This window comes from Peromyscus eremicus, chromosome 15 (genome assembly GCF_949786415.1).
Source record: "Peromyscus eremicus chromosome 15, PerEre_H2_v1, whole genome shotgun sequence".
In the NCBI taxonomy this organism is placed as follows: domain Eukaryota; kingdom Metazoa; phylum Chordata; class Mammalia; order Rodentia; family Cricetidae; genus Peromyscus; species Peromyscus eremicus.
Window position 1 is genome coordinate 13,621,985 of NC_081431.1, and position 144,179 is coordinate 13,766,163.

The window sequence follows — 144,179 nt, forward strand, 5'->3', positions numbered from 1 at the left end:
TGCTGCTGCTGCTGCTGCTGGTGCACACCTTTAATCTCAGCACAGGAGAGGCAGAGGCAGGCAGATCTGTGAGTTCAAGGCCAGCCTGGTCTACAGAGTGAGTTCCAGGACAGACAGCAAGGGCTACACAGAGAAACCCTGTTGAAAAACAAAACAAAACAAAAAGTCTTGCATGGTTAAATTGGTAGAATTATTTAATTGTCACACTAAGTGTGACACTGTCCCCCAGAGAAAACAGGGCTCTATGGAAGGCTTATGAGCAGGGCTGCCATAAACCGTGGTTTATGGCGAGAGATGGAAATTTACGTTCTAGACAGGGGATGATGAGAACCTAGAAGTGGAAGAACAGCAATAAAGAAGGAAGACAACGGTAAAACATGATGATTATCAGCCAGTGAACAACGGGGGAAGTCTTCATCAAAGCAGTAGAGATTAAAATCATAAGAGAACCCTGTCACATGTCCACTATCATGGTGCAAATTAAAAACTAACCATGTTGCCAAGGATGTGGAGAATGTAAAATGGAACAATTTTGTTAAATAGTTCAGCAATTTTTTTAAAGTCAAATACACACTTACTACGAGGTGCAGCCATTCTACTCCTATTTACCCAAGAAAAGAAAACATGTGTCCTTCCATTGGTTTGATATTATTTGTCCCCTCCAAAACTCATGCTGAAACTGAATCCTCATGGTGAGATATTAAGGGGGTAGAAAGTCAATCTGGTTGTGGTATTTAGAAGTGGGGCCTTTGGGCGTGATGAGGGTCATATGAGGTCATAAGAGTGGGGTCTGCCAGTTGAGTATTATTTATAAGGTGCAGGAGAAGGAGTTCTTGCCTCCACTCTTTCCATGCAATGCCCTTATGCCCTTTCTTTTTCTTTTGTTTTTGTTTTTTCAAGATAGGGTTTTGTTGTGTAGCCCTGGCTATCCTGGAACTAGCTATGTAGACCAGGCTGGCCTTGAACTCACGAAGATCTGCCTGCCTCTGTCTCCCAAGTGCTGGGATTAAAGGCGCCGCAACCACCCAGTTTGTAAAGCTTATTCTGCCTCTGAACTCTGCCAGCAAGAAGGCCCTCACCAATTCTTGGCCCTCCAGCAGTTTGACTTAAAATGAATCTTTCAGGCCGGGCGGTGGTGGCGCACGCCTTTAATCCCAGCACTCGGGAGGCAGAGCCAGGCGGATCTCTGTGAGTTCGAGGCCAGCCTGGGCTACCAAGTGAGTTCCAGGAGAGGCGCAAAGATACACAGAGAAACCCTGTCTCGATAAACCAAAATAAATAAATAAATAAATAAATCTTTCAAGTATATACACCGTCTGTAGTATTATGTTATTAGCAATGGAAAGTAGGCTGAGCCAGGTTCACATAGACAAGTGAATGTTCTTATCAACTTCAATCACGGTGGCTCCCAAACTGGAAGCAAACCATGTCCAATATCATTTGTTTATCCACAAACGAATAAGCAGATTCATTTAAATTGTGGTATATATATACATTGTAATACTACTCTGCAATAGAGAGAAAAGATCAAAGGCACACAGAACATGGAAGAATCACGGAGACATGCAGACTGAGTGAAAGAAATTGATCCACCAAGTATTGTGACTCAAGCCTGTATCCCAGGTACTCAGGGGGTCAAAGTCACAGGACTGCTGCCAGTTCAAGGCTAACCTGGCTTACATATTGAGTTTAGGCCAACCTGGCTGCAGGGTAAGATCCTGTATCAAAAGACAAAACTAAAAGGAAATTGGCTCAGGAGTCTGCCTAGTATGCTTACCTCTCTATGAGACTCTAGAAAAGACTAAAGCATCGTCAGTGACGGGAAGCTGACCAGTGGTGTTCTTGGACAGACAGTGAGGGAAAGGTTAACTGGAAAGGCTCACAGGAATTCTTGGGCTGGTGGAATTTTCCTATGCCTTGTGGTAGTTACACCATGTGTTTATAAATGTGCCAAATCTCATTAAAATAATGCATACTTGATGGGTGTGTTTTATTTTATATACATTGTGGCATGATAAAGTCCATTAACAAGTAATTGGGGCCACATGTTCAAGGCTTGCCTGGGTTACAGAGCAAGTTGAAAGACAGCATAGGCAATTTAACAGAACTTTGGTTGGGGCAGGGGTGGGGTGGGGGTGGGGGTGGAATGTTAAGGCAAAGCCCAATAGTAGAGTTCCTGCTTATACCTGAAAGGAAAAAGCGAAACTCCACTGCTATTAGAAATCAGCAATTTTACAGGCCTCTAGCAATGACTTTGACTCATAACGTTTAAAAATATTTTTCTACATTTTAAATGCATCTCTGCTCTACAGGTTCTCCTCACCCCCCAGACAGGGTTTCTCTGTGTAGCCTTGGCTGTCCTAGAACTTGTTCTGCCAATCAGGCTGGCCTTGAACTCAGTAATCCGCCTGCCTCTGCCTCCTGAGTGCTGAGATTAAAGGTGTGCACCACCTTGCCCAGCTTTCTGCTCAACATTTTTAAGCTTAACAAAATGATAGTTCTCTTTAACACTACTGGTCTCTCTTTTTCTTTATGGCTTTTGTTTCCGTTCCTCTTTTCCCACACTTCTCTACATATCTGAACGGGGTAAAATGTAGAAGGTGATAAGCTGGGGTGGGGAAGATGGGCCAGAGGAATGGCTTGGGACTTAAGCACTGGCTGCTCTTGCAGAGGATCCAAGCTCCCAGCTCCCACATGGCGGCTCACAACTGCTTGTCACTCCAGTTCCAGGGAATCCAACACTCTCTTCTGACCTCCGAGAGTGTCTGCATGTATTTGGTGTACATATACTCAGGCACATACACATCAAATAAAAAATAACCTTTTTTTTTTTTTTTTTTTTTTTTTTTAAATATCATGACATTACCCCAAACTCATGTCTATGCCACTATTCTCTCTCTCTTTTTTTTTTTTTTTTTTTTGTCGGAGCAGAGGACCGAACCCAGGGCCTTGCACTTGCTAGGCAAATGCTCTACCACTGAGCTAAATCCCCAAACCCAAACTTTTCTCTATTATCTTCCAACTTTTAAAATGAGTGATACATGGGAAGCAGCAGAATTTGGTAAGAAAAACACAATTAGGACTGTTCTACTTCAGGAAATGATCCCTCTTTTTTAAATTTTTTATTTATTTTTAAGACAGGATCTTACCATGTAACTCTGGCTGGCCTAGAACTCCCCGTGTAGGGCAGGCTGTCTTCAAACTCAGCGGTCCGCCTCTGCCTCCTGAGTGCTGAGATTAAGGTGAGACCACACCCCTTCAGCTTCTTTTTTCCTCCCCCATGAACAGGATTCTAAAGGGTTCTCAGGCTGAGTACATGACCAGAGATTGGTGAGTTAAACCCCAAAATACTTTATCCCGCTGGCCGGTGTTAGGATCAGCCATGGCCATGACCCTGGCAAGTCAATTAGGGCTTTTCTTAGGCTTCCCACTCCGGGTTCAGAGGTGAGCCAGGAGCTGCTGGCAGCTGTGGTTACAGCTCTGCTAATCTGAGAGAAGCTAGTGGGGGTGGGGGGGAGCCCAACCATGTGGCACTCGTCATCTCTATGTCTCCTGAGGTCTTGCCACCAGAGAAAGAATCCCCTTAATTCGAGCTGGCCTTCTCCACTGAAGTGCTTTTTTTTTTTTTTTTTTTTAAATGAGTGATTCATATAGGTTTCTTATTGTCTGCCAAAATCACAATCCAGTCAACATTTCCAGAGCAGCCGAGTTTGGGGCTCCTCCAGGGAAGAAACTCGCGGGCTCCTCCGGAAGCCAGATTCATATGGATATCCCATGTAATGGATTCCCAGGACTCCTCATAGCCCACTATACCCCAGGTGTCTGTCACGCGTCTCCTTTCCCTCCCGTCAGCCTTGAATCTTCCTTCTTTTCCCCCTAGATGTCTGTTCCTGTTGAGATCCGCACATCTTAGGCTCTCAATTCCCTCACCACAGCCTTCTTGGATCTCATGACATCTAGCTTCGGTGGAGTCACTCTCCTGGACTGCAGCCTAGGACACGTGGAAGCCAAGATCTGAACTCTTGCTCTGAGATCTCCAGGAATATCTGCTTCCTTCCTTCTTCCCATGTCGGAGTGAACTGGACTCCTTGAACTCTTCGGAGGGATGACATCAGTGTCTTTCAGATGGGAAAAAAGCATGGCTCTGTGCCTATTCATGCTCGTCTCCTTAGCCATGACGCACGGGCAGCAGTCTCACAGAGAACGTGGCCAAGTGGGGCTGAGCAGCAGCTGCTCCCAGTGTTCAGTTCCTCCAGAATTCATTAGGTAGGTGAGGGAAAGCATCTTCCTGACAGTTCTACTACTCACCCAAGAGTCTCACCTGAATGATGTCCCCTAGAAGCTTGAGCTTTCTGGTGCCTTGTGAACGAGCTGAGAACAGTTTGAAACATTCTAAATATCTAAATATCTCTGGACAGCAAAAGGAAGATAAGCGGACAAGGAAGCAAGAAGCTAGGCTTTCAGCATATAGTTCTCAGCTCTTGCGCAGAGCTTCGAGAACCAGTCTTAGGTGACATAACGTGGTGCCTTAAGAGCCTGTCCTCCCATCATGCTATTCTTCGTCCCTCACTGTTTTCTGTCTCCTGGAGTGAAACTCTAAAGTATACCAAGCAAACAGTTAGGAGGAGTTGTGGTATGCCAAGATTTAGGCTCCGAGAAGCTATCAGAGCACTGGCTGATCTGAGATCCTGGATAAAATCTTATGGCTGGAGCTGGGCAGTGGTGGTGCACACCTTTAATCCCAGCACTCAGGAGGCAGAGGCAGGTGGGTCTCTGTGAGTTCCAGGCCAGCCTGGCCTACAGAGTGAGTTCCAGGACAGCCAGGGCTAAACACAGAGAGACTCTGTTCAAAAGACAAACAAAAACATCTTGTGACTAGAATGAGAGCTTCAGTCAACACATTTTTCCCTTGGCCCAGCAGCCACGCCTCTACTCAAAGACTTATGAGAAGCGCTTAAAGAACTCACTGGCATATCAGTTGACTTTTGTGACATAATAAATTACCCCATAAATTTTCTGAACTTAAAACAGTAATCATGGGCTGAGGGTGTGACTCAGTGGCAGAATGCATTAGCATGTGTGAGGCCCTGGGCTCAATACCCAGCAAAACCAAAAATCATTTCTCATTATTCTGTGGATTAATTGGGCAGTTATTTTGGATGCAGTCAGCTCACCAGGTGTTGGTTAGTATAGAATTGCTTTTCATGGTCTGCGGGTTGGCAGGCTATTGGTTCAGGAGCTCAGCTTGAATAACCCCATTCTCCTCCCTACAGCCTGCCAGAGCAGCTCAGGCTGCTTCACACGGTCATCTCAGTTTTCCAAAGAGCAGGAAGAAAAGACAGATCCCAGTGCATAAATCCGCTACAAACATTTGCTTCTGTGACATTTGCTGGTGTACCATTGGCCCAAATAAATCCTATGGGAAAAGTTGAGCAGCAGTGTGAGGGTGGCCAGAGGGATGGATACTGGGAGGGACATCACTGTGACCAGTTGGGAAGGAGAGAAGGGTAAGGAGGAGGAAGCTGATCCACATACTGTTAGGGCTGCGGCCTCCATTGCCTCGGACTTTATCCTGCTGAGGAGAGCAGCATGCTGGCACAAGCTCAGCTTCTAGCAGCGCCAGGCATCTGTGGAAGCACCTATGGCTATATTTGGGCCTGTGGAAACATCACTCTCAGAGGTCTCTGCTTTCTGTTCTTTGTAAACCCCATCACTGAAGAAAAGCCATTCCCTTCCTTACTCATTCCTCACTCACAGAAGCACTTTGTCCTTGTTAGCTCTATTCACTCTCCCCAACCAAAGGCTCCATCCCCTCTCTCTAACTAGGGGCTTTGTAGAGTTTGGATTTGGTTGCCACCAGTCTGTGCTTCTACCCCGGTGCCTTCCAGAAATAAGTCATCTTCATGGTCTCAGAGCCAGGGCATGACTTGGTCCCAATCAGCTAGAGAACTGCTTCACTCTGGCTCAGGATGGCCAACTACTACTCACCCAAGCTGGGCCAGTCAGGATCCTTGCTAGTTAGCCTGTCTTGCTTTGGGGTCACAGTGCTGTATACAGCTCCCCGAAAGTTGAAACTATATACAGTGGAAAGAATAAGTCAAAACACAGACATCTGTACACACAGCTAAGAGATGGAGATGGTAGTGATACCGTTTGAGCACCCAGAACTAAGTAGCCCGAAGGGCATACTTGAATATACCCAATCACTAAACTGCTTTTTGGGAGTTGATTCTGTTAATGATCCCAGAGTCTTAACAACAACGAAAACAGACAAACAAAAACAAAAAAACCCCTCCCTGAGTCTTCCATAGATCAAAGCTGAAAAGCTCTTTTGATGGGGGAAATATTAACAGTGGAAGGAGTTTGGTTAGCATTAGTTCCAGGACCTTCCTGTACTGTTGCCTACTCTCTTAGGAGGAGTCCATCCTTAGAAGATGGCTGAGTGCCTTGTGTTTGACGTCTCAATGGCAAGTGAATAGGATACCGTCTAGAAACCAAATTGTTCCTCCTCAATATCTTCGATACATTTACAATCACCACCTAGCTAGCTTCCATTCCTTGGTCTTGGCTCACTCTCTCTCTTCCTGACTAGAGCAGTTATTCTGGAAAGCACTACTGAGTCACACCTGACATAAACTATGAACTTAGCCAGTGACATCAGCTTTCAAAATTAAACACACTGTCTAGTGCTTAGGATACCAGAGGAGCATGAAGCACCACAGGCCAGCGTTCTTAGGAATTGCTTCTTAACTTAATTTGGGCATTGTGCAGCAGAAAAAGAATGCCAAGTCAGACTCACTATTAGAGGGAGGCCTGGAGATATAAATAACTCAAATAAAGCGAGTTCAGAAGCACTGTCTCATTAGTAATAGGAGAGAAAACCAAGCAAAAGGCTAGAAGGGAAAGACCAGACTGTGAACTTTTGAAGGGAAATATTGTTTGCAAGTGAGAGACGCTGAATAAAATCAAGTCCAATGAGATACTCAGTGAAGGCAACATTATAAAAAGCACACAAACCAGAAACCACTTACAGAAAACAAATTATGAGGCGTTTGACAGAGATAAAATGGTACCTGAGTAAGACATGAAAACCTGAATGGGAAGCGAGGCTCTATTCAGGGCCTTTTTCTGAAATTTTATAACCGTATTCGTCTATGATAAAGTTTAAATGAGTATTTAAATCCCAAGTCTCTCACAAGAATGCAAATGAAGGGATCCATGCTCTTTTCAAAGAGTTTCATGGATCTCATTCTAGATTAAGACTTGCATGTTTGCTCTGCAAACAGCCAGAGCTAAAGACAGCACAGGGTCACTGGAGGGTTATGTGTTTCCTCCCCACCTCAGGTGATATGAATCAGAATGTTAATAAGGAGAATGTAGACATTTCTCCAAAGACCTCTAAAAATGTACATGGGGGACTGGAGCGGTGGCTGGGCGATTCAGAGTGAGTACCACTCTTGCAGAGAACCCAAATTCTACTCCCAGCACTGAGATCCAGTTTCAGGGGGATCTGACACGCTTGACCTCAGAGGGTTCATGCTCTCACATGTATAAACCTGTACACAGACACAGCCCTGGCATTAATTTGGAGATTCGTTGAACTAATTTATTGAGTCCTCGTCACCAAAAATACAAGGTAGCTCCTGGTGATCGGATGTCTGCCTAGGAAGGGGTCTGCTGATAGCTTGGGACATGGGAATGAATTTTAATTTGGGAATGTGGTGCCACTGGTTTCTTGTGGCAAGTGGTGCGTGATTGAATCTTGTTTCGTTTTTAACTGGCTAGTTACATTTCCTAAGTGATCTTCAAGCTCTTTGTCTCTTTTTTTCTTTTCTTCTTTGGGAGACTGAACCAGGGCCTTGAGTATGACAGGCTCCCTCCCTTCCTTGCCCATCCCACCTCATTCCTCTGACTCTGTGTCTCCTCCCTTTTCTATTTCCAGATGAGGTCTCATATAGAGCAGGTTACCTTCATCTTGCTCCTGTAGCTGAAGATGACTTTGAACCTCTGTTCCTCCAGCCTCTACTTTGCAAGTGACGGGACTAACAGGCATGCTTGAGCTCCTGTTTTCTTTTTTTGTTTTGGTTTTTTCGAGACAGGGTTTCTCTGTGTAGCTTTGGTGCCTGTCCTGGATCTCGCTCTGTAGACCAGGCTGGCCTTGAATTCACAGAGATCTGCCTGCCTCTGCCTCCGGAGTGCTGGGATTAAAGGCGTGTGCCACCCACCACCCGGCTTTCCTTTTTTCTTTTTTAATCAGAGAAAGTAAAATGAAGTAAAAGAGATCTTCTACTGTGGGCTCTGGAACTAGCCTTTCTCATCTACTAGTTACAAATTCTTCTCACATAAGCGTGTCTATGTCCGATCCTATTAAAGGAGTATTTGTGCAGAGGATAAAAATGAGACCAAAATTCTTCCCTTCAGGGCTTTTTCTTTTCTTTTTTTTTCTTTCAGTGCTAGACAATCAAACCCAGTGCCATGTGCATGCTCAGCCTGCAATGGCTTTCCTTTTTGTTTATTTGTTTGCTGCTCAGTTCATTTACAACTACAGCATCCAGCCAGGAAAGGGCTCCACCTTAAGCATCACTATTTACTTCATCTTGAGGTGGTACTTAAGGTTAGTTAAAGCTAACAGCCCAGGCTGGCCTCATCCTGAATTTCCCTTACTGTAGATGACACTGAACCCCTGACTGACCCTCTTCTACCTCCTCAGTACTGAGACAAGGCCTGCATAACCACACCAATTTGAAGGTAATTTTCAAACTAGAACTTGGTTAGGTTGTTACGGTATCAACAGTTTTTTTTGTTTTTGTTTTCAAAGAAAAATAAAAGTTGGGATTTTAATGAGCTGTGAACCCTACCTGAAAGACAGATAAAAAGCTACAAAAGAGGGAGTGTTGAGTAGTGTGAGTTAATTTTGGGGAAACTTGTTTAGGATATAATCTAGTGGTACCATCTTTCTTCTCGGCTGTGATTAGCCAAGAAATAATCTTTATTAACATTTCTTTTGATCACCTTTTGAGGAATACTCCAAGGTCAGTTGTCATCTGGTTATAATATCCATGAAAACCGCCTGGTAGTCTACCAAGTTTAATTACAATAAATAGAAGTCATTGGATGTAAGAAAGAATACGATCACTTTGTTTTTTCCCTCAGGCTACCTGCTAGATTTAAGGGTGCAGAATTCGATTATGGCCATACTTGTTTGTAACTTTTCTAAAGCACAGTGGCTTGCTTATTGTCTAGAAATGGAATCACATTCATTAATGTAATCACTGAATTTTGTAGAAATGGTGTATTGTACTATTTAGAATAAGACCTCTACCAATTAAATAACGTAACTCCATTCTGGTTATGGGAATGATCTGCCAGGTCTAAGTACTGTCAAGCTAAAAAAGAAAGAGACTCTGGAAAGGAAGAAGTGAAGTTAACCCAATAAATCCCAGTTTGGAAGGGAGAGGGGTGAGAGACGGAGCTGGATGGCAAATGGGAAGAACTGCCAGTGACAGAGGCCACCAGCTTCTTCTAACGTCTCCTGACAGAAATTCTGAACTGAGATTACATGTGGGCAGCTAAGGCAGCTGAAAGAGTAATAAAAATATCTTGAATCCTGCTGGAATGCCATGTTCTACATTATTTTCCCACCATTCTGGGGGGAGGGGACAAAAACTTCACTATGAATTGCCAGAAAAATACAGTACTGCTACAGACAATTATAAAGTATATAGTAAAGTTCATTCCAATTAATTACTTTTCCATTTTCATCCATCCCAGGTAACTCCAGGGAGAACTTTCCTGTAGGGCATGAGGGAGGGGAAGGCCTTCAGCCCTAAACAGTGATTTTCTGACTGTGGAGGAGCATTAGTCATGCCCTCATGTCCATAAATGGAGGACAAGCCTACTGATGCTATCAGCTGCATTTAAATCAGGTCTGCTCTAGAGAAGCCCTCAGAGCCAGACTGACTCCATAGCCAGCCTATCCACAACAGAAGCACGCTTTCTTTTATTTCCATCTGAGTGCACACTGCTTATAGCTGCGTGGGTCAGTCTGCCATACCAAACCGGGACAAAAAGTCTCTGTGAGGGAAAGTGGAGATCCACATCCTCGGTGTTAGGAAGTTTGAGGTGGGAATGTAGCTAGTGGTTAAGTATACTAGGGCTTAGCACGTGTAAAACCCAGGCTCAGATCCCCAGCACATCCAGGCGTATTATTAATCTTCCGTAGATTACAGCGGCTGGATACTCACTTATTCTTTCATCCACTTCAGATATCCAGGTCCCTACATGATGGGCCAGGCTTTGTGTTTGATGGACAGCCCTCACAGAGTTCAAATCATTTTCAAAGACTTCTGTAACTCAGTCATGCCAACTCCGATTTTTAAGTAGAGTTTAGGTTTATGAGTAGACAATCAACTGTACTTCTTTCCTTAGTGAACTCTTACTGATACCACAGGAAGTCAGTATGATGTGGGAGGAGGAACAATGGGCCAAGAGCTGGAAATCTTGGGTTTGAGTTTCAGGACTTCCTCAAAGGCACTTGGTGATGACAGTGGGCACGTTACTTAACCTCTCTGGCTCTCACATTCCTCTTCTTAAAAATGAGCAGACAGCTTAAGATTCCTCCCATCTCTAAAATTCTTTCATTCTATATAGTAACACAATCCATGAAGTTTCCTCTGTGACCAGAATTAGTCTGTTTCTAGCTCAAGTTTCCTTTTTGCCCTCTTTCAATGTTAGACCAAATATGAACAAGAAGTAATAGTTTGTCAGAGCTAACAAACTGCCCTTCCACAAAATGACCTTTGGAGGTCAGGCCAGCCAATGCACGATCTAAATCCAAAGGCAATGGTGTGACCAACTGTGAGCTGGCAGGCTGCCATTCAAAAGGATGGAAATGGGTGTAGGCAGCCAACATTCTTGGCCGGTACATTTTTAATAAACACAGAAAACAAGAATAGCATTTTCCTCTTGGATCACTTAATTTGGTACCCATGCCATTGGGACACTTGCTGTTAGGATAAAGATGATGATGATGATATACAATTTATTTAGACCAGGATGGATTAACTTTTACAAATAGGAGGTTATGGCATCATTTGCGAGGAATTCTTACTCGTGTTTCTCGTCTCTGATAAGAGATAGTTTGAGTCATCACAGCAGCATTTCCACCTCTTTGGCTGTTGACTTTTATCTGAAACAAGCTCTGTTGCATTTACTGCATTGGTATGCATGGACTAAAGAAAGCTGGCGTGACTTGGGGTTGAATGTGTCCTAATTTTTCCCCCAAGATGATTCAATATACATTACTACTCTTAAAGACTTCCATAGCAAATGTTCTTTAACTGTTGAGTACTTGAGGTGCAAGCATTTTAAACTACGGTAATTTATACAAAGACAGTGCACCTCACAGCTGAGACGTTTCCTAATCATGGTTTCATGGCTACTGTACTAATAATGCATGGGACCCCTTGATATGTATATTTCTCTGTCTCTTCTTGTCATATGGCAACAAGGACATTTGACTGACAAGGCTGTTTTCTCTTCAGTCCTTGGAGATCCTTGAATAAAACGCTCTGTGATGGCAAGCTGTAATTAGCTATGTGGGTGGAAATTAGTGTTCTTCAAGTACACCATGTTTAGGGCAGAGGCACCGTGCTTTTTCCTACCCGAGGCCACCCTGGTCCGGTGCCACAGCTCTAGGTCACTGCTTCTTGCAGGGCTTCCTTCCAAAAAGCGCATTGTCTTTGTTGAGCTCTGAAACCAGGAGGCTTTTCATAGTTAAAAACAGGTTATGCTGTTCTTCTCCAGACAAGCCAGGCATTGACCAAGGGATGACTATCATGTGTTCGCTTTTCATTTGAAGGTGTGCACATTCCCAGCACTCATTAACTATCTTTTGAATCGTAGCCCGTTTCATAGGGAACATCAAACTTTGAATGGATGGATTCCTGCAGTATTGGTAGGTCCTCCATTTTGGATGCAATAGGAATCCCGTAGCAGTAAAACCTTTCTATCCTATTCCAGTCATCTTGAATGCTGCTCCCACAAGTGGGCTATTTGTCCAGTTTAAATTTTTATTAGATTACTGGGTTTTTTCCCCCCCTTTTTGGATACTAACACTCCCCCCACCCCCTTTACAAATTCGGGCTTCTCAGTCGGCCCCTGCACCATCTGACTGTAAAACATTCGCCGCGTTAGTATTTTACATCTACCTTTCCAAGGAGGTGAGCTCCAGACTAGGTGAAAGACAGAACATTTTAAAATTATCCTCAGTTCCCATCCCTCCCCGCCCCCGGCCGGGATTCCCTTTCAGCTGGTGACGACAGAAAGGGTTCCACGGGCTGCGTCTCTCTTTCGCGGCTGCACAGGGTTCCGCGTGCCTCGGGCCACCGCGTTTCCCGACACACCGATGCCTTTAGCTCTGCGTGTGTGTGTGTGTGTGTGTGTGTGTGTGTGTGTGTGTGTGTGTGCAGTCATCCGCGTGCCGTGCGCGCGTCGCCCGGGTCCCCCGGGTCCCCGCACGCTCGGGGGGTCCTGGGGAACCCGGAGCGGGGGGGGGGGGACACGGGACGACGACGATGACCACGTTCTGCGTGTTCGGGACTCCCCTCCACCCCGCCCCTCACCCGGGGAGCGGGGGGAAGAGTCGCGCCGCAGCGGGGACGCGCGGGAGGTGGGGACGCCGGCGACTGCGGGATGCCTGCCCGCGCGCCCGAGTCCCCTCCGCGTTCGCGCCGGGCGAGTCACGCCTCCTCGCGGTCCGCTCCTCCACCTCAGCCTCGGGGCAGCGGGAAAGGGCCGCGGCAGGAGAGCGAGGTCAAGGGCAGAGCGGGCGCCGAGCCCCCCCCCCCCCAACTCCTCCGACCGCAGGGGGCGCGGAGCGGGGTGGGCGGCAACAAAAGGCCGCCGCCTGGGCCGCCTGGGCCGCCGCCCCGCAGTCCCCTTCGCGCGCGCTGCCCCTCGCCCCGGGAGAGAGAGGGGGAGGGGGGGGAAGCGGGCGACGCGGGAGCGGCGGGGGCGGCGGGAGGAGGGCGGCGCCTGCGTGCTCCTCCGCCGCCCCGCCCCCGGCGCCCCCGCGGCGAGCCCGGCTCTCCTCCCGCGGCTGCAGCAGCTGCCGGTTCCTCACGGCCTCGGCGGCGGCGGCGGCGGCGGCGCGCTCGGAGCGGCCTGTGGAGCGGCGGCGGGCAGCGGGGCGGGCGAGCGAGCGGGCGAGCGAGTGGACGGGCGCGCGGCCCCGGCGGCTCCCGTCTGAGGCGAAGGACGAGGGTCGGCGGGGAGGAGGCGGCGACGCAGGCGGCGGCGGAGGAGGAGGAGGAGGCGGCGGCCGCCGCGCGCCGCCGGGGAACCCGCTCGGCGCCTCGGCCCCCGCGCCCCCCTCCTCACTCAGCCCGTGGTCGCTCGCGCTCGGCGGGCCGGCGCCTCGCCTCTGCGCGCGGAGATGGTGTAGCCCGGTCGCCGGAGCCGGAGCCGGAGCCGGAGCCGGAGCCGCCTCTGCTCGCGCGTCCCCGCGGCGTCCGCCTCCCCGCCTGAGGAGAGACCCTCTGCTCGGCGTCTCCCGCGCCGGGGAAGCCTCGGCGCCGTCGGCACCATGAGGTGAGGGGCGCGCGGGCCGCCAGCCATTGTGCCGCGGCGCCGCGAGCGCTCTGCGTGGACCCGCCTGCCCCCGGCCCGCGGCGTCGGCTCTCCCTGCTCTTCCCCACTCCCTTTTGTCCCTTCGGGTTTGTCCTCCCCTCCCCGCCCTCCCTGCCCTGGCCTTCTGATTTGGGGGAGGGGGTCCTTCGGTGTTCTCCCAGATGCTCTTCTTTCACCCAGGATCCCCCTTCCTCTGTTTCGTTTGCCTGCTCCCTCCTTCCCCCCGGCCTCGGCTAGCGAAACCCAGGAGATGGGGAGGGACTCGCCCATCGTAGAGTGGTGGTTGCCGGCAGACAGGTATTTTCCGTATCTATGCAAAAATCCCCGGTACTTTTAGTACGAAGCTGCAGTTAATTTAAAAAAAAAAAAAAGGAAGAGGGGTGGCGGTGGGGGTGGGGGGTGGAGGGTGGGGGAGGAAAGTTTGAAAGGTCTGAAATCTCTGCGGGGAATAAAGTGCCTCGCTGGTAGGGGTAAAGCCGAGGAGCGGAGAGAGGTGAAATTTCCCGGTGGTGGGGGAAGGGAGAGAATTTACTAGGTTTCCCCTGGCGGGGGCCAGGGAAAGGCTGGGATAAGTTGTTGGAGGTTTGTAAGCCCGGGCGGGGGAGGGTCTTGTTTGGAAAGCCCTTCTTCTCTCCTGCTCTGTAGCAGGCTGTGTTGCATTGCAGCAGGCGCCGCAGCTTTTCCCGTCCTCTGTTACCGGTACAGCGATTCTTTTCTCCAGCCCCGGGGAAAGAACTGGATGTACCGTCGTGAAACGCTCTCTGATGGATACGATGAAACAGATGGTGTGATGTGTTTCGGTTTTTGCTTTTTTTTTTTTTTGTTTTTTTTTGTTTCTCCAGTTGTGTAGGAGAATAAAACCATGATGTGGTGTGTCATTCATTGGAGGAACCCCCCCACCCCACCCCCCAAGCTTTTTCTAAGCTTGTGTTGTGTCCATGACCTCCTGTTTTTGGATTCGTGCAAGACTTAGTGAGAAATGGGACTTCCTAGACTGAAGGCTGATCCATTTTGCGTTATCATCCTTGAAGGCCTTCGTTTTGGGTTAAACAGTCGTGGATGAAGTACATTACTCCATTTCTTTCTCCTGAGATAGTCTTTCAGTTCATTTGGATTTGAATCTCCTTTGTGTTAAAGATTAATGGCCAGCCGTTGCCAAGACCTTTATAATGTAATGCCACGAGATTTGAATGACACAATTACAAATGCCTTCTCTTTGGCATGAAAATGTTATGTCATTGGAATTTTCCCCCCTCATTTTAAGTAAGTCCCGTTTTATAAACTTTGGTTTTTATATCTCCCCCCCAAATCAAGGTTGAACACAGTCCCGTTTCACTTATAAGTATTTTGTGTGTTGTGTTCACTTAAGTTTACTATGCATTTTTCCGATTCCAAGTGTCAGATCTTTATTTATGTTAGTGTTAGATTTTTGCTTAATGCTAACTGACCCCTTTTCCTTAGTGATTTCACAAAGCGATTTCAGATGTTTAAAAAGTAATTATGGTGTACAAACCAGAAAGCAAGATTTATCTTTGTAAAATGCAGGGCAAGAAACTTCAGTTACATTTTTGAGCATTTTTCTTAAGCTACTGATGGCCTTGAAAATTCAGGAACTGTTAACAAAATACATGACTGCTCTGTCATATAATATTACATATTGTTGATTACTACTTTAGTGACTTAATGCTATAGAGGTCTCATAGAATAAGTTAGTATCCTGTTTTTTCAGACTTGGAATAATTTTCCTAACATTAAAAATACAGAATAAAGTAGGGTATTTTAACATGCAATCAAAGCTATCTGAAGGATTATGAACAAAATATATTAAAGTTTGAAGTATTTGGTAAAACTTAAATACCATACATTGTCTGTCTCAGGTAAATTATGTCTAAACTTAAAAGTTCTAGTTTCCAGTAAAATGTAACTTGTGTTTTTTAAGCTGTTTTCTTGCTGTCTTTCTTACTAGTTACAGAGAAATTACACTGCAGTATTTCCAGTAGCATGAACATAGAACATCCTCCCCAGGTCTAAGATGTTTCAGCAGTCTACAGTAATTCTTTGTAGGCTGATTTTGAATAATTTAAGAGCAGAAAAGAGGACCAGCTAGTTTTTCACTTTGAAAGACTTTGGATTGTTTGGTAGGTGGTGTGTGCAGCTTGGGCGTGAGCAGTTACTTAGGTAGCTGTGAGGGTAGGATGGCTTGGTATGAGGTAAAAACCGCCAGTGCTGGAAGCATTATTGGAATATTTTGGTGTTTAAGAAAGGACTTTTGCTAGTATTTAATCTCAGATGCTGTAGGAAGTAAATGTTAACCTTTTAATGGAATTTTTTTTTTTAAGTTAAGTGAAGGATCATTTTAGTGTTTCAAAGACCATCCAGAAATAGGAATATTGAGTAGGAATTTCTATTTAAGTTAGTCAGAACTCAGAAGAAATAAGTATCTTACAGTTTTGAGTATTTGTTTTAAGATCTCTCAGATGTTTTAATTTTAGGAACAGCATGTTATTGTCACTTAATGTAATCTTATACAGAAGGAAACTAAATACTTCACATTCTTGAAAGTTGTAAGACATTCCACGCTCCACATTTAAATCTGTATATAGGTTTATTAAATTTTGATTAGAGGTAGACAGTAAAAAAAGGAAAAAAAAAGATGGTTTAGTATTTACACAGGACAGTGGAAGAGTTGAGGGGAGAAAAGCCACAAACCCCAAAATACCAAGCTGGTTTTTGTAGTAGCCTGTTGAGTTTTTGGTTCTTTTCTTTTATTTGTGTAATGTTTCAAAAGAGTATGATTCTTTGTGATTGAAAAGTGTATGTTTGGGATTGTGTCTTTTAGACACTAGTTGGTCACTCAAAATTTTATCTTTTACTTTTTTTTTTAACAGAAAGAAGAGCCTGTTAGAGTTGAAATACTTATTAGTTCCTTATAGTCTCATCTCTAGGATGAGCTCAGAAAATTTTGGATTGATCTCTAGGATGAGCTCAGAAAATTTTGGATTGACCATTTTGTGCCATATTGTATGGTCCAGGCTACCGGAACACTAGATACGTAAGACTTTCTCATGTAAAAAAGCATAATGGGGTTGTGAGGGTTTGACCAAAGCTACTTATTACTTAATGAGTGACCCTGAGCTAAGCATATAATTTCTCTCTCTCTCTCACACACACACACCATATATACAGATCATTGTAAATATCAGTATATATGTATATAGTTTGTTTGCTTTTTGAGGCCGGCTCTCAGGTATTATATCCTGGACTTGGACTCAAATGTATAACTGAGGATGACTTTAATTCTGATTTTCCCACCTCTCCCATCAGAATGCTAGGATTATGGACTTGTGGCGACATGGACAGCTTTATTCTGTGCTGGGAATTCTATGCAGGGCTTGCTACATACTAGACAAGCATTCTGCCAACAGAATACGTCTGTGCCCCCCAGTGTATAGAGAGGTAATTCCTTACTGAATTTTGAGGATCAGATAATAGAAGATGCTTTGTGAGCTTCCCTTGTTTTAAGATTAAAAACTCATTTTAGACTAGTTGTACAGAACTTTTGGGCAGTTTGCTTCACCATTGGCCTTATTAAAGGATGTCAAATAGGTTACATTTTGCTAATGTAGTCCAATAGGTAGTGGCTAATATGCAGATAAGGCATTGATACATTTCTGGGATTGATGAGGAAGAATGCCATGTATTCATTAGTACTGTTTGCTTGAGATATGGGTCCAGAGAGTGGTTACAGGAATACTACTTATCAAACGTTTTATGCCCAGCTGTATTGGTTAGGTGAGAAAACTTTTTTCAGCTTTCTTTTCTGTGTATATGTTTGGTCTTTGAAACTTTTTATGGTTTGCTACCTTAATTTATAGTAACAATAAATTTAATACACATTTGAAAGAAGTACAGTCAAGGGACAGAAAATTCAGGTTATCTGAACTGTCTTGTTAATTGAATATATTGGTAAAAAGATAATCCTATTTCACAGGATTATAGTATCAAGTTATAGATCCATGAAAGGATGTAAATAGTAGTCTCCCCTCCGATGGGTCCCCATTTATGCTTGCAGCTGATGAATGTGTGACCCTTCCACAGATACTTATTTTAGAAGTAGGAGCCACATCTTCAGTTTTTTTTTTGAATGTTAATATTATAGGTATTAAGTGAATAAGCCTTGAATAAGAGTGTGGATTAATAGATAAAATTTAACTTCTATAAAGTACTCAGGGTTTGGGGTATTTTATTAATCCATTTGGAATAAGCAAAATAATTAGTCAGGCTCCATTTGGCCAGTAAAGAGGAAATTATATTAATCGTTTTAATATTTTATCCTACATACAACTTTAGATCATGGGTTATTATGTAACTTTCAAAATACCCAGTCTTTATTGTGATAGTAAGGAAGTATTTGGAAAAAGGAATGTCAATTGTAGTTGTGAGCTAGTAAATAGATACTTAAACCCTTATGTTTCCTTTCTTACCCCCACTTGACACCGTCTTTTAAATTAATGGGTAGAACTGAGGGGAAATAAAACTTAAAGATGATCTGAGTTGAGGAACCACAGGAGATGCCTCTCCAGATATAAGTTTGAGAATTTTGTTTTATGGGAAAACACAAAGAGCCCAGTCTTCCTCGTGATACCTTCTGAGATGTAGTCCCTAAATTGTCTCAGTGCCTCCCTCCCTCGCTCCCTCCCTCCCTCGCTCCCTCCCTCCTTCCTTCCTTCCTTTTTCCTTTGGTTCTAAAGGATCTAATACTTTACTCCCAAGACATACCACGAGCCCAACGCTCTGCGTTTTCATATCCGTGTTACCAGTAAAATACTTGGCAAATACTGTCTATATCCAAATGTGTTTGACTTTGTGTGGTATTCTTTTAGAATCTTACGTACTAACAGTAATAGTCACGGTTTTAGAGTGCCTTGTAACATTCTAGAACTGTACTGGGTACAGCTCTGGTAGGATGTGGTGTAGTATTTGCAGATATAAGTACTAATAAAAATTAAACAAATTAAACAAAACCCAGCATCACTACTACAAGATGGATATAGAATTTGTTTCTTACTCATTACCAAAGCTCAGAAGTAGCCAGAGCCTCAGATTCAGGTTTGTCTACCCCCAGAGCTCTTTGGACTGTATTTCCTTGACTTTATTGTAAAATACTAAATGAACAGATAGAATATTCTGTTTTTTAGTGTCTGATCAGAGACTCAAACATGTTTGAGCAACAGACTTAAGTATCTGTTTTGGTTTAACTTGTGTCCACAGTACTCTTGTTTTTTTCTTCTTCAGTACTTGAGACCCCAGTTTTATTTTCTCAAAGCTGGAGAGTGGAAGTTTAGGGCCACTGGGGTCTGTTGAGGGCTCTTTGTTGTCACTTGGTAGGATGGGAGTGGGTCAGGAGGGATGGCTAGAGATTTTCTTTCTTACAAAGCCGTCAGTCTTATTGGCTTGGAGTTCACTTAGGAGTACTTACCTCCTAAAAGTCTCCAAATGTAGTTACATGCTGGGTTAGGACATCAGCAATATAAATTGAGAGGACACAATTCAGTCTGTAGAGCAGAACATACTTGCATGTTGGTAGGAAGAAGGTAATCTGTGTAACGTTTGTACTAATCATAGATGAGCCTTTTTAAAAGTAATTAGAAATAATTTATTAAAGAAAAGTATGTATGGGGGAACTAGTACACCTAAATCACTTAACGATTTTTGGAAAGATATTTATATTGGGAAGTTTCCTTATTAGAATTTTAACATACAACTTGCCTTTTTTTTTTTTTTTTTTTTTTTTTTTTTTTTTTTTTTTTGGGGGGGTTTTTCGAGACAGGGTTTCTCTGTGTAGCTTTGCGCCTTTCCTGGAACTCGCTTTGGAGACCAGGCTGGCCTCGAACTCACAAAGATCCGCCTGGCTCTGCCTCCCGAGTGCTGGGATTAAAGGCGTGCGCCACCACCGCCCGGCTTACAACTTGCCTTTTGATGTGAAACAATGTATGTGTATCTAAGTGTTAAGTAAATGATACAGTGTACAAATGGCATGGTATAGAGTAAAGAGTACAGACTTTGAAGTCAGCTCTGGATTAGCATTCTAGTTTTGACATCTACTAACTGATTTTTAAGTAGTTTGTGAACTTTTTATTTTATTTAGATTTGAATTTCTTCTGTAAAATTGAAATAATTTCTGCTTTGCAGAGTTGTTAGGAAAATTAAGGCTTTGGCATAACACTTGGCACACAAAATGGGCTTGATAAGAATAAATCCTCTATTTCTAGGAAAGTCTAACATCTTAATAGTTTATGTTAAGAATTTGGAAAGTGGCTGGGAGGTGGTGGTGCATGCCTTTAATCCTGGGAGGTGGTGGCGCATGCCTTTAATCCCAGTGCTCGGGAGGCAGAGGCAGGCGGATCTCTTTGAGTTTGAGGCCAGCCTGGTCTATAGGGAGAGTTCCAGGACAGCCTGGGCTACAAAGAGAAATCCTGTCTGGAAAAACAAACAAAAATGGAAGTATTGATACATTGCACCATGTGGATAGAAATATGCTAAAAGAAGGAAGCTAGATCCAAAAGGCCACATACTCGGTGATTCTGTCATTATATTAGTGGTTGTCAGGAGTGAGGGAGGAGTGGGAAGTTGGGTATGTTTTGCGAGCATGGTTGTGCCTTCTCTGTGACACAGTGAAAAATGTTGAATTGCTGGTGGAACCTTTTGTATATATTAAAAGGTGAATTTTATAGTGCCTGAGTTAAGAGCTCAACTTCTGTCTCCAGGCCTTAGGGTTATTCATGTTAGTTTTTTACTAGAATAGACAATACCAAAAGAAAAACCTCATCTGTTTCTTATATTTACCCCTGGCTCTTTTGCTACTTTGAATTAATATTGACAACTTCGTGTTTCCTTAATGAAGAGGGACTGGAGATATAACACTGGGCTGATTTTTCGGGGAACTAGCTATGGAAGGGCTTAGGTTGAAACCTTGACAGTGGTGCCTTTGAGAAGCCTGGGCAAGTTATAGAGTCTTATGTTACTGCGAAATTAACGAAAGTTAGTTTCCTTGTTATAAATAAAAATGAGAGGCTGGCGAGATGGCTCAGCAGGTCTAAAGGTGCCTGCCACCCAGCCTGATGACCTAAGTTTGATCCTGGGACCGTCCTGGTAGAAGGAAAGAACAGCCTCTGCGGGTTGTGCTCTGACCTCCTTCTGTACCTGTGGCCCACACTCCCCCTCTCCCAGAAGTTCTAAAAACAATAAATAATGATGAAAAGCCACCACTAAAATGTGATGAAGGACATCTATAGGCTCTTTAGAAAACTGTTTAGTCTGAGTGCTGTTTTCCTTGAGTCTGTTTACAGTAATCTCAGATGCCAGTGAGAGTTTGTCTTGGGAGTAAGATAGCCACGATGACATTTTTAGATGAACTGTACTTTTCCAGTGGAAAAGGCCTGCTGGAATACCTGATCTTGGTAACAGTGTGTTCTTATCGTTCTTTAGTGGTTATTTTAGGATTCCTTTTGCCTCTCTAGCAAATTCTGAGAGTCTCTTGAAGCTCCATGTTAAGACCCTTTCATCTGTTTTGTCCTCTCTTACATTTTCATAGATACATTGTTCTGAATTCATTGATTGTATTAGTCTGTTATTCCTGTCTAGTCTGTTATCTCTACAGTAGTCAGATACTTCTGATTCGGATTTTAGCTCAGCCTTATCCTTTCAACCTTCCATGTCTGCTGTTGCTCTTAGAATTAAAGAAATAAAGAACTTCTTTACCATGGCCTCAGTCCTACATGATTGTTTCCACACTGTGATTCCAAAGTTAGTAGACTAGCCAATAAGATAAATCCCCCAAATGACTTATAAATAAAGACATGCTTGGAAATTACCCATTCCCTTGTACTTGGCTTAGTGAGGGATGACGTAAGAAAAATCCTTGATACCATGAGGCTAGGGACTGTTTTACATATTTGTGGTTGATTTCCTTCTAAATAGTGCCAGTTACACATGCTATTTGAATTTCCTGTAGTATTTATACTTCTTAGTTACAAGAGATTGCCAGTGCTACTTTGTTTTCATTTAAAAATGTTGAGTTTTGGAGCTGAGGATTGAACCCAGTACCTTGCTTAGCATGCCCCTGGTATTTTTACTTGTCAAACCATAGTTATATTATGTTTTGGAGTGCAGTAGGATGTTTGATACATATGTGAAATGATTAAAATAAAACCAGTTAGCTATCGCCTTGCTTGATATATTTTTGTGATTGTATATTTGAGGTTGACTGTTTTGAAATATACGGTATTATTGACTAGAGTTAACCTGCTGTACAGTAAATCTCATGCCCCACTATATTTTGTATTGCCTAAATAAAGTGTGTAATGGGTCACCATGTGACCCCCCTCCCTTTCCTTTTAAGAGGTCATACCCCTCCCCCTTCCGGCCCTATAACCCAAGGTCATGGGCAGAGCAAAAGTGCCTTTTGTTCTGCTTTAAGGGAGTTGCCTGTGAGTGCCATCTTTTAACCTTACATATTCTTCTGAATGTGGAAGTTTTCCATTTTGCGGGGCAGGCAGTCAGGTTTAACAGAATTACACCTATGAAGGACAACAAGATGACTCAGGTAAAGGTGGTTGCTGCCAAACCTGAGGCAAAAGACAGGAACTTCAGGTTATCCTCTGACCTTCCCACCTAAGAGTGTTCTGGTGGGCACTCACACACAAACAGACTTGAAAAAATTAAAGTAAGAACAGTCTCTGAGACCTTGTCTATCCCAGATCTCAATTTCTTTTTTCCATAAAGTAGGATTAATAATTAGTTGCCATATTTTTGAGACTTAACATACTAAGTTTAGAAGATTTCTATATTTAGAATTCTCGTGTGGGGTGTGTGTGTGTGTGTGTGTGTGTGTGTGTGTGTGTGTGTGTGTTAGTAAATCTCAATTTTATAAGGCGAGCAGTAGGCCTTCAACACAGAAGAGTTGGTGTTGAGTGCTGGGGTGTTGTTCAGTAATAGAATATGTGTTTCACATGTGCAAAACCTAGCTTCAGCCCTACCATTAGAGGGTGTTAGAAAAAGGAATAAGTTGATTTTGAATCTTGAGTCGGGAATTTGTGGATATGCCTAGTATGTTAGAAAGTCAGGTAGGACTTCTGTGTTGTTTGTGTTTTCTAGCTTCTGGTCTTTGCTCAAATTCCTTGACTTGTAGATAAACACCTTTACTTTATGCTTCTCTGATCATAAAATTCTGGTTTTCTATTAACATGATACCCCCATTTGTTTGAGGCAGGGTCTTACTATATACATGCTGCCTAAGTACCTTAGCTTCTAGTACTAGTGTTACAAGTGTGTACCACCATGCCTAGTAATACATTTTCCTTTTATAAGAATTCCAGCCATATAGGATTAAGGGCCTAACATTGTGTCCCTTCTGTAGTGACTCTTTATAAGCAAGGTCTTATTTTGAGATACGTCCTAAGTCCTAGCCTGAGTTTTCCATCTGGATATATATCACAACTTTGGTCTCATTCATCTCTCACTTTGGTTTGACAAGTGGGCTCATGACAGATAGAGAAGGAAATTTGTGTATATGTCTAAAAAAATACATGCAAAGAGTCAGGATAAAGCTACTAACACTAATAAATGCAGAGTTGGAGGGTCTGAGAATATACAAAAAGCAGTTTTGTTTCTGTACACCAGCAATGAACTATTAAAAAAAAATCAAGAAAAGCAGTTTCGCCAGGCGGTGGTGGCGGCGCACGCCTTTAATCCCAGCACTCGGGAGGCAGAGCCAGGCGGATCTCTGTGAGTTCAAGGCCAGACTGGGCTGCCACGTGAGTTCCAGGAAAGGCGCAAAGCTACACAGAGAAACCCTGTCTCGAAAACAAACAAACAAACAGCAACAACAAAAAGAATAAGAAAAGCAGTTTCATTTGCAATAGTATCTAAAGGAATAAAATGCCAAGGAGTAAATTTAATCAAGGAGTTAAAATTTGTATTCTGAAAACTGAGAATTTTCTAGAAGAAATAAAAGATCTAAAAAAATGAAAATATAACATTGAGGACATTGATACACCAAATGATGCATATGGACATGCAGTCCTATCAAAATCCCAGTGACGTTCTTTGAAATCCAGAATTGATAGTGGAATTTCAAGGGACCCAAAATAACCTTAAAAAGCAGAATTAGAGGATCTATATGTCCAGTTTCAAAACTTACTAAAATGGGCTGGTGAGATGGCTCAGTTGGTCAAGACACTTGCTACCAAGACTGGTGACCTGAATTATATCCCCAGGACCCACATGGTAGAAGAGAACTTACTCCCTCCTGTAAATTCTAATGTACACACACACACACACACACACACCCACACACACACACCCACACACACACACACACCAAAACAAAAAACAAAACAAAAAACAAAAAAAACATTTTTAGAAGTCTTACTGAAGTGCTACAGTGATCAAAATATTTCAGTCCTGGCATAAAGACAGACCTACAGCCCAGTGGATAGAAAAGAGTCCAAACAAACTCTCAGGTGTGCCGGTCAGTCTATTTTCAGCAAGAGTGAAAGCCTTCTGGGTGTGTTGACTTGGACTGTAATTCCAGCCCTGGGGAGGATGAGGCAGGAGGTTTGCTGCTAGGTTGAGGCTAGCTTGAGCTACAGAATGAGACCATCCTACTCTAAACACAGAATGAGACCATCCTACTCTAAACACTCCCCCAAAACAACCAAATGGACAACCCAAGAAAGGCAAGAAGAGTGATAAGATCATGCAGTGGGGAAAGATTATCTTCTTTTTAACAAGTGATATGAATGAGATTTTAGTGTTTTTCCCACAGGTTCAGTATACATATACACACACACATACACATACACACACACACACACACACACACACGTTTCTGATTGTTGATACTAGACATCTGGGCTACACGAGATCTCTGACAATAGAAGCACACAAAATTATTGACATAAGCCTGTTACTATATTAGGAGTTTTCCGAAGGAAAACATGCTTTTGAATTTTAGTACTAGTGAAATGTAAAATAAATAAATAAATAAAGCTCTTCGAAAGAATGTGTGTTTCACTGTTTAGTGCAAATATTTTTAAACTTCACTCATTTTAAAATTAAATTTATTTTGAGGTGGGGCCTGAGTGTGTATCCTTGACTGAGTTCTAACAGGCAGTGTAACCAGGCTAGCCTTGAACTTGTGCAGCTTCTTCAGCCTCCCACCTGTGGAGACTACAGTGCACTATCACTCTTTGAAAGATTACACCTTTCTTTTTTCTTTTTTTTTTTTTGGTCTGTGTCTGTGTGGTGTGTTTGAATGCATGTGTGGAGGCCAGGGGTTAATGTCATGCATCTTTCTTGATCACTCTTGATCACTTTCCACCTTATACATTGAGACAGGGTCTCATTGGAACCAAGAACTCACCATTTTGGCTTCCTGTTTGCCTGGAGATCAGAGGACATAGATAGCCATCGATAAACAGGAGACAGGTGGTGGCACACACCTTTAATCCCAGCACTGGGAGGCAGAGCCAGGCGGATCTCTGTGAGTTCGAGGCCAACCTGGTCTACACAGAGAGTTCTAGGACAGCCAAGAACTGGTCTGCAAAGAGAGTTCCAGGACAGCCAAGAACTCACTGAGATCCTCCTGCCTCTGCCTCCCGAGTGCTGGGATTAAAGGTTTGCGCCACCCTTGCCTGGTTCCTGTTTATCGATGGCTATCTATGTCCTCTGATCTCCAGGCAAACTTTATTTATTGACATACAAATAAAATATCACCACAGCTTCCTGACTAGCCAGCTTGCTCCACAAATCCCTTTTTTTCCTCTGAAGCTTTTGGATTACAGGTGGGTGGTTACCATGCCATCCAGCCTTTGTGTGTGTGTGTGTGTGTGTGTGTGTGTGTGTGTGTGTGTGTGTGTACGCTCAAGATCTCAATTTCAGTTCCCAAACTTGCTCAACAAGTTCTTTCACCTACTGAGCCATCCCCTTCAGCTTCAGAAAGATCCATTTTTTTATTCTACAAGTCTGCTGTGAAATCTCCTTATCTATAGGCCTGATAGTTGAATATTGAACACATGCCTGCTATAGGATGAGCTATTGATCATAGATCGGGATATTATTGGGCTTTGATTTGGGGATACTATTTACCCATGTTGGCGCAAACCAAGTGGGATCGACAATTGTATATGACAGTGTTGAATGTTCTTATGTAGGTGAAGTAAACATTGGATAAGCCATTGCTGCTGATGAGCATTGGAAGGCCGACAACCTCACAGACGTTCTCCCTGGTCTTCTACAGAGGGGAAACCAAGGCCTAGACCGGTTAGGTGGTTGGCTGGAGTCATACCGTGGATAAGTGGCAGCTGAGATTCAAATCAGAGTCCTTTATGTTAAACATATGGCATCTCATTAAACTTTACCTTTCAATGTTCACTCCTCAGATTTCACTTTTCATCTTCTAAGATTATATCCATTGCTGTCTGGCTGCACCGTGGAGCTTGTGGAGGAAGTAGTAGGAAAGGTGGCAGCATGGGCAAGACTGTATAAAGTTTTGTTTTGTTTTTTTTTTTGGTTTTTCGAGACAGGGTTTCTCTGTGTAGCTTTGCGCCTTTCCTGGAACTCACTTGGTAGCCCAGGCTGGCCTCGAACTCACAGAGATCTGCCTGGCTCTGCCTCCCGAGTGCTGGGATTAAAGGCGTGCGCCACCACCGCCTGGCGACTGTATAAAGTTTTAAGGGATGGGTGGTGAAGGAAAACGAATGTGCCATGTACTTCCTAGGAATTATTTCTTCTAATTCCTTAAGCCATTACACAGTCTGTAGACTGCCCTTGTGCTGGAGTACATAGTTAGTGGTGGAACCTTGTTGGAAACCCAGCTTGGTTTTCTTCCCAAGCTTACATAGTTTGTCTTGAAGTCTCTTCTTCAAAATGGTTTGGAGAACTTTTCTGCTAGTTTAATAACTTGAAGCTCAGGGCTTGGGGGGTTAAGATACAGAGTTTAGAGTCTCTTTGAGCCAGTGTGTACGAAGCTGTGTCTGTATTCTGTATAATAGCCTTCATTTGTAATACACATGAAGTATATGTGGATGTTTCTGTGATGTGTAGATCCATTTTAAAGTAGTAAGTTCAAAGTACTCCTCAATTTTCATTATAAATGGATTAACTATTCTATGAATTTAAAGGGCTTCTCATCATTTAAAGTGTTGGGAAGCATTTAAAAATTTTTTCTGTGTTAAATCTGTCACGTCAGGGCATTTAAAATAAATAGAGAAACCACAAAACAGTGAAGGTATTTAAAGGTGAGGAAGGAATAACTGCAGTTGTTAACATTTTGTTTGTGAAGTAGGGTTTTATCTGAAAAAGTCTTGTGAAGTGTTATCTGTTTACCTATATGCACAATCCATAGAAATAGTTGAGATTCCAAGATTTAGTAAATTACAAATTTTAAATCAGCTGAAGGTGTCTAGCTATTAAGATACAGGTGTTTGTGCACACACACGAACACTATTACCTGTTATTTTAAAAACTAAATGGACCTGGGGAGATGGCTTGGCAGGTAGAGCTCCTGTTGCTCTTGCAGAGGAGGGCCAGGTAACCCAGCACCCACAAGGTGGTTTATAACCATCTGTAACTCCAATTCCAGAGAATCTGACTCCCTCTTGGCCTCAGTGGGCACTGTACCACACTTGGCACATGGATATACATGCAGGCAAAAATACTCATGGACACAAAAAAACAAAACAAAACCAGAACCAACTTACAAATGATGTTTTCAAGTGAAGGATGGCCCCCAAATGAGCTTTTGTGTGTAGCCTTGGAGCCTGTCCTGGCTGGAACTCACTCTGTAGACCAGGCTGGCATCGAACTCACAGAGATCCACCTGCCTCTGCCTCCTGAGTGCTGGGAATAAAGGTGTGCGCCACCACCACCACCTGGCAAGCTTTTGTAGTTTTTTGCTAAATAAGAGAAATAGTTAGAACAGAGAGAAACATGGAGAGTGAAGGTATAACAACACTTTGAAGTTCAAAGTAATTTAGAATTTGGATTTACCATTTTGTAGTTTTAGAAGTATAAATTATTTATATAGTTAGAGTTACATTGGTAGTATATGCAAATACATATATATTTTTGCATACTTTTTTACCTTGATGGAGTTAATTGTGGCTTGGCAAATCGAGAAAGGGAGTCTTGTACTGTTTTCAGATTGCAGAATTTTGTTGCTATGCAACAAACAATATCAGTCAGCATTGGGTATAGTAAATTGGTATCCTCTGTCCCTTTTCACCACATGCTCATTTTGTAAGTGGTTTGGGGCTATTTTGTAAGTTTTTATTTTAAAACCGACATTTAAAGATTTTTGTTGCTATTCATAATTGGTTGTATTTAAGGTTCATGGAGTTTTTTTGCATGTAGAAGACACTAAAATGCTTGTGCTGGGAGAGTTTATAGATGTGTCCAAGTTGTTTCAGGTTAGAACAGTGTATTTTGGTTTTGTTACTGAAAAGATAGCACCAACTTCCAGAGTGTATTTTTGCTGAGAATTCAAGTTAAATATTTTGAACATCAGAATTTTATCACAGTACAACATGTTTTGAAATTTACTTTTGAAAAGTAAGAGAAGTATCTTAAAACACTTTTAATTGTAAATGATTTTTAAAACAGGAATCTTGAACTTTTGTACTATCTCATAGAATTTATTATAATGATTTAATTTTTAGCAGGAGAAATTAAAATGCAGTGACAAATGGATGATGGATAATAGTGTTTTTTATGTTGTGGTAAAAATATATGCATGATTACATTTAAACCACTCCCCACCCACCCCCCACCCCCAAACAGCGTAGACCAAGCTGGCCTTGAACTCACACAGATACGCCTGCCTCTGCCTCCCAAATGCTGGGATTTAAAGGCATGTGCCACCACTGCCCAGCCTCATTTAAACTACTTTTAACATGTATAATTCATTGGCATTAAACAGATGTGCATACTTGTTGCTACCATCTATCACTTTATGGTTTTGAGAACTGGCACTTCACTCAGGCTCTCTTCTAAATCTTTTAGATAGTTAACTCAAGCAATATTAACCTTCTAAAATATTGCATATATAGTATAATGTAATACAAAGTTTGTCCTCTGTGGTATACACTCTGTTCCAGATCAAAAGACTGAGGCATAGAGTAATATAAAATGAGCAGTTGATGGAGCCAGGCTTCCAACACCAGCAGTTTGGCTCTTGATGGTGCTCAACCACTGTGTTATGTTGCCCTCTTTTGGAATTACTTCATGTTCTGTTTCGTAAGAGCAATGATACGTATTTTTAATTGTTGATGTAGCTTCTTCAAGTCAAGTGAATGTTTACTGTACTTTGTTTTCACTTTGGTTGTAAATCACTGAAATATTTTAGAATTTTTTTCTAGATATTCTTACATTTTTGGTGTCTTTTAAAGCCAGGGTCTCATAACCTACACAAACCTAGAACACTCTGTAGCCCAGACTGTCTTTGACCTCACAGTCCTCCTGTTTCAACCTTACAGGTGTTGTGAATTCTAATACAGTGCTGTCCAGAGCTTACAGCCGGTTGTCATTAGTCCTCTACTTAGTCTAGTATTTTTTAGAATTCTTCTTGTTCATGGGTGATCTGTAGTTAACTGTAGTTTTGGTGATCTAGAAAATAGAGCATTAGGCAGGGGTAAAAGGAGAAAAACATTACTAAGGCAGTGCTTAAAAGATGAGAAATGGACTTAGATAGACTCTGCTTTCCTCCTGCTTTGTGTTATGTGGGCACTCTGTTTCTGTTTCCACTCCTCCCTCCTCTTCTTCCCCTTGAGACAAGGTCCCTTTGTGTAGCACAGTCTGCCCTTGAGTTTGTAGTCCTTAGGCAGCAGCCTCTGGACTGTGGGATTAGAGGCATGAGCAACCAGGCCTTGCTTCTGTTTCTGTACCTTAAGTAACTCACGTTCCCTCTTGGATTCCCACCCTGCTGCTAGCTGGTAGGTTTTTCTACCTTACAACCCAGAATCTTGATTTTCTGGATTTATGTGTCTTCTGGTGTTGTTCAACCAGATTTACTTTGTAATTCCCATTTGCACCATTTTTTTTTTCCTTTCTTTTGGTTTTTCAAGACAAGGTTTCTCTGGTAGTTTTGGTGCCTGTCCTGGGTCTCATTCTGTAGCCCAGGCTGGCCTCGAACTCAGAGATCTGCCTGGCTCTGCCTGCCGAGTGCTGAGATTAAAGGCATGCACCACCGTCGCCCGGCTTGCACCATGTTTTAAAGACTACTTGTAGCATGAATCCTAATTGGTCTTAATAAAAACCCGGAGTCAGATATCAGGGTGAAAGCTAGATCAGAGATGCAGAGCATCCAGCCACTAGTTCTTACCTTTACGAAATCCTCAGCTGAAAAGACCCTGAGTTTGTCTCCTCCCGCCTTACATTCCTTTCTCTGACGGCCATGTCACTTCCTAGTGTGGGATTAAAGGCCTATGTTCCACCATTGCCTGCCTCTGTTTCTCTTTTAGACTGGATCAATCTTGTGTAGCCCAGGGTGGCCTTTGAACTCAGAGATCCATCTGCCTCTACCTCCCGAATGTTGGAATTAAAGGTGTGTGCCACCACCGCCTGGACTCTGTGGCTAACTAGTGGCTTAGCTCCACATTCTGATCTTCAGACAAGCTTTATTTGTTAAAGCACAAACAAAATATCACCACCACAACTTTTTGTTTCGTTTTGTTTTTCCAGGCAGAGTTTCTCTGTGTAGCCTTTGCTGTTTCTCTGTGTAGCCTTGACTGTCCTGGAACTCACTTTATACACCGGGCTGGCCTTGAACTCACAGAGATACGCTTAAAGACAACTCTGACATTGTGATTTATGTACAGGTGATTATGCTGCGTGCATTCTGTTTTGTTGGTGTGTTTTCCATTTTTAATGCTTTAAAGAAACTCAGAATTTTACTAGATGAATATTTCACTGTAATTTACCTTCAGAGTGGCTATTTACATAGTTTAAAGTGATTTTGTATAATGAATAACACTTTTGAACCCAAAGGTTTTTTTCCCCCTAATTGTAGACTATGTCTTATAGAATTCCAGAAATAGTATTAGATCCTTGAGGAAATAGGAACAGTTTTTAAAGCTCTTGAATCATATTGCCAGAATGCTTTCTAAAAGTGTTGTGCCGGTTTTTATGCCAGCCAGCAGATACACAGAGTGTCCACAGCTTCACAACCAGCAGCAGCAGAGAGTGTTTTGATGTTGACCTTTAAATTGAAGAATAATTAACTTTGGGTTCTGCTGAGCTTTTCTCCCAAATTATACTTAGATCCCAGCTATGGTAGTGTTCAGGTTAGTGAGAAGGAAAGCCGAGCTGATTATTCTGTGTTCTTTAAACTGTCCAGGTTTTATTACAATGCGGGCCTTGCCCTGTTAAGACATCTCTTGGATGCAGGAAGTGACTTTCTGCTGTTGAACCTCAAGTGTTTTGATAAGTTGAGTGATGGGGACAAATCATGGTTTCACATGGCCTTTATTTACCTTGAAAACTTGATAGCTCTGGCTCTTCCTCCAGATAGGTAGCAGCAGTTGCTCCCTTTAGTGTGGATAGAACATTTCCCCCGTGAATGGAAGGAAGGTCATGGGAAAGCATTCCCACCAAAGTTAGTCATAATAGTGATCACTGGCTATATAACAGAATTCCCCTTTGGCCTGGATCACTTTGTTTGTTTGTTTTTTTTTGTTTTTTGTTTTTTGTTTTTTGTTTTGAGACAGGGTTTCTCTGTGTAACTTTGCGCCTTTTCCTGGAACTCACTTGGTAGCCCAGGCTGGCCTCGAACTCACAGAGATCCGCCTGACTCTGCCTCCCGAGTGCTGGGAGTAAAGGCGTGCGCCACCACCGCCCGGCCTGGATCACTTTGACTTGAATGATTTTTAAGCTTTTTTGGGGGGTTCTCTCCTTACCTCATTAGCTGTTATCTTGGTCTTCCTCCTTCCATGCAGCCTCTCTGAGTGATAATGGCCTCTCGGTCTTCACAGCTTGTGTGATTTTTTTTTTTTTTTGGTTTTGACACAGGGTCTCACTTCATTGCATCTACTGCCATGAGACTCAGAATGTAGCCTACATGTGTCTCGGTCTTGAAGCAGTCCTCCTGTTGCAGCCTCTCCGGGCAGGGTTGGGATTACAGGCCTGAGCCACCATTAGCAGTTCAGTTTTACCATATCCCTATAGAGCATTATATGCATTTATTTGACTGCTGTTGTTTGCTCTTACAAAAATTTTTTTTTGAAAAAGACAAGAAATAGTTAGTGATGACACCTATATCAAAACTGTATCATCAGCAATTTCATTGCTTCCCAAAGTAATAATTCTTGTGTGTGTGTGTGTGTGTGTTTGTTTTCCCTTACTACTGCTGTGATAAAATACCTTAGACTAGGTAATTAATAGCAACTTGTCCCAGTTACAGAGACTGGGAAGTCCAAGATCAAGGAACTAGCAGATACATGGTCTGGTAAGGACTTCTGGGTCCTAATGTCATGAAAGACATGCATCCATATACTTGTTCCCTCTAGCTCTTGAGGAACATTGATCCTGCTTATGAGGATGAAGGATTCGTGGTCCGATCACTTCCCAGAGGTCCAGTCTTCTAACACTAGCACTTGGGGGATTTGGTAAATAGGACTTTTGGAGGGTACATTCATCCTCATTGGACTGGATCGATCCCACTTTTAAAACTCTTGCCTGTCAGTAAAATTTGTTGCCAGGTGTTGGTGAAGGATGTATGTCTTTAATCCCAGCACTTGGGAGGCAGAGGCCTCTCTGAGTTCGAGGCCAGCGCCAGCCTGATCTACAGAGTGAGTTCCACGACATCCAGGGCTACACAGAGAAACCTTGTCTGGGGGGAAAAATTGTTGACACTAACCAAAAGATAATAGCTTAAAGGTGTGTGTGTGTGTGTGTGTGTGTGTGTGTGTGTGTGTGTGTGTGTGTGTAGGGGTTGGGGGGAGGAGATCTTGTTTAAGCAGATCTAGGACCTCAAGGATGAAAACAGCAGATGGTTTTAGTTGAACAGGAGTTCGTCTAACTTGTAATTTTGTCTGGATTTATTTTGATGATCCCCCTGTCTCAGCTTCCCAAGTGCCGAGTTGATAATGGTGCACCCCCATACTCAGTTTCCCTGTGGTCTTCACACAGTTCTTCCATAGTCCCATCCGTCCAGCTTTTGTACATCGAGAGCAGCAGTGTTTCCTGTAGTCTCCAGGGAGAAAAAGCTTTGGAGGGATTTTTGAAGCTTGCTTGAACCCTTGTCCCTTCTGTGGGATTAGGACACTGGAGAGTAGGGGAAAGGAGCGGCTGCTGCTTTTCATTTAGGTGGAAGGAGTGTTGGCAGCGAAGGCAGACAATAGCAAAGTTATATATGAAGCATACAGGAATCGTGTCTTAACAGGTGATCCTGGTCGGTGGTTTTTGTTTGTTTGCTTGTTTTGTTAACTTGATACAAGCTAGTTATCTGGGAAGAACTTCAGTTGAGAAAATGATTCTATCAGATGGCCTATGGGCAAGTCTGTAGTGCCTTTTCTTGATTAATGATTGATGTGGGTGGCCCACCCCAGACCACAGGGGCAGGAGTGGGTGGACCATTCCTGGGCAGGTGGCCCCAAGCATAAAAATAGAGCAGAGCAGGACAGTCAGCAGCACTCCTCCTTGGCCTCCACTTCCGTTCCTGCCCCAAGGTTCCTGCTTGGAGTTTGTACCTTAAATTTCCTCAGTGACAGAGTGACCCGAGAGTTGTAAGCTAAGAGAAACCGTTTTTTTCTCCTAGCTGCTTGTGTTCATAGTGGTTTTTGTTGTTGTTTTCTGAAACATGGTTTCTCTGTGTAGCCCTGGCTGTCCTGGAACTCGATCTGCCTACCTCTGTCATTTCACCCTCACAACCCCAGTGTTGGAATGAGAGGCATGAGCCACCCTGACCCGCTGTGCATGGTGTTTTATCACAATAGTAGAAACCGTAACTAAGACACAGGTGAAATTCTGTGATGGGGACATTTAAGATTGCTATTTTAGTGATTTGTTAGATTGCCCAGGTACCTAGTGCTTTTGAGATTGCAACATTTCTTGTCTTTGAAAGAATGAAAAACTGAACATGTGTATATGTGTAGGGTTGTTTTTTTTCTTTTAGGGGACAGGATCCTGCTGTGTATCCTAGGCTGGCCTGAAGTTAAACATAGACCACGTTGGCCTGCAAATGGTGATTCTTCTGCCCCAGCTTAGCAGCATGCATCACCATGTCTGTATCCTAAGAGATTTTTTTTTGAGACAGAGTTTCTTTGTGTATCCTTGGCTGTTCTGGAACTAACTCTGTGGACCAGGCTGGCCTTGAACTCCCAGAAAGCCGCCTGTCTCTGCCTCCCGAGGGCTGGGATTAAAGGCATGGGCCACTACTGCCCAGCACGAAAATTATTTTTCTTTTCTCTCTCTCTTTTTTAATTTATTTACCTTTATTTATATGTGCATTAGTGTTTTGCCTGCAGATATGTATGTGTGAGAGCATCAGATCTGGGAGTTATAGACAGTTGTGAGCTGCATGTAGATGCTGGGATTTGAACGCAGGTCTCTGGAAGAGCAGTCAGTGCCCTTAACTGCCAAGTCATTTCTCCAGCCCCCAAGAAAAAAAATTATTTTTAAACAGAACATTTGTAAGAGAATTTCTCTTTTCTTTCAAGATCTCTGTTCCTTTATTATTTATTTAAAATTTTGTATAAATGAATATTGTTTTAGGTATTTGAAGAAAATTAGAGTTTAAGATAAGAATTAATTTAAGAAAATTCACTTCCTGTTTTTTGTATTTATCATATGGTAAGTGATTATTTGTGCCTTGGTTTTTAAAATTAAGCATTTGTTCTTTAAGACAACTAAGGATTTTTTTTTAACTCTTGGAATGAAAGTCCATCAGCTTCTTGCGGGACTGGGGAGGTGGCTCAGAGGTTAAGAGCACTGGTTGCTTTTTCAGAGTACCTGGGTTCAATTTTGAGCACCCACATGGCAGCTCACAATTCTAGTCCCAGAGGATCCAACCCAGATATGGTGTACAGACTCACATTTGGCAGAATTACCCATTCATATAAAATAAAAGGTTAAAAAACATTAAAAAATAAGTTTCTTGCTCATCTCTTACATGCTTCTGTTTCACATGCTTTTCAAGAACGGATTATGTATAATAAAGGGATAAAGGAGTTTCCAGTGTTCCACGTTTATGTTATTGAGTACATCAACTGTATTTCCCCGTCAACTATTAGGTGAAGGGAGGGCCCATTTAATACTCTGTTAGGTTAGGTAGGCATTCATTTAGATTTCCCACTACGTAGAGACCATGTCAGACTGGCCCGGGAAGAATCAACCCAGAGACAGCTACCAGAAGTGTCAGAATTTTGGATTATTTCTTGGATTTCTTTTTTTTTTTTTTGGTTTTTCGAGACAGGGTTTCTCTGTGTAGCTTTGCGCCTTTTCCTGGAACTCACTTGGTAGCCCAGGCTGGCCTCGAACTCACAGAGATCCGCCTGGCTCTACCTCCCGAGTGCTGGGATTAAAAGCGTGCGCCACCACCGCCCGGCTTTATTTCTTGGATTTCTTAAGTCTTGGGTCTTCAATCTCTTTGAGGTTGAGATGTTGAGGAAACTAGGCCCTCTTTTTATTGTGTAGGGCAGGTCATCCACCCTGTCCTGAATGGAGTCCACATTTTATTACAGGTTTTCAAAGCTTGGAAAGGGTTATCTCTACTATTTAAGGGACCTGTGATTTATTTGATTATTCAGACCTCCAGAAAATAAGACAAGGCTGTTGCTAGTAAGTAATAGTTTCTCTGTGAGAAAAAACAGAAATGAACTGGGAGTCTCCCATGAGGCATGGAAAAGTAATCGGCTTGTGTTAGAGGCCCGGTTCTGACTGAATGGGTAAAGGGAGAATCCATCTGGTCAGAGGCTGGATCATGACATAGTGTGGCTTTTCGGGCAGCCTGGCTTTCACAGTGAGTTGTTTAGTAGGAAAGTAGCACTCACCTTTCTGTGGACAGTTAATAATGAGGGTTAAGTTTTAAGTTAATACTGACAAGGCTATTTGAGTCATGGTTCCCTTGAAGTATGTGTTACACTATGAGGTTAAGCTGTGCAGAATTACTGGTTTTGGCAATTTTAAATTTTAAATGGTTCAACCTTGTACATTTAATAACCTCTTGGACTCCTTTTTTTTTTTCTTTTAATCTTACACAATTCTTTCCCTCTTTGTTGTGTGTTTGAGTGTTTTGCCCACATTTACATCTGTGTATCACATAGGTGCCTGGTGTTCACAGAGCCCAGAAGAGGGGACATTGATTCCTTGGAAATGGAGTCACACACAGTTGTGAGCTGCCATGTGAGTGCTGGAATTGAACCTAGGTTTTCTAGAAGAGCAGTCAGTGCTCTTAATGACTGAACTCTCTCTCCAGCGTTTCCCCTCTGCCCCCTTTTTGTGACAGGGTCTTACTATGTGACCCTGGTGGCCTGGAACACACTGGTAGATCAGGCTGTACTCAAACTCCATAGAGATCAGCCTGCCTCTACCTTCCAAGTGGTGAGATTAAAGGCATATGCCTAGCTCTGAACATTTTGGATGGTTGTAATTTTGAAAAACACAAGGAATACAAAACTGACTTGACAGATCCTTAACATTTTTTTTAGAACATTTATTCAGTGTGTGTGTGTGTGTGTGTGTGTGTGTGTGTGTGTGTGTCTCTCTCTCTCTCGATCTGTGTCCGTGTCCGTGGTGCAGGTGTAGAGGCCGTAGGACAGCTTGTTGGAGTTGGTTCTCTCCTTCCACTTGCATTTGTGGGATTCAGAGTTTGAATTCAGTTCATCTGGCTTGGCATCCAAGTCCCTTACCTCACTGAACCGTCTGTCTGGGACACTTGAGAATTTCAGACAGGAGTACTTGAGATTGAATGTTCTCTTTTTCTTTTATATTGCACCCTTTTTGCTCACTTAGCTGCTTTGGGAATAAGGATACGGACGGTCTTGAGATTCTGGTAGGTTTTATCTCTAGTTGTCATCCTTCCTTGTACAAGCACCACATAAAGACTACAGAATAAGTGGAGGAGAGGGGTTAAGAGAGGACATTGTTTTACAAACTGGTTGTCTAACATTTATCAGAAACGGAATAGGAATATAAAATAACTTTGCACATGGTAGTGGCAGATGTTATGAAGGTAGTTTCTCTGTGTGTGTATACTGAGTTGGATATACAGTGGCTTTATTACTAGCCTTAACAGTTTGAGATACACTGGGAGAGATACATGATGTGGGTTGGCTATCTCAGGAGTTGAGGGTGAGTTTGAGGACAGCATTCTGCTATGAGCCTGAATGATAGACCTTCTCTTTTCTTCCAATAGTCCCACCAGTCCCTTTAGAAAGTGACTCATGTTCTTCCTACACTTGCCAGGTAGTAAGTGTAGTATAATAGAATCCTTAGGGATTTTAGTTTTTAAAGGCATTTCTTTAGAAGGAAGTTAAGAGAAAATTTACGCACAGAAGTAATACTTTTTCATTGTATTGTTTTAAGTTGAACTTGGAAATCCCACAAGTTGAGTTGTTAGAGAAGCCACTGAGGGATCCTCAGTATCTCAGGAAAGTGGGAGAATACTGCCTGACATTTAGTAGGTACTTAAGAAATATTGTGGAATGAGAGGAGAGTCTATGTACTTGTCTGAGATCAGTGAACTACTTGTTAGTGAATGATGGAGTAGAAGAGATGGAGGGAAAGAGGGGTGGTTGTTCTCATTTCTGGGCTGTATTCTCTAGGAAGGAGAGATGAGGAGAGAGGAATCCCAAATTGGCAAATGGATGATTAAAAGAAATCCCTGTAGCCAATTTTACATCTGGATGGACTTCCTTCCTTCCTTTCTTCCTTCCTTCCTCCCTTCCTCCCTCCCTCCTTTCCCCTCCCTCCCTCCCCCCCCCTTTTTTTTGAGAGAGAGAGAGATGGATAAATCATTCATACAGAGAGCTGCTGGTGGGATATTATTTGGTTAATTTTAGGGACATGGGTCCATGGTTCACTTCTTTTTCATCCCCAGTTATTGGAGAAGTTGATTGCTAGTAAGGCTGATTGCTTTCCCCTCCGTTGTCATTTCCCCTCGGGGTGTGTTTGGATGCGAATGGAGACTGCTTTGGCGGGGGCAACAGCTGTTGAACAGTCTGTTTGGGGATTAGGTGCAAGTTGGTGTGTAGTTGAAATCTGCCTCCTGGCTGCTGAAATTATGTTTTTTGCCTTAAGGATAAATGCTTTGCTGCTCATTCTGGTTACATTTACTTAGCTCTGGCTGGTAATGTTTCTAACTGATAATCTTTCTCTGTAAGGAAGTTTTCTTTAAAGAGTGGTTGGCAGCTACTGTGAGCACACTGAAAATGTTACTGCTGCTTTTTCTTAAGTTTTTCTTGGAATTGAACAGTTAATGGTAACAATGTTTGGATTTAAAATTACTATTTTTTGGTAATGATAGAGATATAAGCCTTCTGGTTGTTTTGATGAAAGCATCAAATAATACTTATCCATTGTTACATATAGGAATGTAAATTCTAACAACTTTTAGAAACTTTTAAGCTTTACTTAGCTGGAGGATTCTTAAGCATCCTCAGTTGGGATTGCATACCTGGATCACACAGGTGACCAGTTGTGATGATACTAATCATATTGAGTTTGGAGAAGAGATTAAATCAGTTGTAGCTTCTTGTCAGCTTAGCACTATGTGGCTAAAAGCCTTTTGGTTGTCTAAATGAATACCCATTTGAATGCTCTATGTATTAGAACTTGGTATAGATGCTTTTAATGTGAGTGGGTGTATGCTGGGTTCTGTGTATCAGATAATGTATCCAGATCTGAACCAGGGTCATATAATAAACCCAGACCTTTTTAGGCTTGGCCTTTGTGGTCTTTTGTGGTGTCTACATGATATATTGTCAGCTCTAAGAAGGTTTGGGCATGCAGTTGCCTATGTTTGTTTAGTTTGAGTGTCATTTTTGAGTACAACTTCAACTGAGTTTTGAAGATGATGCTGTAGTAACCAGTGAACTAGTGTACTTCACAGTTGTAAGGTGCCTGACTGTAAGGTGCTAAACTCCCTTGTCTGTTTGGCACAAATCAGAAGTCTTCAAACCTTAATTTGTAGGTTTTCCAACGACTGTAGAACTTACTCACTGTAAATTTGGATTGCTTATATTGGAAGCTATCTCCTCCCAAGATATTTAGGTTGACTTTGAAGTTCTTGTTGATAGTATCAGTTTTGATTTTTAAACATCTTAACCAGCTTGTCTCTTCAGAAACAGAATGTTTGTATCCTCAATTTTTTTTTCTTTCTTTATGGTGCTAGAGTTTAAGCTTGGGGTCTTGAGCATACTAAGCAAATGCTCTGCCACTGAACCACATTCTCAGTCCTTCTTTTCAATTTTTATATGCTGATGTAATATATAGTTAGAGATATAGATTAAATGTCCTGAACCTGAAATGCTTGGGACCAGAGAGTTTCATGTTTTAGAGGCTTTTATAATTTGGAATATTTGTATAGACTTTACCAGTTGAGCATCTGAAATTTTTCAAAATTGCAAACTTTTGAACATTACACACACACACACACACACACACACACACACACACACACGAAATTAATTTCACTAGAGAACAGTTAGAAGAGTAGATGTAGTTAGGATGCTTTTCTAGTATACTTGAGATTTATTTGTGAAAGTAAATTATTTACTTAAGGAAGTCTCACCTTAATATATTCCTGTAAGTTCTGAAATAATTTTTTTGTGCCCTAAATGTATTTAAAATTTTGTGGTTAGGGTTTGTGTATGTGCCTGGGGAACACAGAGGATGGTGAAATAGCATTAAAAATTTAAAACAAGTCATTTCAAGTTTCTGAAAATAGGTCATTGTGATATTGCAATATAATAAAGAACTCAGTATTTGGTTTCTGTTCTTTTTTGTTGGTTTGTTTTTTGAGACAGGATTTCTCTGTGCAACAGCCCCAGCTGTCCTGGAACTAGCTTTGTAGACCAGGCTGGCCTCAAACTCACAGAGATCTACCTGCCTCTGCCTCTCAAGTGCTAGGATTAAAGGTGTGTGCCACCACTGCCCAGTTTGGTTTCTTTTTTCTTTCTTTCTTTCTTTTTTTTCCCGAGACAGGGTTTCTCTGTGTAGTTTTGTGCCTGTCCATCTTGCTCTGTAGACCAGGCTGGCCTCAAACTCCCAGAGACCTGCCTGGCTCTGCCTCCAAGTGCTGGGACTAAAGACGTGCGCTGCTACCACCACCCGGCTCGGCTTGGTTTCTTTTCTTACTGCCCGACATACAGTTGTTAAAACTCTTGGATTACTGGAATGTTCAGTGTATTTTTGTGAAAGATAATGAGCTGTGGGAGTTAATTTGTAGAGTAATCCATTTATAATTTGAGAATTGGAAGTTTCAACCCCACTTCACACTTCTGGAGAGAAGGGGCTGAAGGTTGAATTGATCAGGAATGGCCAGTGATTTGATTAGTCATTTTGACATAATGAAGCCTCTATTAAAAACCCAGAATGTGGCCAGACAGTGGTGGCTCACACCTTTAATCCCAGCACTGGGGAGGCAGAGGCAGGTGGTCTGTGAGTTCAAGGCCAGCCTGGGCTACAGAATGAGTTCCAGGAAAGGCTCCAGAGCTACACAGAGAAACCCTGTTTCAAAAAAACAAAAACAAAAACAAAAAACAAACCCCCCAAAACCCAGAATGCCCAGATTTGAAGGGATTCCAGGGGAGTTGTAAAAAAGAACAGAAGGGCCCAGAGGGTGAAATGCCTCACCTTTGTGAAGCATTCCTACTCAGGATGCTATGGACTTAACCCTATGTTCACTTGTGCCCTTTAAAATAACCTTATATTAATGAGTAAGCTTAAGTGTTTTCTGAGTTCTTTGAATCACACTTAACAAATCAAAACCCAGGAGAGGGTTGTTCTAATCTACAGGAGTGTAGGTGACATCACAACCTGGGGCTTGTGATTGCCATCTGAGGTGCATGGAGGACACCCAGTTGGTGTCTGCTGGAGAATCTAATGTCAGAAGTGGAACTCTATCCCAGGGTGCTGGGAATTGAACTGAGGGCCTCACACATGCTAAGTGCACAGTGCTCCTCTGCCCAGAAGCATTGTTACGAGTACTGTGTAAGAGTAGAGCAAGCTGCTTTTTTCCTATCTAAGATAATAACATGTAAGGTACATGTTATTACTCTCCTTCAGTAGGAGGGAGTTATGATTAGGTTTTGCTCCTGTTATGACTGAAAATAAGGCCTTTGGTTTGCTCTTAGGGAATATCTAACAGTTACTATTTCTTTTGATTCAATAGGTGATATGTGCCCATTCACCTAGTTACATATTTAAAAACAGGATAAAGAAAAAAAGCCATATGTTATGGCTTACTAAATGCTTATTGACAATATGCTTATTGACAGACTAAAAAGATAGAAGGATTTATTGGTTAACTTAACAAGTGTTACCACTGATAAACACTCCTCTGTGGCCTGGGAATGTGGGGGTAAACATGTCCGTGTACTCATAGTGTTTTCTATTCTTCCATGTCATTCCATTGTGTGGATTACTCGTTCTCAGGTAGAGGAACATTTGAATTGGTTGTAGTCTTATATATTATAAATGCTATGAACATTCTAATGTTCATTATTTTTTGTCTTGAACATTTTTGTGCAGACCAAGTACAGTCTTGAAATTGGAAATTAGCTGTGCAGCCATTTGATGTGTGTTCTGGGAACCAAATGCAGATCCTCTAAGAGCAGCAAACGCTTTTCAGGGCTGAGCCATCTCTCCAGCCCTGCAGGGTTATTTCTCTCTGTTTTGTTTTGTTTTTGCTGTACTGCCTGGTCTGGCATGAGATAAGTAGCTCAGGCTGGCTTCCAGTCCACAGCAGTTTTCCTCAACCTCCTGAGTGCTTGGTTATAGATGTGCATATAACAAAAGGCGTTTTTTTCTAATGCACTTCAGTAGGTAGATGTGACTTAGTGGAAGGAGCGTGGACTTAGTACTCACGTATGTAGTTTTAACTTTTTACGAATTGCACTCTTCAGATTTTGGCTTCCTGTTGTGTAGACTGGAGTTGTAGTACATCATACTTTATAAAAAGCCAGTTAATTGAGTGAAATATTCCCTTCTTAGCTGCGCTTTTTTTCTAAAGTGGGTTTCCTTTTATTCTCAATTAATATCATGATCCATGTAGATATACCTCATTTTAAATTATGATGTCCCTTCCCCCCAGGAGTGGTTGACTGGCAGCTGCATGAGATTTAACCTAAGAACGTGCTTCCCCAGTCCCTTGTTATTGGACTTTTCTATCATCATAAGGAGTTCTTAAATCCTGCAGAGTGCACTTCAAGTGAAACCTCCAGAATGGTAACCTGCTGAGTCAGGGAATGTCTGCATTTCAAAGACTTGATGCTTATGTACCCGCAGCTCTACAGAAAGCTTGGTGTACTTGTGTCAGCCCGAGAGGAGGTTGTCTCTCCCCACTCTCCCCACTCTCACGCTGCTGTTGTCCTCCCACACTGGAAAAGGATAGCTTGTTCTAACTTGCATTCTTTGCTCACAAGTGAGCTTCAGTGTCTGTCAAAATTTTGTTACTCCTCCTTAAATCTTTTGTGAATGGTCCAGTTTTGTTTTCAGAGCTGGGACTGAGATGAAGGAATTGACTGTTTTTAGCATGCTTTGTTCAGAAATTGAAAACTCAGTTGTATTTTTCTGTTTCTTAAATTAAAGGGAGTGAGGTTTTTCATGGGTTGTTAAGGTTGAGACCATTTTAAAAAGACCAGACGCACTCACAGAGATTCTTGGTCCCAGATGCTCAGGTTTGAATCCCTCTGTAGCTTTAGTACTTTAACCCAGACAAGCACTCGAACCTCTAGGCTTCAGTTTCTTCATCTGCAAACGAGAGTAACAATAATTAATTCATTTAACTGTTGCTAGAATGAAACGAAACGGTGCTTGCAAAGTTACTATAGCTCAGTGCTAGGTAATCATTGAAGGTTAGCTGTCTGTGAGAAGTCATTAATGGTGGAAGTAGAACTCAGGACTCTCTTGTACCCTTTGTTTCCTGCCATTCATAACCTTTTCACTGGGAACTTCATCTTGTTATAGAACTTATTTTAAGTAGTAATTACTTTACTTCAAGACAAGGCTTTTATTCCTAGCTAATTGTGATTAGTCTTAACAGTGATTTCTTGAATACATCTATTTATTTGCTTTTGATTTTCTGTGTTTAAAAATAGTACAGGATCTAATACGTCATATTTAAGAGGGGCCTCTCCTGTAAATCAGCTTTGGTTTTCAGTAGAGATTAGTGACAGCACCTGCATTTGCTTTATGCTTGTTTGTGGTGTTCAGTCTCTTCCTCCTCACTTTATTTTTATTTTGGCTGCTGCTATAGCATGGGACAATGTTCCCAGGGCTCACACCGGTAGAAACTGTTTCTTTCCACTAGCAGCCGTGACTTCCTGTAGCTTCTCCTCTAGGAATGGAACTTTGTGAACCCCTTTCTCCCCGTCCTTGGTGGGATATTGACTAGATTGATCTTATGCAGGTTTTGTATAGTTACCACAGCCGTTGAGAGCTCATGAGTATAATAGCAAAGGCTAGTTTTGACTGTTAGATATTTCTTAGCTAAGAACTAAAAGAATTACCTATTTTGCAACAGAATTTAAAGCAAGGTAGTTTGAGTTCAGTCTGATTTAAAATTAGATTATAATACCTTTCCTGTTTCTTTGGCATAGTTTATAGCCTTTGTGATACACTACAACTAAGTGTCTGAATGAACAAAGACAACACTTTACATCTGCTTTAAACTTTACTTTGGAATATGTTTCAAGGACTAGATTATGGTATTTAAGCCCCTCACCACACCTCCTTGAGATACGCATTTAAGAGATTAACAAGTAACTTTTTTTGTTTTCCTGTTATATAGATTTCTCTCAAGCCCTGTGGGAATTCAGCTCTATAGCCTGAATTGTGTGTAAAATATTTAACCCTTCAGAACCCTTATTTAACATCTGATTAATGTTGACCAAAGTATGATTATAGCCATCTTGCCATCTTGTAATCTTTTCTCTTGGGGCTTAAACAACCTAAATTGGGTCTATTTTAAAATCTTTGCTGCTTTGCTGTTTACTAATTGAACATATTTGTTGCTCTGTGTGTGTGTGTGTGTGTGTGTGTGTGTGTGTGTGTGTGTGTGTGTGTGTGAGAGAGAGAGAGAGAGAGAGAGAGAGAAATTTAGTTGAGTAAGAGGATAGTTTTTTTCAGATTGTTATTTTGTACTATGTTCCATTGTTTTAGATCAACATTTGTACAATGTAAACATTATTTGTTGCTCACCTACTTAATTACTTCCTTTGGTATTGTTTTTATTTTACAACTTTATCTATTTGATCATTGTTACTCAGAAAGCCATTGGCATTTCTAGTTACAGAAAAAAATCAAAATAAAACAAGACAAAAATGCAGTGTGGTAGCACATTGCTGTAACCTCAGCATCTGTGGAGGTTTGGGCAAGAAGATTGACATAAGCTTGATGTCTGCCTGGGCTTCATAGTGAGACCTGGTCTCAGAAAGCAGAACAACAAAAGAAACAAAACTACAGCAAAAAGAGTATGGACTCAGTGCCTTGAACAGTACTATGGTGTTTTGATTCGATTGGCCCCTAAAGGTTCACGTGTTGGAATGTTTAGTCACCAGGGAGTAGTACTGTTTGAAAGGATTAGAAGGTTTAGGAGTTGTAGCCTTGTTGGAGTAGATGTGGCCTTGTTTGGAGAAAATATGTCACTGGGGGTAGGCTTTGAGATTTCAAAATCCCATACCAGGCCCAGGTTCTCCCTGTCTCTGCCTAGGGATCAGCGCCTGCCTGCCTGCCTGCCTGCATGCCACCATGCTCCCCACCATGAGGATAATGGACTAAACCTCTGAAACTTAAGCAAGCCCCCAGTTAAATACTTTGTTTCATCAGAGTTGCTTGGTCATAGTGTCTCTTCACAGCAACAGAACAGTGACTAAGAAAAAAACAGTTTTTAAATAAAACAAAAATATCAAGGAATTCTGGTTTTTATACATGCCGCTAAAGTTTGCTTTAAGTTTCTCAGTTTATTTAATGGACAGTGTTATTTTCACTTTATTCATACTGTGTACTGCCCATCTGATTAGAATATTCAGAAATAGTTTTATATAGTTGAATAAGATGGACCCATTGAAACCAGCTATGTGGAGAAAGATATTGTTTTTTATTTTATTTTAGGATGGCCTTATTGTAGCCCAGGATTCTCTTGCCTTAGTCTTTCTAGTTCTGGGATTACAAATGCACATTACCATACCTGGCTCATTTAAAAATTTACTGCATTTCTACTATCCCCTAATCTTTAGGATCCTGAGTAAATAAGGGTTTTTATTTTGATTATTTAAACCCATAGTTCTATGTTTAAGTTTACAAAATTTTGTATAGAATCATTTTAGTTTTAGACATTTGTATGTTGGTTGACATAATTTAAAAATTTTACATTTAGTAAATGCTGCTTTATTTGTTCATTCATGACGGGGTGAAGAGTGTGCATGCCATGGTTCATGTGTATAGAGGTCAGAGGACAACTTTTTAGTCATTCTTTCCCTTCCACCTTTCCTGGGTTCTTGAACTAGAAATCATATCATCAAACTTGTATAGCAAGTGCTTTTACTCACTAAACCACTGAGCCATCTCATTGGCCCACTAGTGTTTTTTGTGTATTTTTCAGTATTCCTGATTGATGCTCCTTAAGTGTTATCTTCGAAAATAAACATGACTCATAGCCTTTAGGTAGCCAGAACATACTCTCTGGTTTTTCTAGACAAGGTTTCTCTGTGTAGTCCTAGCTGTCCTGGAACTCCCTCTGTAGACCAGGCTGGCCTTGAACTCAGAGATCCGTCTGCCTCTTTCCCTGGCGTATGCCACCACCACTCAGTGCTAGAACATAAGTTTAATGAATGCTTCTCTGTACATTTCGAGGCCATCATAGAATAAAAAAATCATAGCTATTTCTTTACATTTCAAACTGAACTCAGTACTTGTGTTAAATTTAAAGATGAACAGAACTGGGAGAAAGGGAAAAGTCAGGTATATTTGCAGACACCCTCCCCCCACTTTGATTTAAATTTCAAATGTACTGTATAATATTTTTTATAGGAACTGAAAATTAGCATATCTCAACTCATTTCAGGGTTTAAGAAAATAATTCAGACTCTTGTAAATATGTACCTAGAAATAGAACTATACGTGTATTTTTTTTTTTTTTTTTTTTTGAGACAGGGTTTTTCTATGTAGCTTTGGAGATTGTCCTGGAACTCACTCTGTAGACCAGGCTGGCCTGGAACTCACAGAGTTCCTCCTGCCTCTGCCTCCTGAGGGTTGAGACTAAAGGCGTGCGCCACCACCGCCCAGCGTGTGTATTTTTTTTTTTAATGTTACGAGTTTTAAGAACTTCTATATATAATTCTAAATGTTTGTTTAATTGCTTATTTCAACTTAAGAAAAATGACTCTTTGGGTGAAGCTCTAATATTTTGTACAGCCAAGAAAATTAATTTCTTTTTTAGAGTTATTTATTTTATGTGTATGAATGTTTTGCTTGAATGTATGGAATACACCATGTGCATGCCTGGGTTCCGAAGAAGTCGGAAGAGGGCATCAGGTTCCCTGTAACTGCAGTTATGGCTGGCTGGCTATGAATCCTTTGCAAGAGCAATGAGTGCTCTTAACTGCTGAGCCATCTCTCCAGCCCTACTGATGTATTTTTAAAAAATTGTTTAGTTGTGAGTGTGAGTTTGTGCATGTGTGTGTGTATGTACGCGTGTGTGGAGATCAGAGACCAGCCTCTGGTATCTTCTTACGTCACTCCACCTTTTCTTTAGGCAGGGTTTTTGTTGAACCCAGAGCTCACCCAGTTGGCTAGAGGCTGGCCTGCAAGTGCGGCAGTCCGCGTTCATTGCTCTGCTGCCCCACAGTGCAGCAGAGCCGCAGTCACCGGCCCTGCCGCTGCGGCCAGCTTGAGTGAGTTCTGGGCATGGAATTCAGGTCTTCAGGCTGGCTCCCCAAGCACTCTTACCAACTGAGTCATCTTTCTACCTCCACCTCACCTTCTCTCCACTCAGTTTCCCTTTCTCTTTGAACTTCCTTGTGATCAGACCTATAGGTCTGACTCTAATCTTGGCTGGCCTAAACACCTGTTAAGAAAAAGGTTTCACCATGGAGTTAGGTTTGGGTTTTTTTTTTTTTAAATATTTTTGTTTTCACTTTTTTTTTTTTTTATAGATTTATTTATTACATATAGTGTTCTGCCTGCATATGTCCCTGCAGGCCAGATGAGGGCACCAGATCTCATTACAGATGGTTGTGAGCCACCATGTGGTTGCTGGGAATTGAACTCAGGTAGGTTTGGGTTTTTTTGTTTGTTTGTTTTTTGTTGTTGTTGTTTTTGTTTTTATTGTTGTTCTATTTTTTTTATACTATGCCTTTCTATACTATTATAATTTTGGCATTTTATCTAGATTATAAAATCACTAGTGTGGGGGCTGGAGAGATGGCTCAGTGGTTCTGGCTGCTCTTGCAGAGGACTCAGGTTCAAATCTCAGCATCTACATGTTGGGTTGGCTCACAACCATTGTGATTCATAAAGATGTATAGTGTCTCAACATATATCTACTAAATGTTTCTTAATTTTTATTGTTTTTCCTTTTAACCCAAGAGTAGTATAATTATACTTCTAAGGGTTATGTAATTACTATATTGTTGTTTACAAATTTGGGAATTAAAATGGTCTATCATATTCACTATGTCAAAATATAGTATGTAGAGATCCTAAGGAATTTATGAGGCTTTCTTTTTATGAAGCCTAACATGTGGTTTGATAACAGATCTTTTGGGTATGCTATAAATGTGTTCCCTAACTTATATCTATGTGTGTATGTGTCTGTCTGTCTGTCTGTCTCTTTTCCTTGTTTTTTATTCTTTGAGACAGAGCCTCACTGTGTATACCTGGCTAGCTTGGAATTCAAAGAGATTCTCCTGCCTCTGCCTACTGAGTTCTGAGATTCATATTCTCTCTCTCTTAATTTTCTTCCCCTCTTTGTGCCTCCTAAGTAGTTGGAATTTCAGATGTGAGCCTTCGTGCCTGCTAGATCTGTATATTTTTGAGTCTTGTAATATTATTGTTCAGGACTTAATATTTTTGCTTTTAATTTATATGTTTGATCTATCAATAATTCTGAGCAGATAATGTTAAAGGTAATTCTATTTCTTTGACAGTTGTGTTAGTCATATATATTTTGTAACTTTTTTTTTAAGAGTGACTGTATTTGTGATGAGTAGATTATATTCTCATTTTTATCAGTGTGTAGTGTCTTTGTTAGTTATAATTTATTGTTTTTGAAACATTTTACGTCTTTAGGAAATTTGTAAGATTACAGAGAAATTGATGTATTTTTCACAGTCATGCATTCATCAATTACTAATATGTTCCTCCTCCCCCTTTTAAATTTTTGTGGTCAAGTTCTCTTGTACCCAAGCTGGTCTCAGGCTCTCTATGTAGCTGAGGATGACCTTGAACTTGTATCTTTCTGCCTTCATCTGTGTGTTGAGATTATAGGTGTGTGCTACCATGCTCAGATGATTGAACCCAGTGCTTGTGAATGCTAGGCAAACACTCTACCAGCTGAACTGTATGTCTAACTGCTTTAAAAAGCAAACATGTGGATTTTCTGTGTCTGCATTGCAACACTGAAAATTAGGCCCATGTAAAACATCTTATCCCTAAGTGTAAACAGCATGGACCCTCTTCTCCGTACTCACACTATAGTTACCTTACTCTAGAATTTTTATAATTATTCATAAATTTTTTGTTTTTGTTGCATAATTTGAATGTTGTTTGAATGTAGTTAAACTAGGGGAAAAAGTGCATATTTTGGAGCTAGTCATACATTTACATACACACCTTGTAAGTTTCACTGCTGCCTTAAGGCTGTATGTGGCCTTCTTGGTCCTGTAAGAAGTCGTGTGCATTTCAGGGACCATTTTGCTTTAGAGATCAGGAACTTAAAGACCATAGAGGGCCAAATGCAACATGAGTATGATTGCTGAGCAAGTGCCCGGTCCAGCTAATGGAAGAATCAGTGGTGAGTTTGCCCAGCAGGCTGTTAGCTGGTCTCTTGGGTGGGTGGGGCATCTGGACATTGAGTTTTTCCTGAGGTGTATTTGGCATAGCAGTCTATCTCAGTAGCAGTGGGATCTCAAGGACACCGTGTTAAAGGATATGAGCTTTTTCAGCTGTAGTGGCTAATGAGGTCAGCCAAGGAAAAACAAATGAGCTTCAGAGGGGTCCTTTTCAGCAGAAGTGGTGGGAGGGCAGAAAATTAAGTCAAGATAGTCAGGAACTCTACTTTCTAAACTTTTACACAAAAAGATAACTTCTCCACTAGTAAGGAAGAAATAAGACTGTTTAAAAGCTGGGGCGAAGCTCAGTGGTCAAGTGGGACCTTAGTGTGCATGCAAGGAAGGGCCTTAGGTCCAATCCCTAGCACTGGGGATACAACCAGACAAAACCCTCACTGTTACAGGTATCGCATAGTCTCAGGAAAAGAGGACACTTCTGAAATAAAATACAGCCTATAAACATTTTTAGTTTTTATGAATTGGATTACTCATCATTTTGAATGTTGCCTTCTGCTAAATGACTCTGTTAACATGAATTGAGTTGACTGTATTTTGTTCAGTCATATTTCTAAATGTTAGCTGAAACTCATTTAATGTTTTAAACAGTATTTTTAGACATACTATAAAGATTACACAGCTGTTGCTTAGAGATGCATGTGAGTTGCTTCGAGCATTTGGATTATGATTTGGATACTCTGCCAGCTGATAGCTGCTACGAATGAGAAGAAGCCAGCATGAGAACAAAACTCTTAAAGGGCGTGAACACCCTACTTGAGCACGTGCCGGGTAGTGCCTGCCTTGTTGTAGGCATCAGACTGCAGTGGCTAAGGACAGTTAGGAGAATGGCTTTAGGTTGTTTGCTGGAAAGTTGGGAGTAGGCTCCCCTCCTTTTGTTGGGAACCAGAATAAGTGTGACCAGCTCCTCATGTCAAGATACATTTCATTAAATCAACTCAATTTCCACACTTCATTTGATAAAACTTAGTCAGTTGAAATATTTAGTTTGATTCTTTGTGGCATGCCTAATTGTGCATAGATTGAGTTGCTCCCAAGCAGCAAGTAAATCTCTGACACTGTTACATGGTGAATTTTCTATTCTCCTGTTCCACCCCCCCCCAGTTGTGTCAGTTCTATATGCCTGTTAGATATGTGGAATTATTTAATAGGTATTTTTATTTTATGTGTTTTGCCTGCACATATATATGTGTACCACGTGCATGCCTGGTACCTGCAGAGGCCAGAAAAAAGGCATTGGATCCACTGGAAGTGGAGTTACAGGCAGTTGTGAACCACCATATGGGTGCTGGGAACTGAACCCAGGTCTTCTGGGTTACTCTTAGCTCTTAACTGTTGAGCCATCTCTCCAGCCCCTAGCTATGTAAAGCCTCAGCTTTTAGTTGAGTACTCTATATTCTGTGTCTATGGCCAAGGTTCTGTATAAATACAATTTACCACTGACGTTTAATTATAAAATTGCTTATTGTTTTTTGTCCCAGTTACTTTGTGATGCTATAAAAGAATACTTGGTGTTGGGTAATTTACAAAGAACAGAGTTGTTTCTTGTTCTGAAGGCTGAGAGGACAAGGATCAAGTAACCCACATCTGTCCAGTGAAGGCCTTCTTGCTGGGTCATCCTCTAACAAAAGAGCAGAGGTGGTGGGGAGTGGATCTCTCTCTCTCTCTCTCTCTCTCTCTCTCTCTCTCTCTCTCTCTCTCTCCCTCCCTCCCTCTCCCTCTCCCTCTCCCTCCCTCCCTCCCTCCCTCCATCCCTCCATCCCTCCAACCCTCCAAAAATTTTTTTTTCCTATTTGAGACAAGGTTTCTCCGTGTAGTCCTGAAACTCCCTGTGTAGACCAAGCTGGCTTCAAACTCCGAGAGATCTGCCTGACTCTGCCTCCGAAGCACTGGGATTAAAAGAAGTGGATTTGTTTTATTATGAACCCACTACAGTTATAGCTTAATATACTTTTAAAATAATGGCATAAATCCATCTATGAGGACAGTGCTTTAATGATTCTTTTTTTTTTTTTTTTTTTTTTTTTTTGGTTTTTCGAGACAGGGTTTCTCTGTGTAGCTTTGCGCCTTTCCTGGAACTCACTTGGTAGCCCAGGCTGGCCTCGAACTCACAGAGATCCGCCTGGCTCTGCCTCCCGAGTGCTGGGATTAAAGGCGTGCGCCACCACCACCCGGCCTTTAATGACTCTTAAAGGCCCTACTTCTAACAGTTTGGGATTAAGTGAACTTTGGGGAGCACATTAAAACTAGCAATTGCTTTGGAAGATATTTCTAATTTTAAAAACTTAGGAGACTAAAATAGTGGTTTTTTGTTTTTCTTGTTGGGCCTTATGATCCATTTGCTTGCTTGACATTCAGCAAGTATCTAAATATGCTTTAGGTATTAATCATGTAGATAGAGGTGACGTACTTCTGCACTAGGAATTCTGTGTCGAGTATATGGTTATAGTGAGACTGATGGGAAAGGATAGTCTAAGAAGACTACTTGGATATGAACTGGAAGATACAATGGAGTAGTAATGGTTAAGAAAACTGAAGTGAGGCTTTATTTGGAAAAGGAAATGCTAACTTAGAAATTAGCAGGCTGGGGCTGGAGAGATGGCTCAGAGGTTAAGAGCACTGGCTGCTGGTTACTCTTCCAGAGGTCCTGAGTTCAATTCCCAGCAACCACATGATGGCTCACAACCATCTATAATGAGATCTGGTGCCCTCTTCTGGCCTGCAGGCATACATGCAGACAGAACACTGTATACATAGTAAATAAATACATCTTTAAAAAAAGAAAAAAAGAAATTAGCAGGCTGGAAGCAATGGAGAGGAGAGGCTTGTTTGTTACTCAGTGCAAAAGATAGAATTTATTATGTTTTTTCAAAGGTTGATTTAGTTTTATTTTTGTGTATGAGTGTTTCGCCTGTATGTATATATTGTGTGTGTGCTTGGTACCTTGGGAGGCCAGAAAGGGTTTTGAATTCCTTGGAACTGGAGTTACAGATGGTTGTGAGCCATCATACGGGTGCTGGGAACCATCTCAAGTCCTTTGAGAGCAGCCAGTGCTCTTACCTGCTGAGCCATCTCTCCAGCCCCCATAGGTTGTTTTAATGGTGTAATTTCATTCAAATCCCCAACAGATTTTGTGCCTTGCTTGAAGATAGTCTGACTCACACTACAAATGAAAAGTATTTACATATGTTTGTCACTTCAGCTAAAATTTAAGAACAGTTTGCCCTTAAACTTTGAATCTAGTGATACACTAAAGAAGCAGTGTAACTGGTTCTGACAATAAGGCTGTTGGATGGGCAGTACACGTCTATAATCTTAGGACGCTGAAGCAGGAGGATTGCTGTGAGTTTGACACCAGCCCGGGGTACATAGTGAGTTTTGGGCCGGCTTGAGCTACAGTGTGAAACTCTGTGTGTGTGTGTGTGTGTGTGTGTGTGTGTGTGTGTGTGTGTGAGAGAGAGAGAGAGAGAGAGAGAGAGAGAGAGAATAGCTCGGAGTTTCTAGCTTTAACACAACTTCATTGCATACTCCCTGATTTCAGCTTCTCCTAAGATAGACTGAAAAGAGACTTTTGTGTTTTAGGTCATAAGAATACAAGGTAGTTATTTTTGAAGCACATTAATTTGGTCACTTTCACCAGATTCCTGCAGGTAGTCTCCTGAAAGCATTCCCTCTTACTAAACTCCTTTGTTGATATTACCAGAAAAGATCAGTATTAAGGCCTTTTTAAAGATTAACCAGGAAAAAAATGTACTAATGACCATTATATCTTACTTGAATGTTATATAGGAGCACAGGGCAAGAAACTGTTAAACCTTAGGAATGTCATACACTTTATATTTGGCTGAAAATATTAGACTATAGCTAGTGATTGTCTTCAGTGATCCTGTGCAATCATTACTTCCAAATACTGTCAGTGTGCAAACAGAACATCGTAGGCTGGATTGCCAAGTCATGCTTCATTGTCCTTTAGTTGTTGTCAGTGACAGACCCATGAGTAGTGTGTCAGCATTCTGTACTTTGCTACCCAGTATTCCCCCTTAGGATATAAGCTTCCTCTAGTCAGACTTGGAAGTTCTTTGTGATGCTTTTGTGTTTGCATACTGGGGTACTTGGCACTTGCCTCAGGATTGTAAAGTGTAGGTTATCCACACAGAATGCCAGTTTTACTGCAAGCTTTTTAGGAATGATACCTTCATATTAAAACAGGTTGTATAAGGGGGATAAATTACTAAAGAATGAGATTTTAATGTGAAATGAGTAACTTCTAAGAAGTATGTTTGCGATCAGCTTTTCAAGGCTCCTAGGCTTATTTGATGTGTGTGGGTAGAAAGGCCTATTATGTGCTGTCTCATTTTTCTAATCTTCAAATAATCTTTTCTGGAATTTATGTTGTATGGTAACCATCATAGCTAGTCTAGTTCTGAGAACTAAAATATGTTGAACCTCATTTGAAGGACCAAGTTCCTCCTCTTAATGGAGAAACTGTATATGGAAAAAAAGGTGAAAAGCATGTTTTCCCAGCTGTAGTAGATAGATTGCTTTTCAGGACAGAATTGCCCAATTTATAAAGTAGTTCTGAGCAGAAGCTGGCAGCTGGTAAATGTAGAGATACTTGCCAGACTATAAATATCTGGTCTGGAATCATCAGTGTCCAAGAAATACTCTTGGAAAATTAAGAGTTTCCTTGGAATAATAGGAAAACCAGGCTTTCTTCCAGTAGTTGTATTTAAAAATGGGAAATTTGGGCTTTGATTTAGTTGGACCAAGTATTCAGTGCTACTAAATATTATATATACTTGTACCTTATTCACACTAGTGACTAACAGAAAGCAATTTCGAGGACTTCATGGTCAATCTTTTTTCAAAAACAAACAAAAAACAGAATCTTGCTATATATGTAGTTAGACTGGCCTCAAACTCATGATTCTCCTTTCTCAGTCTCCTTCTTACCAGAATAACATGCATTTCCCACCACCCCTGGCTCCATAATCTCTATTAAGTTATAATCATTGAAACCAGAAGTTAGAATTGTATTCTAGTGTTATGGAGACGTGCTAAGCAACAGCCATTTATAGTTTGCTGGGAAATTTCAAGGCCATCATGAATTCCCAGATTTAGAAGTAATCACTGTAGCTTATAATAGCCTTCACATAAGATGGGTTCTGAAGGGTGGGTAGAAATAAAGAAAGCCTGCTGGTCTGCAGGAGAGTAGGAGTTGAGTTTGGCAGATTCTATCAGAGTTATATAGGCTCATTCTTCACACATTAGAATGGGAGAATGAGCAGTCCAGGATCTTGAACTGACCGGAGGATTGTGGTTATTTAAAGGGTGCCATGGATCTTGAAGGTTATTTGGCAGCTGAGCAAATGTTGGAGTGTACTACAGTTGGCAGTGTGCTTACTGTGGTTTTAAAACTCTTTATTAGTATCTCAGTTTGCCAAAATGCTGTTTCCACTAATAATGGTCAGTGTGCATAAGTTTGAGTGTCCAGCAAGTGCATGACAGGTACTTGAATGGCTTTATGTACATAGTTTCATTCTCACAATAGTTGCATGTGTTACTTTAGAAATCAGGAAACTGAAGCTTTTAAAGGCTTTATAAATCATTTAATACAACCAGAAAATAACAGTTGGCATTGAAATTCACTTAGGCTTAAGTTCATATTCTTTGCCACCACTGAAGTACATTTAGTATTTTCTATAATGTTTTGGGTTGAGATGAGCAACAGTTGGCATTGAAATTCACTTGGGCTTAAGTGCTTAAGTTCATATTCTTTGCCCACCAACAAAGTACATTTAGTATTTTCTTTAATGTTTTGGGTTGATATGAACAAAATATCATGATCAACCCTATGCTGAGGTTTTTTTTTTTTTAACTGTGAACAGTTTATATAAAATCTGCAGAAAAGAAAATTAAACCTTTAGATTAAAAAACCCAGAGTGGTGGCCCATGTCTGTATTCTTATTACTTAGGAACTGAAACAGTAGGATTGTGAGTCAGTACATAGCAGAACTTTAACTCTAAAACATGCAAACATGCAACCCATCTTTAAAATTCAGTGGCATGGAAGGCAATTGTTTTGTATCCAAATTTTCTTTTTTTATGACAGTCAGTGTATTGATTGTAGAAAATACTGGGTTGTAGATCCCAGTTCTTCCTTCCCCAAACAGAATTAAAACCATTCATTATTCTGGCTTCAACAGACACCACTAAAAATGATTTAGTATTGGTAATATATACACAGACATATACATGCACACATGTACACATATATTGTGTATCATATGTGTTTATATGTATACATTTATGAATAAGATCATAATTTTTCTGGTTTTGACTTTTTTGAGGCAGAGTCTCGTGTAGCTGAGGCTGGCCTCAAATTCACTGTGTAAGTGAACATGATCTTAATCTCCTGGTACTCCTTCCTACCTTCTGAGTGCTAGGATTACATACATGAGCCACTGTGCTCAGCTAGTATACATTACTTTATAACCTGATTTTTTTTAACCAATGCTTTTATAATTCCCGTTGGCTCTTTTTTTATTTCTCCATAGGATACTCACATGTTTTTGTCAGCTGCTGTTATCTTACATATAATTTGTTTCTGAATCTGTCACTGTTGTGAACAATGCTTACAACATTGCATATTTAGGTTATAACTAAATCTCTGTACATTATAACCATTATTCAAAAATTATAGCTAAACATTTGTATTTATTAGCAATTATTTGCTTCAGATAAATTCCAGTGTTGCTTAATAAGCTGTATTGCAACTCCACATAAAGATTTTTTTCATTTTATTTTATGTGTACAGATGTTTAGCGTGCATGCTTAGTGAACGCAATGCTCCCAGAGGCCAGAAGAGGGTATCAGGTCCCCTGGGCCTGGAGTTAGAGATGATTGTGCACTGCCCTGTACTGGGAATCAAAAAAGTTAAGAGCAAGTGCTCTTAACTACTGAGCCGTCTGTCTCGTCCTTTTAAGTCCACTTAAAACAACACAGAGCTATCATTTATTGAGTGCATAATGACAAAAGCATTCTTCTTTATCTCATTTAATCTCTCAGTGACTTTATTGTCTCTACTTTAAAAGTAAAGAAGCCTAGGAGGCAGATCTGCAAATGTAGCAGACTGTTCCTGTCATATCCTTACAGCCAAAGGTTAATCATGCCAGCCCCCTGGGGTTTTTCTGGCTGATAGCTAGGCTCAGGGTAAACTAATATTCCAGAGATCTAGTGTACTTAGAAGCACCTCTCAGTCAATGAAAGACAGAAATTAGTGGACAAGTACACCCAGTTTCCTCCTATCCCCACCAGGATGCCTGACTTGGCTCTGTGTTTTCACAGTATTCTAATGTAACTGTTCATTTGTTCATTGCCAACACTTTTTGTTGGCTTCCTCTATTTGCCTAACTCTCCTGCTGGTGAGTCCTTTCCACATAAACCACCAGTTCTCAAATCCATGTGTCAGCATTTCTTCTAGAGCAGTGGTTCTCAACCTTCCTAATGCTGCAATCCTTTAATATAGTTCCTCATGTTGTGGTGACCCCCAACCATAAAATTATTTTCCTTGCTACTTCATAACTGTAATTTTGCTGTTGTTGTGAATTGTAATGTAAATATATGATATGCAAGTTATATGATATGTAGCCTCCAAAGAGGTCGTGACCCACAAGTCGAGAACTGCTGTTCTAGGGAATCCCAAACTTGAAGACATCAGGGTGGTTTTGTAACAGTTAAGAAATGCTTATGTATTGCTGGCTAGGTTTTTCCAGGAGCTCAGAGAAGGTTTCATAAAATACCTGGAATTGGGCCAGGCCATGGTGACGCACACCTTTAATCCCAGCACTTGGGAGGCAGAGGCAGGCAGAGGCAGATGGATTTCTGTGAGTTTGAGGCCAGCCTGGTCTACAGAGCAAGTTTCAGGAGAGCCAGGACTACACAGAGAAACCCTGTCTCGAAAAACAAAACAAAATGAAAAGAAAAACAATACACACAAACAAACCTGTAAGTGTATATTTGAACAAGGACTGTGAGATATATTCAGACTGCAGTCAGAAGTATTTTTTGATTATTATTTAGTTTGAAGTTTTAGCATATAGAATCAAGTTAGCCATACTTCTTAGAGCAGGAAATACTTTTATCATTTGTGTGTATCTCTTCAGTTATTTTTATTTAAAGCATTTTTTTCTCTAGCATCCCCCCCCCCCCCCCCCCTTCATCCTGTGTCCTTTCTAATATGTACCTAAAGTTTCTCTGGGCAGATGTACCTAGGGGTGGGTCAGTGTGACTTGTCAGTCACATGGAATGCCTGTACCAGTCTACCTGCTAAGTATAGTTCCATTGTCTCAGTCTTCATCAACCGTTAGTCTTTTTTATTTGTCTGCTTATGTCATAGTTTTTAAGAGTCTTTTATAATTGAAATTCTGTTTTTATTTTATTGCTAAACAGTCACTTGATTTCCTTGGTTAAGATTCTATACTATTTACTCCTAAGCTCTGGTGCTTCTAAGCATATACACCTTCAGTCTTATAAAACTGAGTATTGATGATGAAAAATCTCAGAAATCTTGATGAATTGTGGGGGGATGTGGGCCACAATCATGTAGTCTGTGTATTAATAATTGTGTGTGTATATATATTTATGTATGTATGAATGAATGTGTGTCTAGCAGCAATAGGGTTTTCATTGCTGTGAAGTGACACCATGACTACGGCAACTTTTATAAATGAAAACATTTAATTGAGGTGGCCTGCTTACAGGTTCAGAGGTTCAGTCCATTATCATCAATGGTGGTATACAGGCAGACATAGTTCTGGAAAGGCAGCCGAGAGTCCTACATCTTGCAGGCAACAGGAAGTCAACTGTTACACTGCAGGAAGCTTGAGCAGAAGAGACCTCAAAGCCCGCCCCTAGAGTGACACACTTCCTCCAACAAGGCCATACCTTCTAATAGTGCCACTCCCTTTGGGGACCATTTTCTTCTAAACTGCCACAATAGTCAAGTCTGGAATTATCATTGTTATCTGGTCTTAATTACAAAGTGATGGAGTAATTTGCATAAATTGACTGTTAACAGTTTACCTTACTCTTAATCCCAGGGTCGAGGGTTCATGCCTCACATTGGGTGCCAGATAATGGGATTAATTCATGAAGTCTATTTAATGAGCAAAGGAACTTATTGGGGGGGGTTAACTCACAACCATGGGAGATTTATTGTAGGGTCTGGATAAGTTGAGCTATGTCCCACGCTGATCTGCCTGGTCCGAGATCTCAGCATCCAAAACCACGAGATAGCGAGGCGAGAGCCATATGTGCATTCCAGGTTTTAAGGGTTCCCCCTCCCCCCAGGGGCATGTATCTCAAGGTCACAGGCAGGTGTATGTTACCTGCTACCTTACTAGGGGTGGTGCTTCAGGGCACGGCTCAAACAGCCACCCACTACATCTCATCAGGAATATAAATCTATTTTGTAAAATGTCCTAGTTAAAGCTGGGCATGATGGGAACATTCCTTCAATCTCACAATCAGGAGGCAGAGATAGGCAGATTTCTGAGAGTATAAGGCTAGCCAGAGCAACATAGTTCTACATAGTGAGACCATGTCTTAAAAAAAGAAAGATGCCCTAATTAAGATATTAATACTATATTCTCCTATGCAGTAATAGTAAAGCATTATATATTCCAGGTAATATTAAGATACTTAATCTGGGGGCTGGAGAGATGGCTCAGAGGTTAAGAGCACAGACTGCTCTTCCAGAGGTCCTGAGTTGAATTCCCAGCAACCACATGGTGGCTCACAACCATCTGTAATGAGATCTGGTGCCCTCTTCTGGCCTGCAGTCATACATGCTGTATACATAATAAATAAATAAATTAAAAAAAAAAAAAGATACTTAATCTGGTACTGGAGAGATGAGTCGGGGTTAAGTGTGCTTCCTGTTCTTCCAGAGGACCCAAGTTCAGTTCCCAGCACTCATGTTAGAGAGTTCAGAGCTATCTGTAACTACTTTCAGGGGATCTGATGTCCTTTAGCCTTTGTAGATACTAGCACGCACATAAACATGGCAGATACACAGAAAACAAAAAACAAAACATCTGTTTTATTTATTTGGGAAGTGCTGACTATGAGCCTTCTACAGAAAGATCCTGGAGATTAGAAGGCTCTTGTGAGTTTTTATAATAATCCAGGGAAGAAATAGCACAGTAATGCAGTGGCACTGAGACCATGGAGAGGCAGTATAAAAGATACCTCTGGGTCCTGGTGACTGATGGAAGGTAACCGCACAGGAGCAGTGTAGGGAACTTAGATTTCTGTCGGGAGAAGAAATGTGGGTATGTTTCATTTTAAAGGGAAATGGGGAGAGGAGAGCAGTGAGAGTAAGGGAAGAAACTGGGTAGGAGAATGTCTTATGCTTCAAAATTAGCTTTGTACAAGTACACAGCAAGTAGCTGTGTGTGGAGCTTTTGAGCACAGGAGAAAAGTGTAGACTGGAAATACTGCTGGACGCAGGTGTTAGTTGAAACCTTGACTATGGACTGTTTTCAAGCCTTAATGATATATGTCTTTGGGTTTTAGTGGGAAGCATTAGTCAGCACACTGCCTACCCATCAATTTTTTTTAATTATTACTTGGTGAGTAGTCATTTCTTGGGAGGGGAGGGGCTGTAAGAAATTAGCAAAAATTTCATCTCATATATCTAATGGACCTTTGTATATACTTATGAGTGAGCTCCTTCTGAGCAGTAGGAGTTAAAAATGGGTGTGGGGCCGGGTGGCGGCATTGGCATGTGCTTTTAATCTCAGCACTCAAGAGGCAGAGGCAGGCGGATTTCTGTGAGTTCGAGGCCAGCCTGGTCTACAGAGCGAGATTCAGGACAGGAAGCAAAACTACAGAGAAACCCTGTCTCGAAAAAACAAAAAATGGGTTTTGGGTTTTGTAAGGTGGGAACAAATAATAATGGGGGAACATAGGCTCATTACCATCAGTTACATTTTTGCTGCAGGAACTTGGGATTTATGGATTACTCTGACTCAAGCGGACCTCTTTTTTAAGTGGGGGTGGGGAGCACAGAGAAACAACTGCTCTGTTTGGATCCTCTTTAAGTAGAGGATCTATCTATTTAAAGCTTCAATTTGGTTGTACGGCATTCAGCATTGATGACTCCAGTTTAGTGTGAACTGGTCTTGGAACCTAGTGAAGAAGCTCAGATCAAAGCCTTTTTTTTTTTTTTTTTTTTTTTTTTTTAAAAAGCGGGAACATCAGTAACATGCTAGTTATATCCATAGTTTTTATCCTTTGTGTTATACTTCAAACATTCCACATGTTTTTCTCCTGTTTTCTAGTCTAGTATTCTTGCTTGTATTCTTAATTTCCATGTCTCTTTAGTTCATGGTAGCTAGTTATATTTTTGAAAAATGTAAGTCATGCTCTACTTTAAGCCCTCTAGTATTTTACCATCTCCTTCCTGTGGCTAAAATGCTACCTCACCAGAGAATCGCACTAGGAGAACGCAAAAGGAAGCAATTAATGATGGCTTTGGGGACCCTAGGAAGACTTAACAAAAGGAAAAGTATTTGGTTCAGGTTTTTGATAAGTCAAGTTTTGTGAGATGTGATTATTTACTGAACAGCATTTAAAGAGTACCTACTGTGTGTGAGGCACTGGAATATTTATGCTTTAACAAATGATTAGTAGGTGGTGTCTTTGAAAGGGAGTTGCTGTTTGTTAAAGACTGCTTTACTGCATTATCACTAAACAGTATATACAAGAATAAGTTCTTTTTTTCCCTTAAATATAAACATTTATTTACTGGTGCCTGTTTTTGACGAGCATTCTCTACCCATTATATATACCTACTTGTTCAGGAATATATTCAGAAAATGAACTAACTGACTAAGCTACAAAACTATACATAAAGTAATATTGTGATTCTTTACACTTTGTGTATGTGTGTATATGTGTGTGTGTGGGGGGGTAAACCAGCAACCCTTAGCTTTTTAATGCTATATTTCATTGGAAAATACCAAAATTAACATCAGGAACATGGAGTAAAATCAACTCTTTACACTAATTAAATTGCACCATAAGAATGTGGGTTTTGTTTATGGCTAATTTAGTATCTAATCTTCACAAAACTACAGTTTAGTACTTTACTTATTTAATCTTTTTCATAATTGTTTCACTGATTCAGAAATGTGAAAATTTTGATGTGTTTTTATTTTGAGGCTTGTCATGGTACGTATAAAGATGCAATGCTCTGTTCTTGGATATATACCCACAGTACTTTCTATGTGGCTGGGAACAGCCATAATTAGCTAAGAGTTTTTCTCTATTACCAGGCTGGTTTGAATTTTGGATCTTTCTGCTCTCAGCCTCCTGGGTGTTGGGATTACCGATACCTCACAGAGCTGTCTTATTTTAAAGCCGATCATTGATGATTTTACTGGACTAAAATAAAATGGAGGGGGAAAATACAAACATGAATAATGTAATGTCTAGAGAACTAAAGTTACTACATTTGATCATTTTAAGTTTTGTTTTTTGAAATGTGTATAGGTGTTTTGCCTGCATGTATGTGTGTACCACATATGTGCCTGGTACCTGCAGAGGCCAGATTTCCTGGGACTGGATTTACAGACAGTTGTGAGCCACCATGTGGGTACTGGGAATTGAATCAGGGTCCTCTGGAAGAGCAGCTGTTCTCTTAACTGCTAAGCCATTTCTCCATCTCTTCTATTCCTATTTTTCTGTTTTATTTTATTAACTTGTGATGGTCTTCCCCCCTATAGTTTTTTTATCTACCAAAATGGCTAATAGACCAAAATATTAACATCCTGTTCTGTATTGATTCACCCAATCTTTTTTAGATTTGTAGGTCCATGAAATTAAAAACTTGATTATCATTGGCTTAATTTGTGTGTAGCATCTGTGGTCAGAGTAGGTAGATACATGCTAGCTAGTCTATGAGCCTTTGTGAGTCTCCCATGAGATTGCTAGAGTTACAGGTGTGTGCTATTGCATCTAATTCAAGTCATCAAGTTTTAATGGCCTTCTGGGATGCCATTTATTTATTTGTTTGTTTGCTTGTTTTAAAGGAGTCTTGTTTTACAACCCTGGCTGGCCTTAAACTCACAGAGATACATATACCTATGCCTCTCAAGTGCCAGAACTAAAGGCTTGTGCCACTGTGCCTGGCTAGTACTAATTTTTGAACACTGAAAGATTTAGTTTTGCATTAATTTACAGATTTGTTTATCTTTTTTTTCATTTCATACTATATTTATTTCTGTAGTTGTAAGCCCTAAGCTGTAAGAAGCACTGACTTTTGCTTATTTTAATCATCTTTGCTATACTTAGATGAAAGTTGTCACTTAGTATGTGTTTCTCCTGTGAGGAGTAAGTTTTCAACCCCTGTACTGACAAATACCTTTAAGTAATGCTCTTTAAAAAAAAAAAAAAAACAAAAAAACAAAAAACAAACAATTCAGGCTTCAGTCATTGACTTGTTTCTAGTCCCAGAAAATTTCTAGGCAGCATAAAAGATGAGATGGCACCAAAGGATTTACTATGTCATTGCTGCTTACATGTAGCTTAGGTTTTGTAGAATTTCCTTAATGGAAAATTAAAATAATTATAACTAATTTCTCTGAAGCAAATTGATTATTCAGGGAAGTGATTTCTGTAGGTCTTCCATGATCTTGTCATCAAGGCACACACAAACCCTCCTGCAAAGCTGTGTTCATTGTCCCTCTTGGATGGATGGAGAGATGTGTGAGTAAGGCAAAGGTGAAGGGGTAACTGTTTCTGAGAGCGTTTGGGAAAAACCACAGTGTATTGTCTGAGGTCTCTTGAGGCAGGAATTGGTAGAAGGAACCAAGTACTTGTATTACAAATGGGATGGGGAGTGCATGAACTATTTAGGAGCATCTGTGTTAACTACTCAAAAGTAGGCTTCTTCCTCTAGAGCAGTGGTTCTCAACCTCCCTAATGCTCTGGCCCTTTAATACAGTTCCTCATGGTGTGGTGACCCCAGCCATAAAATTAGTTCATTGCTACTTCATAACTGTAATTTTGCTACTGTTACAAATCGTAATGTAAATATGATAAGCAGGATCTCTGATATGTGACCCCTAAAGGGGTCGTGACATGTAGGTTGAGAACCACTGCCCTAGAAGTTGTTAGTTTAACTGGGTTAGTAGTCAACAGTGCCTGTTTTTTATGTTCTCTTTTGATATATGGTATTGAAAAAGAAATGTAGCATAGAATAAGGTAATGGAAAACTAATCAGGTTTTCCCCCAAGAACATTGGAAAATTTGAAAGGTGAATGTATTGCTCAGTAAGAACTTGACCTCGTCTCTGTGTGTCTTAGTATCACTTAGTAGCAAGTAATTGGGATAGATAGGAACCAAAAATTCTGGTCTTCTCCTTTTTTAGTTTTATCTATGAAGAAGAGGATTTTAAATCTAATAGGAACCTTAGAAATCATTTTTTAGTCTTTTATTTTTGGTGTGTGTGTGTGTGTGTGTGTGTGTGTGTGTGTGTGTATGTGTGTGTAGCTCGTAAGTGCCTATGGAAAACAGGCGGGTCTCCTGGCTGGAATGACAGGTGGTTGTGAGCTGTCAAGTCTGGGTACCAGGACTCAAAATTGGGGTCTCTGTAAGAGCAATAAGCTCTCTTAATCCCTGAGCTCATTCTCCAGCCCCCATTCTTACACTTTTCAAAGGAAAAATGAAAAAAAAAAATGTTCAAGCGTAGGATATTAACTTGAGTAAAGGGAATGAAAGGAGTCAGTCATGTTGTTGGCCATTGATTATTAGTTTCATCTCTGTGTTTGGAGGAACAGATACTCCTTTGACTGAATTTGTTGGAGACTTTGAAGTGATCCTAACGATAAAACTAATTCTGTCCACAAGGAGAAAATAAATCTCAAGACAGGTTGCCATTGTATAGTTAAACAAGTGGTGATTAATTTACAGTTGTATTGATAGATTTATTCAGTTTGATAATAAGTTTGCTACATTTTGGTGCTTTTTTGTATTTTTATGGACCCCAAACTCCCCCCTTACTATACTTGGCATTTGTCTTTCCCATTCGACTCCACCCATAGGGGTAAGAGCCTCCGCTCGTTTTTAACTGACTTCCAGGTTGGCTAATCTTGGCTCCTGGCTCTGTGGCATGCCTCACATATTTTAAGTATCTCATTTGAACTTTATTTTTTTTTTTTTTACAGTGAACAGAGTATCTGTCAGGCAAGAGCTGCTGTAATGGTTTATGATGATGCCAACAAGAAGTGGGTGCCAGCCGGTGGCTCCACCGGGTTCAGCAGAGTACACATATATCACCATACAGGCAACAACACGTTCAGAGTGGTGGGCAGAAAGATTCAAGACCATCAGGTAAGGGGCTGCTAAAGTCCATTCTGATCTGTGTTCGTGCATGCACGCGTGTGTGTAAGAACAGACTTGCACATGTGACAGCACACATGTGGAGGTTAGAACACAGCTCCTGGGAGTCTGCTTCTCTTGCCACTTTGTAGGCTCTGAAGATGGAACTAATGTCCACCATGCCTCACTGAGCAGGAGGTGTTTGTGTCTTCATTAGCTTGTCTTATTTGGCCATCCAAGTGACCAGTTTTTATAATCTGAATTCAGAACAGACAAAGATGAAGTATAATGTAAAGAGCACATTGAATGCTTATGGGACTCATTTATTTACTTATTTTATGAGGCTAGAGAAAGGATTTGAATGTATAAATGGTTTCAGAAAGTATTGTTAAATTCTTTTTTTTTTTTTTTTAAAGTGGTAGGCATTAGTAGTGCTAGAATAATTGGTCTCTTCTTTTCAGTTCAGATTTAAGGTGATAGCTTAGCTTTTGGTAGTTCCCTATTCCAAATTTTCAAGAAAGTAACTGGGTTGTGTGATTACTTGATGTCTTGGTGCAGGGAAGATACAGCTAAATTCTACCTGGTGCCCTGTGAGGTCTTGTTAAAAGACAGTTAGATCCACAATTTTCTAGTAAGATGTGATGTAAACAGGTGCTGCATAACCCTCGATTTGAAGTTGGTTTGTCAGGTGTGACTAGCTAAGGATTTATATTTGCCATGCATGCGGGTAGCAAATGGGCATTGGAACTTGTACTTCTGCACAAAATTGAGACTCAGAGAGGCTGCATCTCATAAAAAGAGGACAAAGAGAAAATCCTCTTTTTGTCTGAGGAGATTTAGGGATTTTTCCCTGGGAAATAGAAACTGCAGCTTGTCTCCCTTCCATAAGTGATTGACTGACTTCGATTGCAGTGAAGCTCTTAGGACAACTGATTAAAACAACACTCTGCCTGGGGGTGGTGGCGCACTCGGGAGGCAGAGCCAGGTGGATCTCTGAGTGTTCGAGGCCAGCCTGGGCTACAGAGCAAGATCCAGGACAGGCACCAAAACTACACAGAGAAACCATGTCTCGAAAAAAACAAAAAACAACAACAGAAAATGCAGTGCTTCTCTGATGAGAAAGTTTCGTAGTTCTGAGTGAGTCTACAGAGATAAGTTCACCTTTGCTGCGTGTCCCCTTCCTCCTCCCTAGCCTCCCCTTTCCTTCTGTGCTCCGGTTTCCTCACTGTTGCATAGCCTCTAGTCTCCTCAGTTTCTCTACCCAAAACTCCACTTATGACTGCCTGGCTATTGTTCAGCTCTGCCATCTGTTTTCTCTTTTCATCTATCCCCAGCTGAGTGGTCTTTTAGGTTAGACCGGTGGTTCTCAACCTTCCCAACACTACGACCCTTTTATGCAGTTATTCATGTTGTGGTGACCCCTAACCATAAAATTATTGTCGTTGCTACTTCCTAACTGTAATATTGCTACTGTTATGAATCTTCATGTAAATAACTGATGTGCAGGATATCTGATATGTAACCTCTGTGAAAGGGTCATTTGACCCCCAATGAGTTCTTAGCCCACAAGTGGAGAATCACTGGGTTAGAGCCTTGTCAGTATTGCCCATGATGCTTTCATGGAGAACAAAATGAAAACTAAAAAGTTAAAAATTAGCTGGGTGGTGGTGGCCCTTGTCTTTCAGCCTGGTCTACAGAGTAAGTTCCAGGACAGCCAGAGCTACACAGGAAAATCTTCTCTTGAAAAAAATGAAAAGAAAACCTTTAAAAATTGTTGGACATTCTCCCCCTCCCCCCGCCCCCAATCTGTGTATGGATGTTTTGCCTGCATGTATGTCTGAATCACATGTGAAAACCAGAAGATGGCGGGCTCCTTGGGAGACAGTAGCAGGCAGATCTCTGTGAGTTCCAGGCCAGCAAGGGCTATATAGGGAGATCCTATCTTCAGAACAAACAAGCAAAAATCAGGAATCAATTCTTTCAGTCACCTAACCGTTGAGGAATGAGGAAGGACAACATTGTAACTGATCTCTAAAAATAAGAAATGTAGTCTGGTGTGATGGTACGTGCCTTTAATCCCAGCACTTGGGAGGCAAGTGGATCTCTGTAGATTCAAGACCAGCCTGGTCCACATAGCAAATTATAGGACAGCCAGGGCTTCATAATTGAGAGACCTTACCTCAAAAAACCAAAACAAAAACAAACAAAAAAAGAAGTATAGATATTCTCACTTAATGGTAACTACTTAGTGAGTGACTGACCGTGAAAGCATACTGTATGCCCAAACTGTGTGTTACATTATAGTCTTGTGCACCCTGAGTCCACATGTTCCATCTAAGTTGGCCATATTCATTTTTAGCCTTGCCACAACAAAGTGAACAGTCCATGAGTACTTACACTCTAATGACCTGCTGCAGCGTTAACCTTGTCTGTGAAGACATCTTATGACTCATTTCCCTGTCTTCTCAACAGATTTGTTTGTGTCCTTGCTGTAATTTATCACAAGTTAAGCATTTCAGAGTTCATCTTTACTTAAAAGCTTAATATTCACACTCTTCAGAAGATAACATCAGACAAAAGATGCTGGTATTGACCATATCTTTTTAACGTTGTTGTATGTCTAACCAGTGAAGGCAAGAAAAAGAAAATAAAATGTACAAGGATTAAGAAGGAAGATATGAAATAGTTAGTTGTAGATAACATGATTACGTATGTATTTTGAGGGAAGAAACCTGAATATAAATCATTAGGGTTATCAGGATGTTAGAATTAATAAATCTTGGATTAGTAATAGGTTAGAATCAACAAGTATGTTTAGTAAGTGCTCTAGGTATGTTGTCATTGTCTAAAACTAGTTTTCGTCTGAGTTAGAAAAAGGATTTAATTGATATTATTTACAGTAATATCTTAGTGACTTTTTTGATGCTGTGATAAAATATGCTGACTAAAGCAATTTAAGTCAGAAGGAACAGCATCTGACTGGTCACATTGCATCGCCAACTAGGAAGCAGAGAGTGAACAGGAAGTAAGCTAGGCTGTAGGTCTTCAAGGTTGCCTCCAGGAACCCACTTTCTCTAGAAGTGCCCAGTCTCCTAAAAGTTCTACAACTTTGCCAAACAGTGCCACCAGCTAGGGACCAAGTGTTCAACCATGAGCCTATGGAGAACATTTTAAAACCAAATAACAAAATTTTATCAAATACCTGAGAAATTTATATAGGTGCTCAAGATACCAATACAGAGAAGCATTGAATGTTAACACAGCCTAAATAAGGAATATACGATACTCATGAGAAGCTGTGACATCAGTGATCAGATTGTTCTATTAGCCTCAGTATAGTCTTTTTTGTTTTGGTTTTTGTTTGTTTGTTTGTTTTTGAGACAAGGTTTCTCTGTGTGGTCCTGGCTGTCCTAGAACTCACTCTGTAAATCAGGATGGCCTCGAAATTAGAGATGAACTATCATCTGCTTCCCGAGTGCTAAGATCTAAGGCATGTGCCACCCCTGCCCAGTGTTTGAGTGCAGTCTTAAATTTGGAAATTGACAATTAGAGTGTAAATAGTAGCTTTATACAATGGACCAAAAATAGCTAAAGCAGTAACGAGGAACAGAGTAGAGGAACAAAGTCTAGTGGCTGGGACCTAGTAGAAAGCTTCAGTAGTTAAGACACTAGAGTTGGGCAAATATTAGATACATTTACCAGGGGGACAAATCACAATTGGTGACAAAAGGTGAACCCTCATCTTTGTTAATAGAAGTGAGTCGGAACCTGTCTCACACCATGGGCTTAAATCAGTTCCAGCTGTACTAGAGATGTAAACGTTAATAACAGTAATAAAGCTTCTATAAGACAAAATGAGGTAGTATTTTCATTACTTAGATTGAGAAGTATTTCTTAAACAGAACACAAGAACATTAAGAGAGAAAAGGATTGTTAATTTGGAATAAAAGAAAGTGACTATCACTAAGAGTAGATAGGCAAGTTATGGAATGGTACAAGATATTTGTCACACAGATACCTTCCCTTTGGGATAATACGTGAAGAAAAAGATGGATCACTCAGGAGAGAAATGGACCAGAGGTTTATTAATGAATGTAAGCAGTAATTCACTGAAGTATTTGGAGCAAATAAAGCACAAAAAGGGAGCCTATGTATAACTTAGTGGATAAAGGCACCTGCTATGCAGCCTGGCAACCTAAGCTTTATCCCTACAACCTACATAAAAATGGAAGAGAACCAATGCCACAAAGTTGTCATTTGACCTCTATACATGTGCCATGACATGCATACCTTCCTCCAAACCTGTAGATGTAACCACCCGTCTTATTAAATAAGAAACACAGAACCAATGCAAAGAAGAAAGCCAAGAGATCAGAGCTAAGAGCCTTACCCGCCTGCTGCAGCTAGCCTCTTCAGCCAAGAGACCTTTCCGAAAGAGACCTACTTCCTGAGTGTTTGTCTGTATATAGACTTTCTGTTCTGCCTTCTCATTGGTTGTAAACCCAACCACATGACTGCCTCGTCACTGCCTGTCTGTACAGACCTCCAGGTCTTCTATGGTTGGTATTGAGATTAAAGGTGTGTGTCTCCAATGCTGGCTGTATCCTTGAACACACAGAGATCTACCTAGCTCTGCCTACCAAGTGCTGGGATTAAAGGCGTGCACCACCAACGCCCAGCTTTTGCTATGGCTCTAATAGCTCTGACCCCCGGGCAACTTTATTTACTAACATACAATTAAAATCACATTTCAGTACAAATAAAATATCACCATACAAACCCCATTATGGACACACAGTGTAATAAATTAAAATTTTTTCCCAAAACTTGAAAAAGTAGTAAACCTCATTCATGATCAGAGTAATGTATTAATACACTAAAACACAAAGATACACATTCAAACCCACCAGTATTGCTATAAAAGTAAAGCCAATATTATCAGTGGTGATGCTCCACAGTATATGGCGTCATACAAAGTTTCATACACTGTTCTGGAAGAGTAAATGATAGGACACACTTAGAAAGCGATGTGGAGTTTTCTACTAAAGTTAAATGTACATATGACCTATGCTAATCCCACTCGTGGGTGTGTGTTCAATAAAAATGTGTGCTGGGTATACCAGATGTTTAGTGGAATGTTCATGTCATTATTTGTAGTAGTCACAAATTCTGAGCAATAAAAATGTTAGTGCAAAGAATGAGCAGATTGGTAGTTTATACTAAGGAATATTGCATAAAGCAGTGAAAATTAACAAACCACAGTTGCACATACAAGTGGATGACTCTCAGGTGTGAATTTGAGGAAAGAGTACAGATACATCTCTCAACATGGGTTCTGTAACTCTGTTTTTCTCAAATCCTATAAAACTAGTTTGTAGTATTAGAGATACCCTCTCAGGATGGGAGGAGTCAGGAGGGCCCTGTACAGTTCCATTTCCCTTCAATGTTCCTTTTTTGTATTTGTGGTTTTCAGACAAACAAGTAAAGTATATTTAATGAGGTGCATTGCTTTTCTTTTGCTGATTATTTACTATTTTAAAGCAGGCCTTTTGTAACCCTAAGATAGCTTAAGTTCCATCAGACTCATTTCTGTAGGCTTGCTTTTACCCTAGGTAACTATTCCAACTAGTTTTTACAAAGTCTTCTAGGAACAAGTTTAAATAAATAACCCGAAGTCAGGATTTGAATTGGCTTCTATTATTTCTCCAGTTACCAGCTTGACTTTATAATGCATTACTGTCTTTTAGGTTGTGATAAATTGTGCCATTCCTAAAGGGCTGAAGTACAATCAAGCTACACAGACTTTCCACCAATGGCGGGATGCTAGACAGGTGTATGGTCTCAACTTTGGCAGCAAAGAGGATGCCAATGTCTTCGCAAGTGCCATGATGCATGCCTTAGAAGTGTTAAATTCACAGGAAGCAGGTAAAGTGTCTGTGCTTCCCCTGTATTCTTCAACTGAAATGCTATGTATATGTTAAAGCAAACCTTTCTTGTCAACTTTTAAGTCGTATATATTTAAAGTAATTCCTAAGTTATTTTCTGGAAAAAAATGTGAACTCTTCTTTATGTTAAAAGTCTAGAAGCATAATCCTGTGAGTTTAATCTAGTTATTTCTCAAACCTCATTTGAAATTACTTAGATTTTTCATCCTGTCCTAAAACATAATTTTTGATACTAGGACATGAGAGCCACCGGAGATACGAGGTCTCTCTCTACATTGTTCAGGCTAGCCTCACATTCTTCTCTTTAAGCAGTCCTCCTGCCTTCTGATTCCCAGGTAGCTGGATCTCAGTCATTCCACTATGCCTGAAGTTACTTGTTTTTTATGAAAAAACACATAGGTTTCTAAAATACACTTTCCAAGCCACTGCTGATCCTAAGGACTTTAAATTAGAATAAGATCTCCTAATGAATAAGAGCTTGGCTATAAAGCAGTGCTTCTCAACCTTCCAACCTTCCTAATGCTGCGGCCCTTTAACACAGTTCTTCATGTTGTAGTGACCCCCAAACACAAAATTACTTTTATTGCTACTTCATAACTGTAATTTTGCTACTGTTTTGAGTTATAATATAAACGTCTGTGTTTTCTGATGGTCTTAGGCGACCCCTGTGAAAGGGTCATTCATTCGACTTCCAAAGAGGTCATGACCCACAGGTTGAGGACCACTGTTCTAAAGGTTGTTTAAAGATTTGAGGCATGCCCTCAGCTGGTCCAAGCCATAATTGGACAGTTTATATATATATATATATATATATATATATATATATATATATATATATATATATATATATATAAATTTGGACATAACAATATTAAACTACATTTTGCTTAGAAAGAATAGAAATAATTCACTTTTTAAAGCTCAAGTATTCGAAACCTTATGTCAGAGATAAACTAAATTTTCTTTTGGTTTAATGCAATAAATTTTATAATCAGAAAATGTTAAATATGAAAAAATACATATAATCAATTACTCCTATGTTGTATGTTTGGTAGTGATTTTAATGACATAAATGTTATGAGTAGAATTCATATAGTTTAATGAGGAGTATTATAGCCAGATGAAATATTGATATTTGTTGATCTAGAATTCCAAAAATCCATTATAAGTGTTATGTTTATATCTTACTCTGAAAATGATTGAAGCATGAAAAGGATCAAAGCATCGAACTCCTTTGTCTGTTTTAAAAATGAACTTTAGAGCAATTGGCATTTTATGGTATTGTGCCTGTACCTGTTTTATATAAAGTTTTCTTTAAGGAAATCAGGATCTGTAAGGAACATATTTTGTTCTCATCGGATCTATTTTGAGGAAATAAACCACTGGAACATATTCTAGTTTGTCTCTTAGTCCAAAAAGAAGATAGTGAATGGCACCTGTACTTTTATTAGCATATATTATAGGGATAGACTTACACTGCAGTGATTGGGAAGGAACTAGAATCATGATTCATATATCTTAAATAGGTCAGTTACATAATTTGAAGTGCACAGCAGCTTCTGTCTTCCTGTGTTTGGAACCAACGACCATTTTCGTTTCTCAGCCTTCAAAAGGGTCTAGTTAAGAACTAAATGTCACTTGACATAGTTCAAATTATTGTTGATGTTGGTTGTGTTTTTACCAAATGGAAAATACTGTTTCTATCAGTGAATAATATTACAGTTAGCTTTTAAAATGCAAATGGCAAGTATTGGTTTTGTTCTGATCCTGATTATTTGAAATTGAGTCTTAATGTGGAGAGACTCAAATTACTCTCCTACAAAACAATGAACATTAAGAAATACTGTTTTGAATTATATAAAGTTTTGCAAATAGGAAAATCAATGGTTTCATTTGCTGTAAAAGCATTTTTGGTCTATATAGTACATAGGATTATTGTTATGGACAGACTTGGTAATACCAGCTTCTATTGAGAGCGTCTCTTCTCTTTCACAGTTTCAATTGTGGTAGTATAAACTGGTCGAAGTTAGTTTTCTCTGTCATGGACCAAGTTACTGGCACTTAAGCTTTTGGTTCTATTCTATCTTGTTCATTCTCAGAGAAAACAAAACATTAAAGTAGTTAAGTTGTAGATAGCATGATTTATTTCTTTAGGAAATTACTTTTTATTATAAATACCAATTTCTGAATTTTGATGGCAATAATTGTCCTTGAAGTGGAATGTGGGAAGAAATAAATGTTAAGAATCTGGAGTGTCACCAGGTGGAGCACGCCTTTAATCCCAGCACTTTGGAAGCAGAGGCAGGCGGCTCTCTGAGTTCAAGGACATCCCTCTCTCCAAAAAGTGTCACTACACTTCCCTGGAAAGGGATGTGATTTCTTGTGTAGATTCCCACAGCAAGATAGGTATGTCCTCTACCTAGTATTGTGTTGGCCCCCACCCATCCACCTAAACAAACAAACATACCAAACGATACTGCATAGCAGCCTGGTCTTATCTTCCCTTGCCAAAGCTCTTTTGCTTTGGGTTCACAGCCAAAAAAAAAAAAAAAAAAAAAGAAATCATCTGCTCTTTCTGCTAACCCAAGCTGTCGGAAAATCTTGACTTCAGACTCTTCTGTAAACAGTAGCCCAACACAGTTGACCAGAAGCAAAAAAACAAACTTTCCCGTGAAGGCAGAGCAATTTTCTGCATCTGTCTTTTAAAATTTTTTTAGTATATATTTGTACAAAATAATGGATTGCATGATATTGATATTTTCATATATATACATAATGTACTTTGATCATACTGATCTATTTCTCTCTTACTCTTTATTGCCGTTTCCCTCCCTCCCTTTTTTCTCCCTCTCTCTCTCCTTCCTTCCCTCCCTCCTTCTTTCCCTTTTCCTCCCTCCTTTCTTCCTTCTATGGTGCTGGGAATTGAACTGAACCCAAGGCTTTGTACATGCTAGGCATGCACTCCACCACTGGGCTACATCCTCAGCCTGTTTCACGACGTTATAAAGCCATGTTCCATATTGACTGTTACTGCTTATATTTGTGTAGGTGTTAACATGGGAGTCAAACATTGCTGTTATCAGTTAATCCTTCTTAGTGATTCTCAGACTTTAAGGTCATGGACTTCTTTGTTCAAACATTTTTTTCTTTCTTTCTTTCTTTCTTTCTTTCTTTTTTTTTTTTTTTTTTTTTTTTTAGACTCAGTAGTTAGGGGAAGGACGTTCTCTCATCAGTGGGGCAGGGCTCATTCCCAGAGCATTATTTAGCAGGTCTCTCTCTCTCTCTCTCTCTGGTTTTTTTTTTTTTTTTTTTTGTTTTTTTTTTTTTTTGTTTTTTTTTTTGGTCTTTCGAGACAGGGTTTCTCTGTGTAGCTTTGCGCCTTTTCCTGGAACTCACTTGCCCAGGCTGGCCTCGAACTCACAGAGATCCGCCTGGCTCTGCCTCCCGAGTGCTGGGATTAAAGGCGTGTGCCACCACCGCCCAGCTCTCAATCTGTTTTTTGAGACAGGATTTCTCTGTGTAGCCTTGGCTGTCCTGGGACGCCTCTGTAGACCAGGCTGGCCTTGAACTCCTGGCTCTGCCTTTGGAGAGCTGAGATTAAAGGCGTGCGCCATCACTGTGTACCTGGCTGAAGAACTGTCTCTTTTTGCCCAATGATGCTACGTTTCTCCCTTCTTTTGCTGCCATCCTTCGAAGCCCTCTAAATCCTCTTTTTTAGTTTTTATTTTTTAATTAAGAAAAGAAATGCAGTATTCTTTGGACTAGTCATTCTAACCTTCACAGCTTCCCTCGTGTATATGTTTAATATTTTCAGTTTTTTATGAAAAGGTGGGTGGCAGAAATGTTTTCCTTTATTTTGTTTTTAACATGGTATGCAATTATCTAATATACTGGAAAGTACAGGAGGTGCTAAATACAGTGAGTTATATTTGGAATTTAAAAAAAAACCAGGAATCACATGTTCTGACATTTTTTTCAAGGAGCTGAATTAGTGCTCTTGCTTTTATACCAAATGCTACAGTATAACTTCTTTTCACCAATGGAAATTATCTCAGTTTAAATAAATATATTATACAGATAACAATTTTTTATTTCTGTATTTACTTATCAAGTAAATTTATAGGCTTCTGTAGATAATAGCAGTAGATTATATAAGCTACAGTGTCAATCCTGCTGATGGTTGGTTGAGGTAAATTTGCACAGCCCTGTTGCATTTTTGTAAATGTTTTAAATCATTTGGAAATAGGAAATGTGTCTTTAAGTCCATTTTTAAAAAGAAAATGTTATTCCAGTTAGATTACTCTGTTTTTGTTCAACCATGATTAAGCATAGCTTACCAAGAGAAAAACCTCAAAATATCTTACCACTAACTAGAAGACTTTGTTTTTTAACTGTTGTGAATGAGAACACAGCCAGAGATAACCTTCTTATGGTTGAAGTTTTAATCAGATTTATAATAAATTTTGAGATTATATTAATTTTTTGACATAAACCTGGCCTAATATTACTTACTATATAAGCATTGGCATTCTCAGCATTATGTAATATTTTTATGATATACTTGGAATTGATTGGATTTTTAAAATCTCAGAATGTTTCTAGAAATTCTTGTTTTTTTTTTTCTTTTCTGAAACAGGGTCTCTGTGTAATCCTGGCTGTCCTGGAACTCCCTATGCAAACCACACTGGCCCTGAACTCACAGAGATCCTCCTGCCTCTTCCTTCCAAGTGCTGGGATTAAAGTCATGCTCCATTATCCCAGGCCCTAAAATACTTTGTTCCTAGTGATAGTTTTACTTCCTAGTCTTCCAGGTTGCTGATATGAATAGGACAACACTAAGCTTACAATCTCAGAGTTGTACTGTGCTGGTAGCCACTGAGAATAACATCAACATAATAAAGCCCATCCCTTTCCTTCTGGGATTGCATACCTGGCCTAGAGCTAGCTAGGAAAGCCAAGGACATCGAGGTAGTTCATGAATGGAGTTCGAAGTAAAGCCTTTGGATTGCCAGAGAAAATTCTAGCGTCAGAGCAAACTTTGCAAGCAGAAGGTGTTTGGGCCTCCTCGATGAGAGAATATTCTAAGTGGGCTTGTCATGGAGGATGTCACAGTTGAGAAAGAACAGACCATGTTGTGGTTAGAGCATGAGAATTTACGTGGTCTGGGGCGTAGGTAAATCCTAACAGGTAGAGCTAGAAAGATTGGAAGGGGGCTGGTGGTGTCTTGAGGATCTTTTTATCATTTGCCCTCAGGTGGGTAGTCAGGCTTATGCTGTAGTAGAAAAGTGGGGGAGTGGTGAACATGGATCCACATCTGTTGTAATAATATTGATAAGAAAGATGTGGCCTGGTCTTTGACACAGTAGAGAGAGAAAGGAACACAGTGAAGCGGAGGCAACCAGCTTCTATTGAGAGCGTACTCTTCCCACCACGTTACCGTTTTAGCTTCTGCGTATGGCTTAAGTAAATCAGTACAGCATTTTTTGAGCTGGACTTGATTGCTTACTTACTATGTTTCTGATCTTAATCTAGAATAAACTTTACTGGTGATTTTATATCTGTCTATCTATATGATAGATACACACACACACACACACACACACACACACACACACACACACACATATATATATATATACATACACCCTATGAGTTTAGTGATACTACTGTTCTAGAAGTAGGATTTGGGCTTAAGGCCACTAGACTAGCCCTAGGGCCTACAATCCAGACAGTGGCATTTGTTCCTAGATCTTATTTTAAAATTCAACCTCTTCTCACTATGACATAGGAAGAGTAAATGATGTTTTGAGATGATACCCAGACACATGATTTTGGGGTACTGGTGAAGTTGGTGCCATGATCCAGAGGTGGAAAGAATAGAAAGAGGCTTTAGAGAGGTGATTATTAAGGGGATAACAAAGTTATTTCTGGGCATACTGTGTTTAGGGAACTTTATTAACACATCTGCCATTGGTACAGTAGGGCTGGTCAGTGTGTCTGGTGTCCTCCTCAGTTTCCAGGTAGGCGCATGTGTGGAGAGGTGTTTCTTTAGAAAGGGATGCACCAAGGAGACGGCTGATCTTCTAGTGGCCGATTTCTTTTTTTAACTACGTTTTTCTGCCTTTCAATTCAAAACCTCTAAGGCATTTTCTTTTACAAAGACATATGAAAAAAAAAAGCCAGTTTAGGGTGAGAAAGAAATTAGAAAAAAATTACATTTCATCTTGTGTTGTGTTTCTTAGTAAAATTTTAAGACCTTTAATGTGACTTAGTGGAAAAACTTGAATTTGGAATTGAGTTTCCAGTTTTGTCTCATCTCCAGTGGGGGCTGAGCAAGTCACACGCCCTAGAGAGGTTCCCTCGTTTACAGAGAATGGTTAATCAGTGTGGCACGGGAATTAGGTGACACAGGGGCCATTGGCATTCTTAAAGTATAAAATGTTAATTTTGGAGACTGATTCAGATTTCCTGGGGAATAGCTTATTGTAAGAATGAAAAGTGCACTTTGTCAGATTATTTCCTCCAGCTTCTTTACCCCTCCCTGTGAAGAAAATTACTGTCCATAGAAAAAGTTAAGTCATCCATTGTTTTGAGTCCATCTATCTGTACCCAGAGGAATTAAAGAAAAGTTGTGTTGTCAATGTTCTACTCTTCAAAGAAGACATAACTGATACGAGAAAGACATGTCTAAGGACAGATAACGTTCTGACGTTAGCCTTGGGCCTGCACATAGATGCACCCCAAACATGTACACATGAAAATAGAAAAAGGAAAGAAAATTAGAGAGCCAATGTTAGAACTAGTTATTTATTAACATTTCACATAATGTATGTGAATGTTCATTTTTATAGGAAATGCATAATCATGTACTCAGAGCAGTGGCCAACTTGAAAACAAAAGAAAGTCTGAAATGGTTTTCAGTCTCGGGAACACATCGTGCATTTTAGTGATCTCCCTAATGCCCAAACTGTAAGCTACTTTGAGGCTAAAATGATCAGCTCTTTGTAGAGATAATCTTACCTGAAACTAACCAAAAGTTGTGATTAATGACTGAGGATGTTTTAAGAATGTCAGGGGTCTTATGGTTGCACCGGATACTGATAAGGGCAGGATAGTTACAGTGTCTGAACTGAACATAACTGATTGATTTTCAGTGACTTGTAAAAGAACAAAGATTAATTACACATACAGCTAATTTGGACAGAGTCACACTAAACTAAGCTAAAGAGATTTGTTAAAATAATAAGAGAGAGCTGGGCGGTGGTGGCATGTGCCTTTAATCCCAGCACTCGGGAGGCAGAGGCAGGCGGATCTCTGTGAGTTTGAGGCCAGCCTGGTCTACAGAGTGAGATCCAGGACAGGCCCCAAAACTACATGGAAAACGCTGTCTTGAAAACACCAAAAAAAGGGAAAAATAATAAGAGAGAGCTCAGCAATTAAGAGCACTTGCAGAGGACTACGTTTGGTTCCAAGCCTCCACAACCGGTTATTCCAGTTTCAGGTGATCTGATGCCCTCTTCTGGTCTCCAAAGGCACTGCATGACATGGCGCACAGACAAAACATGTAGGCAAATTACCCATACACGTAAAAGGACAAAAATGAAATTTTTTTGAGAGAATTTCTGACTTTTGAAAAGGAACAGGAGCTACTGAATCACTTTAGCTTTCTGTGCCCCACCTCTTTTATTATACCTTAAAGCCTAAATTGTCATTTCAGTGTGATTAGACTTTTTCAGTCAGAAAATGATTTGGGTGCCTAATTCCTCCGTTTTTCCAAAAGAGAATAATCCGGTGTCTTCCCCTGCACGGGATGCACGCGGCCTGCATTGTCGTAGGAAGGCTGTTTTCGGTGCTTCCTCCCAGCTTTAGCCTCTGCTCTCCTGTCTTCCCATTTACCCACACGAAGTCGTTGACGTTGTCGACTAGAACTGGGATAAGACGGGTTCCGGTTTTCAAGACTACTTAAATGCCAGTGTTCTCATTTAGTTTTATCTTCTGGCATTTGTATTGACGTATATTTGGAATAATTTCATATCTAGTCATTAAAAGAGAAGTTGAGTGGCTATTGTGCAGACTGTCATCATCAGGATTGCTACCTAGATTGCTGTGCTCACTTCCTACTGTGACTTTCTTCTTTGCTAAATAAACCAGAGGTAGAATCGGGAATCTTGAGTTTAAAACCCTCACTTAGGGATTCAGTAAAGTGGCTTAAGGGCACTTGAGGGAGTTCCTGTCTAGATCGCTACAAAGTGCTCCCATTTAAAAAAAAAATTCCCGCCGGGCGGTGGTGGCGCACGCCTTTAATCCCAGCACTCGGGAGGCAGAGCCAGTCGGATCTCTGTGAGTTCGAGGCCAGCCTGGTCTCCAAAGCGAGTTCCAGGAAAGGCACAAAGCTACACAGAAAAACCCTGTCTCGAAAAACCAAAAAAAAAAAAAAAAAAATTCCCTTTATTATACATCAATGAAGACAACATACTGCAGGATATTGAATACAAAGAGAAGAAATAGTCCGGTTGTCTTCTGTGAAGCCAAATATCAAAGCTCATTTTCCTGTGATGAAAGGCCAAAGAGCATATGCACTATAAGAAAATTTATTAGTTGACAGTTCAGCACATTTTGGGGATGTATAGCACAGGCTTCTTGCTGGACTCTGGTGAAGGCCTCAAAACAGGTGACATCATGGTGGTGGTTATACCATGTCATTGGGAGATCACTTTGCTAGACTAGAAGGCAGCAAGGGACAGAGCTCTTCTCTTAGAAAAACCCTCCTGTGGCCAGGCATGGTGGCGCATGCCTTTAATCCCAGCACTCAGGAGGTGGAAGCAGGTGGATCTCTGAATTCGAGGCCAACCTGGTCTACAGAGTGAGTCCCAGGATAGCCAGGGCTACTCAGAGAAACCCTGTCTCGAAGAGATCCCCCCCCACACACACACACAAGAAAAGCCCTCCTGTGACTTACTGACTCCCTTCTGAGGGCAACACTCCCAACATTCTCAATTGCTTCTCTCAAGGCCATACCTCTCTGATAGGAAACCTGTAACAAATCCATCACGGGAGACAGACCACAGCAGGGCTTATAAAAACGTAAATCTGTGTCGCTCAAGTCACATATACACATTTATTTATTTCATCATGGTACTATTTTAGATGTAACAGCTTTTATATCCTAAATGAATTCTTACACATTAAACTTCAAATAATCTAATATTAAAAATCATAGTGGAATGGGTGGTGGTGGTGCACACCTTTAATCCCAGCACTCAGGAGGCAGAGGCAGGTGGATTTCTGAGTTCAAGGACAGCCTTGTCTACAGAGCGTTCCAGGATAGCCAGGGCTACACAAATAAACCCTGTCTCACGAATAATAGTGGATAGAACCTAGTAAACAGGATTTCCAGTATCTGCAGTAATTTTTAAGAGTATACAAGTCCTGAGAGAGGCCTTGAGAACTGCTGCTGTTAACACAGTTTCTGTATTCTCTGTATCAGTTTTACATTGTCTAGCAAGGAAAAATCGAAAGCTGCCTATTGGATAGGAATTATTACTATTTTCTGTCTTTTTAATAGGTAGACACCCCTGGCTTTGCCTGCAACACAGAAACCTTTGTTTCTACCCTTTTTTCCCTCAGTTCTTTTCATCTTTTATATTTCACCTTTTTTCTTCCCCACAAAAAGACATCACAAGAGGCTGGTGTTTAAAAATAGGACTCTGCAGATCAGAAGAGGGTAAAGACTGTTTCTTGTTCCTTTCTTCTTCTTCACCACCACCACCACCACCACCACCACCACCACCACCACCACCACCACCACCACCACCACCACCCTCCTCCTCCTCCTCCTCCTCCTCCTCCTTCTCCTCTAATAGTGAAGGGACAGTGTAAGTGTGGTAGCCTTTTTCATACGCAATAAAAAAATGGTCTTTTAGGTGTGAAGCTACCATCTCTTCAGGGTGATAACCATTGATGTTTTTATAGCTTTGCCTTTTAGAAATTTAAGCTCTCTGCTTCCTATGTACTTGGTACATTTATGACTTTACTTTTTATGGGTGGGGGTTGTTGTTGTTTTCGAGACAGGGTTTCTCTGTGTAGACCTGGCTATCCTGGAACTTGCTTTATAGACCAGGCTGGCCTCGAACTCAGAGATCTGCCTGCCTCTGCCTCCCAAGTTCTGGGATTGAAGGTGTGTGTCACCACAGCCTGGCTGACTTTCTTTCTCTTCTCTTCTCTTTTCTTTTCTTTTCTTTTCTTTCTTTCTTTCTTTCTTTCTTTCTTTCTTTCTTTCTTTCTTTCTTTCTTTCTTTCTTTCTTTCTTTCCTTCCACAGTTATATTACATGAATTCTTTTTATGAATGTAAATTAAAATAAACCATACCATTATAATAGATTTAAAATAGTTACTTCAGTGAGTTTTATGTCTCTGAACATCAGTACTTGGCAAAGCTACTTTAGTTTGATTATAACTTGTCTAATTTTTTTTAGAACTTTTTTATTCTTGAACAGTTTCATACCTGTATACAATGTATATTGGGCATATTCAACCCCAGTTCCCTCCTCATATGCCTCACCAGACTGTCCAGTCAGCAGTTCCTCTCCAACCCTCATGTCTTTTACCATTGAGTCCTGTTAGTGCTTCCTGCTGGAATGTTGTCTGATCTTGTTGCCTTGACCTCGTGCGGACAGCCATAGCTGCAGTGAATCGTGAGTGCAGCAGCCATGTCAGGTCTAGACCACAGCATTCCATAGCACCCTCCCGAACCTCACTCTTCCGTGAAGTCTTCTGAATTCATGTCTGACTTTTAGGGAGAGCCACATTAGTCTTTGGTTGTAGAACTTATCCTGCTCCGAAGTGGAGTTAGGAAAACTAAGAGGCAGAGGCCGCTTTTGGGGTAAATCTGGAATTTATAACCTTTAACAAGTTATTTAATCTGAAGTTCACTGTGCTGCAGTCTGCCTTGCATCCCTGTTTCTCTGCGCATCTGGAAGCTGTCTTCAGACTTGCCTTACACCAAGCTTTGATAACGGTATTGCTGCAGTGGCGCCTGCAGGCATCATCTCATTATGTGGATACTTTCCCTCCACAGGCATAATAATTTGCACACATTTGTTTCACCGGTATTTGCAATTTTTAATTGGTGTTTTGTTCACAAATTAGAGAAGCGTTTTACTGAATGTCGTTCCATCAGTCTGGTCTCTGTATAGGATACAAAGGACAACCAGACTTGAACTAGGTAGCCTCTGTCTTCTACACTGATAAGAAATGACTGGGAACCACTTCTCTCTTGATGTAATTGCAGCACGGAATGGCAGCCAAATCTCTCCCACAGATTTTACCTTTTAATTTTGAAAAAAGTTTTCACACATCTATGTAGGTGCAGCAGCACCGGCTTCCTCATGTCCACATACACGTTAGTACGTTGCTTCTGAGTTAACACCATGCATTCCCGTTTTCATAATCTAGAGAAGATAGAAATATCTAACCAGTATTGTAAATAAAAGTACTGATGGACAGAATTTTTTGTGTTCGTATTTAGATACTGTGCTATATGATATTAGAATAATAAAGAACAATGAAATAATTGAAAGCTGTTGATCTTATATGGCTTTTACTTGTATAGAGAAGATGATACTAGGTTAGAAGTATCTGCAAGGCAGTGTAAGTACTTCACAAAGTGGTACTTGGGAAATAGGTTAGGGAAATAAATTTAGCAAATGTAGCGTGCTGCTTGTGTAAAGTTACTAAAAATGGGTCTTCTGAAGTAGACATGCTATTTCTGTGAGTGTAGTGTCTAAGATGATTCACAAGAAAAAACAGATAAGTTGTGTTTTGAAAATGTTTCAGGTCTTTTTGTTTTGTTTCGTTCTTACTTTTTTGGAGACAGGTCTGTCTCAGGTAGTTTCTTCTGTCGCTGTGATAAAACCATAGAGTAACCTGGAGAGGAAAGGGTTTACTTGACTTACACTTCCATATTGATGAATTTCAGAACAGGAGCTCAAACAGGGCAGGAACCTGGAGGCAGAAGCTGATGCAGAGGCCATGGAGGGGTGCTTCTTCTTGACTTGCTCTTCATAGCTTGCTCAGCCTGCTTTCTTATAGAACCCAAGGATCTCCAGCCCAGGGATGACACCATCCACAATGGGCTCAACCCTCCCCCATCAATCACTAATTAAAATGCTTTACAGCTGGATATTATGGAGATATTTTCTCAGTTGAGATTCCTTCCTTTCATAACTCCAGCTTGTGTCAAGACATAAAACTAGCCCACACAAGGTCTCTCCTCAAAGCCCTGGCTGTTTTGAAATTCACTGTATAGATCAGGCTGGTTTGAATTCAGAGATCTGCTTGCTTTTGACTCTTGAGTTCTGGGATTAAAGGCATGCACTACCACATTGGGCTGGAGTATTTTGTTATTCCAGTGCCATTCATATAGGAAGAATAAATTTTTATGGAGGGATTTGTTTTAGAAACATTTTGTCGTAATCGTTCATTCTTAGACCTTGGATTCATACACCCCTAGTTTGAAAGTATTGACTAGATAAGTGATGATCACCCACCAGTGGGTCTCCCAGTCCTCTGCAGATTGAACTGACACTGTGACATTGCATCACTAGGAAGAAGGTAGGGTAGGCATATGTCCCAGATAACCCTGCAGCGGCTTTCTGTTAGACTGGTCCGTGCTTCTCTTTGTGACCCAGACCCATAAACACACTCACCTACGCCCCAGCTCTTACTTCAGTACCATGAGATTTGTGGTGTACATCTCTCTCTTCCATACTTTTTTCAGTGTATTCTGAATGATTAATTCCTGGGCTATATAAAATAAATCCAGCAAAGCCAGAGTTAGCCATAGTACAAATACAGTAGCACTTACTTGTATGTAAAAATTAAATCACCAAAGTGTCTCTTTTATATCAGGCTAAAAACATAGATTTTTCTTTTCAAATGGAACTTAAAGACCCATTAAGCTAGACTAAATGTAGCTTTCAAGTATATTTAGTGCAGTAATATAATATTTGCATAAATAGATGTTGAGTCTCCATAGTTTCGTTCTTAGGAAACCAGAATTGTTGCACTGCTGTTAATGGAAACATTGGAAAATCTGCTTGAATAATATCTCTTCCATTTTGAGAAGATATTTTGTCTTCAGTTTGAACAGTTCAGTTTTATTTTTGAGTTTCACATCCCTTGCAAGATCAAAGCAGACTTGGCTGCCAGGTTCTCCCAGCATCCCTCAGTCCCTACCTGTTACAGAGTTTGGCTCTGTAACATCCCCTACCCTAAACTTCTCCAGTCCAGGACTTGGGTTACCCTTCCCTATATAATTCAGCCATTTGATTACCTACCCTTTACTCTCCTGGCTCTTCCCTTCCCCTCCCCCTCTCCTTCATTGTCCTGCTCAGGGTCTTGTTCACTCTGGACTCTCCCGGGTGTCCCTGTCTCTGGCTATGCTCTCCCCTTTATCTACAGCAAACCTCCTCCACCATACCCAGGAGGAGTCAAGTCCTTCCTTCTTCATTTCTTTTTTTCATTGAATGGTATATGTGTTATCTTTGAGCATCTTCAAGTCTAGTGAGGCAGTCAGTTTATCTAGCAATTGCATGAGAAATCAGAGAAACCTTAGGTCCTGCCTGTGGATATTAGGTTTTTATAGTGGCTTGTTGATAAATGAAGAATATGTTTCTGCTGCTTTGTATCTTATTTTTTGAGGATGGATAATAGAAGGCTAAATATAATGTGGAAATTGTCAGTGAGGAAAGTAAAATGATGAAGAAAGTAAAATAAGTATCAGAATATTTTACATTTATTGTATAGCTTTCTTAAACTGAAATAATGTTTGCAAATTTTTAAAAAAATACATTTTATGCTCATTGGTGCTGTGCCTGCATGTAGGCTTTTGTGAGTGTGTCGAATCCCCTGAAACTGGAGTTATAGACAGTTGTGAGCTGCCATGTGAGTGCTGGGAATTGAACCCGGGTCCTCTGGAAGAGCAGCCAATGCTCCTAGCCACTGAACTATCTCTTCATCACCTTGTTTATGGATTTTTTTAAGAGTAGGAATATGGCACTCCTGTTTTAAATTTCTCTCAATTTTTATGTTTGGCAACGTGTGTGTGTGTGTGTGTGTGTGTGTGTGTGTGTGTGTGTGTTTTATTTTGTTTTCGAATATACTAATGATTCGTCTAAACAACAATCTATCTTTGTTTGAAATGGCATGGCATTAAAAACAATTTGAACAGGACATTGTTTTGCTTTTTTAGACTGAGTCTGACTGTGTAGCCAACTCTAAATCTTACTACCTCAGACTCTGGGATGCTGGCATTTTAGGTCTTGCTCAAGTATGCTGTTTCTGACTTCCTAATTGGAGTTATAGGTGGGCCACCAAACCTATCTGACACATTGATTCTGAGGATCCAAACTTACTTCCTCACACTCGGGAGGCCAATGATTTAACCACTGTGGCATCTCTTCAGCCTAATACACCATATTTTTAAAAGCATAGTAAAACAAAGGTACATTGTTATTATTACACTTGAGAGATAGTGATATTTGGTTTGTCAACATTTGTGTTTGGGTGTGGGTGTGCTCACAAGCATGTCAGTCTGTAACGTGAAGATCAGAGGACCCTGTGGGATTGGTTCTTTCCTTCAGGTAGACTTGCATGGTTGGGTGACAGGCACCTTTACCTCTGAGCCATCTTGCTAGCCCTGTGTAAACAATTTTTAAATGCCATTTCAAATAATACATATTAAAACCTTGTATTTAATTCTATGTAATAAGTCTCACAGTGGAAAGCCCAGTTTATTTTAAACTCATTAAAACTATTACAATAACATTTTGTGAGTTTATGAATTTCAAAAACCAATTTCAAACTCTTGTTATTTAGGTATTTGCTGTCCTTTGTTAGTTTAGATATTGAGGCTTCTTAGTAAGCAACTTACTTAAAATATAGTGAAGTACTGTGCAGAGAGAAAGAAGGGCACAGGCAGCATAGGGTTCCCATGGAAAGGGAGCCAGCTGACCTGTGTCACTAGGACAGTCCTGATTTTTGATGGGCTGTCCTAAATGGGTGTATATATTCAGAGGTGTTTTTTCTTTAACTTTTTATGTTTATGTGTATGTGTGAGTGTCTATACATGTATATGTAGTTGCCCACTGAGGCCCAAAGAAGACGTCAGAGTCCTTGGAGTTGGACTTACAGGCAGGTGTGAGCTTCCTGATGTGAGTGCTAGGAACCAAACCTGAGTCCTCTGGAAGAGCAGCCAGTGTTTTTAACCATGGAGCCATCTCTCCAACTCCATATTCTTAAGGAATATCTTTGGAAGTTGTGCTATCCAGTAAAACCCTGTCTCAAAAAAAAAATTTTTTTTTTGTTTCAATTCTTGCTGAAAAGTAGCCAAATTGATATTACTTAACCACGCGCGCGCGCGCGCACACACACACACACACACACACACACACACACACACACACACTTTGGTGTTGGCATAGTATACACATTATAAAACAAGAATAGAAAAATAAAAAGTATGGGGAAAGGGAACAGAAGAGTGTTCCTTCCTCCCTTGAGTATGCGCTAAACTTCTCAACCCTGAACGCTCCTAAGCAGTAGATCACCAAACAATTAGTGTCAGTGAAGACGGAATGGAAGTGAGGAGGCTTCATGGACAGGCTTTGGATCAAGCAATAAGAGTAAAGGGAAGAGGTGTCCCAGCTCTGTGTTTCTAGTTTGTGCAGCTGAGTAGATAATGCTGGTTGAAAGTCAGCAGATGCTCACTACACATGTTGCCACGGCGAAGTGTGCTGTTTTCTCTGAGTATATGCCTGACACCTGAATGATAAAGGGCAGGAAGACACAAGAGGTGATTGATGTGTCGACAGGTCTTGATCCGTGCTTAGGAGGAAGAACTAGTGAAATGAATGAGGAGGCACTGGTTAGTGTGTCTTTAGAACATCAGGATATGACAGGATTGGTAAATTATTGGCCACTGAGCATCTAGTAGAGCTGACCCCTAAAGTTTCTTCAGCTAGAGACAGTGTGTTGTTCCTTGGTTGAAAATAAAGGACTAACCAGACATGGTGGACTGAGGGGCCTGTACAGTGTTTGTGGTAAATGATCTGCAATTTATCTATTGTTTATAGCCATTTTTCTTCTTTTTTTAAAAGTAAATGATAAGTACATTTGAAACCATAAGTTGAAGAAAGATTACCTTCTGGTGGCAAAGGAGAGGAAGCCAAATACATATACATACTCCTCTAGATTAAATCAAAGAAGTGGGAGATCTAGATAATGCTGGTTTTTTTTCGTATGTGGTTATAACTACACAGTGCTCCATTTCTTGAGAGATGATTTCTTTCATTAAGCATACATGTTTCAAAACAAAATTTGAAATAATGCTGTGAAAGTGCTTTTAGAATGCAATATTAGCCTAGCAGGGGTGGTGCTCACCTTTAATCCCAGCACTTGGGAGGCAGAAGCAGGCGGATCTCTGAGAGTTCGAGGCCAGCCTGGTCTCCAGAGCAAGTTCCAGTACAGCCAGAGCTGCACAGAGAAGCCCTGTCTTGAAAAACCAAAAAACAAACAAACAAACCTTAAAGTGCTCGTTGCTTTGAATAAATTTACTGTTTGTAATTTTCATGTCTCTGAATAATGCCCTGCAATCTGGAACTTGGTTGTTGTTTTTAGGATTTAAAACTTTTCTAAATTAAAATATAAATTACATCATTTCCCTCTTCCCTTTCCTCCCTCCCAACCCTCTCATTCCCCCTCACATTCATGGCTTTTTTTTTTTTTTTTTTTCTTTTGAGACATGACCTCTTTAATACAGCCCTTGCTGTCCTGGAACTTGCTCTGAAGGCCAGGCTGACCTCGAACTCACAGAGATCTGCCTGCCTCTGCCTCCTAAGTGCAGCATTAAAGGCGTGCACCACCACTGCCCGGCTAACTAATTTTTTTTTTAAAGCACAAATGCTTTAAGGGTCTGCTGTAGTAGTTATAGGTAATAATAAAATGCATGCAATAGAATGATGGATCAAAGCTAAGAAGCCTGCCATTTTCCATTATAGATCACCTCACTTAATGTCTTTTTGTTTCCTTGTTTAAAAAAAAAGTCAAATGGTAAAAAATAGTAAAGGCAGGGGCAAAGCCTGAAGGGTAGCTGTTTCACAAATTACATTAAGAGACAGATGAGCATCTGAACAAGATCAAAAGGCCAAAGGAGTTGATGAGGAGGGCTATATTACTTGCAGAAATATCATAAAGATGTTAAGTTCTACATTCTTGATTAATTTTCATTGCTTTAGGTTTGTTTTCCCTTGCATTTCACCCTGGTTTCCTTAGCCCTAACTAAGCTTCTGTTGTATGGCTTGCTTTACAAAAAAAAAAAAAAAAAAAAAAAGTGTCTTTTCATAGATAAATGCTAGCATTAAAACTGGTAATAATGTATTTACCTGTATAAACCAACCTTCTCAGGTTTAGTAAAGAAAGAGTTAATGGCATCAGCAGCAAGCAGGAAGCTGTTAGCCTTATGCATATGATGGAATGAATAATTTAGTATCTTCGGGAAGTGCAAACTGCAGTAGAATTCAAGCAACCCTATCAGAAAGTCAATCAGTGCTTTACTTGTTAACAGAAATAAAAGTAACCAGAAAGAAGATGCTTAACGATGACAAGCGGGGACATCTCTTAGTAGTTGAGTTGTGAGAACGATAGTTCTCGTTGGAGTCGGTCTGCAGTGGTAACGATGCCTGCATTCTGACAATTGTCAGGTGACTTTCTGCTGAAATGATTGCTCATGGGATGGGGACGCTCCTTTGCTGTCAGAAACAAGATGTTTTCTCAGGTTTTTCATGTGAGCCTTTTAATTGTCCTTGTATGTTTTCCTGTTTAATATGGATTAAAGGAACTCAAGGGTAAACCTGATGACTGGGCATGTTTACCAATAAAGATTTGGTGGAGGTAGCTTTTATAAACACCAGCGAGAAAGATTTTTATAAAGGAGTTTAAAATGTAATTATCATAATTTTTCTAAAATGTTTATCTCCTTTAGCATGGTCTCATTAGCTTGTTGAGCTTGTCTTCCTTTGTGTGCCTGTGGTTATGTTACTACACTTAAATATTGTGCATGCGTCTTTAATAGATGGGTGGGTGGAAATACTTAGCAAAGCTGGCATTATCAATTTTATTGGTGTTTGAAGTACCTACTATATCTAAGAATTTAAGATTTAATTAGATTATGTTGTCTTCCTAAAAATGATAAAAAATTATTTGTATTTATAACTTATTACCATATTAAGATAAGCCTTTGAATATAAATTGGTTTGGTTCTGGTTTTTACTTAGCAGGCGTTGTCTTATTTAAAGAATATACTAAAATGCTGTCTTGTTCACTTTAATATGCTCTTCCTTAAACCAGCGTGGATGTAAGCCATTAACTGTTTTCTTAGCTAGTACCTGTAAGAAAAGAAAATCTTTGCCTTGCTGAAAAGGGTTTTCTGAGAAATTATTGATGCACCCTTTGCATGTTGTTACTAATAAGAAAAAGTTCTTTCTCATCCCAATTTTGGGTATTGCCTTGATTGGATAAAGCATTCCTCTTTTCAGAAATTACCACTTTCTCTTTGAGTTTTTCTTCCTAAAAAGAATTTATGAATTATTTCATTGATAAACTAAATTTTAATGTAAATCATTTAGGTTAAATGGCTAGTTGTGGCTACACAGAATTTTTAGTAATTAATTTTTGTCGAGTATGTTTTCATATCTAGGGAAAAATAGTAGTAAAGTGTGTCTCTGTAAACCTCGTTAGTTATTATTAAGTACAGAGTAATCTCATATCAGTGAATATATATTACGGCCTTTTAATTGATAGCGTTTGTTTTTTTCCAGTGAGCAATCATAATTAAATTAATCTTAAGTAATTCCCCGGAATTTTTTTAATGCAGTTCTCATAAATGGGGGGTAGACCTCATGAAATTAATTCTATTGGCCATATATTTTAACTTTCTATACTTCATTTTCACTAATGTTTTAAAGAATACAGTCTTAAAATGCAGATTGCATTCTTTGATTGTATAACTCAGGAAATATTTAAGCTGTAAAGTGATAAAGTTTCCAGAATGAGGATCTAGATAGGACGTATGTATAAATACATTTTGAACATTTCAAAGCACCTTTTAGTTAATGTGAAGTTCTTCAGATGGCTCCATTGTCTTTCGAAGCTTCTAACACGGAGGTGTCTGTTGCAGCCCAGAGCAAGGTTACTGCTACCCAGGACAGCACTAATTTGCGATGTATTTTCTGTGGTAAGCAACATTATGTTTACATTACTTTTTCAAGCTGTGGTACATTCGACTTGCACATTGCCATAACTTTTGTCCCCTAGGCCATTAGTCTGGTTTGTGGTATCTGGGATATAAAGCAAGCTTCTGTTTTATGTTGTGATATTTGTTGTGTTCATGTAGGTGGTTTTGAGTTAACTTTTGAATTGGCTTACTAGTGAGGATTTAGTTAGAAATAGAATCTTCAAATTATTTTTGTTCACCTTTTCCAATATAAATGAGAGAAGTTTTTTAAATTCTAATTTTCTTTGGGAGCCGACATTCAGTTTAGTTTAAAGGAAAAGGGTATATGCATTTTTCATATGATTTGAGTAATGTAAATGTGCCTTGTTTGAAAAGAGCTTTGTTTACCTTGATGAGTTCTAGATGTGCATGTTGTACAGGCAGATGTAAACTCACTCTTATAGGTTGGTTTCAGACAACAGCCTCCTCTATTCAGTAGGTTAGGCTTCTGTGGCTTAGAACTGAATCTAGGCTTATAGATAGTTTTCTGTCATGTTCACTCATAAACATACATGTGTATACATACATGTATTATTTGCATGGTTAAATTAGGTATGTCACTTAGCCACCCCAGGTTGGAGCAATCATTTATATTTTATAAAAATTTATATAAAATAAACATATTTTATATAAAATTTATATATATAAATTTTGCACAAGGAATTTGTTTATATAGACAAGTATGTAGCTACTTATCATTGTTTGAATTCTTTTTATTTCTATTTGACTCTGAATCTTTCTATTTTGAAAATCCAAGTTTCAAAAAGTCTTAATTATTTGAACTTTTTATTGATTCACGTGTGCCTTTTTGACTCATATATACCTTGACTAGCTAGATTATTTCATGAGAAAAAACTGTAAGGTGGTGTGTGTGGGGGGGGGGGGATTGAATTAATAGTTTAGTGTGTGTACTTTATCCATGTGACTCAGAATTTTCAGTGTAGTTTTCAGTGTTGATATGGTTTCTTTAAGGAAAATCCTTTTTGAGTTGATGTGCTTACTGGTTTACACAAGCATGCTGTAAATAAGGGGGAAAAAAGAAAATTCTAATGTATCGCATGGTCACTTAAGTTATATTTCGATTTGCTCCAGCTGATGGTCACAGCAGTGAGCGCCTATTTTATGACTTGCTGTAAATGTCTCCTCCCCTCTCCTAGACTCCAGCTAGCACTGCAGGTAGCATATGATCGCTGACTTGACTTCTGGTGGTGTCTTCTCCTGGGGTTCCCTGGGCTTGTGTGATTAGGCCTCTCTTCAGCTCATTTTGAAAACATACTTGATACTGTAACTTGTGCTTGAAAGCTTGAGATCCATGTGCAGAGTGATAGTTCACCCAGTTTTAATGGGAAAAAAGTGATTTGACCTAATTAATAAAGGTGAATTTTTAAAACTTAAAAAATAACAGGTTAAAACAGATTTCCTTTATAACGGCCTTCGATTGTGTACAATCTACAATCTGATTGCCAAGTGTAAGTTTGATTGTATTGTATATAGTAGCACCTACTTGTATTTTAGTCCTATGTTTTTCAATAGTCTGTGGCTAAATATGAAACTAGATTTATGAGAATTAAAATGGGCAAGTAAGTGAAATGTGCTTTAACAAAAACTCAACATTGAAGGCAAGACTGAACCGCCATTCCTGTTGGAGAGACGGTTCATACCAGATTTCCATCATTTATAGGATGCTTATCAGCAGCATCGCCATGTTGTCTTCATTAGGAACAGTCATTCACAGATGCTGCTTTGCACCTTCTAGCCTCGGGCAAATCAGGACCAACCATGTGAGGTTATAAAGAAACCCACAGGCAGTTAGCTGCCCTCCTCCCTTCCAGGAGGACTGGAGCAGGGTCGCCCATTTCTGCACCTTGTGGTTTCTTCTTTTCCCCTTCACAAAGATAACTGAACACCTCCATACCATACATGTTAAAATACTGTCATTGGCCCACTGAGGTGGTTATGAAAGTACCTATTTTATATTTTACGAAAACATTGATACTCATTTAAGAATATGGCCCGTTTGAAAAAATAATATACATTCCAGAAAATACAGCCACTGAAACCTTGCCTAACCTGAGTTTCTGCTTTCTGTTGTTTGTGTAATAGTTTTGATACAACAATTTTATAACCCATTGAAATGTTTAACAAGAAGGAAAATGTAATTGTGTACTTCTAGCTCATAATTTGCCTAGAATTTTTATCTAATAACTATAGTATATTTATAATTAAATTATGTTCAATTACACATATATTTCAATATGCTAGTTTTTACAACTTGGCAATATCGATGAGGAAAAACAAAATAAGCAGATTAAATATAGATGTGAAAAATGCCAAAGAGAGGGATTTTGAGAATGCCTGGAAAAACAAATGTCTCATTATCATAAAGCTACATGGCAAAGAATTGTAAGAGTTATTTGTAGATCAAAATCCCCATTTTAAAAGGATTCCTTGAAGTTTTTCTCATCTCATGTGCCAGGAATAGACTGTAGTGAATTTCCCTATTCAGTTTGTTTTATGAGTCATATCAGGATTGTTAGGGTTTTTTGGGTAGTTTTGTTTTGTTGATAGTATGTAAGTATATATAGCCCAGGGTGACCCTGTACTCAAGATTTTCCTGTGCTTGCCTCCCAGATGGTGAGGTTACAGGCATATACCACCATGCTGGGCCCAGAGTCAGTTTAAAAAATGAACAAAAAGTGTTTGATAATATCAAGAAGGTTCGATTGAAATTTTAGCATCTTTGACTTGAATTTAGAGATTTCAGCTAAAACATAGATTTAATTCATTAATGGGGTCATTGAAATACAATGCCTTCTTTAGATGTGAGCATGACAGTCAGATTACTGACTTCCAGCTGTTCCATTATTTATACTGGCTGAAGTTTTAGTTTAAACATTCAAACAGTTATTTTTAAAAGTCAGTAAGCCGTAATGGTCTTTTAAGTTGGCCTTGCCAAATGCTTTCACTTTATAGAAGTATGGGTATGTAAATTATACTCTCCCAATTTTATAGGTTCTGAAATTTATCCTCCCAACTCATATGCTCTCTACCTTTTTCTGAAAGGGTCTTTTCTCTATAAAATAGTAAGCATTAGATTATAGCACAATGGGACAGTTTTTTTTCAAAAAGGCATTGTGTTAATTTTCCAAACACTGTTTATTAGATGACAGTTATATTTTCATTTATGTAAACATTTATGTGTGTATTTGACTTTGATTTTAAAATGTGTTTTTGTTTTTTCTTGTTAATTACATGGGGTTGATTTTATATTTGATTTTCAAAGTGGAGACTTAATATCTAATGAAATATAGTGCTGCAGTTGCCATCTAATTTGTCATTAGAGGGCCAATTAAGTGATTAATCTAAAAACATGTAAAGAGATGAAAAATTTCTTAGGTAAGTTCAGGTCATTTTCCCGTTTTTCTACACCTGGGAGGTGCCAGTGCTGTATTAGATCCTGAGGGACTTTTGCTTCCAACCGTGGGGCTGCTCTACTAGGAGAAAAGAGCTACTTTCCTGATCTTCACTCCCAGATCACATGCTCTAGTGCACACAGCATTTACTTACTGTGTTATAGTAGTGCTCTGTAGAGCTCTGAGAATTCCTGCCTGGCGTTTGTGGTGGGTCACTAGGAGCCAGAAATCCACTTCTCAAAATGGAAGAAAACTGTCTTTACTCTCTAGCTTTTTGCCGTGTGGATTTCAAGGTTGTTCTAGCTCAGCCTTAGGTTAGTCATATTATACTAGGGACAACATGTATCTCTCTTAGTTTTTATATTCAGTGACAATAAGATTTCCCATAATTTAATGACAGTCTAAGATGCTAAGGGCAGGTCTACATTGTATGTAGATGTGGGAATGGATGGTCAGTGGTTTCTCATGACAGTTCATGTTGGTGTAAACACAGGGTCTTCCCCTCCACCCCACGTCTTTCTTACCTCAAATGAAAAGTTGTTAAAATTATAAATAGGTTAATATAGTATATGGGAGTTTAGCACATGCTTGTTTGACCAGTATTGGAAATGCCATGCCATGAAACACAAATGGCAGCTTAAGTTGGGCAAGTTTGATAATGCATTAGCATCCTTCAGTCTAGTAATGAGGTTCTCATGCTCTCTCTCTCTCCTGTTTTTCATTTCCAGTGTTCTATTTAGGTGAGTTTTTTAATTCTGATTTTTCATTTAAGTTCTTCCTCGTCACCTCATGAACAGTTACCCTGAACAGAATGTCTCATTGTCTTAGAGAATGTCAAGCTCAGGTGCCTATTCAGGTGCTCATTGAACACTTGTTTTACTCAAGCTCTTCATATATAAATGTTTATTTTTTTCCTTTATTGTTGGTGTTTCCATTTGTTTCAAGTAAGCCTTCTGAAGATGATGACAATATTATGTTGCAGTCTTTCATTTGCTGTGTGTTATATAAAGCTTATATTTTATTTTGCTAGACAAGAAGATGCATTTTTTTTTAATATGTGACGGTTTTATGTTGTTCTCATGGTTTAATTTCCTCCACCCAGCTAGGTAGGATGGTAACATTCATCTGTAATATTTCCCTTCCTTATAGGGCCAACATTGCCTAGACAAAATTCACAACTACCTGCTCAAGTTCAAAATGGCCCATCCCAAGAAGAGTTGGAAATCCAGAGAAGGTAAATCTATATATTTACACTTCCTTCTTTTGCAGCAGACCGAAAGGACACTGACAATACATTATGTCCTTCAGTTCTTTGAAATGGTGACTTCTGTTTTATCTGCTTTTTTGTAAAAAGCATACTTGTGGTACATCTAAAAGTACATTAAATAGTCTTAGGGTATAAAAGTGTCTGTTCCCTTCAGTAAGCCTTATTGTTTTTTTTTTTCAGTGTCAGTGTGTGTCTCACATGCACCTGTATACCCATGCATGTAGAAGTCACAGGGCAACATCGGGTATCTTCAGTTGCTTTCCACATTATTTTTCCAAACAGTCTTTCACTGAACCCAGAGCAAGCTGATTCAGCTAGACTGGATCCATAGCAAGCTGCAGGGATCCTCATCCCCACCTCTGGGATTACAGACATGTACCATGTACTGGATTTTTTTTTTTCATGTGTACTGAGGATTGCACTAGAGGTAGACTTGAAATTATAACACAGTTTCATCCCTTCTCTGCCTTTTAGCTAAAATCAAGTGTATAATATAACCTCATTTAGGGGTAGATCTTTCCAAATTAGCTAGACTAGACACACACACACACACACACACACTCTCTCTCTCTCTCTCTCTCTCTCTCTCTCTCTCTCTCTCTCTCTCTCTGACAGTTTACATGGGGTTGGAAAGATTGCTTAATGGTTAAGAGCAATGGTTGCTCTTCTAGCACCCATGTGGCATCTGAAAGCTGTCTACAACTTCAGTTCTGGCTGGGGTCCAGTACCCTCTTTTGGCCCCTGCAGGCTCTGAACACACACTGCACAGACATACAAGCAAACAAAACACCCACTCATACACATAAAATAAAAATAAATAGTTCTTTTAAAAAAGACAGTATATGCTGGGCAGTGGTGGTGCACGCCTTTAATCTCGGCACTTGGGACGCAGAGGCAGGCGGATCTCTGAGTTCAGAAGCCAGCACATCCTTTCCTTTTGGTGCTTGCTCGTTGTTCATGTTAGTCAGTACTGAGAGGAAGCCCAGTTTAAGATATCTTCCCAGCCAGGAACAGTGGCATAGAACTGTGTTCTCAACACTTCGATGGCAGAGATGGGGGGGGGTTCCAAATTCAAGGCTGAATTTTGATATTATGTATACATTTGTGTTTAAACATAAATATATATTTGTATTAACATACTAACTTCATTGTGGGTCAGTGCCTTTAGTATCTGTTTGAATTTGAGACCCTGTCTCAAAAAAATAGTTTTATTTTCTACACAGCTTCATGAGAAGCTACTGAATGTTGTAGTCTGTTAAAAAGAGGGAAGAAATCAAGAATTGTGTAACATTGTTGGAATCTATGAGAAGAGGGATTGAACTTGAAAGAGTAATTCATAGCCTGGAAACAGCCTCCCTGCTTGGAATCAGGAAGCCCGTGGCCTCTTGGTGGGTTTGTCTGAAGGGAAGGAGAGTAGAATGAGTAAGAAACCTGAGCATTTGACATGTTGAACCATGTAAAGCTGTTTGTTTACAGTTCTGATTGAGAGCTTGAAGTGATAAAGGATACATAGGGTTGATGTGGTGCTATAGAGGTGGGAAAAAGCTTAAGGAAGTATTAGAAATTTCCTTGGTATGATGGATGAGCAAGGAAAATCAAGAAGGAATATTTCTTACATTTTTGATTGTGAGCCTAGCCTTTAATGGCTGAGCCATCTCTCTAGCCGAAGAAGTGTTTCTAAAGAAATTGCTGTGTTTAGAAACATGAAGTAAATAGAAGAATATTGAAAAACTTAATTATTTCTGTGGGAAGAAATCAGAAATAATGAGTATTGGTAAGATGCATTGTAATGCTGTTTGAGTTTTACACTAGACATTGCTTTTATAGGTTTTTTTTTTTTTAATCAGTATGAAGTTAGTTGGTAAAATAAATGTTTATTTTAAATATTAAACCTTGTTGGTCTAATACCTTTGTTATACCATAATATAGGTTTCTACTCATGTGTCTATCATTCATTAAATCAGTTTCTGGTTCCTACTCGTTATTAATATTTGGCTTCCTTGGCTGTGATGGAAAAATATATTCTAAGAAACATGAGTCAGTCCTGTGCTTGTCTCAACATAGAGGATAATTTAGTTAATATCTATAAATAGCTTTCAGATCATCACTACTATCTGAAAGTTATAAAAGGGGGATAATAATCCCAGCACAGAACTGAGGAACTGGAGTAATGAAAGTATATAGCACTCCCATTATCCTTCAGAGGCAGGATGGCCCAAGAGCTGATCGGATTTTGTCGTAAGTATTGACTCTTGTCTCAGGAGCTTTGGAGTTTCATGGCGTTAAAACTCAACTGTATTTTTATTTTATTTTATTTTATTTATTTATTTACCCACCCCCCCTCCCCCTTTCGAGACAGGGTTTCTCTGTGTAGCTTTGGAGCCTGTCCTGGAACTCACTCTGTAGACCAGGCTGGGCTCGAACTCACAGAAATCCTCCTGCCTCTGCCTCCTGAGTACTGGGATTAAAGGCATCCCCCCTGCTGTTTTTGTTTTGTTTTTTAAACTAATAGATTAAATGCCCACATTGTACAATAAAAAAAAAAATGTATCTACACCAGGTATAGTAGTACATACCTTTAATCCCAGCACTTGGGAGACAGAAGCTAGTGGGTCAGTGTGAGTTCTAAGCCAGCTGGGGCTACATAGTGAGACCCTGTCTCGAATTGAAATCTGTATTTACCCAACTACCATTCAAGGTGAAGATGAATAAAATGTGTCTTGACGTTTTATTTATATTTTACATGCTTCACAAGACTGTGTCTTAAGTAAACATAAACTAAATGCATGTGTGTGTGTGTTTATATCTCATTGTGGCCAGTTCTTTCAGCATTTGTTTGCATTTGGGGGTCTACTGTTTTGGAGAAAAATATTTAGGTGATAGAAGAAAACTATATCTTTTACTCAATATATTTAAAATACTTTAATGGCCACATAGTATTTGTTTGTATTTATTTCTGAGAAAGGTTATGTAATTGTTTTCTCTGAAACATTCAAATTATTGAAAATGCCTATCTTAACTCAAAGAAAACAAGCCTGTTGGGATTTTCCCACGGCCTGGAATTCAGACGCTTGTGCTTTAGTACACTCTGGAGGTCATTCTGCTAATGGCAGAGACGGCAATCGGGTGTATGTGATCTCCAGGAAAAAGGGCTTCATGAATTACCGTATGCAAGCTAGTAGTGATGATCCTGAGGAAGGCAAGCTGTATAATCTTGGAGACTTCTTAAAAAGATTTGGGAATGTCTCACTTTGTAAGTTAAAACATTATAGTCAGATTTGTAAGGCATTCAATGTAGGTAGGAATTATTCATTTATTCAGGCCGCCAAAGATTTGTAAGTGAGAAAATTTGTGCTTGACACTTTTTTCAATTACATATACACATCATCTTTTCAATGAGCAGGCTAACAGTATTATTCATTACTTTCTTCAAGCATCAGTCTCTTGAAGGTGTATCGTCTGCATACTTGAGTTATCTATCAGTAAACTTGGAAGTATTCCCTGGCATTGTGCTTTGTTCCTTAGTAGACACTCTTAACTTTTATAGACTGGCAGTCCTTAGAGATTATTTTGACTGGTGGAGCAATCTTCTGAAGTCAGTATGTTCTTTTTATAAATGTCTCTATTCAGTACTGCTTCCAGACTCACACATCCATACCGAGCTTACCTATGATGACTAAGAAAATCTACCTTCTCTGTGTTAAAAGCATTGTGTTGCTTAGAGAAACAGATGTTAACAGCCCTTTTTGGGGGCAGGGGGACAGCAATTAGAATGGGGATGAATTGCAGTCTGAATACCATGTAGATCAGCTGTGGGCAGTGATTATATAATGTTAGTATAACCCTGAATATTGATTTAGCCAAGTTATTTTCTTATGGCTCTCTGTGTGTGTGTGTGTGTGTGTGTGTGTGTGTGTGTGTGTGTGTGTGTGTGGTGTGTGTGTAGTGATGGTGGTTGTGAAAGGCTTTTGCCATTAGAAAATGGGTATCTAAAGATAAGACACAAGAATCAGCTAAAACAGGAAATGGGTAAGGACGTGTTAAGACTTGGTAAGCTAATGTTTGTTTTGTTGTAAGCTTGATATATATGTATGTGTGTATGTAGGTGTGTGTGTGTGTGTGTGTGTGTGTGTGTATGAATGAAAAGAGACAGAAGCACAAAATGTAAACATCCTAAAACCTACGTTTTTTCAAATTAGCAGTGGTCACTTTTCTTTTTTAAAAATTTATTTTTCAAGTGTGTGGATGTTTTGCCTGAAGGCCAGAAGAGGGTGTTGGATCTTCTAGAACTGGAGTTACAGATGATTGTGAACTAACACGTAGGTGCTGGGAATCAAAACCTGGTCCTCTGAAAGAGCAGCCAGTACTCAACAACTGAGCCATATCCCTAGCTCCTAATTAAAATTTTAATACAAACCTTAGTTGAATATTTTCATTGTGTGCACATTATTGAAAAAATTGTCTTTTCTTTAAAGATTCATTTATTATTATATACAGTGTCCTGGCTGCATACCAGGGTAAATTATGTCCTGTACTGGAGACTGCTTAAACTCAACCCAACAATGCTGTTGATGTGCTCATGGCAGTTAAAGATGTCAGAATAAGGGTTTGGGGTAATTTTTCCAGTATGTATTGTGTCACAGAAAAAGATTTCAGAGTTGGGGTGAAATGACACTGATTTGACTGAATTTTAAAGTTTGCGTATGTGTTATAAAACGAAAGGTCTAGATGTTTATGCCAAAATGTTAACTATAGTTACCTACTTATAAGAAATTTCAGTGATGTATAGTTTCTTACTTAACTGGGTGTATTTTCAATTCAGCAAATTTTTATTCAGCTATAGCTATGATCATTGTTTTTTCTCTAAAATTGTAACTTATGCAGTTAATTTTTTTTTTTTTTTTTTTTTTTTTTTTGGTTTTTCAGATAGGGTTTCTGTGTGGTTTTGGTGCCTCTTCTGGATCTCACTCTGTAGACCAGGCTGACCTCGAACTCACAGAGATCCACCTGGCTCTGCCTCCCGAGTGCTGGGATTAAAGGTGTGCACCGCTGCCGCCCGGCAAAATGTTACATTTTTAAGAAAAGGAGATTACTTTGTTTTATAATTATTTCATCATCTGATTAATATAATGACTTGCTGATTAGCGTGGGAGGTTTATTTGCTGCTCTCTATTCGATGGAGCCCATGCGGCTGTTGAGAATTAGTTTCATTGCTATAAAACACGAGGTGTCTGTAAGGAAGCCCTCTTTTGTGTGGAAGTAGTGACCACAGGTTCTATTTTTATTTATTCAATTTTTAATTTCAGGCAGCTGCAAGAACAGCAGCGACAGAAGGAGCTGGAGAGAGAGAGAATGGAGAGGGAAAGGTTGGAGAGAGAACGACTAGAGAGAGAGAGGCTAGAGAGGGAGCGCCTGGAACAGGAGCAGCTGGAGCGCCAGCGCCAGGAAAGGGAACATTTGGAGCGTCTGGAGCGGGAGAGGCTGGAGCGCCTGGAGCGGGAGAGGCAAGACCGAGAGCGCCTGGAGCAGCTGGAGCAAGTGGAGTGGGAGCGAGAGCGCAGAGTGTCCAATGCTGGTAAGGAGTCTGCAGACTTGTGTCTCCTGCCTCGGAGCTGGGCGTGGCTCTGTGCAATCGTGAATTACCATATTTCACATGTGCAGTGCTTGGGGATAGGCAGTACAGTGTGGAGTTGGGATAAATACTCAGCAATTATTGCTCCAGTGTTTCTTTTATTGCTTAGAAACTAAAAGAAAGCTCTTAGGAATTTTTATTTTGTCATTTTAATTCTTCTTGCTGCCCTAAAATTCAGCTATAAAGTGTGAATGTGTTTTTATGCAAAGATTTTTTTTTTATAATGAACTTGGAAGATATTTCCCATGTGCAGTCGCTTAAAATTATCACACACTGTGTGTATCATGCTTCATGCAGCAAGAAGTTAGGTTGGTTATAGTTAGGTCTCTGAAGGAAAAATTAAGACATAAAAATATTCTCAAAAATAACTAGTTATTTAAGCGTTTTCTGGTATTGTGAAAATGAGCAATCTGGTGGAATTTATCAAGAGTCATAGAGGTTTATGATATGGTAAAGCTTAAGGTGTTGAGTAATTGTCAAAGAATTTTAATCTTTCTGAGCTACGTCAGAAGCCAGTGGGGGTTCAGTATTGGCTAGTTGGTAAAGCTAATTCATTGTGTTTAACTGACTGATTGTCTGGAGTTAGAGCCAAGAAGACAGAAGTGTCCACAAATAAGCACTGAGTTGGGTGCTCTTTCCCTGTGTACTAGATATTTTGCCAGGCTTGAAACAACTCAGTTTATTCTGCTGTTTGTAATAATTTTGATGCTGTTTTAGTGGACTAAATAATAAAAGTTAAGACTGTTAGTATCCTTTTCTTATGAAAGATAGGGTATTAATCCACATATTTAAGAGAACTTATTTCATCCTCTTTACAAGTTAAGTGTTCTCAAGTGGAGACAGTGATTTGGCTAATTTTCTGGTACTAACTATAGTCGACAACGTTGATACATTTTGTCTGATTGCTGGTTTTGTGGCTTCACTAGCTCCCTTTTTCTCTCTCCTTTTTTATCCTGTCCTTGCTGCTGCTTCCCACCTTCTGTCCAGCTCCATCTTCAGACAGCTCCCTGTATAGCGCTCCACTTCCTGAGTATTCCAGTTGCCAGCCTCCTTCAGCACCTCCTCCATCATATGCTAAAGTCATCTCAGCTCCAGTGTCAGATGCCACTCCTGATTACGCTGTAGTGACTGCTTTGCCACCTACTTCCACACCCCCTACACCACCACTGCGACACTCAGCGACACGTTTTGCAACATCTCTAGGTTCAGCCTTCCACCCTGTTCTTCCCCATTACGCCACAGTTCCTCGTCCTCTGAACAAAAACTCTCGACCTTCTTCTCCTGTGAACACACCCTCTTCTCAGCCTCCAGCTGCGAAGTCCTGTGCCTGGTCTACTTCCAATTTCTCGCCCCTCCCTCCATCTCCTCCGATAATGATTAGCAGCCCTCCTGGCAAAGCTACCGGCCCCAGGCCTGTCCTCCCCGTCTGTGTCTCCTCTCCCGTGCCCCAAATGCCTCCGTCACCAACAGCACCCAATGGGCTGCTGGACTCTGTAACATACCCAGTGTCTCCACCGCCTACCTCAGGGCCAGCAGCGCCGCCGCCGCCTCCGCCGCCACCGCCGCCGCCGCCACCACCGCCACCGCCACCACCGCTGCCTCCCCTCACTTCTTCACTCTCACACTGTGGATCACAGGCTTCTCCTCCTCCAGGCACCCCTCTTGCCTCAACTCCCTCATCCAAGCCCAGTGTTCTCCCTTCTCCCTCTGCAGCTGCCCCTGCCTCTGTGGAGACCCCTCTAAATCCTGAGCTGGGAGACTCCTCTGCTTCCGAGCCAGGCTTGCAGCAGGCAGCCTCTCAGCCGGCCGAGACGCCAACCCCACAGGGTAAGGCTTCCTTCACTACTGCAGCTGACCGCTAGCCACTTGAGAGTAGGGTGTAGTGACAGCTTGGACTGCCTAGAAGAATGGATCGGAGGGTTTTAATCATTGAGTATCTCTATACCAAAGTACGACGTGGGGTTTTGTTGTTGATTTTATTTTTAAAAATTGAAGGTTTTGTTTTTTAAATCCTGGGGCCTTAACTGTATATAGCAATTTAGTATGGGAGATACCATATTAAACTTAAGTTTTTGGATCTTTTGAAGTAAGAATTGTAGAAGGTGCTTTCTAATGTTTAGAGGCCCCTATACTAATACATTTATTTTAAATTTCACTAGGAAAACTTGACCAGTTCATTTTCCATGCAGTAAATATGAGATCTAAATCCTTTCCTGGAGAGTTGGAGTCTGTTTCACAGATAAACCATCCTAGAGTTTGCCCTGGGGCTCTAAGACCCCTTCTCATTTTAGCGGCGTCTGTATTGAGCTCTCAGTGTTAGACTTTTAGGGTGGGTAGCCTCTGGGCTGTTGGCAGAAGGAGAGCGTTGGCAGGCTTTTTGCTTGCCCCCAAGAGGATTCCATGGTCCAGATTACAAGCAGTGGTGTAAGGGCAACCAGAGAGTCTTTGAAAGTTTTCCCCACACACAAGCCCTGCTGCATGGCAGCAAGAAAGGGACATAGAGCAGTAGGTGTGGAGGATGTACATGAAGATGACCTAGTTCTGTAAGAAGACACATGATGGCCCTGCTTTTTGTTGTTTGTGAGTATCCGATGTAGTGAGGATGCTAAAAATAAATTCATGCTTATAGAAACAGTGTTACAGTCTAGATTCAAATGAACTCTTTGATGATCAGATTTTTCTAAAAGGTGAATCAAATTAGAACATGTGTAATTTAATGTCATGATTGACATCTGATCTAGAGGCGCCTGCAGCCCAGCAAGGCTAACTGTCTTCCTGCTGTGGCTCAGAACTCAGTCTGCAGGATGGGACAGTTCACCTTCAGCCCTTCATTTCTCTGTGTGTGCCTCCGAAGTGACAGCGACTACCCAGTGTGCAACTCAACTCTGTCTTTACAGAAGCAAAGATTTTGAGTCTTAAGTAAATACTCATTAATTTGGTATTTTGATGCTAAGTAAATTCTTTACTCTGATTTTTTTTTTACAAGATTTGAATAATTATATTCCCTACATTGAGGGCTAGAACAGCTCTATATTTAAATTATTAATTATTTCTCACTTATTTTAGGGGTTTTGCCCCATATTAGTTCATTTTATTTCTTTTGTGATTCTCAACTTAGGCTATGTGTTAAATTTACATCTAGAATCCCTTTAAGATACTAAAACCCGAGACCCACTTCTCTACAGTTTTCATCTACCTGTAAACAAATATCTTTTTGTCATCATAGTTAAGTGTATTATCTCAGCATGGAAGGTTTTACATGGATTACCTTGGGTCTGTTATCTTAGGCAGTACTAACTCTGTGTGTGTGTGTGTGTGTGTGTGTGTGTGTGTGTGTGTGTGTAAAACATTGAACACTGCATACTTTTCTAAAATAATGTAAGCATTAGTTTTCAAATCCCTTGGAAGGGGTCTCATTGGTTCTGTTACTAAGGGTCAAATACTAAATGGTTGTGTATACACTTTGGCTTTCAATTCTTGTCTCTTTTGTTAAAAACTAGTCTAGACTTTAAGTATTATGATAAATTAATCTCTTATGTGCAGTGTCTGAGTCAGCTTACTATAGAATGTCATTCTGTATATCTGCTCCTATAAAATACAGTGATTTAGCTCTGTTGTTGACGGCTGTGTTGACTTTTCTTCCTCTCAGGCCTTGTCTTGGGACCACCTGCACCTCCACCACCCCCACCCCTCCCAACAGGCCCTACCTATGCCTCAGCACTTCCTCCCCCGCCTGGACCACCTCCACCACCTCCACTGCCATCTACTGGGCCTCCTCCACCTCCTCCCCCACCCCCTCTTCCTAATCAAGTTCCTCCTCCTCCTCCGCCACCTCCTGCCCCTCCTCTCCCTGCATCTGGAATTTTCTCTGGATCCATGTCAGAAGACAATCGCCCGTTAACTGGACTTGCAGCTGCAATTGCGGGAGCAAAACTTAGGAAAGTGTCTCGGGTAAATTACCAAACTTTAAATGTGTGTCTAAAATAGTGAAATTATTGTATTATGCTGATATGAATCCGTTATTAACTTTATTGGTTAAAAACCAACATAATTGTAAATTTAAGAAGAGGTGTAAGGGTAGTTAGTGTGAAGAGTTTCTGTTAGTGTGAAGAGGTGTAAGGGTAGTTAGTGTGAAGAGGTGTAAGGGTAGTTAGTGTGAAGAGGTGTAAGGGTAGTTAGTGTGAAGAGTTTCTGTGACCCCATCGTCTCTAGGTTGACTTAACATTTCACTACCATTTGTCTCGTTTTCTTGGCATATATCTTGTTTACCCCACACAGTCTCGTCTCTAAATGGTTTGAGAGTAAGTCATAAATACCATGTTCTGATTTTTCTATCTCAGTGTGAATTTGGAGAGGGATAGCTAATAATTTTTATGGCATATTTTTTTTCTAGTTCAAAATCATTTGTTAAATTTAATTGTAATGTCTCTTACTTTAATCTGTGACAGTTCCTCAATCTTTATTACCTTTTAAAATCACTGAAAGTTATTTTTTAAAATTATCTTTGAGTTTAGTTTATTATATTTCCCCCTTAGTATTGGATTCAGATTATATATTTGGGATGAGGGTAAAAAAAATGCCATCAGGATTGTGTCTTTTTCAATGTATCATATGGAAAGGCAATACTGTTTTCCCATTGTCGGCGGTCTTAACTTTAATAGAATTCCCATTGATACATAAAGTCAACGTTATTCACTCAATTGGGTCTTCAAATTTAAAAAAAATATATATATTTTTTAAATCAATAATGATATGTTCCTCTGTTTTGAATATGTTAGTAAACATTATTATCTACATAGGAAATTATTATGTGTGTGTTCTCACTAAGGTGGAGGATGGCTCTTTCCCAAGTGGAGGGAGTACTGTGGGTGTGAACTTGGCCTCATCCAAAACAGATGCTGGTCGTGGGAATGGACCCCTTCCTCTAGGGGGTAGCGGCTTAATGGAGGAGATGAGTGCCCTGCTGGCCAGGAGGTGAGACACATGACTGTAGTGGGTCAAGGACACTTTGATGATTTTGTCCTCTTCGTTCTTAGAACAAGAGTAGACAGACAGACAGGCAGGCAGGCAGACAAAGATAGGTAGGTGACATAAAAATTTCTCATCAATTTGCCTTTCCAGGAGAAGAATTGCTGAAAAAGGGTCAACCATAGAAACAGAACAAAAAGAAGACAGAAGTGTAAGTGAACATAAAATGTCTGTACCTTGTGATACGGGACTCCAGCCCACCTTATTGAAACACTTGTGTGAAGATGATTTAGTCTGAACTTAATTCACTTGAGCTTGTCTGCTTATCTCATTTCTAACTAGACAAGTATTAAAAATGCCTTGAGTGTTATGTATAAAATTATAATCTCATTCTTAGCGAATTGAGTTGAATATGGAGAGTTATGGGGAAAGTACTGAAATTCAAACATACAAAGTTACTTCTGTTCTTAACGCCCACCTTTAAGTGAGTGAATCAATTCTTACGAGTTTTCTAATCTGTTAAGTGTCTCAATTTCTTTGTGCTAATGTAAGAGTAAAGAGTTATATTAAATCAATAGTTTATATGTCACCCTTAAGAACCCTGTGTTTATTAGCTATGCCCCTTACCCTCCATGTCCTCCTCCACATTTCAGCTGGGTGAACTTCTCTTAACTGTTCCTATGCTGGTACTCAACACAGCCGTAATTGTTTTCTCTAGGCCATCTGGCCTCTTTTCATAACATTCCTCAAATCCGTCTTGTATCAGGTTCCTAGCATTGGCTAGTACAGGTTCTCAGAACTTACCAGAGAAGGAGCTTTGTGAAGACGGTAGGGAGAAGACAGAAAGAGAAGGAAGCAGTGTGAGCCAGAGTGTAAGGAAAACGAGGTAGATGGCAGAAAGACCATGGGAGGAGAGCTTGTAAACCTAGCTGCACAGAATAGTATCTCTGGTAATGTGATATTAGTGTGACTATTTCTGTATATTTATTTAGGAAGATTCAGAGCCTGTAACTTCTAAGGCCTCTTCAACAAGTACACCTGGTAAGTTCAGGAGAACACTCCCTAAATGCTAATACTGTCCAATTAAAAAAAGTCTCTTTTCCCATGTTTGGACCAAGTGACTGCTTGCTTACCAAAAACGTTAAAGTGCTTTATGTATAATTGAAGGCAGTGACCTTTTTCCTGCCTTCTGTGATCTCAGAAATCAATGCTTTTCTTCCTGATACTGTGAAATCTGTTAAAACCAACATTTTTGCTCATGCTGTCTTGGCAAATATCATAATGTGTGTGTATGTGTGTTCTTTGTGTTATAGACATGAGGTTATTCATTACAGGGAACTATTTTAAACAGTTCTTTGTAGCACGAACCTTAAAAGTTCTTATTAATAAAAACAAACCTGAAGCTGGGTATTGGGGTGAATGCTGGAAGATCAGAGAAGCAGAACAAGCCACAGCCACCTCATCTCACCAATTCCTCAGCTGATCCTGTTTCCTCAGACTGGAAGCTTCTGAGTCCTCATCCAGAATGAATCTCAGCTGAACTGGTGCTCAAAAGCCTAAAAGCTTAACCAGGCTAAAAGCTTCTAGTTCCTGGTTTTCACTCCTTATATACCTTTCTGCTTCGTGCCATCACTTCCTGGGATTAAAGGCATGTGTCACCATGCTTGGCTGTTTCTAGTGTGGCCTTGAACTCACAGAGATCCAGACGGATCTCTGCCTCCCAAGTGATAGGATTAAAGGCGTGTGTGCCACAATTTTCTCACCTCTATATCTAGCGGCTGTTCTGTTCTGACCCCAGATAAGTTTATTAGGGTGCACAATATTTTGGGGAACACAATACCACCACAGTTCTTAGAAGAAGAAATGAAATGCACATATTAGGCAGCATTATAATATATTTCAAGGGCTGGAGAGATGGCTCAGAGGTTAAGAGCACTGACTGCTCTTCCAGAGGTCCTGAGTTCAATTCCCAGCAACCACATGGTGGCTCACAACCATCTATAATGAGATCTGGTGCCCTCTTCTGGCCAGCAGTCATACATGCTGTGTACTAAATAAATAAATCTTTAAAAAAAATAATATATTTCAAATCATTCTCAATTAGGGAAACAAACTCTCCTTTTCTGTGCAGCCATTGACTACGTGTAGTTCTTTGGGGGTTTGGCCATGTGGAATTACCTGTCTGTGTTGGCATGTCAGCTGGTGTTGTCACTGTGCTGGTCTTGTTGCTGAGATGTCCTGGATACAGCTTCCCTGTCATGTCTGGAGGATCCTATCAGCATCAGGCCTGGTCCGCTGGCTCTTTAAGCCTCTCACCCTCTCAGCTGTGACTTTGCTGAACTTTAGAGATAGGTGTTGTAGAGCAGATGTATTAGCTGGGCTTGGCACCACACAAGTCAGTCCCTTATTCTCTGCACGGTTGTGGATCCTTGTAATAGTTTCCATCTGTTGGAAGAAAAAGGTGACAGCTGTATTTATCTGTAGATATAAAGAAAAGTATTTAGTATATAGTTAGAAAGTATACTGGTGTAGGAAAATGGCAGTAGTGGGTTTTCCTCTTGGCTCATTTTCCCACTCCAAAAAAAAAAATCCTTTTGACGTTGAATTGACTTACTCCCGTCATTAACACTGTGACTCCATGAACTAGTTTCCCACAGTCCACCTTGGTTTTTCTCTAAATGGGGCTTGGTATATTATCTTCATAAGAATTTCAGTTGTTTGTAATCCACATATATGAGATCAGGATTTCATTTAGAAATGGTTAGAGCTCCTTTTTCATTGTTTCATTCAATTGTTAAAATTGACATTGTAGCCAAGCAGTGATGGCACGGCCCTTTAATCCCAGCACTCGGAGGCAGAGGCAGGCAGATGTCTGATTTTGAGGCCAGCCTGGTGTGTAGAAAGAGTTCAGGACAGCTAGGACTGTTACACAGAGAAACTCTGTTTCAGAAACAACAACAACAACAACAAAAGATTAAAAGGGTCACAGTAACCAGGCATGATAATGCTTACCTGCACTGCACTTCCAGCATTTGGCAAACAGGCAGGAGGATTGTCACAAGTTTGAGACCAGCCTGGACTGTGTGTGTAATCCCAGGTCACCTTGAACTACAGTGAGGGACTGTCTCAAACAACAACACAGGTGAACAAGAAGAGATTAACGGGGCTTCTCCCTAGTTGAAGAAGGGCCTCACTCATCTGTTAAGGAGATGTTGGTGCTGAATCTTAAAACTTTCTAGTCACTCCCACCCTTCTACCTGCTTCTTCTGTGATAACAGTGTCTCAACAGTGTCTTGGTGGTGTTCCCCCCTTCCTGGTATGTGTTCCATCCTCTATTTCTTGGATTAGTGTGTTTGATGTATTTCTTACTCCATCTTGGCCCTCTCTGGTTTTTTGATGTTCCTTTACTAACTCTGGAACTTGCCGTTCATGTGTTCATTGACAGAATGCCTTAGCTGTTTCCATACCAAAGGAAGAATTAAATGATGATAGAGTACAGGGAGATGAGTGGCAACTTGAAGGTTCTTCCCAAGATGCCTTGGTACCAGCAATTCAGAGCCCAAAGCAGGGCTTCAAGGGAGTTTAGATTTAGTTTGCATACAGTTCGAAGGGACTATAAAGCTTCCTTCTGAGTGAAGATGTACAGAAGCCACTTGAAGGGAGACAGTAGAAGATGAAACCAAGTTTCTTATATAAAAGTATGTAGTGGGAACATGACTCATAGATAAACTTGATTTGAATGTGACTCAAATGCTTTTCCTCTGTGACAAAGTTTCACTTTTGATTTTATCAAGTGACACAGCATCAGTGAATCGGCCAATTTAGAAAAATCACATTCAAAGCCCGTGTCCATTCCGTGTCTCCTAAGTCCCTAGAATTGACTGATTCCCGAGAGCTGTTTGAATGTATGTGAAATGTTGGATTCTAGTGTAAACTGTGCTGATCAGTTAAAGGCATCCTCTCTGTATCATGTTTATCACCACTATCATTTGGGTTATTTAGATTTTATATAAGGGGTTTTAAGGAAACTTACTCATTTCTTCTCACTTTTTTTTTTGTTTTGTTTTATTTGTTTTGCTTTGATTTGATTTTTTTAGACAAGGTCTCACTATGTAGTCTTGGCTGCTTGGAACTCGCTGAAGACCAGGCTAGCCTCAGACTCAGAGCTCTTCCTGCCTCTACCTCCTGAATTTCTGTTTTAAGTTTTAAAATCATACAATTTAGAGTCCTCACTGTTCAGAATTTAAATTTTGTATATGTATTACTACTGTGTGCATAGAATGATAGCTCTTCCGTGTCTTGTTTTGCAATGGTTCTGGAAGGGTCTGAGGTGTGTTTAGTAACACTTGTTTCTTGTTTGTGAAGAACCGACCAGAAAACCTTGGGAAAGAACGAACACAATGAATGGCAGTAAGTCTCCTGTCATCTCCAGGTATGGACTTGTTCTCAGTTTTATATTACATATGTGTCTACAGAGAAGTTAATACATGTTCTCATAGAAAGTTTTTAGTTGTACAAAGGAAAACATAAAAGCACCATATACTGAACAACTACTGAATTCATATTTTTGCTACTCCTGATTATCTGATAAATTCTGCTGACACATTTGTTAATCAGATTTTTTGATATTTTAGGATATTTTTATCCCTTTCAACTTGTTTTTTTTATTCAAATTAAAAAAAATAGTGCAGCAAATATTAAAATGCAACTATCACCCAAATTTAACAGACTTACATGTCTTATGTCTTTGCATCCATAATTTTTTCTCTTAATAGTTTGAAAGAAACTTGCAAGTAAATGGTGTTTTAACCTAAATATTTTTGACAACCTCCCAAAGAACCTAGGGCATCTCCAACATAACCAAAATAGAATTACTGCCCCAGAAAAATTAAACATTGAACAATAATGAAAATTTGATAGAGCATTGACCAATAATGCCCCCATTAGTCTCTACATAGTTTTTAAAATATAATTTTAGAAGAAACTTTTATGTTTTATATTGAAATTCAGCTAAGGATTACAAATAATGTAAGAGAGCAAAAAAAAAGGTACATATTTGTTGTATCTCAGTTGAAACCTGTAATTGTGGGCTGGAGAGGTAGCCCAGTGGTTGCTCTACTAGACCCAGGTTCAAGTCCTAGCCACCCACATGGTAGCCAGCAACTGTCTGTAACTCCATTTCCTGGAGATCCAATGCTGTTTTCTGGCCTGTGAAGGCACTGCATGCACATGTAGACATACGTGTAGACAAAACACCCGTTTGCATGTAATTCAAAAAATAAATAATTTAGGTGTGGTGGTGCACACTTTTTAATCCCAACATCCATGAGACAGAGGCAAGCAGATCTCTGAGTTTGAGGCCAAACTAGACTACATAGTAAGTTCCAGGCCAGGTAAGACTACATAGTGAGACCCTGTCTTAAAAAATCAAATCAATCAAAAAGTAATAAATACCCCAAGCCAACATTTTTAATCATAGTCAAATTAGAAAAGATAGGTTTGCTGACCAGTCAAGAGCCCCTGTTTCCAAAAAAGTAAAATGGAGAGAGCAGTTGAGAAAAACACCTGTCATCAACCTCTGGCCTAAACACACCACACACACACACACACACACACACACACACACCTCCCCCCCCCCTCCCTCCCTCTCTCTCTCTCTCTCTCTCTCTCTCTCTCCCTTTCAGTTGTCAGAATGCACACCTAATATGCTCAGAGGCCTGAGTTCAGTGTCAACACTGCATGAACTGGACATGGTAGCATATTCTTACAATCCACTGAGGTGTATGGGGTTGGGGGTGAGACAGAAGTAAGTTCAAGGTTATATTCATCAACTTACTAAATTTGAGGTCAGCCTGGCCTACGTGAAATCCTGTCTCCAAAAACAAAGCAAGATAGTGTCCATAAACAAATAGGACTGACTTGTTTCTGAGTTAACTGTAGGTAAGAGTGTTGTGGTAAAAATACATTGAGATGAATGATATCTAATATTGGAATGTTCCTATGGTTTTCATTAAAAATCTACTGACTTTATATTCATGATGGGAGGAAATGTTCTTTACGTGCCCGAGATTAGTTAGTTTTGTATGTATCAAGCTACGGATATTTTTAAGTCTATTGCTTTGATATTTACTGAATAGGGATGTCTTTGCTTGTGTTTTGATCCTTGGTAAGTAGGTAGCTGCAGCCTACAAGAGTAGCCATTGTGTCATGTAAATTGGTATCAAAATTTACAATTTAGTAAAATCGATATTTTAAAGATAATTAACACTTTTTATTTTTGTTTTGCTTGCTATAACTAAAAGCCTATAAATCAGTAGCATCGTGGGAATTATCTTTTAAAGTCCTATTGTATACCCTTTAAATGGTTTTTCCCCTTCATAGACGGGATTCTCCAAGGAAAAATCAGATTGTTTTTGACAACAGGTCCTATGATTCATTACACAGGTATCATCCTGCTGTGACTTTGTGATTTCAGACTTTTCAATAACATGTCCAGGGTAGGGCTGAGCTTTTTCTACCTGGATTGGTAATCACCACAAGGGAGACATTAGGAGGATGAGTTTCTTATTTAACTGTAGTTTGAACATTTAATATAGAACCCTGCTATTGCTTGATAGTTGAATTCAGATGAACACAAATGATAGAAGTCAGATGATCTTATGGTGTTGGTGGCTTAAGCATTTCCCTTTGAAGGCCGCTTTCTTCATGATTATATGACAAGGATTTTAAAGAATGGAATCAAAGACCCTCTGCTGGTTTTGCTAGAACACAGGACAGTATTGTACCGTAGATGAAACTGCTACCTCGATGTAGGAAAGAGGGTGTCTGTAATAATTTGGTACCTAGCATCTTGAGCACATTGTTTCTAGATGAGCCCTAAGATTTTCTTTAATGGGGAAAACAAACAAACAAACCCCCAAACCTCAGAATATTAAAGACACAAGTCTGGGAGTAGGGCTCAGTGGTCACGTCCTTAGCACGCATAAGGGTTCAGCGTCTCCAGCACTGCCCTCCACCACCTCCCAAAGGGAGGGGCAGGATCTGCTTCTTTCTTAGTTGAAAAAGGACAACAATTAAAAGTCTGTAGATGCTTTTCAGCAGTTTGTAGAATTAATTTGATGGAATAGGAAGTTAAATATTGCAGTATAGTTATTTTATAGGTAGTTGTCTAGGTAACAGTTTGCTAAAGTTAAGGAAAAAACACATATTTAAACATCTAATAAGCCCTCATGTTTTGTTATCAGTTATAATAAAAACCCATAATTTAAAAGCAACAGATACAGAGAGGGGCATGGTATTATATGCCTATAATCTTGGCACTTGGGATACTGAGGCAGAGCTATAAATTAAGGGTACCCTGGACTATGTAATGAGACCTTGTCTCAGATAAATGAGTGAATAAATAAACAACTGAAATATGTGCATTTTATTAGAAATACATTTATAGCTGGGTTTGGTAGTACATGCCTTTAATCCCAGTACTTGGGAGGCAGAGACAGGTGGATCTCTGGATTTGAGGCCAGCCTGGTCTACAGAGTGAGTTCCAGGACAGAGAAACCCTATATCCAAAAAAAGAAAAAGAAAAAGAAAAAAAAGAAAGAGAGAAAAGAAAAGAAAAAAAAAGACATACTTTAATATATGCCAAGCACAGTGGTTTACACCTTTAATCCCAGCACTCTGGAGGCAGAGAGAGGAGGATCTCTGTTTGAGGCCAGCCTGATCTACGTAGAGCAATGTTTCTCAACCTGTGGCTCACGACCCCTCTGGGGGGTAAAATGACCCCTATTACAGGGGTCACATATCAGATACCCTGCACATCAGATATTTACATTACGATTCATAACAGTAGCCAAATTACAGTCATGAATAAGCAATCATTTTTTTTTTTTTTTTGAGACAAGGTCTCACTATATAGCCCTGACTGTCCTAGAATTCATTATGTAGACCAGGCTGGCCTCGAACTCACAGAGATCTGAGTGCCTCTCTGCCTCCCTAGTGCTAGGATTAAAGGCATGTGCCATCACACCTAGCCGTAATGAAAATAATTTTATGGTTGGGGGGTCACCAAAACATGAGGGAACTGTATTGAAGGGTCCCAGTATTAGGAAGATTAAGAGCCACTGACAGAGAGTTCCAGGACATCCAGGGCTACATAGAGAGACCCTATCTCAAAAGAAAAAAATACATTAATGTTATACATTTATATTTTAAAATGTTCATCAGGTCTACTGAACACATGAATTAAGTAATACATAGAGAGGATATCTGTCAGTAAGGAGTTCTGTAATTGGACTCTGATCAAATTCTTATTTGCTAAAGTTACTTTTATACCACTGGCAATCAAAATTTGGCAGATTTATTTATCAACCAGTTAATTTTCCATAAATGTTCATTTTACAGTCCAGCCTTTTTGTTTCTTTGAGGAAGGCGAATTGTCTTAACAAATATTTATTAGGAAAATCTGCTAGAACATAGAGAAAAACAGTACCTAACAACAAAGTCCTCTAAGAGACCTTACTGTCACACCTAGTGCCCGGATAATGTTTCTTTAAAATAAAAAAATTTTTTAAAAAGTGGTGATTACTCCTTTCCTTCAGTATGAAAAGTTCTCCCCCTTGAGTTAATTCTCGTGGTGGTAGTGGTGGTGGTGGTGGAGGTGGTGGTGATGGATTGCATGTTAGCATGAATAAAATTTTTTTAAAGTTGCATGTTTGCACAGTTGTTTATTAATTAACATTCTAAATTGTTTAATAAATGCAGATGTGTTTATATGATACAGCATATTTCTCAGTTAAGTAGCAGGTTGTACCCGTTTGTTGGAATTTCAAAAATAGTCATTATAGTATATCTTAGAGAAAAGTAACTAATTATCTTAAATGGGAAAGGTAAATGCAGATTAATTAATAATTTAATTCTTGAAAGCAGAGATAAATAACCCTGGGTGTATAAAATGCAGTGTGCCAACCCTCAAGAATATTTACTATACACAGAACACTGGATATTTTGCTGTGGGTCTTAGATCTTAAGACTTTAGAATTAAGTAGGGTCTTCAACAAAAAAAGATGTATCTTCATAAGAGGAGAAGCAGCTTTCTATAAATCCTCAGTACTTACTAAACAAATTTCTGGAAGTTACTGTTGAAGCAGATACCCAATAAGTTAAAATTGAGTTTCTTGTTTTTGTTTCATAATAAGCTTTTTAAGCAGTTTTGAAACTAAAGCAAATTAAGTATTTCATCTCTATGAACAATGCCTTTTGGTTTGAAGTGTTTCATCTTAGGAATTATGAAATATAACTTTATAGCAAGTTACATGTGTTGGGTCTTAATTCAGATAATTTGCTAACATTGGTACTCTGCAAAATTGAAATATGTGATTTACTAACGGTTTGTAGAATGGTTACTGTTCTAAACCAGAAAATGAAGACATGCATGACTGAAGCTCCAGGCTCCCTCTGAGGAGTTTCTCTTATTTCCATGGTTGGAGAGGGAGCCATGACTGGTTTATTTCATGTTGGAACTTATGTTTGAAATATGCCTAATTCCAAATATGCCTAATTTATACATAACACTTATTTTACTGTGTTAAAATTTTTAATAAAAGCTAAACTTTTGAAAGTGCAGTTGTAACTGACAGCTTCTATCTTAGAACTTTCCAGTTTTTATTTTTCTGTTTTCTTTCTTCCTTTTCAAAACAAAGTAAATGTATGCACTTTATGGGAAGATAGCGCCAGTTGGGTAGAGAGCGTGCTTCTAACCTAATAGTCAGCTTCCAGCGGTTTTGTTCTAATGCTTAAAAAGGAAGCAAATAGACAAAGAAATTAGGCTTAACAAAAATAAATTATTTTTCTCCTACAAACTGAGGCTCAGAACTTATAAACTGATCTGTGTTAAATAAAATATTCTAGATATTAGAGCTTTCCCTTTATTGATTTGCTTGATATTTAATGCATAATATAAAGTTTCAAAAGCCAAACTGACTGCGTTATATAGGCCTTGGGAGTTTCAACTGATCTCTTTTGTCATGTCCATGGTCAGCATGCTGTGTGTTACCTGGTCCAAGGGGGTGCTGTCTTCTGTTCTCTTAAAGGAGCTTCACCATACTGTCACCCTTTCCTTCTTTTTCAAATAGATGATGCAAGTGAGAAAAGTGAAAGACATTTTCTGCTTCCTGTTCTAATCAGTCCTACAATTTTGACAATTAACTTTTTAGCAAAATAGGTTTAAGAAGTTAATTTAAATCTGGCATTGGGGTGGCAAGTTTACAGTTACTTGCAAACTCATTAAATGTTGTAAATGTAATTTATCTGTCCTGGAAATTTCTTTTGTACAGACCCAAATCTACACCTTCGTCACAGCCCAGTGCCAATGGAGTCCAGACAGAAGGACTCGACTATGACAGACTGAAGCAGGTGGGTACTCGGGGTAGCTTCCTCTAATCTTTCTGTCCTAAAAGGGAACAAGGGACCTTGCGCACATATGTTCTACATGGATCCTGAGAGTACTCTGAAAGATCACACAGTAACAGATACTGTAGACAAATTAACGTGGCCATCTTGATTCCATTCTGGTTCCGTGAGCTCCCTTTAACTTCCAGCAGCAGTGAAGGGGACATGGAGTGGTAGTGTAATAAAAGCTGAGATGTAAGGATAAGGCTTGCAATTACCGTAACAGTGGGCTTCCACCTTCCTCTTAACCATATTGGCAAAACTTGACCAAACAAATCTGAACAAATTTGATTTTGGCAAGAATGTATGGGAAATGGATGCTCTTGCATACTTAGGATTTCTAAGAAGCAGTTTGGCAAAAACAGATCTCCAGCTTTTGACTCCAGCAGTTTGAAGTGATTTATAAAAATAGATTGGTGCAAAAATAAAGGATTTTAACAAGTTGATAGTCATCAACCTCATTTGTACACGGAAAGCTTTTTCTTTAATGAACTTTAAGAGATAATTTAAAATTTTCCTGAAGTGTACAGTATAACACATAATTTAAGAGGAATTGATCCCTTCCAAAGATAGCTGTTGTTTTTCACATATGAAAATTGTGGCTCTTTTTCATTCTCTTTTAACTTTTAATGTAAATTCTTGATGGAGACACAGAGCATCATATATACATACATACATACATACATACATACATACATCTACATACACACACACACACACACACACACACACACACACACACACACACACACACACGAAATGGCAGCCACATAAAAAATGGAATAGGGTGAGGCTGGAGAAGTGGTTCAGTAGTTAGGAGCATTTGCTGCTATTGCAGAGGCCCAGATCCACTTCTGAATACCCACGTGTTCTCTTAAAAATCATACAGTTTCAGAGGATCTGATGCTGTCTTTTGGCCTGTTCAGGCATCAGGCACACATGTATATATATGCAGGCAAAATACTCATATGTGGAAAATAAAAAAACAATGAAATCTGTTTAAAATGAACAAAAATAATTTAAGTATTTTATTTAACCTTGAATATATTAAAAATGAATTCAGTATACGCACAATGTTTTGACGTTTTACTGAATTGTTTCGTTAAATTTTTCATTTAATGAATTATTTCCTCTCTCAGAGGTCAGAGGGGGGCATCATCGGCTCCCCTAGAATTAGAGTTACAAAGGGTTGTGAGCAGCCATGTGAGTTGGAACCAAACCTGGGTCTTCTTCAAGAGCCAGCCTCCACATTGTTTTCTTAATACTGAGTCTGAAATATGGCAGATGCTTTACACTTAGAGTCCGTCTCATTTCAGACTAACTTCAAGAGCTCAGCAGCTATGTGTGGCTGCTGCCTCCTCTGTTAGGTACTTGAAGTGGGACTTGGCAAGCTGTGGTGATTCCTAAGAAATTGCCATACTTCAGATGTAGTGACAGATCTGCCAAGAGGTGGTTGTCCAGTGACATCTTCCTCATCAATACATCACCTCTTAGATGGCTGCCAGAGGATTGGGTCTCACAGCTGTCTGAGTGATACTTCTCTGAATGACAGAACTGGCCATTTTATATCTTATTAGGCCAGAAGAAGCAAAGATGGGTAAGGAAGAAATGTTTAAACAGAATTTACTAAGGCTAGTCTTCTAGGAAATAGAATTGAAACTGTGGAATCAGAAGCCATGGGGTGGAGGGACCCTTGGGAGAGAAGTGCTCCCTTGGGAGCAAGCGCACAGATGGGGATTTGAGTTTGATCCCTGGACACACATGAAAAAGCCGGGCACGTTGGTGTGCAATGTCCTCGGTTCACTGGCCAGCTAGCCTGTCCTACTTGGTGAGTTCCAGGCAAGTAAAAAGATTGTCTCAGAAAGGTGGGAGGGAGGACACACACATGGACAGACAGATGACAACCTGCACTTGTAGACTAATACCCGAGACTGTTCTCTGGTCATGTACAGACACACAAAAGACCTCTATTTCTAGATATTCTTAAGTTTTTGTCTGAACAGGAAACTGCTTAGCTGTGCCTTCATCTGTGGTTTGTTTCCTGGTGTTTTCTCTTGGCTCTTTAGGACATTTTAGATGAAATGAGAAAAGAATTAGCGAAGCTGAAGGAAGAGCTTATTGATGGTAAGTACCAGGCCCGCGGCTCTCTTCACACTGCTCTTCCGGAGGGGCTAGCCTTGGCTCAGGTTGTTGCGGAGGTGCTGTCCTCCTAGAATGGGGGTTATTTGTAAAAATGAAGATAAACAAGATTTCTAAGTGTCAAGTGTAGTATGTGGTGGGGACCGGTCAGGCAGATTTTTCTCTAAGACACCTTGACTCATCCATTCCACTGTACACCCCTTGTTTTGGAGCCCACAGAACCAGAGTCTGTGCCTGGGGTACGCAAATATAATCACATGTGATTGGAATCTTTGTGATATAAAAGATGTATACAATGGAGATGTAAATTTTGTATCTTTTTATGACCAAGTTTGAACACAACCCTTCAGATTTCTTAGGAATGAGTCATTCATCTGTATCTCCTTCCTGGAATACTGACATTGAAAGTCCTTCCTTCCCTGTTACAGCAATCAGGCAGGAACTGAGCAAGTCGAATACTGCATAGAGAAGCGAACTAAGAGAGACAGGACTTGAATCTGGAGAAAAACAAGAATTCCTACAAACAACTGTTAACAACCCCCTACGATTTTTAAGCTGTAAGAAGAAAATGGATACAGTCAGGAGGGAAAAAGCGCCAACCTCTGAAAGCCTTCAGACATAGCGACCCTGGCAACCAGCTGCTCCCTCCCGGCGTGCTGCTCCTGTTCTGACCTTTACCGCAGGATGAAGAATTGTTTGAATTCCCTAGCAGTACTAAACCCATCAGGCAAGAAGTATTTTCATGTCTAGATGAAACTGCACGTTTTCCACAATCCATTGCTAAAATAAAGATAAAGGCTTAGGAGGTTTTTTTAGGGGGCGCTGATGAAGAATTTAATTTAGCAAGTTCTGCTGTTGCATTGTAAATGTTTCTCTCAGGTTTGTCTTCCTATCATATTTGATATTCCGTGAATAGTTAAGATCATAAAATATGGAACAAATGGAATTGTATGTGCTTTCAAAGGGTGGTATTTATAAGAAAGGTCCTAAAATGTTTAGTCCCACTTGAGGAATTTAGAATGATAGGAAGTCTCTCGGGTTAGCCTTCATGCAATTTTGTAGTTTAAAACAAAATCCGTCCAGAATTTAAATATTTAGATGCCTTCCTAAATTGTTACAATGCTTTACCAAATCTATGACTTCTATATACAAACAGTGGTCAAATGTAAAACATTCTATTATAGATTTCCTGTAGGTTTTCAACCTTTTTTAGACTTATGCATGCGGACATTTTTATAATGTAATTACAATCACCACAAAGTTAGCTTTTTTAATTACAGACAATAATGCATGTCACACTAATATGTAGTGGCCTTTTCAAGGCCTAGTCCCAGGGGAAAATATTTTGTAGAATATAGGGAAGTGGGAGGAAGGGGAGGAATAATTTTTTATTTAAAGTTAATTCTGCACTATTTTTTTCTCAATTATCTGCATGAATTATGAGAAATATTTTGTGACTTTAGTCGATAAACATGTTAACAAAACCAAGTACTTAATCTTTTACATCATGTCTTCAGCTCTTTGTATTTTAACCAGCAATTCCAATGGTCTGAAGCATGATTCTGAGCTTCACATGAATTACATCTCACTGTGGATCTCCAAAGTTTGATCACTGAATTTGGCAGTTGCTCTCACCAGGTCCCTGCAGTGTTGCAGGTGTTTGGGTGCATGCTCCTGATTGGACGCTGCTCTTGACCTTGGTTGTGCTAAAATACAGGAAATATCAATGATGGCAGCAGTTGGGGTCACAGAAGTCACCAGATAAAGGGAAACCAGTGGGGAGTTCTGCAGTTTTCTTTTCATAAAACTGAAGTGATACTTAGACCCTGAGAGAGAGAGAGAGAGAGAGAGAGAGAGAGAGAGAGAGAGAGAGAGAGAGAGAGAGAGAGAAGAGGAGAGGAGAGAGATTGAGATTGTTGGATGTGTTCCACCCCTTTATGTTATAATTGGCAAGATTAAAATAAGGGAGAAATTCTATTTGTTGTAATGTTAGCTTTTTGGAAAATCTAGGAAATCAAAAATTCTCCAGGCTCTCCATCATGATTTATGCTTGAGTTGTTAATGTGCCATACTTGCTTTGGTTATCAAAACGTTAAAAAAAAAAATGGGGGAAATAATCCACTTTCTTTTGCTTTCTAGATTTCGTACGTCTCAGTTTTAAAACAAAGCTTGATGACAGCGTAGTTTTCTAAACACTACAATTTGCAGTCATCACACTACCGAGAAGTTGAATGAGGATTTTTTTTTTTCCTTGTTAAGAGTTTGTTTCTGTAGAAACTTCATTTTTAGATTAAACTGTGAGGGATGAGCTACCATAGTTCAAATACACAGCTCTTTTTCTACCCATTCTCTATTGTCATGCAGTAATAGTAAAGGCATTAAAGATGCAGTTAAAAGGCATTAAAGATGCATAAGTTGTTCTCTCAAAGAAATAGTCATTGCATTTTACTGTTGAACTTCTGATTATGCGCTCCTTTGATAATGTAAATGTGTGCATCCCTTACAGATCTGATCAAACATCACTTTTGATTTTGTTGCTGAAGTTAAATAGTCTGTAATAGGTAGAGTACTGGGTATCAGTGGTCCAAAGTGAGACAGAATACTAAAGTCAGATGCTAAGTCCTAAAAGAAACTGGTTTATGCACTAAACGTTTTGTGCCTTGGTCTAATATTTAACACAATGTCTGTGTAAAATGATAAAAAAAAAAAAAAAAAGAACCAGTGTTGACTCATGCTATATCCTCCATGATATTACATTATCCCACATGGCTAAATGTGTTCTTTCCTAGAAGCGTAATTGGACTATTCTGTATGTTCACTGTCATACATGACAGTCTTGTCATTGTTAGAGATTTCAGTGATTAAAATGGGAAACCGAAGCTTAGGTTATTTTCCCAGAACTGTTCCTTGGAACCATAGTATGATGGTGGGTTTTGCTTTTGTGTGTTGAATGTCTTCAGCTGAGTACAGTTTAGGGATCCTTTCTAACTACAGGAAGGCACTGCTCTCCTCAACACTGTGATCTGACCTGCGACAGCTCTACAACACACCCTGTAAATGGCTAGCAAGTCAATAGCAAACAACCTGAATGTACAAACCTTAGTGCTGGTGCTGAAATCTCTAAAGAATAGTCGTCATGATCTCAAAGTTTGTTCAAAACTTACAAGCATAATGTGTCAATCAGAACTAAAGATGAAACATTGAATGTTGACTCCTCATGCTGCAGGTGTATTTCCTATTTAGGTTTTTCAGTTCTCTGCTGTTTTTACCATAACTGTTTCATTTAAATTTCTTACACGCTAACTTCATTTGTGCGATTGAAATAAAATTTCAGTATATACATGTTTCTTGTTTGTGACACTTAGATGATCTTCTAAAGTAATATGTTAATTCCAAACTCAAGTGATGATACTGGGTGTACAGTTCGCACCTCATGAAGCCCAAAGCTTCACTGTTTACAGTTTACACGTCATGTCACTGTTCTTTAAGATTTCATCCAAGTCAGGAATAGTACATAACACAAAGGGAATATGTGATGATCTATCTGCCTTTCATTTTGAGGTGAATGCTATGTGTTCCTTATATCTTACATTTTCTCAGCATACCTTGATACAGTGTCTTTTATAGTCAAGATGGTAAAAAATGTTTTACTCCATTTTTGTTCTATAACATGATCATATATTTCATCTCTTACACAGTTCATTTTTGTTTATATAATTTGCAGATTAAAGGATATTGCCAAGTTATTCACTTTACATGTAGTAGTCTGTACCATCTATAGTTTTTTTCTACATTATGCTGATCTCTTTAAATTGGCTCTGTGTATATCAGCCTCAGCATTTTTATCTATTATAAAGTATCAGTTCTGAGTTCCATTTTCAAACTGTAATTTCTTCATTAGAAGTACAATAATCTTGTATATGTTTTTGTCCTTTTACCAGACCCCAGCCTCTATCCCAAGTTGTCCTCCGTCTTTGTGAACTACATGTTCCTAGCATTAATTTGCATTTTGCAGCCATTATGTAGCCCACCGTTGTGAAAACACCAGCTGATTTTTCTTTGTGTCCTAACTCACATTCCTGCTTTATCTACAGATTAGTCACTTCTCATTCAAAAGTGAATTAAGCAACAGATGCTAAGCTTTTCAGTTTGCCTGGCTAAAATTACTGTCTTCTAAGTTTTATCCATCTTTTCAGGGCTGCTGTGAAGAGCTCGTGCTTTTAGTAGGCGCAGGGCCTATGAAAGTGAGCTGCAGGGCCTGTAGTTTCGTGTGGCCATGAGAATTGTTTAAGCCCTTTACCATGGTCTCTAATCCAGCATTCTGGAGACAGAAACAGGAGGATTGTGAGTTCAAGGTCAGACTGGGCTGCGTAGAGAGACTTTGTCTAAAAGAAATCCGTAAAGTACTATGGGTCGTAGCATGGAAATGATGTCACGGAAGGCAGAGTGTAAAGGGGGTACCTGTCCTTTATCAAGCTGTAAGAAAATCCACTTTTCCTAAGGACATTCTCATTTCTCACTTCCAAACTCCAACCTGATCCTGGTAGTGCCATTTTTGTTTTGAATAGAATTGGTGTTTGATCATCTCCCCAGAGCACTGAGAAATATAAAAGGATCCTGAGTTTACTGGAGTTGATACCTCCGACATTTTGATGAGAGCCATTTACTGTTTATAAGTTCAGCGCTTCTTTTGAAGTCAAAACTTACTGTATTTTAAGGAGCATGACTAAACAGTTACTCTGGTCAGTACTTTATATGAAGATCGTGGAGAACATGTATTCACAGGAATTGTTTTTGTTGAGGAAACACCTATTTGACTAAGAAGCTAAAATCCGCACTCTCTCAAGAAAAGCCGTCTATTTTTATACCAGATATTCTGGGGGTGGGGGGCTTCCTCTGTGATACAGGCTTTCTCTATTCCCAACATCAAAACAGGCTGTGGACTGAATCTCGTTCTCTTGTGTTTCCCTTGATTTTTTGAAGTACTAGGGTTCTTTGTAACATGTCTTTGGCGTTGGTGAACATGCATATACGCATGTAGAGACCGGTGTTGAACCTCCCCACTCACTTCCTTTGAGACGGTCCCTCATTGACCTAGAGCTCACAAATTGAGCTAGACCAGCCGTCTGTGAGCCACAGGGGCCCTCCTGTCTCTGCCTCCTGGTGCTGGCCTTACTAATTGGTACCACCACCCCCAGCATTTTAACATGGGTTCTAGGATCTAACTCTGGCCCTTGTGTTTGCGAGGGAGGCACTTTTCCAATTTAGCTTAGCTTCCTAGCCCCATCCCCTTTTTTCTTGGTATTTTAATGTTGGAAAAATGAAACATTCAAATTTTTAAACTCTTAAGGTTGATTAGTTGATTAGAAAAGAAAGTAAAATGGTACAATAAATTTACGGAGTAGCAGGTACCTTCCATCAGTAGAATACTAATGACTAGTCAACTCAGACAAGGAAAATTGAGCTTTTTAATAAAAATGTGAATTTGAAAACTGTTGAAGTATGAACTATGTTAATTTGTAAAGCAATAGTCACTGAAAGGGTAAAAAGTGACCTGGTCATGATGACTTAAGATGTTAAAAAGAATTTGCTACAGTTATTGATCATATCCATTGACATCGAAAGATAAGGATACATGCAAGGAGCAGGGGTATGGGAAATAGCTTTTCCCTTCAGTTATAGATGCTCATTAACATACAGAATGGATAAAAACCGAAGCCACAGTTAAGTGTTTAGACAGGAGGTCTGTCACTGTACCCTAGTTTGAAGCTTACCAGGTACTCCAGTAACACACAGCCTTAGAAGCTTCTGGTGTAGAACCTTAGGATTCGAAGACCTTGATCAGGGACCTAGGTAAGGGCTGAGAGAAAGCAGAGCACATGACTGACTGGCAGTAGGAAACTCAAGTGTCCCACTGAGCTCATCACTAAATTCAGCCCTCTCTAAACATAAATTAAGCTGCAAGATAATAGGGCTTTCTGTTTTAATAAAAATTAGAAATGTTCATGTACTTGGTTAAAGAGCTATTTGTGAGTGACAATCTCCATTTATTGTTCTGTAAATCTGGTTTAACTGTCTCCTTTTGACTCCAGGAAGATCTCTTTAGCGTAGATAATAGACTCCTTTAAAAAACAAAATCTCTAAGTCACACAGTGAGTGATGTTGCCCGTTGATGCGGTGTTAGTCGTGGTTCTTCTAGGTAGGTGTAGAGTACACACACAGGAGGTCAGTCAGGCGGCACAAGGAACGTGCTACCCCACAGAGAAGAAGCATGCGTATTTCCTCGCTCTGAGATGCAAGTCGCTGTAGGAATGCATAGTGTGTGTGTGAGGCTCTGGGTTGATCCCTAGCACTGAAAAAAAAAAAAAAAATCAAAATTGTGATCATGAAGTAAGTGTGACTTCATAATCATGAAGTCTATTGTGATCATGAAGTGTGACTCAGAAACCTTTTTAAAGTTTGGTACCTAAAAGCATCTGAAATTCAACGTTCTCTAGTCAGTTCTATCCACACAGCTTTTAAGATGCTTTCACATGGTGTTTTGTGCTTTTTTTTTTTTTTTTTTTTTAAATTTCAACTTGTTCTAGGTGAGACATACCAGCATAAGATTGTCATTCCACTGCCAGGCTGAACCTGGATGCAGGCATGTTTTGGCATTTGATGTTCTAGTTGATGTTCTAACTTGTGGGATTTCCCCAAACATTTTCACCCTCAAGTCTGAGGTCTGTCTGTCCTGAGGAATTCTCTTACAACTTTATAGTCATGAGCCCTACCTGATACCAAAGCCACCAGGCCTCTGTCCGTTTTGTATCGGGTGAAATTGGAACTGAGCTGGCTTAGCCCTTCAGAGACCAAGATGGTGCTTGGTACCAGCTTTGCACAGTGCCTAGGAAAACTATCTCAGAGAAAGGTAATTGGGAATGTATGGATATTTAGAAGAAGAAAACCATGTTAAAAATCTAGACACAGTTTCTAATTACCGCTGTGGTGGGGGCGGGGCAATTTCAGGAGTTTGTTTACTTATCCTAAACACCTCATTCCACTTGCTGACAATTAATTCGGGTACATATGGTCCCTGTGTGATATGCACTACTACTCTGTTTCCATGTTCCTGCTTTGCTGTGACCGTGAACCCTGAGGCAGGCACTGAGTTGGGACCCCGTGTGCGCTTGTCTGTAAGGTCCCTCCTACCTCTGAAATTTAGTTGAGTTTCTTCATTCACCCTCTGTAGTTGTGGTTGTTGGTTAGTTATGTGACCCAGGAAACAGAATTTTTTAATGCCTATAGATGTCCTGCCTACATGTACATCTGTGCACCACATAGGTGGCTGGTGCCTTTGGAGGTCAAAAGAGGGCATCAGATCTCCTGGAATCGGAGTTATAGACAGTTGTGAACTACCCTTTCGATGCTGGGAATCAAACCTGAGGCTTCTAGAAAAAAATAGAAAGTGCTGTTAACTGCTGAGCCATCGTCTCTCCAGCCCTCTGCTCTCTGCTCTTAGAGAGCAGCCTTTGAATGTTTAAAAACACTAATTATGTTCAGTAAAGAACTGACATCCTATTTATGAATAAGGAAGTATCAGTAGACGGCCGTTTTGAGGTCAGAAGTGTTCTGTTAGGCACTAGTGATTGTCTACTCCGCATCATCTGTGTGCTTTCATAAACTGGAACACTGGGGACACCTTGGTGGCTTCCGTAGAGGTGTGTGCCGTCAGAAAGACCAGTGTTCTTTGCTGATGTTTTGGGGTCGTGTTCAGACCTGTGCTCCAGTGCGCCGCCGTCAGTGGTGGAAAGCAAGCCCTGTGTGCTCTTCCGTGCTTTGTGAGCTGGGTCTCAGCTAGCTGACTGCTGAGCCAGTGAGGGCAGCAGCCTAGCCCTCCTGCTTTCCTGGAGCACATGCACCTCCGCAGTGTTCGTGAATGCCTGTGTCCTGTGAGCCCGTTGTCACAGTGCACTCACTCTGTCACTGCCAGCTTGAACAAGGGACGGCACTGCACGTCCCTCTCTGTCTACTCTTGTTAGTAGATGAAGTCCATTCCTCCCTAGCTCCTTGTGTTTGACCCAGGCTTTACAACAATTAAAAGCAAAGTGCCCCCTTGACACTGCCGCTTGCTTTTTAAGATAGGTGACTGAAGACACGTTGGGCATCTTGTCCTCCTGGGGTACTTTGACTCTTGTTATATGTGTTGGCATTCATTTCTCATTGACAAGACTTGCTTTTTATGATGTATGTATGTGGTGGGGATGATGGAGTTATTCTCATGAATGTGAGCAAACTAGGATAGAGTTTTCTTAAATTCTGTCTCGAGACATCTGTAGTTAGTAGAAAATATCTCTATAATACATGTTTATAATAAGGGCGGGTACTTTTGAGGAAGCCTTTCTGTGGTCTATAATTGTAGGCACCCACTGAATCTCTAGTGACCCCCATTAGCAGATAAAAGGCTGCTGCATCTGCTTTACCCAGAACAGAACTTCAGACAGTTGCCGGGGGATTCCAGCTAGAAACCCAGGGCCTGACCCATGAGAGGAGGTCCAGATCCTCTGCCTGATGCAAGCCAGCTGATCCTTTTGTGCTCTGTGGTGAGCCTCTGGGAGTCAGTGAGTAGGCCCATGTGTAGCGTGGAAATAGTTTCTAGCATTGATTCTTCTTTTGTAGGAGGTAGGGAGTCAGTGTGGCTCTTTCTGGCTAAGGAACCAGATTTAGATCCTTACATGCATTTTCCTTCTTAGACCTCAAGTTGATAAACCAAAAAACCGCACACTAGAATAGCACAATGCATTGATGAGATAGATTGTAAGGGGCAGTCTTGGAAGAGGTGGACAGTCGGAGCCTGTGACCTTTCTTTAGAACACACTGGACTTTTAGTCTCATATCATCTTGCTTTGCTGCAGCAACTGTTAGAAATATGCACGTGTGTCCTTAAAAGATGCCCAGTGCTATTCTTGCTAAAGGATGATAAACATTTGCAGCCTGTGAACTGGGGACTTTTATAATCTAAAGTCAAGTGTGGAGGCAGCATCACTTAAGTCAGACTTTAGAAGCCAAGTAGACACCTCAATGGAAGAGTTTTAATTCTAAATCATTTGCCAGCTGGAATCTTGTGGATCTTATCTCAGTGAATCTTGTGGATTATAGGCCTTGCTAAAATTCAGGAGAAATGAAACTGGCCACAGCTTACTGTAAATTTTATAACTTACTGTAAAATTTTGCTTGACTGATGAAATTGAAAGTCTGTATGAAACACGGTATCATTGTCAGGAAAAACCATCATCCAAGCTTGGCACGTGCTTTAAGAAGGGGAAGTAAAAGAGAGAGTGAGAAGGCAAGATGGTTGGTTCAGTGGGATCGGGTAGCGCCTGAGTTTGGCACCAAAGTTTCCAATGATTTAATATAAAGGACCACTTTGGATCCACCCTAGGAAGACTTGCCAGAAAGTAGCAGTTTCTGCTACACATTACAGTGCCTTCCAATAATGTTATGTGTGAATTGCATGCAATTTCATGTAACCCTGACGTGTAACATGTATGTGCATGACTTGTCCAGAATGTGCAGAGCTAGGACCCAGCAGAGAGGGCTGAGCCCCGCTGCTGATGGGTCAGCAGGCTGCCGGAGTCGGACGTGTTGCGACTTAGGCTTGCAGCCTTGGACCCTGGGGTTTGCACTCAAAGGTGTTTGTCGTCCAGTGAGACCTGTCCCCCTTTCAGCTTTCTCCCCCACTTTGCAGCTTTGCTGATTTTAACGGCTTCATTCTTCTGCTTCTTGGTATCTTTCTTTGGAAATAAAAAGACACCATACCTAATTCAAAAGAGATTTGTATTTATTTTGCCGGTTGCCGTTTGTTTACCTAATATAGTACGTGAAAAAGTGTTTGTGTCCCATTCCCATGATTGTGATTCTGACATTGCACTACACTTAGTTCTCAGTCTGGAGATTGCTCGCCCACCCTTCTGCATTCTCATCCAAGGAGGGGCAAGCAACCTGCTTCAATTTCCCAGGATGCTCCCCACCCCCACCCCGACCCCCGCCTAACAGTGCTGATGGAAACCTGGTGACGTATTCAATTAGTGCAAAAGATGTGGCCATTTAATGGCCTCCGTGGAAAGAAGGCCCAGGCACCTTTTATTAAATAACTCCATTTGTTTCCTTATTTACCAGCTGGATTTCTAAATAAGCAGAGTGTGCCTGTCAGTTTTCTGTTGCTGGGACAAAACTCTTAAGTCAACTTAAAAGGAAGAAAGGTTTATCTGGACTGCAGGTTCACTCCGTGATCATGTGACCCTTTGGCTTTGGTCTTGTGGTGACGCGGTGCATCATGGCAGAAGGGTGGCCGAGGAGGCCTGGTCATGTCATGGTGGCCAGGAAGCAAGGAGAGCAAAAGGAGAGGGGACTGCTGTCACCTTCAGGGACACAGACTGCACAGCCTGACTTTCGCTAGGCCCCGAGTCCCAAGAGTTTGGCCTGATACCATGGTCAGTCCTGTAACCAAACCTTTGTGGGGCACCCCGGACCCACACTGGCACCGAGGAGCACCCCTGTGGTACACAGCATGGCGACTAAGTTCACTCGCTCCTATCAGCAAGTTTGGGCCTCAGCTTTTGTACTTTTTGTACTTTGTGGACTAAATCCCCATCATCACAAAAGAACAAGAGTGTATATAGTATAAGATATGTTTGAGAACCCACAGAGCACAGGAGGATACTCCTCCTGAAGCCTGCTACCTAAGATTGAACATTCTAAGAGAATACACCTGTCCAGTGGCTGCTACATGATGGGCCGAGGGAAGGCAGTCTGGCTAGTGTAGGCATGTGCACCAAGCCATGGAGCTGTTTCTTTCACTGTGAGGGGTTGGGATCTTTAAAAGTCATCTGTCATGGTTTCTGTGGTTGCCGTGTGCTGAGGGGTACCTGTGTGGGGATGCCTGCTGCAGACAACCCAGGCTGGCAGGACAGGATCACAGTTCTTGAGACGGTTTCACTCACTCCTCGGGAATTTTCTGTACAGTTCAGACCATGATCCTCCTTCCTCGGCCTCCCAAGTGCTGATAGATCCTGCCATACCCTGCTTGAAGATCTCTTCTTCAGAGCTAGGTTTTAAAGTCACCCTGAGAAATGGAGAAATGGCCCACAGTTAAGACTTAATTTAAGTACTTGCTGCTTTTTAAGAGGATCCAGGGTCAGTTCCCAGTACCTATGTGACGGCTTACAACTGTAACTCCAGTTCCAGGGGATCTGACCCTCTCAGCCCCACAGGCATCAGGCACATACATGGTACACATGCATGCATGGAGGCAAAACAGTTATGACATTAAGAAACTTGGAAAAATGCACATCACTTCAGATGTGACATTGATATGGTAATCAGATGGTTGTTGTAAGATTCATACAATACAGTTGAGTTTTATAGCTCTGCCTCTGAACCTAGAGCCTTGGGAACCTAACTCAAAGATAGATTTCAACCTCCTGGGACAGATGTGTCCCCACCCCTAACTCCTGTAAAAAGGCTATTGATGGGAGATTTCAACCAGAACCCCCACAAGTGGGTGAGGCTTCTCACCATCATGTTTTGGCCCTCTTCTGGTTGGAATAAAACAAAACTAGCTATACACAGCTTGCTAAATGCACACATAACCAGCACCCAAGTCAAGAAGCATCCTTGCTGGGACTCTGGGAGTCCCTTCATATTGCTTCTGTAGTTTACAGCTGGCATAACCTCTCCTGGCTTCTCCACACTTAGCTGTCTCTTGTGCTGGACATAAATGGAATTGTGCCTTTTGGTGCTTGGCATCTCTCAATGTTGTACGTGAGACTCATCCCTAACACATAGTGGTGGGTGGTCCGTTCTCAGTGTGATATAGTAGTTCCCAGCTTGGGGCTATTATGAGCGGTGCCACTATGAATATTCCAGCATGTGTGGTGAACAGATGGGTGCCTTTCTTCTGGGTTTGTAACTAGGAATAGCCATGGTGGGCCCATGTCAGCTCAGCAGGCGCCTCCTCACTTGTAGACACTATGGCAGTAGCCACCATGGCAGTAGCCACCTAGGAGCACATCAGAGGGGTCTGTGAGCCTCCTGATGTTGGCTTGACATCAACCCAGCAAACATCAAGTGAGAGAACCAAAAACCTCAGCACACCACTAACCGAATTTGTTTTCCTGAACCGGAAGCAAGAAAATCTTCCTACTTAGCAAGAATTTCATTCATGAGTACACATAATGAATTACCTTACAAGGTACAACTCACCTGCCCTCAATGAGATGTTTATACTCAATTCATTTTTAAATTGATTGCATTTCAAGTTATCACTTAGCATGCAGGATTACAGAACAATTTCTCCTTTCTGATGGGTGGATTCCATGAAGTTCCCATTCAGGGAATAGAGGTGAGACATTTACCCAATACTACTTTTTTTCTCTGAAAGGTACTCAAGATCAGAGGTTCTCAACCTTCCTAATGCTGCGACCCTTTAATACAGTTCCTCATGTGGTATCCCCCAACCATAAAATTATTTTCATTGCTACTTCGTAACTGTGGTTTTGCTACTGTTACAAGTTGTAATGTGAATATCTGTGTTTTCTGATGGTCTTAGGCTACCCTTGTGAAAGAATTTTGTTCGACCTCAGGATTGCAACTCACAGGTTATGAGCCACTGTTCTTGATTTGAGGAGGTGATCCTGCTGTCTGTAGTAGTCCAAGGTTTTTGAGCACAAAGTGAAAGATTAACCTGTGGTATGGAGTTGACAGGTTTTTAACAGAATTACATACATTATCTTTGAACTGTTGAAAATCCCAAAAGTTTGCTCTCTAGTGTAACACAAATCTTAAAAGGTCTTATTAATAAAAACAAACCTACACTCTGGTGTTGTATTTACATTGAATCACACACACACACACACACACACACACACACACACACACACACACACTGGGCTTGGCCATTGGTCTGACATGGATTTGAGCAGCAGAAGGACCTGGAAGTGAGGACTTTTCCTGTGAAGCCTTTTCTCCTTACTGAGTCACTAATGGCACAGTCCCTCTGTCCTCTCATGCAGGCTGGTGATGAGCACAAAGGCTCAAAATAGCCGCTTGACTGTGTTAGCCTGCATGTTAGCAGGAGGCCAGGAGGGTGGGGAGTGTGGTGCAGTCCCTTCTGGAATCCTCAGACCAGCATGGCAAGGTGAGCGCTGGAGTCTGACCAACAGACTCAGAACTCACTGAGGAAGAGGGGCGTGCCAGAGCCCACAGATCCCCTCTTGGAAGATCCCAACAGCCATGGAAATCATCAGCTCTCGCTGCAATGTTTAAAGAAGCCTTGGCAGAGTCTGCCCTGCACCTTGGTCAGAGGAAGATCTGAGAATGGAAAGGTTGGGGTGTGATGAATTCAGCCTGGAGTGGGCCTATTACATTAGTAAATAATTGAACAAGCTTGAAAAGATCTTTTTACCTAAGTTGAGAGCTCAGTGGGAAGGCCTCTTTCCATGTTAAACCCGGTTACACATGAGAACCTTAGAAGAATGATGTTCATGGATCACAGCCCAGGTCTTTTTTTTTTTTTTTTCCACCTTTTTTCCCCTCTAAAATTGTAAGGCGTGGAGTGGAGAAGCAAAGCCTTGGTTGTTTGCTTTTTAGAAGTAGCCTCTGGGCTGGAGAGGTGCGTGGTGATCAAGAGCATTTGTTCTTGTGAGGGATCAGTGGTTCAAACCTAGCACAGGCATGGCGGCTCAAGAGCCATCTGTAACTCTAGTTCCGAGGGAGTCACAAAACACTCCAACGCTGTGATGGCCATTCTTGTCTGTCAACTTGACTACGTCCTAAGTGAACTAAAACCCAAATGTCTCTGCACACCTGCGGGGGATGCTTTTCTTAATTAAATCATTCAAAGTGGCAAGACCCACTTCTAATCCAGATCTCTGAGGTGGGAAGATCCACCTTTAATCTGGACCACACCTTCTGCTAGAAGCCTATATAAAAGACACGGAAGAAGGGTGTTCTCTCTCCCTTTGGCTGCTTGCTCAACCTAGCTAGCAAGTTCATTCCTTCACTGGCATTAGAGCCAATTTTGGGGTTCTGGTGAATGCTGACAACCAGCTTAGACATCCAGCCTTGGCCTCATACACTGAACAACTACTGGATTCTTGGACCTTTTGCTCATAGGCAGCCATTGTTAGATCAGCTGGGCCACAGCCACAAGCCGTTCTAATAAAGCTGTATGTGGGGTGGGAGGGCCTCTGTAATTTCTGTTACACGAGAGAACCCCAATAAAAACATTAAACTTTAAATGCCTCACCAGAACTGTAACCCATAAAGCCTGCCCCGAAGTGGTCCACTTCCTCCAGTGAGGTCCCACCTCCTGAAGGTTCGATAACTTCTCAAAACACCCCCAGCAGCTGGGGGCCAAGTGTTGAAACACGTGAGCCTCTGGGCACAGTTTATACTCACACTGTAAAGCTTACCAAAATAAATGATAGAAGCAGATGAGGAAATGCGGATAGCCTGGAAGTGGCAGGTCCATCTGGAATCTGGGTTAGCTGAGTTCCAGGAATGGGCAGATGGTGGACCTCAAGAGGTGGGGGTGATTCTGCGGGGAGTTTACACCTGAGGGTGTGAGTGCAGGCTGTTGGGAAATTAGAGCTGGGGGTGGGGGTGCTGCCCTCTTTATGTCTTGTGAAAGCCTTTTCCTCTGGGACTTCAGACGCAAGTTCAAGCCCCTCCTCCCTCCTTCTTGAGACCTGCCACCACTGCCTCCCACACAAGCCCCCCTACACCCAGGGTCTCTCAAGTTTAGTATGACCCAGCCACCTATCTCCACCGTAACCCGAAGGCTCCGTTTCTTGATATCTCTTGGATTTGCCTCACCTGCCCTGAGACAGGCAAGCGATGGCTCTGTCTCTGCAGGGTCTTCACGAACCACCTCTCCCATCTCCTCCCCTCCCCTTACAGCCCCCATTCGCCAGAGCAGCATATGATCAAGACAGCCCTGTCTACTGAAAGCCTTGTGAGGTTCCAGCTGGCTCAGATTAAAGTCTGAGCTCACCTGCCCATCATGGACAAGCTCGTGGGACCAGCAGCTGGAGAAGGAAGGAGACAGACCGTGATGCCTGGGCTGTCTGTTCCCACCCTCACCTCCACCGCTTCCTCTGCTGTCATGACCCCGATTTGCTCAGGTCTCAACTGAATTCCTTTGATCTTAAGAATGTAGATCCAGACTTGCCCTGAGGGGCCCTCATGGCTCTCTCTGGACAAGGATGATGAAAGGGGACATCTCCTGAAAATTTCTGACAAAGCCTTTTTTCCTCCAACATAAGAAGATAAATGTGGAAAAGCACTTTACCCATCACTCTTCATTTCTCTTCCTTGAATGAGATGTGTTTAATGCTCAGAGTGACTGCAGCCACTTTGCAATAAGGAGGGGAAAGTTAGACCCAGACGCCAGACCTGGCATCACCAGACAGGCTAGCAACCACCATACTTTGCACTTAGAGAAAATTTTGTTCAGGCTGTCCCTAGGCAAAGGATCCGTTGGAAACCTTAACAAAGGGAGAGTAGGAGAAGGCAGGAGAGGGTGAGCAAGATTTTAGAGGCACCTGCGGCCACAACTGGTGCGGCGCATTCCCGGAAGTGCTACAGGAGGGCGTGGCACATCGAAGAAAGGGCCAGTCCCTTGTGGTGAGACGTGGGGCCAAATTCTGCTCTGCCGCAGCCACTTCTGCCCTGGGGACACACTCAGAATAACACTTGCCAAATGATCTGGACATTGTAACCCGGTCAGTATGACTCTCAAAATTAACCGTCACAGGTATTGGTCTTCCCCCTAACTGCCAAGGACCTAGTGGGCTCCATGGAAAGGTTTTTTTTTTTTGTTTGTTTGTTTGTTTTTTTCAGTCCCTCCGGCTGGATTAAATGCTGAGCCTAAGTATCCTTCCCGGAGGGAAGGAGGGAGTCATACATAATGTGACCATTTTCTTCTGGCCAGGAAGAGGCTTTGTCCCCATTTCATCCCTGGAGGAAAGTAGAGCTCCGTGTCGTCTCAGCACCCCGGGTACCGTTCCCACCTCCGCCATCTGCTCTGGCTTTCGCGCATGGTGCGCTGCACTGAAAGCGGTCCTGGAGTCTGGAGTTCCCGGGCAGGCCAGGCTAGCTTGGGAGTCAGGACAGAGCGCTAGGATGGACCAAGGCAGACAGCGAAAGTGATGGGGAGAAAACAGCTCCACCGTGCCCCATCCTGGACTATGCCCAGCGTCCCTCTGCGCGGCCCTCCCATTGTCTTTAAGGTTGGCGTCACCCAGCAGGCACAGGCTATCCAGGCTGCAGAGTTCGGGCGCCCCCCGGCGGTAGTGCTCGGCAGCTAGTCTCCCGGCGGGTGTGCAGCGCCCTCTGCTGGCGGACGACCTTCCTTCTCTTCTCGCGTTGGGCCTGCATCATCAACTTGAGTCTGACCCACAGGCAGAGGGAAGAGGACACTTGGGCTGCTGAGTCTGCATTAATGCTGGGAAGCTAACATGAACAGCAAAATACGTGGGTAGAGCGGCAGGTAGGGTCCAAGAAGAAGCCCTTTGCACATGCCTGTGGTTTGGGGGTGGGAGAGAGGTCTCAGGGAACATGGCTAGCCCTCGAGGATAGGGAGAGGTGCACAGAACAGAGGCAGAGAGCAGGAAGATTCCCTGAGAGGTAGAAACAGTCACCTTAGAGTAGAAGAGAGCCAGGGGTAGATAGTGAGCATCAGTAGTGGAGGATGGGGGTGGGGGCACAGTAGTGTGTTGAAGGCACTACTGAATCGAAGTGTGGATCTGTGACCCTCTGTATCCATGCTTAGCTATCAGAAGCACCCATCAGGAGGGAGGTGCTCTCACTGATCACTAGCTGGGAAGGTGAGAAGACCAGCATGCACTCTGTTCCTTCCCAGCATGCCCCACATAATGGAACATCCTGAATTGCAGAAATCTTGTCTACAGCATTCACACTGACCTTCACTCAATGTCTAGGCTAAACTGGATGGTGGTGGTGCAGGCCTTTAATCTCAGCACTCTGGAGGCAGAGGCAGGCAAATCTCTGAGTTTAGGGCTAGCCTGGTCTACAAGTCGAGTTCCATGACAGCCAGGTCTAATCAGAAAAGCAAACCAAACAAACAAACAAAAACAAGTCTAGATCACCCAGAAGAAGCCAGCAGCCAGGGGGCCGTGAGCCGAGCATCATCTTTGCACCTGGGCAGGTATCTCCCTCTGACAGGCCCATGGGGGAGCTTAGCCTAGAGACCCATCTCACAGCTCCCTGCTCAGGGCTTCCTCTTTGAGTCCACCAGCTAGCAGTGGCCACCTCCTACCATGACGGGCCCTGAGGGAGAAGGGCAGTCTCCAGGGTCCTCTAGACTGGCTCTCCCAGTAACCAGTGAGGACCTAAGGGCCCTGGATGCCCAACTGACAAGTTGGTTTATGTGTAGTCCCAGCTTTTATGGCTCATGGCTACAGATAGCTTGAGTTGAGGTCTTCCATGCTCACGGAGGAACGTGCAACTTGCATGAACTCTCAAGCAAAGCTCATAGAGAAAGTGACCTGGCAGAAGAGCCACTGGCTTCCCAAATGCCACCCACTCTCAGCCTTGAGTGGAGCATGTTGCTTCCCTGAGGGTTCTCAGTCCCTCCAGCCACTGCCCCTCCCTGGACATCAGAGAAATTCCGTAGTCAAAGCTGACCCAGGAGGCAGAAGACAGTTGTTCTTACTTCCTCTGGTTCTGTTGTCCCACCCTGGCCAGAAAGAGCCCAGTCACTTACTGGTAGGACAGATGTAATGGTGACATCTTCCCCTCCAAGCATCCTGCTCGCTCAGGGTTAACTGGAACACCTATCACTTCCATGTCAGCCTGTTATGGACCTTGCTGGAGTCCATACAAGCATGCTCTCTGCTCCAGCCTTCTGGTCTTTGTTCTGAGGCCAGGACAGAATGGATGGACAGTCACTCAAGACTGGATTCATTCCCATAAACTGTCAAAAAAAAGACACATTGGGCATATAGCTTGTCTAGCATGTTAGAAGCTCTGGGGTTGGTCCCTGGCTACGGACAGGACATGGTGAAACATACTTGTATTCCTAGTACTTGGCAAGTGGAGGCAGGAAGATCAAAAGTCAAGGTCATCCTCAGCTACAGTGAGTTTAATAAGGCCAGCCCATACCATATGAGAACCTGTCTATAAATAATAAATTAATAAGATGTAAAGCAAGCCAAGCCTGCCACAGGGCTCCTGCTATGGACTTGAATGGAGTCCATGCAAGATTGCCCTCTGCTCCAGCTTCTGGGAGCACTGACCCCTGGGTGGGACTGAGGGGAGGGGAGGAGCCTAGGAGCCTGGGGCAGGCAGCCACAGCTGTTTCCTGTTCACACTGGGTCCCTTCCCTCCTGCCTACTACTGAGAAGAGTTCTCCTCCTTTGCAGACCCCTCTCATCTCACAGGGACCACCAGTAGGTCACTCAAGGTAGTGCTCTCTGCTCCTGTACCCAGAGTCCCTGATACCCAGCCTGGGTGCTGAGAATGGCAGATTAAAGCGTCACCTCTAAGTGAACTTCTTCCTGTCAGATAATCTCCTTTTGCTGGAGCTAGGATCCTCTCTTTGATCTGTTTTGTTTTGTTTTTCTGAGACACAAAGGGTCTCACTTTGTCATGCTGGCTATCCTGGATCTCACTCTGTAGACAGGCTGGCCTCGAAGTCACAGAGACCTGCCTGCCTCTGCCTCCTGAGTGCTGGGATTAAAGGTGTGCGTCACCACCGCCCGGCCCTCTCTTTGATCTTAGGAGTCTGGGTCACTTTAGATGATCTGCTGTGTGCTGCTCTCTGGGCACACAGAGAGAAATAAGGTAGTCTGTCTTTCTCTTACTTATTGTTTTGCTTTGTTTTCTGAGAAGCGGGTTCACTATTGTAGACTTGTCTGGACTGGAACTCAGCATGTAGCCGAGGCTGTCCTCAAACACAGAGAGCCACCTGCCTCTGCCTGGGATTAAAGGTGTGCTCCACCACATCTGGCTCTTCTTTTCTTTTATTATTATTATTGATGGTGGTGGTGGTGGTGGTGGTGGTGGTGGTGGTGGTGGTGGTGATGGTGGTGTGGGTGATCATCTGAGGTCAGAAGAGGGCATCACATCCCCTGGAGCTGGAGTTACAGGCAGCTGTGAGCTAGTGAGTGTGGGTGCTGGGAACAGAGCTCTGGTCCTCTGCAAGAACAGCAGTGTTCTTACCCCCCCCACCCCATCCCTCTCTTCAGCTGCAGATAGATGGTCTTTCCACAGTGGTGTCCAGCCCATTTGTCCGGAGAGTTTAGAGAGTCCCTTTCCCACTCTGCATGCACTTGCGAGTCCTGCTTCCCTCCCCACAGCCTGCTCTGTGTTTCTTTCCTGCAGTCCAAAGACCTGACAACCTCATGGCTCCCAGGGAACATTTACATCCAGGGATCAAAGGTTCCCACTGTAGCTGTCAGGAAGACAAGCAGTCCCTGCCTCTTTAGCCTATCCTAGGGGCTGGGTTCAAAGGGTCAAAGCCTGCTTAGATGAGTCAAAGGGCCCACGAAGTGCAGGAAAACTGGAGGCTTTGTCCCAAAGTTGCCCTCAATTGGGAATGAGCAGCCATCTCACCAGGGTGAGCAGAGGAAGAAAGGTGTCGGGAACAAGGCACAGCCAGCCTTGGGCTCCAAGCCCAGGGATCTCTTTTAGGTTCCTAGGATCGCTTTGACAAAGTGCCACCAACTGGAGGGAGGGGACACTGTTCCACAGGCTGGAGTCCAAGATTGTGGTGTCAGCGGGGTCATCTCCATCTGAAGCCCGAGACTTATGTTGGACATCTTACTCAAGGCGCCACAGTGAGCATTTGCTTGTATGGATGTCTGTGCACCACGTGCATTCGGGGCCCAAGAAGGCCAAAAGAGGCCATCAAATCCCCTGGTACTGAAGTTACAGAGGGTGGTGAGCTGCCATGTGAGAGCTGGGGACTGAGCCGGGTCCTCTGGAAGAGCAGCCAGCGCTCTTAACCCCTGAGCCATCTCTTCAGCCTCACACAATGCTCTTTACAAAGCACCAACATGGGGGCTGGAGAGATGGCTCAGGGATTAAGAGCACTGTCTGCTCTTCCAGAGGACCCCAGCTCAGTCCCCAGCTCCCACAGGGTGCCTCACAACGTCTGTAACTTCCAGTTTCAAGGGAACCAATGCCCTCTTCTGGCCTCCTTGGGTACTGCATGCATGTGGTACACAGAAACCAAAACCAAATAAAACCTTTAGAGAGAGCACCAACTCGTGTTGTTATCTCCAGTGTGCTCAGTCTCTAAAACAGTAGTTCTCAACCTGTGGGTCAAGCCTCTATCTCCAAAAACATTGACATTTCAATCCATCACAGTAGCAAAATCACAGGTATCAAGTAACAACAAAAATAGTTTTATGGTTGCGGGTCATCACAACACAAGGAACTGTTTAAAGGGCCGCAGCCTTAGGAAGGTTGAGAACTACTGCTCTAGAAACACACAGTCCACTGAATAAGGAATGTTCTGAAGTCCTGTGGTTAGGACTCCTTCATAGAACTAATGGGAAACAATTCAACCTTGAAAATCTCCTACTTCAGGTTCCCACAGTCACTGGAGGTGTTCCATAAGAACCGTCTAGAGCATGTCTTTAATCCCAGCACTCGGGAGGCAGAGGAAGGCAGATCTCTGTGAGTTCTAGGCCAGCCCTGGCTACAGAGTGAGTTCCAGAACAGCTAGGGCTACTCAGAGAAAAAACCCTGTCTCAGAAAAAAAAAAAAAAAAGAGTCTAGAATAGCTGTAATTTCAAATGAGTTAATTTATTAAGTATACAGGAAGCAAAAGTAAGAGAAACTAGCAAGTAGTTGATAATAGAACTCCATCAAACCATGAACTTCTAGCATCCGGCAGAAGTGCCTTGGGAAGTCTTACTGAAACAGTCGTGTGGGAGTCCCTGATTGGCAGATTCCCAGATGAGCTTCTGGCTTTCTGTTCCCACTGTGGCCACTTTTATGGGATCAACAGTACAAACTAGAATTAGAAATAGTCTTTCCCTCCAGCTGGTCTCAGGAAGCAAATGCTTTTAACGTCCTTAGCGACTTGCTCTTTTCTTCCTCCCTGTAGCAGAGTTGGGGCAGGAGGTGCTGCTGAAGCTGTGTTTGTGGCCCTGGAGACCCCAGCTAACATCTGCCTGCTGCCAGGGTTGGGGTGCAGGAAGTCCCACTAGTGTAGGGTTGCCAGAAATAGCAAATACAAATGTAAGGTAGGGGTACCGGTGGCACATGCATGTCATTTCTGCTGTTCGGGAAGCTGAGGTGTGAGAGGATCCCCTGAGCCCAGGGGTTTAAGGCCAGCCTTGACAACATAACAAGACTTTGTCTCTTAAAGCAAATAAACGTGGGCTGGAGAGATGCTCAGCAGAGAAGAGCACTTGTTTGTAGCTGAAGTTCTCTCCAGTCCTGCCTGGCCCACGATCAGGACAAATCTCTCTCACCCGCCAGTCCCACAGCTGCTCAGACCCAAGGGAGTAAACCCAGAGACTTATATTGCTTACAAACTGTATGGCCGTGGCAGGCTTCTTGTTATCTAATTCTTATATCTTAAATTAACCCATTTCTATTCATCTATAAGTTGCCACGTGGGTCGTGGCTTACCGTTATCTTAACATCTTCTCATGGTGGCGTCTGGCAGTGTCTCCCCTTCAGCCTTCCTGTTCCCACAATTCTCTTCTCTGCTTGTCCCGCCTATACTTCCTGCCTGGCTACCGGCCAATCAGTGTTTTATTTATTAATCAAACAGAGCAACATATTTAACATACAGAACATCCCACAGCACACACAGGACCCAGATTTGGTTCCCAGCATCCACACAGTGGCTCACAAAAGTGTGTATTTCCAATTCCAGGGCCCTTGTCACCCTCTTCTGGTTTCCACAGGCAGTAGGCACATATGTGGTGGACAGATACACATGCAGCAAAACACCCATATACATAAAATAAAAATAAATAAATCTTGGAGCTGGAGAGATGGCTCCATGGTTAAGACTGCTCTTCCAGAGGACCCGGGTTCAATTCCCAGCACCCACGTGGCAGCTCACAACTGCCTGTAACTCCAGAATCCAACACCTTCACACAGACATACATACAGGAAAAACACCAACACACATAAAATAAACAATAAATAAATAAATCTTACTTAATCTATTAAAAAATAAATGGTTTCTGGGTGGTGATGGCACATGCCTTTAATCCCAGCACTCAGGAGGCAGAGGCAGGTGGGTCTCTGAGTTCGAGGCCAGCCTGGTCTACAGAGTGAGTTCCAGGACAGCCAGGGCTAATCCAGAGAAACCCTGTCTCAAACAAAACAAATAAACAAACAAAATAGTTCATTAGACATTCCATTTGGGCTGAAGGTGTAGGTTAGCGGGAAAGCCTGTATGCATCTAGCATGTGTGAGGTCCTGAGTCACCTTCCTGTCACTGGAAACTAAGAAGAAGACAAAACAAAATGCCCAATTACATTTAAATTTCAGATTGACAGCAAATAATTTTAGAGCAAAAAATATTTTATTGCAAATATTGCATGAAGTACACCTGCTAGTATTCTGACCCGCCCCTTGGAGACCCGCCCAGCGTCCTGACGTCATCTTACGTTAAAGCTCCCTTAAGAGGATAAAAACCCCTCCACCCCTCTCTCTCCCTTCTCGCCAGAGGTAGTGCATGCCCCCCACCTCTTCTTCCCTCTCCCCTCCCCCCAAACCCCAAAATAAACGTACCTGCCGCGACCGCCCCACCCACATGGCGTGTCTCACCGGCCCCCGGGACACCTCAGTCCAAAACACACCATGGCCTCCTGCGCGCCTTATCAATACAACATGTACACACAAAAGTGACTTGTTCATCTGTTGAGAAGTGGCCAGGAAGAAGCTCTCTGGTGAGGACTCCAGACAGAGCTAATACCATCTGAGGAGGGCAAAGGAGAAAAGATGTCAGGGAACAGCAGGTGTCCCCGTGTGCCTGAGGATGTCCCAGTCTGGACCGGCTCCATTCAGTGTTGAAAGGTTTCAGCCCAGGACACCCCAAAACCAAGTTCTCAGCACAAAGGAGATGTATTTGCCCCAGAGGGACAGTGGGCAGAGAATAAGAGACAAAGACAGGAGATAGAGGACCAGGGAGAAGGGAGAGGGGGAAGGGGTGTTTGTTCCAGAGGGACAAAGGACCGCCTCTGGACGGAGAGGAGACAGATGTGGAACATGGGAAAATGGCAGTTTATAAAGGTACAAGGGGAAGTCCTCTGTTAGGATGAGGTGTTTAGTTTTAATTGGGCGTGTTAATTAGAGTAGCCAAAGGGGGCTTTTGATTGCTGGGCTTCAATACTTTGATAGCTGGACCTTGGTAGTCAGCCTCAGGAGGAGGAAGTGGCCAAAAAAGAGAATAGACCTTGGTGTCTAGCTTTAGGTTTTTAGCAAGGCAGAGGGAATGAGGGGGAAGGGCAAGGCCTGCCAGAGCAGCATGCTCTCTAGACCTGGGCTGGCTGGGGTTCGTCCAAGTGTAACCATGTTAAAATGCAGATTCTGGGCCCTCTTCTAGGTTGGTGATAGAGGGAGCATAGGAGTGAGCACAGCTCTGCAGCTCTGGGTGAGGAGATACCAGGTCTGAGGCCCTACATGCTGAGGGGCCTGCTTGCTGTCTGTGGATTCCTGGGGAGGCAGCAGTAAAGTGGCCAGCTTGTCCTGGCTGTGCCCAAGTAGGAGTCACCTTAGAGACAGTAAGTCGTTTCCCCAGGGCCTGGGACCAGGCTTCCCCGAACTGGCAGAGCACCATGGCACAGCCTCTAGCCAACCTGTTTCCCCAAGGCTGTGATGAAATGAGAAACTGAGACATGCCCAGGACCACCACCACCTGCTCCTCCTCTTCCTCCTCCTCCTTCTTCCTGGTGGTGGTTGTTTTGACATGGAACATCACCATGTAGCTCTGGTTGTCTTGGACTCACTCTGTAGACCAGACAGGCTTGGAACTCACAGAGATCCATCCACCTGCCTCTGTCTGCTGAATGCTGGGATTAAAGGCGTGTGCTGCCATTCTGGGTTTAGGACCTTCTTGCCTGACCTGCGTGGAGCTTGACATGGGGTGGTCAGTCCTGTCTTGAGGCTCTTCCTGTCAGGCTGGGGTTTGAACTCGGGGCCTTCAATGTGCTGAATGAGCACTCTACCCTCGAGCTATAGCCCCTCCTGCCAGCTTACCAGCCTTTCCTATGGGTCACAAGGGTCTCTTGCAGGAGGAACAGTTGTCTAACACTTGAACTGGAAATAGGCATTGTTTCCCACATCAGGTTAAGTCTAACACTAGCCTGCACCTCCAAGAGGAGAACCAGCAGCTCCTCCTTCTCAGGGATCCCTCCCACTCACACACTTCCTCAGGAACTCCTGGGTTTGGAGTTAACACTCCCTGCCACAGTGGCCTCCGGCTATGCCCAGGGATCCCTCACTGTTCTCTAGCCTAGGGCTGGGGCAGGGGCGGAATCTGTGGGCCTGTGCAAAGCCCAGATCCTTGTCCCAAGGGTCGTGTGAGATGCCGCGCTTTCCTGCCTGGAGGCTGTCAAAGCACACCTCTCCATCCTTCCTGCCCATCCTTCCTGCCCACCCCCGAACCTGGCTGGGGAACACAAAGGTCAGGGAAGGGGTTACCCCTCTCACTCAAGCTCTGGGGTCCAGACAGATAACTCTGTGGCCTGCCGCCTCACTGGCTAGCATCAAAGGAGGTGCGTGGGTCAGGAAAATGGTGTTGGCCTGATGGTTGGCAGTCCAAAGCCAGGTGGCACTCTAGGCTCACCCTGGGGCTGAGAAAGCCCTCTTGGGCCTGGCCCAGCCTGGCATTGCCACACCCTGCTTCCTGTCACCTCACTGACTGAGTCTCACTTCCCTCCTACTGACGCTCTCGGGAAGAGTGCTGCCGAACAGGGCTGACTGGCTGGTGCAGAGCCGGGGGTTCTGTTGGTCTGGGCCTTCTCGCTCAAAGCCAGTGGCCCGGGCTACATGCCAGCTCTCTGCAGCACAGCGGCTCTTCTGAGATGCACCCGAGATGACCCTGGTTGGTGCCTCTTCTGGGATCACATACCCCGCCCCCTAAAGAAGCTGACCCCCTTTTCTCTTTGCCCATCCGTTACTGCAGCGAACACCAGGAGCCTTCATCCAGGGGACATGAGCCCATCTGGGCCTCTGCTCTCTTCCTCCGAGGCTTTGGGCCTTTCCTGTCAGAGTAAGAGCTGTGGGAGAGAAATTTCCCACCAACCCGGGTGCTAGGAGAGTATCAGAGTGGGTGGGCCTGGGTTCCAAGTTCCTCTGGGCTGCTGCCAGAGACGCCTGGTTAGGGCAGATCTGGAAGCGCTTCCCAGAGGTCGGGCCCTCAGCCTGGAGGCTGGACTTTCCCCCACCCCACCCCACCCCAGCTCAGAGGAGGAACACGGCATCTAAGTCAGGCTTTGGGATGCTTGTTGCCTGGTCTGGGAGCCCAGGGGCGGCTGAGACACTGTGACCTGGTCTGGCTGTGGGTACAGGAAGAGTACAGTGACCCGGGTGCCTGCCAGAACTCACCAGGCCATCTGCTCCCAGAAAGGAGGGTAGGAGTGCTCTGGCAGGAAAAGTTCTTTAGGACAGGGCTTAAACTTTTTTGGCTCATGCCTTGCATGCCACCCCCACCCTAGCTATATAGAGACACAAAACATGTAGCCAATCAAATATTTACAGGAAATAATTCATAAAGAATTTTTAAAGAAATGCTTAGGTATACCTATAATTTTACCATTTATTAAAGATGAAAACAAATTTGTATAGCCGTGAACTGTATGTAATTATATTTGCATAGCAAATATGACATTGGCTAAACATTTTATACCATAGGACATGGAATATCTTCAATGTTTTTCAGAAGTGATGGAATTATAATTGTTAATACTGAGAACACTAATTCACATAAATCGCATAAATGTTGGGTACAAAATAGCAGGAATATATTTAGAGCCATTTCAGAAAATTGTCTTAAATTCTGTCTTAATCTCAAGCCACAATTCATTGAATGATATTCTTTGTTTGTTTGTTTGTTTTTTGTTTTTTTGTTTTTTTTCAAAACAGGGTTTCTCTGTAGCCCTGGCTGTCCTGGAACTCACTCTGTAGCCCAGGTTGGTCTCGAACTCACAGATATCTGCCTGCCTCTGCCTCCTGAGTGCTGGGATTAAAGGCGTGCACCACCACTGCCCGGCGAATGATATTCTTTTTATGAAACTCAAGTCAGCAGTTCAAACGGCAGATTTTAAAATCAGATATTCTCACACGCTACAACCCAGAGGTATATTCATGGGACACACGCTGAAGACGACAGCAGGGAAAACATTGAATGCGTTTGTTTTCCGTAATTAAACCTCAGTGTTTCTGTAAGAACAGAAAACTTTGGATGTGCAGTAAAAACACTGCAGCTCGAACCGTGCCGCGGCCGCAGATCTGAGCCGAGGGGCTGCAGGCAGCATTGGTTGGTGCTGTGTGGTGCCAGGGCATGCAGGGCGCACAGTGCGCATGTTGTGTGTTCAGAACCAACGCTGCCGCAAAGTCACACTCTGTGACGTGGGTGAACGCTGCCAGAAACGCCCAGGACTCATTACACCTTTAATGCTGAATTAATGCTTGCTCTGTTGTGACCCACGGTTTGAAAAGCTGGCTTCGGGAAATATATTGCTCCATCTTTGGTCCACAGGAC

At 41.3% G+C, this 144,179-nt stretch overlaps 1 protein-coding gene across 8 annotated transcripts; it reads left to right on the forward strand.

Annotated features, from left to right (window-relative positions):
* The first annotated feature begins 13,445 nt into the window (after positions 1–13,445).
* Positions 13,446–120,784, forward strand: Enah (ENAH actin regulator). 8 transcript variants are annotated; one of them, XM_059280670.1, is made up of 15 exons: positions 13,446–13,590; positions 64,145–64,310; positions 70,046–70,223; positions 94,137–94,221; positions 99,561–99,829; positions 100,874–101,713; positions 103,536–103,837; positions 104,715–104,860; positions 105,008–105,065; positions 105,847–105,895; positions 109,220–109,286; positions 111,236–111,298; positions 115,186–115,264; positions 117,367–117,424; positions 117,868–120,784. In XM_059280670.1, exons 1-15 carry the CDS (start codon positions 13,586–13,588, stop codon positions 117,903–117,905), a joined length of 2,403 nt encoding a protein of 800 aa, XP_059136653.1. In that variant the 5' UTR covers positions 13,446–13,585; the 3' UTR covers positions 117,906–120,784. The 8 variants fall into 8 exon arrangements, with proteins under 8 accessions (XP_059136653.1, XP_059136651.1, XP_059136650.1 ...); XM_059280668.1 differs by lacking the exon at positions 13,446–13,590 and adding an exon at positions 13,654–13,926; XM_059280667.1 differs by lacking the exon at positions 13,446–13,590 and adding an exon at positions 18,557–18,738.
* Positions 120,785–144,179: the final 23,395 nt, after the last annotated feature.

What these genes read in the sequence shown, in the direction of transcription:
- Enah (XM_059280667.1), top strand. Translation starts at nt 18,674, where the DNA reads ATGGATATAGAATTTGTTTCTTACTCATTACCAAAGCTCAGAAGTAGC. An exon ending in GAGTTGGAAATCCAGAGAAG is followed by an intron (nt 94,222 to 99,560) that starts GTAAATCTATAT and finishes TTTTAATTTCAG; the next exon opens with GCAGCTGCAAGAACAGCAGC. An exon ending in AAGTCTCCTGTCATCTCCAG is followed by an intron (nt 109,287 to 111,235) that starts GTATGGACTTGT and finishes TCCCCTTCATAG; the next exon opens with ACGGGATTCTCCAAGGAAAA.